The sequence below is a fragment of the Pinus tabuliformis genome, chromosome 2_1 (genome assembly GCF_031772625.1).
Source record: "Pinus tabuliformis cultivar Carrire ecotype Pingquan chromosome 2_1, CPIR1, whole genome shotgun sequence".
Taxonomy (NCBI): domain Eukaryota; kingdom Viridiplantae; phylum Streptophyta; class Pinopsida; order Pinales; family Pinaceae; genus Pinus; species Pinus tabuliformis.
This window is the reverse complement of record NC_142299.1, coordinates 524554415-524698593: the sequence shown is the minus strand read 5'-3', so window position 1 is coordinate 524698593 and position 144179 is coordinate 524554415. Positions and strand designations below refer to the sequence as shown.

At 39.9% G+C, this 144179-nt stretch overlaps 1 protein-coding gene across 1 annotated transcript; it reads right to left on the bottom strand.

The window, feature by feature from the left end:
• Positions 1-26617: 26617 nt before the first annotated feature.
• LOC149201258 (uncharacterized) lies at positions 26618-130377 on the bottom strand. The gene is made up of 2 exons (XM_089402906.1): positions 129288-130377; positions 26618-27942 (listed from the first exon to the last, which is right to left on the bottom strand). Exons 1-2 carry the CDS (start codon positions 130276-130278, stop codon positions 26954-26956), a joined length of 1980 nt encoding a protein of 659 aa, XP_089259032.1. The 5' UTR covers positions 130279-130377; the 3' UTR covers positions 26618-26953.
• Positions 130378-144179: the final 13802 nt, after the last annotated feature.

The following is a 144179-nucleotide window of genomic DNA, read 5'->3' as shown; positions in this document are numbered from 1 at the left end:
TAAGTGCCACAGATAGTAGATTTTGTGTAAAATTGCATATTGTCTCTGACTTCTCTTAGCATTCTTCATTAAACACTCATATTCAGCAATCAAATGGCATTCTGAGACTTTCATGTCACATAAGTATTGAGGGTTAAAAACCATGTCTTTCAGGTCCTTCATTTGAGAATACAACATATAATTAAGTGACACCTAAGTGACATAAACAATAAACATTAATGTCTTAAGCACAATTTCTACACAGCCAATAAATTAGTTTCTTAAGGGACAACATTAATTGGCATCGTTGCCGGGGAGAGAAGACAAGAACACTTTTCCCTGGGTTTTTAATATTTTTCTCTAGTTGTTCAGTGAGGAGGAAATATTTGGCTGTATTGAACAAAAATAATAACTCTGGCTCCAAAGAGGCCCCATACAAGTTCAGATACCTCACAACAGAAAGTTCAAGCCCTTTCAAACCCTAATGTTGTTGGGAAAAGTATCTACTCAAAATGCCCCTATCCCACTCTAAGGTGTGACAGTGCCTTAGCAACAAACAAGGAAAACTACTATTGTATTCTTCTTTATGAAATGTAAACGAAGAGGAAGGATGAACTAACATGTGTCTTGCGCTAGTTTGTCGATCCAATCGCTCTCCTCTTTGTTTGCTTCCCGCTACATGCTCCCTTACTTACCCAGCTTCACCAAGTTCCTGCAAGATCACAGAAGAGGAAAACTACACAAAGACATAGATTTACATTCATAAATAGCTTAGGATCAGATTTAAGCTAAACATGCAAATATAACAAAACATCATTGATACACAAGCATGTAGGAGAAACTCAAATAGTTTTATTAATAAAATAAGAAGATCCGGGAGGAGATACAACCAAGTGAGTCCCGATCCAGCATCTACCTCCCAGCAAAGGAATCCCTTCTTCACCTCCAACAAAGCATAAATCACCCAATGCACTAATCTCAATGTCAAAACCAACAACAATTCTCTGCAAAGTACAAAATTCCAGCCTCTGGATCTCTGGGATGAGGGATCCATATATAGATGTATGCAAAGAGGATGAGTCAGCTTATGTTTTGACTTGTGGCTTCTCTCTGTCAGTTCTTGCTTCCACTTGGAGACTGAGAGCCTCTTACTCATCCTTGGTCGAACTCAGTAAGGCAAGTGTCATTGGGGAAGATTCTGGAAGCTTCCATTGTCTGTCCACCTCGCGGAATGACACTGCCATTTGTCATTTCCCGCTCAGCGCACCCTGGTAGTGCATTCAAGTGCGTTGCAACGCACCTAGCCAGTGTATTTGGGTGCTTTGCAACGCAGGCAGCTAGTGGAGCACTTGAAATTATCCTGTTTTGACTGATTCTGAGTAGTTTCTGGTGGAGAAATTCTGGGAGAAGCTGTAATTGGTTGACCTTGTTCCTCTAGGGGTAGGAACAACACTTTTAGGGACTTTGGATCCCTTGGATTATGGACATTTCATGCTTAAAGCTGTAAGGCACAAAAATGTCTATAACAGTTGCCCCCTAAAGTATGAGGTCGTTTATCGGGTGAAATGCTTTATTAGGAGGATCCGAAGTTCTTTCAATGCTGGGAGGAGACCTATAATAAGTACAATACAATACATCATCTTCATACTATTTTCATGATCTAGTTGAGGCGGGCATTCCCATGCTCAGCTTTATAAATTCATTTTTATGTACATAGGACAGACAATCGTCTGATGGTAGACTGATGATTCGGATGAAGTCATCATCCTTTTGGTAGGATGATTATCTGTGCTGCAATGCTGTACATGTCAATGTTTTTATTTTTCCTGAATATATATTGCAGCCCGGATGGATGAAACTAGATCCGGGGTCTTCAATCTCGTCCGATCTTCACTCGAAGTACAAGTCGATCCATGTGAGAAATGTTTTGAAGTCGAACATGGAAAGACATCGCTTGATTACCAGTCGATGATGTAAACTGTTAACAAGCGCGAGAGGAATCACCGATAAGGATGATGACCCTCAAGGTACTGCAGTACAATTCACGTGGTGTGAATAAAGGACTTGGCGTCGAACACCACGCAAAATCTTTTGGTCGAAGGTCATTGATGTATACCTGTCGCCGGAAGTGAGAAACTTGCCATTGAGGCATGCAAGCTTCAAAGTACTGAAGGGGTGTTCCTAGATCAACTTCTTGGATAATGAGCTGATGTCGACAAGAAGCGATCCGTCAAAGGAGGGCCTTGATGTATCCCACATCAATGACACGGAACGGAGCAAATGATTTTGATGGAGGTGAAAACGATCTGATGATATATGGTTCAGGGTGGCGGTCATGAAAGAATGAAGTATAATGTATGGTAGTGGATGGGACACGGGTGACTTCTCTGGATGACTTCTCTTGAACATGTCGGCGACAATTATATGATGGATTGGTAGCATTTACCCCAAAAGTGGATGGTATGGCGAGACCATGGTGATGTGACCGGTGAATGAAACAACCCAACCCGACTCAGGCACGGAGTGGAAGTGTCATGTTCAAGAGCGACTTGCTACCAATAAAGATTCTTTGAGTTTCTTCCCAATTTTTCCCCAGTCATTGCTAACCAGTACCTCTTTATTTTTGTCAAGCTTGAGGAGGATAACATATGCTTGTTCTATAATTTGCCCTTCAAGCAAACCCATCGCTATGTTTTAACGAGCCTAGCGATAGTGAAACTCGTTCTCGTCTAAAGACAAGTTTGTCGCTATTAATGTTTTTAACGAGTTTAACGACAAAGATAACTCGGTCCTTTTCATTTTTAGAGACTCTGAAAAGGAACGTAAAGGTAACTCCGGAAGTCCTTTTTCGTCATCTAATCCCTTAAGTCCGAAAAAGTATAAAACAATTCAGAAGGGATGAATTTTCGATAGTTTTGACGAGCCGAACAATACAAGCGCTCGATCTTTTTGTGCAATAATCTCTCAGGTCCAAAAAGATTAAAATCTAGAGGAGGGATAGCACTTCCGGTCGCTTTAACGAGCTGGAAGGCCAAAACTCGGCAATCTTTTCATATTTTACGAGTCAGATGAAAAGATCTTAAAGAAGACTCGTCTTTTGAGGAACGAGTGATAAAATGGGTAGCAGCTGATTCCAGGTAAGGGTTGGAATTTTCCAAGCATGGCAGTGTCACAAGGATGGCTAGCGAAATCACTCTTCGCAGCTGTTCCTCAAAATGGGTAAACAATCAAATGGAGGTGAATGATCGGCCAATGGAAAAGTGGAGGTGACGGTGCAAACACGACCAAGGCTTTAATGGCTGATAATGTTACATTCACGGTGGTTATTTACTGGAGGATAGTTCATTTTTTAACGAGCTTAAACACGGATTGAAACACTTGCTCGGTCTTATGTTTATTTTTTAACGAGCATGAACTATGTGCTAAAACTGCTTGATAAATCCAGTCATATGATAAGAATGTCTCACTGAAGATGCCATTTTTTATGGAGCTTGCACCTTACAAAGCTTTGCCCCGCATCCTTTCTTTATGCAAGTTTGGTGACGACTAATCCTATGAGTTTAAAGGGTTAGAGGTCCTAAAAATTTAAAATAAAAATAGCCGCCCCTCACTTGCATGCCAAAAGGTTTGCATGCCCCCAGGTATAAAACAGAGTTTCAAAGTTACCCCTCAATTTGCAGACAAAACATTTGTTCTATCAGGAGAGGCCTACCTCTTACAGGCTACCCAAAGATTGTTCTATTTGTGCGGCAAACAAAACACTTCTTTGGCGATGTCTACCGAGATAAACAAAGGTGAGTGACAACGAGCGCCACACACATAACTTTGACAAGAGAATCTTATTCTAGAATAACCCCTCTTCCACCGACGGACGGGGTACAGACTAGTCATATTCTCCCGCGGAAACCTACCCTATACCCGAAGTTTTCCTGCCGAAGCAGACCAGGACGCATGCCCCCTGGGTTTCAGTCATATCCCTCCAAATTACTCACGCCCATCGGGAGGACGGACTGGGACTTGAGACATTTCTTGCGTGAAGAGACCATTTAGGGACGGTATATGACTATTTTCTATGCGTGATCTGGGAAATGAAAGCTGGTCCACGAGCTTGACCACTCTTCCTTCGTGCGGAAAACACATTACTCTAAAGAGTGAGGAGACGATGGCTCCCATGCAATAAATATAGTCTCGTCCAAGGAGTAGGTTATAATCCAAGGGTCCTTGAACGACCATGACGTTCATGCGAACTGTCTTCCCTCTCAATGTTATGGGCACATCGGGAAGGATCCCTAAAGGTCGACTGGTTCCTTTATCAAAGCCTGTCAGATTTCTCATTTCAGGCAACAGCGATGGCGAACCAAGCGCTTTCCAAGCAATAGAGGAAAGGATACTCACAGACGCCCCCTCATCTATGATGGTGCCAGCCATGACCATTCTGTATATTTGAACGATAATTCGGAATGGTATGCTTGCTGGAAAACGGGGTCTGCCTAGTTGGTTCCAGTCGAAGGATACAACTAGGTTGCTTGGAGGTGGGACCGAGTAGACGGCCGGGTACGGATCTAATGAACTTCCTTCCTGCAATAAAGGAATGGGTGGATTGCCCCCGTGTTCGTCGGAGTCTGTGTTGATGAAGAGAATTTGGACGGTGTCATCCTTATCCTCTTTAGTGACTGTATCATTCGAAGATAAAACCTCTGAAGGCAAGACCGGGTCAACTGCCGCCTCGACCTTTTGACTTTCGTCTGGTATGGATTCAGTTGGTTTATCTTCAATGATAGACGCTTCAGCTGACCACTTGAGCGGGCCAGCTGGATTCTCAACTAACGAAGGACTCGACAAGATTTTTTTATATCCAGGAGGAAGGCGTAACGGTGAAACCGGACGATCATCCAAAACTCTTTTAGCTTCGTCTAAGAAGGGACAACGGTGGATGGCGTGATCGCCTTCGCACAGTTTACATGGAGGTCTAACTCTCCCTTTTTGTCCTGGGACTTCACTTTCGCTAGTTGACGGTGTGCTTTCAACATGGCCATCAGAGGTTGACGGCACCAGATTGTGCAAACGAGGAGACCAGTCCCTTAGTATCCAAGGGATGCAAGGACAATCTCTGTGAAAGTGGTCTCCTCTACAAATGACACATGGGGATTTAGGCCTGGTCAGTGCTGTGTGTGGATTTTCATTAGACGACACTCGTTTTCCCTTATTCGCCTTTGGCTCCTTCTTCTTTTTCTCTTTCTTCTTCTTTTCCTTCTTCTCCTTAGGAACTTGGTTTTTAGCTTTGCCAGTCCCGTCAAGCGAAGAGGAAGGAAGAGAGGAAGAATTAGAGGAAGTAGAAGGTTGGTGGGTAACTCTGGACTCGTCTAACTGCTGATTCGACTGTTCAGGAATAGTGGTGTTCTGAACGACATTGGTTGAGAAGAGCCATACTGGCAAGCCAATTGTCAGTCCTGGAAGTGACAATGTGGCCATATGGGGCGCACCAACATCTCCCCAAGAGGAGAAGGGACTAGGATTTCCACCAAGGGGAATTCCTTGGTTGGTAGGCTCCATTTTCTCAACCTAAAGATCAACGCAGGAAAAAGGGTATGAATATTCCGTTTAAAATAAATTTTAACACACTTTGACACAACTTTGTTTTTTCAGTTTTAAAGAGTCGAGAAAAAACAAAAGATGACTCTAGTCTCCTTCGATTTTTAATGAGCCTGAAGTGACAAGTGCTCAGATGGACCTTTTCCGTTAAGGAGTCTGAAAAGGAACGAAAGGGACTGCTCTGGAGATCTAGGTAGAGGGTGTGCCAAACCAATCACAAAACCGCAGAATACTTTTTAGGGTACGGGCGGTCAATCTTCCCGAATGCTGTGTTCAGTGCATTGCGATCAGTAGGGCGGTCGACACGGTTTCCTATGGATAAAGGTTTTATGCCTATAGGGGTCTCCCAATATATACTCGACGGTACGTGGGAGCACAATCCGTACTGGCACTTATCGTCTCACAGTGGAGGAATCACCCAACCATCAGTGAGGACAACAGTTACCAGGCTTTACGACGCCGAAACACGTCTCTAGCCTAGACCTCTATGTTGTGTGTTAAGTTACAAAGCATTGTTAATTTCATTCAATTTATTTTAGGTTGATCTTTCTTAGAAGTTTGCCTTTTTGGATCACCACGAGATGTAGATGTAATTCCTAAAATGCAGTCTAAAGATGATAAGCAAGCTTTTATCTCTTTTCAACAATGAAAATCCTGGCTACAAGGGGAAAAGAAAGACACAATCTTTTCTCAAAGAGCAACGAGCACACTGTAAATGCACTTTTCCTAAATCAAGCTATACAAACTGTTAAAATGCAAATGCACTTGTGCATGTATTTGTTTTTCACTTTCTTAATATTGATGCCTAAAAAGAAAGTTTTTGTACAAATTTGAATTCGATTTCAAGTGAAAAACACAAACAAGCTTCTTTTTGAAATCAAAAAAGTAGAGACGATTACGACACTTTATGATTTTGAAGTAAACGCTTGTTTCGACACTAGAAATTCACAAATTCAAACCAAAGACAAAAGTAAAAGTGTAATCAACTGTCAACAGCAAACAAACTTTCCCCTAAGATCAAAACGACACTTACAACAGATCTAGATCTAAGGGCGACAGTATGACCAGTTTACTTTTGCAATGGGAAACTGTGAATGACGTAACAAATACACAAAAAAAAATACAGTTTCTTTTATACAACTAAGGCGGAATTAAGGCAAAGAAAAGGGGTTTTCAGATAGGTACACACACTGATAACAGACTGCAAAAATCAGAGATAAAACTGAACAAAATGAAGCAAAGAACCTCAGCTGCACAGGGCAAAGACTGATCAACGCACCTGTTGCATAGAGAAACTGAATTGCAGCGCAGGTAGCCCTCTCGGGACCTGCGTTGAAATGCAGAACCTCTTCACAGAGCCTGCGTTGGGGCAGAAACGAGACTTCTATCCGAGTTCTGGGTCACGGTTTGCAGTTTAATCTATGGTTTTTGGCCGAGTAAAAGCAATCAGTATGGTACAATCAGAGGGATGATTTAAAGGAGGACTAAGAGCTATCACAAAGGGCAATTAGAGCATTTGTGGATTAGCTGTTCAAATCATAAACAAATCCTAGTGAGTGGATTGAAGTAGCAGCTACTTTGCATTTGATAATGGCAAATTCAGTTCGATTGCTACTTCTGTGTTTATGAAACAAACAACAAGAAAAACACATATAAACTAACTAGACACGTTCCCCAGCGGAGTCGCCATTTTGTTGTTGGGAAAAGTATCTACTCAGAACGCCCCTATCCCACTCTAAGGTGTGACAGTGCCTTAGCAACAAACAAGGAAAACTACTATTGTATTCTTCTTTATGAAATGTAAACGAAGAGGAAGGATGAACTAACCTGTGTCTTGCGCTAGTTTGTCGATCCAATCGCTCTCTTCTTTGTTTGCTTCCCGCTACCTGCTCCCTTACTTACCCAGCTTCACCAAGTTCATGCAAGATCACAGAAGAGGAAAACTACACAAAGACATAGATTTACATTCATAAATAGCTTAGGATCAGATTTAAGCTAAACATGCAAATATAACAAAACATCATTGATACACAAGCATGTAGGAGAAACTCAAATAGTTTTATTGATAAAATAAGAAGATCCAGGAGGAGATACAACCAAGTGAGTCCCGATCCAGCATCTACCTCCCAACAAAGGAATCCCTTCTTCACCTCCAACAAAGCATAAATCACCCAATGCACTAATCTCAATCTCAAAACCAACAGCAATTCTCTGCAAAGTACAAAATTCCAGCCTCTGGATCTCTGGGATGAGGGATCCATATATAGATGTATGCAAAGAGGATGAGTCAGCTTATTTTTTGACTTGTGGCTTCTCTCTGTCAGTTCTTGCTTCCACTTGGAGACTGAGAGCCTCTTACTCATCCTTGGTCGAACTCAGTAAGGCAAGTGTCATTGGGGAAGATTCTGGAAGCTTCCATTGTTTGTCCACCTCGCGGAATGACACTGCCATTTGTCATTTCCCGCTCAGCGCACCCTGGTAGTGCATTCAAGTGCGTTGCAACGCACCTAGCCAGTGTATTTGGGTGCTTTGCAACGCAGGCAGCTAGTGGACCACTTGAAATGATCATGTTTTGACTGATTCTGAGTAGTTTCTGGTGGAGAACTTCTGGGAGAAGCTGTAATTGGTTGACCTTGTTCTTCTAGGGGTAGGAACAACACTTTTAGGGACTTTGGATCCCTTGGATTATGGACATTTCATGCTTAAAGCTGTAAGGCACAAAAATGTCTATAACACCTAAGAGGCTAGTTTCCAAGAGGGTTGGAAGGCCAAAAACTCCACTTACACCAAGTCCTACACTGTCTGCACCTAGCAGCAGTTCAACTCATTTTTCATCCAAACATTCATCATTTATTGACCAAGAGTCACCTTTTACATCCAATTCATTTCAAGAACCCAATTGTCAAGAATAGTCTCTAGAGTCTGTTTCTTTTTCAGTATCTGCTATAGTTATTCAACCTGAACCTATAACTACATTGCCACCTTCTCATACTCCATTTACCCCTCAGTCGGGTTCTACATCCATTGGTACTCAAAGTTTAGCAAGTTCAGGAGCAAACATGGAAGCACCTGCGTTCTTGATGAATAGGTATGCACCTATTCAATTGCCACAACAGTTGAATCCAATGCCTCAAGAATACTTGAATATTCTTCCTCGTTTCACAGAGGAGGATGAACAAACAGTAGAGAATCATATATCAGTATTCTGTAATTTTGCAGAAAATCTAAATGTTGAACACCTGGATGTTGTTCTAAGAATTTTTGTGCAATCCTTGGATGGAGAAGCAAGAAAATGGTTTAAAGGGCTTCCTAATAACTCTATTACAACATGGGAAGAGATGGAGCGCCTGTTCACTCAGAGATGGGGAGAGAAAAGATACCATGGGTATTCACTCATAGAGTTTAATGCAATTAAGAAGAAATCTGATGAAAGTGTTGTTGAATTCATCAGAAGGTTTAATAAATTGTACAATAGTCTTCCAATGGAAATTAAGCCCCCTCCTGGTGGTGCAAAAATAACTTTCACAGAGGCTTTTAAGTCAGATTTTGGATTCACATTAAGGGAGAGGAGATCTGCAAACCTTGATCAAATCCAAACTGATGCCTTAGAGATAGAAGCAAATCTCGTGGCTGCATGTAAAGAACCAGAGACACAGCCTATCCAAGATAAGGGAAAGGCTAAAGTGGAATCCTCTCAAAGCAAAACATTAGAGGATATGAGTAATGTAATTAAAACTTTGTCAAATAAATTGATTAAATTAGAGTTGGAGAGTAAGAATTCTCAAAGGAAAGCACAACAAAAAAGAAATTTTAATCCTCAATATAGAAGACAACCTCTGCAAATCTTGCAAAAGGAGAGAAAAGATCAAGATCGGATTCAAGCACCACTGTATTTAGAGGCAGATCCTGATGAAGTACCAGAGCATTCTAGGGACCATGATGATCAAATTTCCACATTGTATGCAGTAGATGAAGAGGAACTAGGTGTTGAGGGAGAAGAATATGAATATGTTGAAACAAATGCCATCTATGATGAGAATAAAATTGATGACTATTGGAAGCAGTTTTCTAATTTTATGTAGGCAGAATTACATAAGAAATATGACTTGAGATCAAGGGAAAGATCTAGAAGTCAAGAAGATGAAGGTGAGCAGCAAGTTCCAGCTCCCTTACAGAAGGCGACTCCACAAGAACCATAGCCTGCAAAGCAATTGAATAAAGGAAAGTAGCAGCAGAATACGAATAGCAAGACTCAAATGCTTCAAGGTGAGTCTTCTCAAGACAAAAGTGATAAAATTCCTTTAGAAAAGCTTATTTCCATTCCACAAGAGGTTTCAGTAATGAAGAGAAGTGAAGATGAAAATAAAAGAAGTACTAAACAGGTTCATGTGTTTAGTCTCACTAAGGAATTAGAGAAAATCAAAATTCAAGTGCCCCTCACAAAGTTGGTCAAAACACCAGTTTATCAAAGGGAGATTGTTGAGTTTATCAATCTAAGAGAGAATGTGAATGTAAATGACACTGTGAATCTGCAAGAAGATAAACCAGTAGTGGTTTTTGGTCCACATGTGGAGGAGGTAGATTCTTCAACACCTCCTTTCTACATTTCTTTATTGATTCATGATTTCCTCTTGCATAATTGTATGTTTGATTCAGGAGCTTCACATAACCTTATGCCATTATCAGTGATGAAACAACTAAACCTACAAGTTACTAAACCTTACAGAGACTTGTATTATTTTGATTCAAATAAAGTCAAGTGTTTGGGGGTCATTAAAGATATGGTGGTGTCACTAGCCCAGATCCTAGTTAGAAGCTTGGTAATGGATGTAGTGGTAGCAGATATCTCTGCTAGGTTTGGAATGTTGCTATCCAAGTCATGGGGGGGCTAAATTGGGTGGTGTTTTGAAACTAGATTTTACATATGTTGTTATTCCAATTTTTGGTGGAGAAGAAAGGAGGTTGCACAAAGAAACTAGATTTGTAAAAACAATCACAAAAAATGGAGCACGTAATTCACCTGTATATAGCCAAGACAAAGATGAATTTTCTTACTTCGTGTTGCATGACAATGGAGATTTGGTTGAAGATAACCAAAGGTAGCTCACTTTAGCCAATGTAAATACAGAGCTACAAACAGAAGGGGTGTGGAAGTGCTTCTTTGATGGAGCCTATTCTAAAGAAGGAACAGGTGTTGGTTTCCTTCTAATTGCACCTGGAGGTAATATGATCCTTTTTTCTTTTAAATTGGAGTTTGAGGCAAAAAATAATGTGGCATAATATGAATCCTTGATCATTGATTTGCGAACAGCAAAACAAATGGGAGTACAGTCAATTTCTATCTTTGGAGATTCAAAGCTGATTATAAAGCAAATAAAGAACCACTGTCAAACAAAACACCCTAGGCTTAGGGCATACAGAAATGAAGTGTGGGATTTGGTTGAGAACTTCTTTGAAGCTTTCAACATCCAGTTCATTCCAAGAGATGGAAACAGATTAGCAGACTCTTTAGCTGTGGCTGCTAGTACTTTTAGGCCTCCTATTAATCCAAAGCTAAGATATGAGGTTGAAATGAGGCATAGGCCTTCTGTTCCTGATAATATAAAGCACTGGCAGATTTTTGAAGATGATCAGCTAATTAAGGAATTCTTGACAATGATTGAAGATTTTCAGGGCACATAGATTGATCAAGATGAAGATGAAGCAATAAAAGGCGCAGAAGTAAGTGGTTTGAAAAATTCTATAGTTGATCAAAAGATTATTCAGTTGAAAGATAATACTCTGCTAAGGGGAATTGTCCCTCTTGAAAGGTTGTTTAATTCCAATGATGTAGCTATTAGTTCATAGAAAATTCCACAGGATGAGCAGATTTAAGATCACAATATTGGAACCCAGAAGGAGCCCAGGTTAGTCAAATTATTTAATGGAGTTCCACTTAATTATAAGGAGAGATATCTTAAGATTTTCAAGGACTATGTTGATGTTTTTGCTTGGTCCTATGAGGATCTTAAAACATATGATGTAAGTATTATTCAGCACAAGATTCCCTTGAAAGAGGGGATTAAACCATTCAAGCATAAACTAAGACAGATAAATCCTCTGTTTTTACCATTGATTGAGAAAGAAGTCAAAAAGCTGCTTGATGCCAAAATAATAGTTCCACTAGTTACTCTGATTGGGTGGCCAATTATGTGCCTATAAGGAAGAAGAATGGAGAGATAAGGCTACATGTGGACTTTAGAAATCTCAATAGGGCTTCCTTGAAAGATAATTATCCGTTACCTAAAATGGATCATGTACTGCAGAAGGTAACATGATCATTCAGGATGTCAATGCTGGATGCGTTTTCTGGGTATAACCAGGTAGTTGTGGATAAAGAATATCAAAATAAGACTACATTCACAACTCCTTGGCGAACCTTTATGAATGTAGGGGAACATTTATGCTAGAATTCCTTTTGGGTTGATGAATGTAGGTGCTACATTTCAAAGGGCTATGGACATTGCTTTTTTGGGTGATAAGTTTGTAGTGATATACTTGGATGACATCATTGTTTGTGTAAGTCTAATGAGGAGCATCTGGACCATCTTAGAAAGAATTTTGAGAAATGTAGAAGATTTGGGCTTTCCTTGAATCCTAAGAAGTCTATTTTTTCTCTAGAGGAGGGAAAGCTGCTGGGGCACATTGTTTCTGGAGATGGAGTGAAGATAGATCCAGCAAGAGTGCAAGTTGTGCAGAAAATACCCCTGCCCAGGAGTAAGAAGGACATTCAAAAATTTCTGGGAAAAATAAACTTCTTAAGGAGGTTTGTGTCAAATTATGCTGAAATTGTAAAAAAAATTACTAATATGTTGAAGAAGGAGAATGAAGCGCATTGGATCAAGGAAGCTAGAGATTCATTCTCCAGGATTAAAGAAGCATTACAAGTAGCTCCAGTCTTAATTATCCCTGATTACCAAAAGCCTTTTCAAGTTTTTCAATTTGCATCACCTAATTCGATAGTTGTTGTTTTGTTACAGAAGAATGATGAAAAAAAGGAGCAGTCAGTTTTTTTCTTTAGCAATATTCTCAAAGATGTTGAACTAAAGTATAATATTCTTGAAAAACAAGTATATGCTTTGGTTAAAGCCCTAAAGGCCTTTATGACTTATGTACTGTAGTCACATATCGTTGCTTATGTGCCAAATGCTGCAATAAAGGATGTCTTAGTCCAGAGTGATGTGAAAGGAAAAAGAGGGAAATGGATAGCCAAGATCCAAGAGTATGACCTGGACATAAAGCCCACAAATTTGGTGAAATGGCAAGGATTGGTGAAGATGTTGACGAAGTCAAATTTTCAGGCATTGGGAATCAACTTGCTAACACCTGAAAATGAGGAGATAATTGAAGAAGGTGAAGAAAAATCAAATCCAGGTATAAAGATCAAGTATAATTTTTTATGTTCATAATGGTATAAGCACATAGTCCATTATTTGTGTTTTCTCTCTTGCCCTCAATATTTGGATAGAACAAAGTATAGAGCATTAAAGATCAAAGCATGGCCATATGTGATTGTTGAGGGCAGATTGTATTGGAAGGATCCTGTAGGAATTTTGTTATTATGTTTAACAGAGGGTGAATTTACAAAGACCATTAAAGATTATCATGAGAAGTTATGTGGAGGACATTATAGTTGGAAGGCTACTGCACATAAAATCCTCTAGGTAGGGTTTTATTGGCCTACTCTATTTGGTGATACATATAAGTTTGTTAGAAGTTGTTAGAAGTGTCAGCTTTTTGCTGAGAAGAAGAGGTTAGCTCCCTTGCCTTTGATCCCAGACTTCATAGAAGAATCATTAAGACAATGGGGACTAGATTTTGTTGGAGAGATTAACCCACCTTCAAGTGGACAGCACAAGTGGGTTATTATAGCTACTGATTATTTCGCCAAGTGGGTAGACGCTATACCCACTAAAAGGGAAAATGACCAGGTGGTGATGAAAATCTTAGAGGAAAATATTTTCAGTAGATTTGGATGTCCTGTCAAAATCATAACAGATAATGCTCAAGTCTTCAGTTCAAGTAAGTTTTTTTCTTTTTGTCAAAAGTATAATGTTATTTTATCTCATTCAACAGCTTATCATCCACAACGAAATTGATTGGTTGAATCCATTAATAAAACATTGATGAAGATCCTTAAGAAACTTATTGTAGAGAATCAGAAAGATTGGGATTCTAAATTAAAGTTTGTTCTATGGGCTGTCGGAGTGACTACAAGAAGGTCTACAAGCAAATCACCTTTTGAGTTAGTGTATGGGACCCAGGCTCTGTTCCCAAGTCAGCGTGTGAAGCCTGTGATTGTAATGATTCAAGAGGCAAAAGAAGAACCCAATGCTCTGATAAGAAGGATGCATAAGGTAGTAGAGATGAGTGAGAGCAAGGATAAGGTAAGAGACAATTTGATTATGTATCAATCAAAGATGAAAGGTATTTTTGACAGAAAAGCTAGAGAAATTGATTTTAAAGTTGGAGACCTAGTATTAAGGTGGGATACTAGAAGAGAAGATAAGGGTAAACATGGGAAATTTGATCCTCTCTGGTATGGCCCATTCAGAATTATAGAAGCAAGGACAAATAATACATTCTTCCTAGAAAATATTGATGGTGAATCTTTACAGCTCCCTGTTAATGGGCAGTACCTCAAACATTACTTCCAGTTCTGAAGCACAAGCATCATGTCATTGTAGATACTTGAGTGAATTCATTGCACAAATTCCATAGAATTTAAATTAACTAAGTAATATGTGACTCCATCCCTGAGGTGAAGGTACTGATCTGTGGTTCTTAGTGCTTCTGTGGCAAAAGCACTATCCCCAGGTGGAGCCAGATGTTGTAGCATCCATTGTCATTTTATTTTAATTTCTATTTTTATTGCAAAAAATCAAATATTATGTTATATCAGAAATAAGAGGAAATGCAGAAATTTAAAGGAAATGAGTTGTTTTAAATTATTAGCGGCTTTTGAATGTGAGAAACCCGCGAGAAAATCTGAACCGTCCGATCAACAGGCCACAGATCTGACGGTAGTCGCGCGGTCAACTAGAACGAGGTTTATTTCAGAAATCGGACGCGACGGTGTATGAAATACAGTTTAATCCGTTGAAGTTTGGATCAATCGCAATCGTTCATCGAAAAGGGACGAAATCTAACGGATATCGCGTCAAAAAGTGAACGGATTTTATTTTTAAAATTGGACCCGATAAATCTTTTAACTCTCAGTTTTGTTTCTTATCGCATCCATGAGGAGGTCGAAGGCTTATCAAAAAAGCGAACGTGATAAGGTTTTGTTTAACAGGTTTAAAGTCTTATTCAATTCCGAAGGATGTGACCGTCCATTGATTGGGTGATCGAACAGTGATCGTGCTCAAATGTGCGCATGGGTTCACAGCTCAGGTGGACTCGATATTCAATGAATTGGGGCTTTATTCCTTTAGTTTCTGATAACGGTGATTAGTGAGGTTCCTTGCATTCTAGCCAATCAGAACATTTTTTATGCATATGTGGGCCCAAGTCCATGCATGGAGCTTTGTTAAAATACAATGTGTTGTGTTAAAATAGTTTAACCATTATCAGAACATCTACAGAGAAACTTCATCAGCAGTGAAGCCACAGATCCGAACAGCGAGCAGCCATCATAAGTTTTCTAATTTCTGTTACTTCCTGTTTTTTTGTTTTCTTGATAATGAGGTGTCTTTTACCCTCTAATATAATTTTCTGTAGTGATTTTTACTTTAGATAGTTAGGAGACAATTAAGCAGTTTGACAGTTTTGATGATTACCAACTGCCTCATAATGTATAAAAAGAAGAAAATTTACAAAGAAAGGGTTCGAATTTTGAAGAACCTGGAGACTAGGCCACTGTATTCTTGATAAAATTATTGATTAATTAAAGAATCAGAAGTTTTCCACACATTGTTGAGTATGATTTTATGACTTCATATGTCTTCTTCTTTTAAGTATAGTAATGAAGCAGCAGGTCTTTATTTGCTTATGTAAATGAAGTTAAAATTCCTTAAAAGAGCACTCCTATACTTGAAGTTCCTACCTCTGCAATTCTTCTAAGTTACAAATAGTAGTTTCTGTGTAAAATAGCATATTGTCTTTAACTTCTCTAAGTGTCACAGATAGTAGATTTTGTGTAAAACATCGTATTGCCTCTGACTTCTCTTAACATTTTTCATTCAACAATCAAATGACATTCTGAGACTTTCATGTCACCTAAGTATTGAGGGTTAAAAACCAAGTCTTTCAGGTCCTTCATTTGAGAATACAACATACAATTCAGTGACAACTAAGTGACATAAACAATAAACATTAATGTCTTAAGCACAATTTCTACACATCCAAGAAATTGGTTTCTTAAGGGACAACATGGTCCACACAATTGAAGATATATGTTTTCACAGACAGTGTGAAGAGGACAGGACAACATGAAACCCTTGCACGAAGCTCGTGGATAGCACCAAGATCATTGGAGAGTATGAACAAGTATTTTTCTTGGACACCCACGAGCTCAATTGCAGCAACATCAAATGCAGTGACATTTTCTAGTACGCCTATGTGGTCATGCATTTCAAATTTCAGCATATACCAATAGTCACATTTCGGGAAGTCCCCACCACATTTTGTGCAGTGCCGCATTCCATTTGAGTGGTTGACAACTTTTTTCATGCATTTCATGCCATTAGATGAGAGAGGACATGCAAGGAAGTAGAAATCTTGCATCTCAATTGAGGTGATGGTTCCACAAACAGAGAACCATGTTGGTTTTCCGACAGGATGTGAGTCTATGAGGTCGACAATTGTACGTTGTCGGTGGCCCCGCTTGGAAGGCCCCGAGAATTTTCTACTTAATGATGGTGAAGAGGTCAAGTGTCCTCTTTGATGAAACCATGATTAGAGTTGCTCAATCTCTGGAATGGAGGGATCTAGCACAAGGCTGGTGGTCGAGATAGTCCCAACATATCTTCCATTAAATTTGACTATGCAACCCCCTTTGATTGCAAGCACAGTCGAAGCACCAGAAGAGGCGAGTTCAATGAGTTGCTTGCCCAAGGTGTGGCAATGCTCCCCCCATAGGGTGATGTCGATACTATAGCCAGACATGTCTTCCAAGCTGAGAGTTTTCCTAGGTGTTTCAAAGCCATCTCTTCAACGAATGGTGGAAGTTGGAAAAGTGGACCTGACAATGCCAATGATGTCGACAATTGAGCTGAGGTTTGCAGATCTGATTTCATATATAGATTTAAAATGGAAATGGTGGAAAGGAATTGTCGAAACATCATCTAAGGAAGGTTCAACAGTGGAAGTTGCAAAGAGGGAGACTTCCCATTTGCTATCCAGATGGTTGTAATTTGTGTTTGTTGGTTTCACAGTGCCATTTGAAACCATGTAAAGCTTCCCAATTTGGACAAGGTCATGCAAGGAATTTTCCAGATCACCGAAGGCAGAGAGATGGATTGTATCATTAGCAGAATCAACAAGGTCAAATCCAAAGACCTTTCTGGAGCCTCGAGCATTGTTGTAGGAGCGAACGGATGTTTTTCCAAGTAATTTACCCTGGATCGACCATTGTTTACGATAGGGGCTTAACACCATGAATAGAATGGAAACAAGCAGAGCAGAGGACCACTGAGTTGATGATGACGTAGAATCTTGTGTCGAAGCAGTAGTAGACAACGCAGGGGCATGTGACGTTGAAGAGCCCAGTTGGTATGTGGACAGTTGTACAATTTGAAGAAGGTCTGAGTCCCCAATCAAAGTTGCATGACGTTCAAGAAATTCAAGTTCAATAATTTGCAAAGTCCTTAAAAGAAGGAAAGAAAGATAAAAGCAGTGTGGCATTAGTCGGAGTGACAATGGCGCAGAGAGGGAAGGAACAGAAAAACATGAAGAATATGGTAAAGAGTGGACATAAGCATAGTTTTGCAAAAAAATGCAAGTGACTTCTTTGAGAATGATAATCAAGCCCAACTGGAGGGCACCAGAGACGACATGGCCATTGTAAGCAGACGGAAGAAAAGTTATGTGTTGAGAGGTACCATCGGAGAGGGAAATGTGGTAGCATTGGGACAATGTCTTTGTGGAAGCAAGAAGGTCGAGTTCAACGATTTGGAGCGATGGTTGGATCGTTGTAGAGCCAGCGAGCAACAAAGTGATGGCATTTGTTATCAAGGAAACTTCCATGATGACAAGGAAAGGAGGTATCCTGAAAGGTGAAAGCCTGTAAATATTGTCAATGTTGGAAGAGAAGCGAAAATAAAGCAGCGAGCGGGGTCATTCACAGGATTGGCATATTTGGAGCCAAATGAAAGAAGAACAATTTACAATTTAGATTGTTGCCAATAGTCAAAGGTAAGGGGAAAGGAACGATATAATATTTAAGCATAGAAAGTTGATTGTCTATATATGGTGTTTCATAAACTCTACAGGCGAGTGTGTTGTACGTCGTGACAATGCACATAGTATTCTAAGTTATATACGCAGTATGAAAACATTGATACATGCCATTTGAGTGCGGAAGACGATATGGTTAGCAGGTTCTCGATTCTCACATGTTTGCTATTGAAATTTTGGAGCAGTTATCCAGTTGAAGGAAGCAGCAAGACGTGTAGTAGCAACAGCGACAAAAAATGCAACTCAAAAAATCAGCGGAATAGTGTGACGTGAATAGGCTAAATAGAGCAATAAATCATAGTTAGGACACGTGGCAAATATCGCGGTGCTACCAATGACAGAGATGCTTGTCTAAGCGAGAGTAAAGTGATAATAAATGCACATAGGTGGGTCATTAATTAGATTATTGAATAGAACAGTGCTCGACGGCAAGATGTGTGGATAAGTTTCAAACCTTAATCAAAGGAAAATGTGACATATTAATTAAGTATACCTGGGAATTTCCAGATTTTGAAACTTTGACATGAGAAGAATCCTTTTCGAAATATTGGAAGTCAAAACTCTGATCTAGCATATCAATGTGGCTCGTTTGAATAAACGCATATAATAAAGTGTCTAGGGAATAAAACATATCAATTTCGTGCGAGCGAGAATAAAGCGAAAATAAACGCACATGGTTGGTCCATTAATTAGATTAATGAATAGAGTCGCTGCCAAGTCCAAGATGCGTGTAGAGGTTTTAAGTTGCGATTGTTAAAAAATGTGGCATATTGATTAAATATATATCAAAGTTTTCGGGCATTGAAACCTTGACACCACAAGAAATATTTTGGAAATCTCCAAAAAAAAAGACCAATCCATCATATTAATTTTCCTTTGTACAGGGGCATAAAACATATGATCCTCATATGAGGGAGAATAAAACGACAATGAATGCACATAGTCGGCTAACCAACGGTAATTAATGAATAAAATAGACAACGAGAGCAATATACGTGCATAGATAGTGGATCTTATCGAAGTTTGTATTCCAAAAACTACGATAAGGGGTGGATGCGATTTCACATTTAAGTTTGGTATGATAAAACAATCGAGGTTACATATTAGTGATTGGAGGTCTATAACACATTTCGGAGGTTCAGAATTTAGATATTTGTTTATTATTATACAAGACCAATGCTACATGTATCGAAATTTCGAAAAGAATTTCCGCGATGTTATAACTCTGATATAACTCTATTATAAGGAGGTTTTTCCAACCAATAGACCAACAAGAATGTCTTGCAGGTCTGAGGTATCACTGCCTAATCTATTTCAGATATCTAACGATCCTTCTCGGCATCCAAATGTCCTGTTTTTTCAAGTTCCGACTTCCAAGATTGTTATTTGCTCTGATATCTGGACCTGCTAGAAGTATGAAAAATAATTCAATATAATATCGCATCTACTCTCAACCTGAACTTTCTGAGAATGGCGCACATCTTAAAAGAGTTGATATTGTGGGCACGATATAATTATAAGATGTGATTCAATCTAAGACCACCTTTGTTTACCGAAAATTTCGTAGTGACATATTTAAAATCGCTAATAATACAGATGTGTTCTTGAAAGAAAAATGGGTTTAATTGTGATTGTGTGTCCACCCCATATTGAAGCCTTCCAATATCGGCGAGTCGACGTTTTTTGCTTTGTACACGGTGTTAAAACCTCTGATTTCCATTTCTCTAATACCCCGCAGTGCTTGCCACTTGTCATTTCCAGGGTATATTTTGACCTCTGATGGATGCGATATTTTAAGTAAATTGTTTTTGATAATCCTATCAGGGAAAAATCCTAGATCCCGCAATTCGGAGGTGCTTGGTCATATCGGCAGTCAAAGGTCCTATGATATCGGCAATTGGCAGTCGAGGGTCCAGGCTATGTACTTTATCTTTGCAATTGAGGCAAAGTGACCACATTTCAAAAACGTCGATATGCGAGTTGCGATATGCGATGGAATCGTCGGGAATGAGTCACCAGTGTTAAAGTGTCGAGATGGACAATAACAAATTAACAAAGGATTTGTCTGTTAAACCAAAGAAGCTCGAGCCTTTTCTCTCTCCTCCCAAAGGGATGTGTGGCAGTGAAATATTGGATCCGATAATAGACACATGGCAAACAACGACTGGATGCGTTAAGGGACATGTGGCAGCGAGTAATTGGTTGTGACAAGTGACACGTGAAGGTTGTCATCATCATGACATGGCAACACAGTTGACACATGGTAGGCGGATTCGGCAGTTTCAAAGCTCACAATACACCAAAAAGGGGTGACATGTGGCATTACTCCTAAGGTGACATGTGGCAAATACGTGGTAGCGATGGCATCACATATGGGAGATCAACAATCGGAGGTTGAGGTGTATTGTACATCGAAGTAAAACCTTCGATTGATAACCTCCGATTGAAGGGCTCCAATACGGGGGCTAGGCTACGGTCACATGAAGAGCCACAGGAACAAGGGCCAAACGCAGAAGGTGATCGGCAATCGGCAAATTGACATGTCGTGCACCAAGATTACACCTCTGATTGGAGATTGTTGATAGAGAGGGCTCTTATTTGGGAGCTAGCACCACGGTCACAAAGAGTTTAAAGGAATCAAAGATTATTGGTGAATCGGAGGGGTGGCGGCAGTTTAAATATTTGTTCTGTCTATCTAAATCATGAAGATGGGCGGACATAGGTTAATAAATGTTTTTATGTAAAGTTGGGAAGGAAGGGTTAACATAGGTTTTATATGATAAAATTTCTCAGAGGGGGTTTCACTCATTTCCTCTCCATGTTGATCAGGCCACATCACTCATCGGAAATTGCAAGTTTTAGGACTACAACCAAATTCTACATTGTGAAATCGTCAATTGCGATACCCCGATATTATAAAGGCCCAGGCGTGTGTGATGTGGTCCCATGAGTTACACATTGGAACCATTTGTAGCACAGTGTTCTAAAGAATCAATCCCCTTTCCCAAGCTAAAGGGCTTAGCCTCAAAAGGTTAAGCTTATGGCACTGTTCACTAGCTTTATGGCGTAACGTCATTTCCACAGTCATGATGTCATACTCCGCCATATGGTTGGCGCGCGGTTATTAAGAGTCAAAGAACCTTGGGCGGAGCAAATCAAAGATTAGAGGCCCATTGTCAATCGCACCATTGAAAGGTATATACTTTGAAGGCCAACAAATCTACTACAGTGTCGTGAGGAGGAACCTCACCATAAAAAGCCTATCGGCTTAATTACATATATTTAAAATATAAATGGAGAATAATGACGAGGTATGAGTTACTGCGATTAAATAATGATTTATAATTATATATATTTAAAATATAAATAGAGAGAATTATGTGTGAGAGAAATTTGTAAATTTAATTTATTAATAAATTAAAAGTTTAAAAAAAGTATTATTTAAAATAAATTTTATTATATGATATTTTGGGATGGTGGTTGTGGGAGGAGTTTTTATTAACTCCCAAAAAATATTGCATTTTCCTATTTATGGAGTTTAGGCTTGGCCTTTAACAATTAGGCGAAGTTTATGTTCTATCACAAGGGGTAATTTAGCTCTCTCTCACAATATTATGAAGATCATCATCCATGAACCCTGACTCAAAAAACACAATCTTTCACTTTTAACTAGGAATAACTACCATGTTGTCAAGTTTGAGTTCTCCTATTCTTCATTAAATCCCACTAACTTTAAACTTCATTCTTAATGTAGAATTCTATCACGTTCTAAGGGCTAACAACACATAAATACACATGCAAACAAAATGATTAAGTCAAAAATGAGGTGTGTGTGTGTGTAAACCATGACGAATCAATGACTCGTTGGAGGGATATATTGATCAATGGCAAGTCCACATACCTATGCCATGATGCAAGCAATACATACCATGATTGGTGCTACCCATCTCATGTTTGAGATCCAAGAGGAATTGTTGCAAATATGTGGACCATTTTTTATGGTGATCATTCTATAACTTCCAATGTGTTTGCATAAAGTGCAGGGGTTTGCAATCAGTGTGGATGGATGGTCATATCCTTCTCCATAATATAATGTTTTCACTGTCGACATGTATGCACAATGGAATACATCTCTTTGTCATAGGTGGGATATCTCTCACAATATTAAGAATATCATCATCCATGGGCGCTGACTCTAAAAACACACTTTGTCATCTTCAACTAAGAATAATCCTCATGCTACCATGTTGAGTTCTAGTCTTCATCAAATCCAACTAGCTTTAATCTCAAAGCTAACAATGCACAAGTAGACATATGCACAAACAACATGATTAAATAAAAAATGAAGAGTTATATATATAAACCATGGTGAATCAGTAACTCATTGAAGGATATATTGAGCAATGGCAAGTCCACATCCTTATGGCATCATGCAAGTGATGAATACTATGATTGGTGCTACCCTTCTCGTATTTGAGGTTCAAGTCGAATTATTGCAAATATGTAGACCACTTATGATGGCGATCAATCTATAACATTTATTGTGCCTACATGAAGTAGGGTATGTGATCAGCGTGGATGGATGGTCATCTACTTCCCCACAATATGATGTTTTCACTATTGACATTCCTACACAATGGAGTACATCTCCTTGTTATTGGTGGGGTATCTTTGGATAGTATCAGAGAGTGCTTCACTATGATAGGCCATTGGATGTCCTTGGATAGTTCTCTCCAACAAATTATTGTGGCCCGAAATGGATATTGTATGCAAAATTTGTGTCATCGAGAAGTTGATCTACCAACTAGCCACCTCAAGGTCTACAAAATTGTTGTTGCTTCATCTTCTCGGGTTACCGTATTGGACGTCTAGAGTACTTTCTTTATGTTAAAAGGTCATTCTTTCATTTCTCTCTCTCTCTTCATAGCTAGTTATCACCATTCGAACAAGTTTATGTTCTACAACGTTAATGTTATTGCATTTATTAATACAAGTTGGGTTCTAACCATATTACTATGTTTCCTATTATATGACTTTGTGTGTCTTTATTTCCTTCCTTGTCTTTCATTTCATACTTCTACTATCCAATTATGCTCAAGGTTTCTGATGGTGGTTTCAAGTCTGGAAGTTAATACAAAACATAAATTTACAAAAGCCTCTTAGCAGCAAAATGGAATCATTTTATAAATCATAACATCATAGTTTTCTAGAACCAAGGTTAAGATTTTATCGAAAAAAATAAAGCTTCAAACATGCTCACTACCAAATCAAGATATGAAACTTCGATACAAATCATAGTGTTGTAGTTCTCAAGGACCAAGATGATGAGCTTCCACAGACCAAAAATGAAGCTTCAAGAATGCTCACTACAAGATCAGAATATGAGGCTTTGGTTAAAGAAACTTTGAATGGTCAAAAAATATGGTGGTGAATGAGGATCTAGCAGCGAGCTTGACCCCTCAAAGTTTGCATCATTTGGCTTGCTCTTTCCAATAAGATTCTTATGTGAGATCATGGAAAAAGAAAAGGAATTAGATTGTCACAAATAAGTGTATTTTGTCTTTTGCTCTTTCTCAAAGGCTATCTGGCAAAAATTGCTTTAGATTGTCAATAACACTTTCCACAAGGACAAGAACTCTTCGCTTGACTAATTAAAATCGTGGATTTCAAGGACCATTCAACTCTGCCTTGCCATGTCCTATGGGGTTTATGGCTTTCTCAAAACAAAATGATTAATTCAATCCTTCCTTAAAAGGCCTTGTGGGTGGTTTGTGGCTTTCTCAAAACAAAAATGATATTCCAAGGAAAAAATCTATCCATTGGTCCAGTAACTCGTAATCTTAGGTTCCTGTATGGAAAATTAGATGGCCCCTATGCTAAAGGCAGTAAGGATTTCAAAGTAGCTTGTGATAATGACTAAATCTTAGGGATCCTTGGATGGTGCTTGCCCAAGAATCCCAAGTTTGTGTGGTGCTAGGGTATATTATTCATATCACATCGCGATATTTTTTCCATTAAATATGGTGAAGGCCTTGGGACTAATAACACCATTGAATTATTTGCATTATGGATATTTTGAAGTTTGTTGTTGGGGACTCCAAGTCGTTGATGGACTACGCTAACAAGAATTATCAAATCACGAGCATATTGTGCACATATTTAAGTTTGATTTCATCTCCTTTCCATATTTTTTTTTGAAAATTTAATTCAAAGATAGATTCCCTCTCTAACACAAGTGCTTTCTTTACAGGAGAGAGACGCGACGCTTTCCTCTGAATCTACATTGTACCTTCTCAAATATGTACATCATTCTAGTTTAGTTTAGTTGGAGTATTATGAATGGGGCTAAAGCTCTTAGGATGTTAGATGGCATAGATAGGGAGGATGGTATATTTTGATTTTTATTCAAAATAGCATATTTTATTTTTGCTAAGTTTACTCATGATTGATGGCATTGCAAAAATAGTTATAAGAGAAATATTTAGATTGCTTGGACTACCTAACAAAGATACCAACTTTACATCCAAGTTTTGGAAGATATTTTTTTTCAAAAATTTGTTTCTACCTAATTTAATTTCAGTGCTACTTACCATCCACATATAGATGGACAAACTAAAAGAGTAAATCAAGTGATTGAACAATGAATTGAATATGGTAGAAGGTGCAAGAGCACCAGTGAGCTATGATAATCCAACATATAGAATTGTGCTTGGGCCAGAAATGTTGATTGGGGCAGTAAATTGGTATAATCAAATAGAATTTTAAGCTTGCCCAAGAAAAGTAAAACAACTATGCAAATAAAAATATAGTAACTAGAAAATTGTGTGTCAAGGATCATGCTTTCCTTCGAGTGAAGCCAAGGAAGAGTTTGTTGAAGCTTGGAAGTTTTGCCAAACTGACACCACAATATTGTGATCCATTTTAAGTGTTTGATAGGATGGGGCTAATTGCATGTAATATTGCATTGCTTGTTAACTTACATATTTGAATGAATCATCTTGTTTCGAGAAATCCATAAACCCCACAAGACATTGCAAGGCATAGTTGAATGGTCCAATGACTCAATATTAGGTTCCTATATGGAAAATTAGATGACCCCTAAGCTAAAGTCAGTGAGGGTTTCAAAGTAGCATGTGATAAACACTCAATCTTGTAGATCCTTGGGTGGTGCTTGCCCAAGAATCCCAAGCGTGGTGTTGGTGCATATTATTCCTGTCACATCATCATTTTTTATCCATTAAATGTGGTGAAGAACTTGACACTAATAACATAGTTGAAATTTTTGCATTATGGATTTTCTTGAAGTTTCTTGGTGGGGACTCCAAGTAAATGATGGACTGCGCTAACAAGAATTGTCAAATTACAACCATATTATGCACATATTTAAGTTGAATTTCATCTCTTTTCACATATTTTTTGAAAATTTAATTCAAAGGCAGATTTCCTCTCTAAAAGAAGTGTTTTCTTTGAATGAAAAGGTGCCTTGGTTATTCAAGCATTCAAGGGAGAGACACTTTCCTCTGAATCTACATTGCACCTTCTCTGATCTGTAGGTCATTCTAGTTTAATAATTGGAGTATTATAAGTGGGGCTATAGCTCTTAGGATGTTAGATAGTATAGACATGCAAGTTGGTATATTTTGATTTTTTTTGAAATAACAAATAAATATTTTATAGGAATATTATTTTATTCAAAATAATGTCCATGGGGTTTTGGATAGACGATGATCGGGTCCTCTGTTAAGGCACTCCTTGATGTGAATTCAAGGGTTCAATTCCATGCCCCTATAGGGGTGATATGTTGGACATGATGAAGATGCAATCCTACCAAGCTTACAACAACAAAAATTAGTATATTTTATTCATGTTAAGTTTACTCGTAATTGATAACATTGCAAAATTATTTATTACAAAAATATTTAGATTGCATGGATTACCTAAAGCAATTGTCTCTGACAAAGAAACCAAGTTCTCATTCAACCTTTGGAAGATATTTCTTTTGAAAACTTAGTCTTTACCTCATTTAATTTTAGTATTGTTTACAATGCACATATAGAATCAACAAACTAAGAGTAAATCAAGTGATTGAAAACTTAATCGAATATATTTGAAGTTTTATATGGTAGAAGATGCATGAACACAACCCCAGGGGTTAGCTCAATTGGTCGAAGCCCCGTTGCTAAAGCACCTCACCATTGGGAGGTCACAGGGTCAATTCTCCTCAATGCCCTCAGGGTTAGGGTCTGATTAGTTTGGCCAGCAGGATGTGATCCCTTCAGGTGGATCTGGCAGGATTTTACTCAGAATAGACAAAAAAATATGCACGAACACCAGTGAACTAGGATAATCTAACAAATAGAATTGTGCTTGGGCCGAAAATGTTGAATGGAGCAGGAAATTGGTATAATCAAATAGAATTTTAAGCTTGCCCAAGAAAAGCAAGAAAGCTATGTAGATAAAACTATGGTGCCTGCAAAATTCTGTGTTGAAGATCATGCTTTCCCTTCGAGTGAAGCCATGGAAGAGTTCCTTGAAGTTTAGAAGCTGTGCCAAGCTAACACCATGATATTATGGTCCATTTGAAGTGTTTCATAAGATAGGGCTAGTTGCATATAAAATTGCATTGCATGTTAACTTGAAAATAACATGTACATAATCCTAACCATGTGATTGATTGGAACATGATCTAGATAGGATCAGAAGAGTTCCAGACAAAGCCACTATATAAGCTCAACAATAAAGACTTAAAGAACAGAATTAAAGAGTGACTTTCAGACAGTTTAGCAAAACTATTTTGCTGATCCTTCCGCGAAAACAAAAAAATTACATTTTAATCATTGAAAAGATTATGCTTCCTAGACTTATAACTGCAAAGCTCATTTAGCAGGCAGTTCAGTGGGCATCAGCAGCTCAGGACATGGCTTCCAAAATACCAAACAAAACAGACCTAATGTAAATATGAATACTTGTAGGAAGTTGCTGGAGGCACACCACTGCCAATATTGTAAGTTGCATAACTGGTTGATCCATGAAAAGGGCCAGCCCCATACAACGATGACTGTAGACTGTCTGATGGATATAAATAAGATCTTGACAGAGATGATGGGTTGCTTCCTACAACATAGGCTGGCCGATAGATGCCTTCGCTTCCCCTATCATATACACCCTGACCAGGTAAATTGTAAGACGGGATACTGACCACTGGAGAAGGACGATATAATTCAGAAGAATTGGAAAGGAAAAAGACATTGGGAGGGGTAGGTTTAGGCAGCAGTGCAGAAGAATTGGAAATGGTAAAGGCACTGGTGGTGGTAGTTTTAGGGAGCGGTGCAGAAGAATTGGAAATGGCAAAGGCACTGGGAGGGGAAAGTTTAGGGAGCAGTGAACCGTCATCAGCACCAGCACCAGCACCTGCAACACCACCACCATCACTAGGATGAACCCGTTTAGTTTGAGACTTGATGTCTTCTGCAAATATTCTCTTCTTGTTCTCGGTTTGAGCCCCTTCAGTTTGAGACGTGACGTCTTCCGCAGATCTTTTCTTCTCCTCCTTGGTTTGAGCCCCTTCAGTTTGAGACTTGATGTCTTCTGCAGATCTTTGCTTCTTCTTCTTGGTTTTCTCCAACTCAACCACACGCTCTTCAAGATCTTCAGTAGACATTTCTGATTCAAGTTCGTGCTCTTTAATGCACTTAATTACAGTATTCAATGATTCAATTTCTCTTTTGGTTGCATCATTCTGCGATAGAACATGAAAGACCTGTGCCCCAACAGCATTGCTTTCCCTTTCTGCTAATTCCTCTAACAGTTGCTTTTGCTCCTTCAGATATGCCTTCAACAAAGGCACAGGTGGAATTTTTTCTACAAGGTCAAATTCATAGATAAACTGAATAGCCTCCATTTGCCTTCCACTTCTACTCAATTTTTCCACTACATCTGCAAGAAACAAGACCAAACATGTCATGCAGGATCTCAACATATCCATTGGAAGCTGAAATTGTTGCAAACAACTTGAGTAAAACCCACCTTGGAAAGGTAACCCAACTTCGTAAGAAATTTCAAAATAATGTAAGAGTCAGCAAGTTCAAGGAATTTTTCTGCTCAAGGCATACTAAGCATAATAATCATCTATGTTTGAAGAATCAAATCATCAGCTAACCAGTATACATACAGAAATATAAACATCAATTTGTAAACAATTGGACCACGATGGAAACCCTTGCAAACAAATTCAACCTCACACGTCACAATGAGTAGATCCTTTGAGCTTCCCTTTGGACAACCCTACATCTGAAGATACAAAAGACTCTGAAACCCTTTAAGACAACTTAGAAAATCACAGTTAGCAGGCACCTAATCTTCTGCAAAAAGAACAAGAATCTCTCCGAAGAACCAAAACATTAAATGATTAACAATCCAGTCCTTAAATTGGCATTCTTTTAAGTGGGGAAAACCGTATGGTATAGTTCACAAATGAGATTAACATTCATTTTATTTTGGGAAAGTAGATGCATATTTGAAAAAGGATTTTTATGCATTTGGACTACTAATCTAATAAAATCACAAGCAGTCACTTATAAATGCACCTATTATGGACACGATTGCATCAAAATAATTGCTCGACAAACTACCCAATACAAAAACTATTCAGAATTGCCTTTGGCCATTACCTGCACAGACAAGCAAAACTGCTCAAGTATCATTCAACCCTTCAGCCAATGGTCCATGTTCTAGAGAAGGCTATAGATAAGTAGTTCAATTGTTTACCAAAATCAATTGGGTTACGAAACTAAACTAACCTAGCACAACATTTCAGCCATCTGTAAAGTTCTGAGAGGATATTGATAGGTAAAAAGAACTTCGAAACAAGGATTGGACAGTTTATCCTATCTTATTTATATCATGATTAAAATAATATCAGTTTAGTGGAGGGCATTGAAATTTGAAATAAGGATTGGACAGCTTATCCTATCTTATTTATTATGATTGGAGGGCAATGGGTTTCGGTGGGAAAGAGCTGGGCAAGGAATTAGCCATCCAGGTATATGGAGGGTTCAAACCGATACCTGGATGGCTAATTCCTTGCCCCGGGGGACCCTGGAGCAGGTTGTGAACCTGTTCAACCTGTTCATTCAACTTGTTCAACCAGTTTGACTGGTACAAACTGTCCATTTAAAAAAAAAATTACTAAAATTTGAACATTTTGTGTATTTTTAGCTAATTTACCAGCATATGGATACAGATCCAGATCAAGATAGATCTGCCATATTTCTGAAAAGCCAGGATTCCAAATATGGCATGGAAATGACAAATAGAAAAAGATATAAAATAATTTTCATAATAAATTTAAAAAAAAAACAGAGACAAGATTGAACCATTTAGGAATCACAGGAGTAGAACTACAGGTCGTAACCAAAAACAGAAAAACAGAATGCTCATGCATGTTAATATTCAACATTAAGCGATAATTTTGATAAGTTGTCACCATATTTGATTATTGATGCTGTTGAGGACCATTTTGGTGTGAGCATGTAGCAAGTCATGGCTTATTACAGAGTTTTTGTGAACCAGATCCACATGTCCATATCAGCGGTGAATACAGTGGTTTTCTTGAAGGCTACGGCATGACTAAATAACAGTGTCAATGGAGTGACCAACACTATAGCAAATTAGATTAGAGCAGACCTTAACCATAATGATAAATCAAACATTTTGAACAAAACCTGATAGATCAGACCTCAACAGCAGGTCTTGACATTAGGATAGATCAGGCCTAGGAATGAGTCTAGGATTTTAAGCTTAGGATATTAGGTCTTGGAAGTTTTATTTTCATTAAAAAATATTTTTTTGGGGGAGGACCAAAGGGTTGAAAAGGCACTGGAAGTTTCAGGATTCATTTCATGGCCTCGGGATCTGTTTCCTTCTCCCGGGGAGCCACTTGCACGATAGATCCCACCTGGGCCTTGGCAGATCCATAGATCCTACACATAGAGGTGGCACAGATCCAGTAACACATATTTTTAGTGAACAGATTCATAAACCTAGTCATAAGCCAATTCCGATCCCAGTCTAAACTGACCCTGGATCAATTACTAGTCCAATTTCAACTTTTAATACATTGGTACTTTGAAATTCAACATGTACAGCATATCAAATAAAATATTAAAAAGACTTTTTAAAAAGACACCAATATATTCAAAGGTAATTTTGGACTTGAAATTTTACATCTTGAATGGGCTTATTGGTTAAGAACATGTGCTTCCTTGTAAGAGGTCACAGGTTCAAATACAGAGTGGGGTAGAGTATGTACCAGTGTTATTGGAACCAGTGAAACCGGCTGGTCCGACCGGTTTGGGGAACAAACCTGTCCAGTTCAAGGTCTGGAACCGGAAATGGCCAGTTCAGTACTGAACCGGGCAGTTTTGTCATCGAACCGGCCCATTCCGTACCAAACAGGTCTTTTTTCACTAAACCTGCCGGTTTCATTCCGAACCGGCCAGTTCTATAAAATTTGGCCAAATACGCTCAAAATGCAATTTGCTTTAGAAAAAACAAGAAAATTTGAGTGGGACAGCCCAATATTCAAACCTATGGCCCTAGTATTGCTACGCAATTCATGGTAATGTTAAATTCTTGAAGTAAAATGATGAAAATGAGAATGTCACTTTTACTTAAATTTTTAACATTACCATGAAATGACTCAAGATGTTTGAGAGTGGTTCCGACCTCATTGGATTTCATATGCAGAAAGTAGAATTTTAGATCACTTAAAATCCAGAAAACTTAACAGTTTTTCAAGATTTTGGGATTGGGCGGATTGCAAAATCTCCATTGGATTTTGTCATGTACGAGGATATGGAACTAGTATTTAATCAAAAGCACCAAGCCCTCATTGGTTATCGAACTCCTTTATCATGACCCTATTAAAAATGTACCCCTTGCTGAAACAAAATATTGACTTGACATGCTACATTTTTTTCTATGTTGCACGGGGACTCGTCCCCACCAAAATTTATGGTATTTCCTTCGTCACAACGATCTAATTACATTGGAACTCGTCAAAAATGTCCCCAATTGGCCAAGGACACCATTGGGGATGTGGGGATGTGGGGACTTCTAGGTCGTCCCTCAAAAAAATGGGGACTTTTAGGGGACATCCCAAAGGTCCCTCAATAAATCGGGGACGTTATGGCATCCCCCAATATCATGCCTGATTTAAACTTTAGAAAATTGAAATTTAAAAAATAAAAACTAAAGTTCAAAATTAAAAATAAAACTAAAACTATCCTAAACCCTAAACCTATCGCATACGACCACTCGCCATACACTCCACTCATGGCGACGAAGGTGAGAGAGGTGAGACAGCGGGCGAAGTCAAGACGGTGAGTGAAGATCACCGGTGAGATGATAAGTGAAGGTGGGAGCAAATAATCTAGTTAATTTGATTGAGATCAGACAGGCGTAGAAGGCATTTGATCATCTCGCCGTAACATTAGTGGTATAGTTCTTAGACGCAGAGTAAAAGCATGTGTAACAGGGAGGAAGGGAGGAAGCAGATTTCCTTCACTCAACCAGATTAACGATGACGGGTGGAAGCGCTTGTAGCCATGGCGTGAGGAAGGGAAAAGCTATTGCTTTAGTGAAAGGAAAATGGCCTGAAACAGGTAGCAAATTCAACCAATTGAGGATGTTCATTGTTTCGAAACAGATTTCAGTCTATTGTCTCAGATTTTTAATTTTTCTTAAAATTTTAAAGCAATATATTGCATTTTTAAATTTTTAAATGTCATTTTCTTTTAATTTTAGACATCACCTCCAAAAACAAATCAAATGGACAACAATACTTCAACAATTGCTCAACCCAAGGGTTAAACATTAGTAGGGGGCAACAGAAAATTCTGTTTTAATCAAAACACAAAGAAACCCTTGCTTCAATTTGTCAAAAAAAATCACCAAGAATAAGAAGAAAAACAATGGTGGTTGAGAGGATTAGGTATGTAACTTTTATGGTCATAATTTTAAGGGCAACTACACTAGGGTTTACGATCATCTTTTGGCTATTTCTCGAGATGGAGTAAAGGCATGCACCTGTTCATTGGAAAATAGAATTGAACTTACTAAACTTCACATGGTTGCCATAGGTGGCATTGTAGAGATGGAGGACAACCCTACTGTCTTCAAAAAACAAAAAGTTTTAAGCACATAAGAAGAATACTCTCAAAGAGAAATCAATGAAAAAATCAAACTGATTTATTTGGGAGTTATGGTTCCAATAAATCTAGTTCAAGTAAAAAAGCCAAAGTTGTTGCGACAGAATGGTTCAATGTGCAATGCAAGAATGAGGCAGAGGATGCAGTGGTTGAATTCTTCTTTGCCAATGGAATATCATTTAATGTCACCCATTCCCCTCAGTACAAAGAGATGATGAAGAAAGTCATTGTTGTTGGTCCATCATTTCAACCCCCTCGTTACAATAAATTGAAGACAACATTGTTAGAGAGGTCACAAAAAAGCAAGGGTGATGGACAGCCTTAAAAAATCATGGGTTGAATATGGGCATTCAATCGTCATGGATGGTTGGACAAATATTCAACAAAGGCATTTGTTGAACATCATTGTCACCTCTCCAACTGGACCATATTTCTTAAGGGAAATTGATTGTACCAAAAGATGAACAATGCAGCCTTTCAGTATGAGGTATTAAAGGATGCAATTGAGGAGATTGGTCCTACAAACATAGTTCAAGTTATCACAGATGTTGCACCGGTTTGTAGGTCTACAGAGTTGATGATTCAAAGCATATACAAGCATCTATTTTGGACTCCTTGTTGTGAGCATGGTTTAAATAATGCACTTAAAAGACATTGGTAAAATTTCTTGGATCACTCGCATTATTTTGGATGCAAGAGAGGCGCAAATGTTCATTTGTAACCACCATGCCTCTCTAGCTATTTATAGAAGCTATGCAAAAAAGGAGTTCTTGAAACCAACAGATACAAGGTATGTCACCTACTATATCCTTCTTGCCCGTATGCTAGAGGTGCAACATGCCCTAAAGGTCACTGTTATAAGTTTCGAGTGGTCTACATGGGGGGAATAGAAAATAGATCAAGGAAAGAAGGTAATGCAGTTGGTGTTAAATGATGATTGGTGGGTTGATGTGAAATACATTGTCTCTTTCACTGCTCCAATAGTGGAGCTAATCAGGTATGCAGATTCAGATTCCCCTTGCCTTGGGGAAATATATGAGTCAATTGATAGCATGATTGGAAAGATCAAGTCCATCATTCGTCAAAAGAGCCCTCTTTGGTGTTATTTAATGAACTCCAAAAATTGATAAGAAAAAAGATGGAACAAGTTAAGCACACCTCTTCATATGGTTGCTTATGCACTTAATCCAAAGTCGTATGTGTTGAATTTCCACTAAAATTCTACAACTAGTATGATGAAGAATCTGAATCTAATTTCTTTTCACCAAGACACGGAATTTCTCAACAATAGATACGCAGCAAAATAAAACATAGATAAACAACACAATCACACAAAAGACAAACTTTTCTTGGGAAAACCCACTTCTTGTTGTAGAATTTTATTGTTCTGAACAATTAGATTTCTTACAAGGCAAATAGTGACCCTGAGAACACACTTGTTCTCTGCTATACTAGTTGTACACACCCTGGAACCTATCAACCTCTACTCCTACTTGCTTACAGCATGTCTGGCCCTTTTCCTTTGTGTAGGAAATCTCCAATTTCCTAGTGTAGTCTTGGCCCCTATTATTTAGGAAAAATCTCCTAAATCCTAGCGCAAAACTGGTAGCAATAAGTCACTCTATCACAATGTATTAGCTCCTCCAAAGTACGCGCTCTCAACAAGATCTCTCACACGCACAACCTTGTGCATACAAAAATGAATAAATTTGTGCCTTCGTCCATCCTTTATAAGTTCAATCCATGCTAAAATTGGGAAGTACAAATTTACAATAGTTGTTGTGATTGACTTGTTAACTGAGTTTAACTTGTCTCTAACTTGTCTCCAAATTGACTTGTTTGACTTCTTAACTTGCCTCTAACTCGTCCTTGCCTCAATTAGAAATTGGAGCTCCCAACTCATTTTATCTAAATTTATAACTACAACTTGATCTGTGGTCAAACCGAAGGAAGAATCCTCATAACTGGTCCTCCAACTCTATGCATGAATTCTCCAGCTCCATGAAATCGTCCATGGTAAAAGAAATATTGATCGTGGTCTTTCTCTAGCTAAGGCACATGCATAGAGAAGACCTTCTCTCACTACTATTTTCAACTGTATGTGGAGAGGGAAGGCAGAATTTCACCAGTAGATGACCATGAAGTGAAGCAAGGCTTTATTAATCCCATGGAAAAGATGTATAAACTAGAGCAAGCAACCATATTTCAAGAATAGTTTCTTTATTTTGTTTTGCTCAGTAACCCACTTTCTCTAAAGCTACAAAGGAATATTTGTTGGTAATGGCACAAAGAAGTCTCAGTGGATGGTGGAGGATGTATGAGGACAATGCACCAGAAACACGCACTCTTGTTATGTGTTTACTATTTCACGCTACTAGTTCTTCAGCTGTAGAAAGGAATTGCTCTACACTTAGCTTTATCCACTTTACTAAGAGAAATAGGCTTACCTCTAAAAGAGCGGAGAAACTAGTTTATGTGCACCACAGTGTTTGCCTTCTTACAAGGAAGACACTAGAGTATTTACAGAGATCTGCAGCACAAGGGGATGTATATCTTGAGGATGCTTCCCAGAAGGATGATGACGATGATGATAATGATGATGATGATGGGCCATCTATCCATGCAAGATTGGTTAATGTACCATTAGATGACATTGTGCCGCAGTTGCAAAGCATTGATGATTATGGGAGAGAAGAAAGTGATGCTCAAGCATTTTCAGATAGGCTTGATGCAAAAGATATGAATTTTTGAGTAGCTTCAGCCTTCACTCTACTATGGATATTGACTCATACTTCCTTTTTTGTTGTCTTGAGACATTTTGATTTTTCCATTTGGCACCTACACTAGTGACTATGTATTATTTTTCCATTTTGGACTATAGTCTATAATTTATAAATTTATAATCCATGGTTTTCTAGACTCTTAATTTTGGATTTATAATTAAATTTTAATGACTTGTTCATGTTTACAGTTTTATTAAATTTTACTTTTAGGCTTTATCTGCGATTTAACTTCTAAAATGATTCATCATGCGTCATAGAATGATTATGTAGACAGTGGTAGATTGTAGGATGTAGCAAACTAATAGTACTTCTTACGTTCTTGACAATGGGCAATGATGACAAGATTTGTTTTTGTGATGCACAATGATGATTAGAGAGTATTAGTATTTTATTTTGTAATTTGAATTTCAAAATTAGTAATATTTCTTATTTTTATATTTTAATGTATCATTCATGTTTACGCTACATTACTAAATTTTATTTTCATTTTCATTTTTTAATAAAAATAAAAATTAGTTGTCGCACTTGTCATCCCCAACCTGTCATCCCCTGAAAATTTGGGGGTGTGCTCTAGCCATCCTGGAAACTCGTCCCCCTGTATACTCCGTCTCCCTATCCCCACAGCTAGTGCAACATAAATTTTTTACATACATCTTTTCTATCTTATTTTAATGCTTGGAGGGTGATATCGATGACAAAGATCCCAATATGGGCAATGATTTTGATGATATGTATGTATTTGTTGTAGCATGAATTTTTTTGGAAGCTAGAGGCCATCTAGAGCCTGTTTGTTGATGTATTTTCGATTCAGAAATGGATTGCACTCAATGCTATTTTGGTTATGTGCGGCTTTACATGCTATATAGATGAGAAATTTTGCTTATTTGTGTATAAATGGTTTGGGCCAGTGTTACTTGGAAGCAGGAGCGGGAGTGAAAACGGGTGTGGGAGCGATTTTTCAGAAGCTCCCAGTTTAGGAGCGAATCCCAGAGCATTTTTTATATAATATATATATTTTTTATATTTTTTATATTTTGATACATATATGTCAACAAAAACATGTAGAATGATGAATTAGATATAAAAACATAGAAAAACATAGATTGAACCATATAACAACAATCATCTAGAAGTTATAATCTTCATCAACCACGTCCACAAGTTAGTAACATAGTAACATACAACATATTGAGTCTCATGATTCATCAATCTTAAAGTTTCAAGCTTTCAAAATTCAATATATAACATTTATCATCATTAATCGCCAAAGTTGTACTTGTAAGCTAAGTGTAACCATTACAACAAATAATATCTAACATGAAATGAAATGTTATAAAATTAAATGAGATGAAACAACTTTCAACTTTCATGAAGCATCATATTAATAATTCATTACTAATGAGCTAAGTACCCTAACAAGAGGATTTGGGATTCGTAAGATACGGGGATTCGAGAGTCGGATTCGGACACGTTGATCCACCGAAACAGGACACGTAGGATTCGTTATATATCATTTTATTAATATATATATTAAAAACTAGATATTTCTTACACAAATTCTCATTAATGATAAAAATTCATTGATTTCAAACATAGATCATCTAGATGTTAGTTTTATTGTTTACAAAGTTAGTAATAGTAACATACTAACATTATAGCAATTAGCATGCATAGTACATACCAAATTCAAATACATCAACATGTCACATAAAATGATAAATCATGATTCATAAATGAAAGACAACTTACAATTACAAGATAGTAAGATAAAGACACTAACAACTGTAGTTTTCTCATTAAGTCATCAAATCAAAATGTGTTACATGGGTAGTGCAATGGTAATGCCGCAATGGAAAATAGAAATAGAAAATATAAAACAACTACAGGTGTACAAGCCTCAAGGCAATAGATAGTCGAAGCCCATGACTCATGAGTCAACAATCCTCATAGTCATCATCAGAATCAGCATCAGTGTCCTCATCATCATGGTCACCACTACTCTCCTCTGCATCGTCCTCCTCCCCTATATCCATAGTCGCCTCTGCATCTGTTGGTGTGGAGGATGACCCCTCGAAAATATCACCGTCATCAAATCTAATAGGCTCTAGCATTGGATCACTGAGATCCATGTTGGCCAATGCCAACTGAACACTGTTGTCCAGACCCATATCATCAGGAAAGACATCCCACATCTTTGTCTTTCCCCTCAACCACTCTTCCCTCTGCCTGTAAATAAGACGAAGGTTGGTGTGCACATACACCATTGTCACTGCTCTCGACTGCTCAAGCTTGCTCTTCTTTACATTATACAAATTCCCATATGTGCTCCAATTCCTCTCGCAACAAAAGGATGAAGTCACCTGAGAGAGGAGACTCATGGCTAACTGCTGAAAAAGAGGCCTTGTTGCCCCATGATTTGCCCACCAAGAATAGGGCTTCTTAGCCCCCTTGTCTCTAATCACATCATATCCTGCAAATCGACCAGTGCCAGTGGAAAACTCTGCAAAGGCATCCTCCACCTCATCAAGGGATGCACTATCCTGGAAAACCCACCTGAATGCATCTTTCCTCCCGTGTGAGATTTCACCATCCATGTGAGGAGGGAATTTGCGGGAAGGTCCACCATTCAGCCACTCATGGTTGTAGTATTTTGGGTTCAATGATGGTTGTAGTATTTTGGGTTCAATGAGTGAGCCAAACAATGTAAAGGTTTTGACCTCCCTCAACCTCTTCAACATCATGAATGAAGAGGCAAATCGTGTATCGGCAATCTTCAACAATGATAGATTGTTGTAGTCCTTGTATATAGTGAGGGCATTTGTATGATTTTGCACAAAGTTACGGATATGTCGTGCATCCTCAATAATGTTACTAATCCAAAGCACATCAGAAGCAATGGATTTCAGTGCTAAGTTCAATGAAAGGACAATGCAAGGTGTCCAAACACCTATGGATATTTAGCTTCCACAATCATGCCAGCAGCCTTGCAAACAGGTGCATTATCCGTAATGATTTTCACACAAGACTCAACACCTACATCTTCAATAACTTTAATAAATAACTCACCCATAAATTGTGCATCCTTGTATTCTTCAAGTGTATCCACTGCTTTCAAGAAAGCTGGACCATTCAAGGAAGACACCATGAAGTTGATGATTGGGTGTCGTGCTAGATCTGTCCATCCATCAGATACAATGCTAACCCCAGATGTTGGCCATGATGCTACAATAGGTTCAAGCATATTTTGCACCTCTTGTTTTGCCTACGTCAACAATGTGGTTCTAAGCTTCTCTGAATCAGGAGGCACATACCATGATGGAGACCCGTGAGTTAGAACTCGACACATCTCAATAAATAGAGGTGAGCATGCAACATTAAATGATATGAAGTTTTGATAGAAAAAGAAGGCAATGGTGAGATCAAGCTCTTCCCGTTTCTCTTTTTGAAAAATCTTGTCCATTGGACCAAATGTAATTGCTCTTCTTTTTGTTGCTTGTCCCCCAATAGAACTCTCAAATGGAAATTTGGTGGTGCCTTTCCTCAAAAATGGAAGGGGGTCTTCATTCTTGGTTTTTCTTGATTTTGCAACCACATTTTCCATACCAACAGTGAACTCCTTTTCCATTTCTTTCCTCTTTTGTAAAAGAACAGCTTTACAAGCTCCAATTCCACAACCTGGTAAAGCCAACAAATGGCCTTTCACACGGTAATATGTGCTTTTGAAAGAAATGTGGCAAAAGTTGCATCTCCATTGCACATTGCCTCCTCCCTTCCCCTTGGTGCTTGTCCCATCCTCTCTTGTGACATATTTCCACAAGGGATATTTCTCAATGTTGTCTTTAGGTCCTCCTCTTCCCTCAACATTACTTGCAGCAGACTCTGATGATATTGGGGGAGGAGGGGCATCTCCAATGGAGACATTCTTCCCCTTCCTTTGCCCCCTAACTGCTACCCTTGATTGAGCCATGAATACTGTAAAAAAAATAAACAAAACATGCACAAATTTGTAAAAAAAAATTCATATACAAATTGTTGTAATAGAAATGCAAAAAAATAGAGATGAAATGCACTTACCTGGTGCTTGAATCTCCTTGCCAAATGCTCCACACCCTTAGCTCCTTGCTCCAAACCCTTAGCTCCTTGCCCACAGCTCAATGTATGCAAAATTGAAAGAGAGATGGTAAAACATTGAAAGAACAACACCTTTTTTATGCCCGCGGGTTTCATTTTTTGGGGATTCGAATCTCAAAATCAGGACACATTGTGTCCTAACGGGACACGTATGGGATTCATACATGTCCCCTTCTGGGATTCGAATCCCCAACGAATCGTGTCCAATTAGCGGGATTCGGACACGTGGCCTCCTTTCAATGAATCCGGTTTCTTAGCTAATGAGTAATAATTGCCAACTTCAAACTTAAATTGTCATATATTGTTTAAAAAAATATCATAATAAATATGAAAGAGTCAATAGTTATAAAAACTACTAGAAACTAGAAAAGACAAGTAAATCTATGTTAAAATTGGCAACTAGGGCCAAACTCCATGTGGGTCATCTTATTAATGGCAGCGGATATTTTTATTGGATCCCTCTCATTGAGAGGTGTAGGATTGATCTAAAGATCATCCGATTCCGATAAGTATTTGTGAAGTTATGAACTTATTTATGTTATAAAACAAATTGTCAACTTGGCCAGCATCCCATGTAGGCTCAAAATCCCAATAGACGTGTCCATTCATCATCCACGTTTTAGTATAAATAGGAGAGGACTTGAAGTCATTTGAAACACACTCTTCATGTGATCTCCTCCTCTCCACGTCTTGGGTTTTTGGTGAAGGAGAGACACACAAGAAGATACGTTGGGACAAGTGAATGATGCCCTAGCTTATACGCAGATTATGCCCTAGCTTATACGCTGTAGTGGAAACTCCTAGCCGCAGTAAGGGAAGGAATTCATACGATCTAGTGGAGACACCTAGCCGCAGTAAGGGAAGACATCATACGCTGTAACAAAGACTTTAAACGCACAGCATGGAGCACTTATATTTTGTCCAACATAAAGGGTAGCCGCAGTAAAATAAAGGAAGCCGCAGTAAAATAAAGGTAGCCGCAATGATATAAAGGAAGGTGCAGTTAAGACCTCGCATGTATGGGAGCATATCCGCACTGCAGGAAGAATGACGTTGATCTCAGGTGAGTACAGGTTCTTAATATCAAGGTGCAGGTTCAATATTTCGTAAAAATACAGTCTTGGTTAAGTATGTATGATAAGGGTTTTGGTGAAGTAATGAGGATGAAAATCAAACCCTTGCAACCCGCACTATAGAAACATCACTTCAAACCTACCTTCTAAACAGCGTCAACACATGAAATATAAATGTATATGGGTACTCTCTCAAACACTGTCTCAGCTAAATGGAGACTACATTAAGTGATTATCTCAGTCATGCATATATATATATGACTGTCTTGGCATAATAGTCACAATGATGAAATATGTGATACTCGGCATACCTGTGACCTGAAGGAAATATCTTCGAATGAATAAATCAGAGAAGGCTAATGATGATCTCAGTATATCTATGAGCAGCATCTCGACATACCTATAGGTGTTGTCATCAACCAGATGGAGCTGAAGGGTCTTATGTCCTGTAACAAGGATCTCAGCATACACTTATATTTGTTTCTATTAACTCACTTACCTCAATCATGAACAGTCTCAGATCATGATGATGAAAGATGCAGCATGATGGGCATGTTAGTAAAGGGCAGCATGATGATGAAGATGCAACATAATAAGGAGCAGCATGATGATGAAAGCAGATGAGAGCAGCTCAGCACTGTGATGGTACAGCATGGTGCCACACGGTAAGGTGCAGCAAATGGACGAAATGCAACACTACGATAGGTGAAGTCGTCACCTTGGAGAATCAGTTGAAGCAGAATGTCTTCAACTGATCTCATGTATCATCGTTATAGGAAATGATCTATGCTCAGATGTAAATAAGTCAAAGTGTTGACTTCTGTTGTAAATGTACTATCTCTCTCTCTCTGCTGAACTTTGAAGAACATAAAAGAAGAATTGATCAAGGGTTTCCCCACATTGGGGTTTGTCCCAGGCTAGCGCCACATCTTGTGTCCTCTTGTCTTGGCTTGTCTTCTGCGATTTATATTTATGTCCTATATGCAGTTTACTTTATGCTGATGTGACTAATCTGGAAAAGAAATTGAAATAAATTGCTCTAGCATAGAACATACCTAAAATTAACATGGTATCAGAACTGAGGTGAAGGCAATGCCCAAGCAAGAGTGAAAGAGCAATCACCAAAGACAATTGGGATATGACAAAAGGATCAATGAGTTCCTCATCCCTCTTCAAATCCACCGAGGGAGAAGTTGAAGCAGAGAATATTATCAAAATGGTGCAGCGAAAGTTTCTGATGGCCTATCTTAAGATCACTTCATTGGAAGACCGGATATCAGGATAGGAGGAAAGGCGGATGCCTTGGTTGCAATAAGTTCGGCCATTGTGTGAAGGAGTGTCTAAATGGCAGAGACACATCTCTTGATGAAGATAACAATCATTCCAGGGACATCTTCAATGATTAGAGGAATGACAAGTAATGCAGGTCATCAAGGAAATGGCCGACTCTTCAAAGAAAGCAAGGAACCCCAGGTATGAAGAATCAAATATTGTTTCTGATAAGATAAAGAAGTGTTATCCTGTATTGGCCCTCTCCTTCAGATTCTTTGGGAATCTGGTTTATTGATTGTAGTGCTTCAAGGCACTTCATCGGAGAGATGGGTGCACTCTCTAATTTGGTAAAGATGGAAACAATCGTGTGATTATACTTGGAGCCAATGCCACCTATCCCGGAAAAGGTGTAGGGAATGTTATCCCTCAATTGAATGAGGGTAACTTGATTCATTTACAAAATCTCTTTTATGTACTTGATCACAAGAAGAACCTAGTGTCCATTTCAGCAATGAAAGTCAAAAGTTTCAGGGTGTCACTCATCGATGGAAAGGTATGTGTTTGAAAATAGAATTTTCAAAGATGTTTTTGAGTTCAGGGTTGTATCAAGTTGCAGGAAGTCCGCTGGGGACCATGCCCATTGACACATAGCACCGGAGGTCTATGAGTCAAATGGTGGCAAGGATGCCTGAATTCGAAAAGAGCATGAAAGCACATGTCTGAGATATACCAAAAGAAAATCTTACAAGGGGACCATTCCCCTCATGTAGCAGGTCCACAGGTTTGGAACAATCTGAGGAGTTTGAGATTCATGATCAGGAATCTCATACAAGTGAAAGAAAGCGCTCTATGGCTTGAAGCAAAACTCCCCGTGCATAGTATGAGAGGATTGATAGCTGTCAAATGAAGCTGAGATTTACTAAGAGTGAAACCGATCCAAACAATTACTCGAAGGTTGTGGATGATTGACCTCTCATACCAGCACCTTATAAGAACGACCTATTTCTGACAGGTGCAGACCCTCTCATTTGCAGAAGTAAGAGGGAGTTGGATTCCAGATGTGAAATGATAAACTGCAAGCCTGTGACTACCTCGAAGATCTTAAAGTTATAGGGTAGTGATGTCGGACCAGATTTGGGAAATGCCTCTGAGTTCCATAAACTCATTCGCATTGATGTTCTTGGTGAACTTCAGTTTGGACATATGTTTTGCAGTTAGTATGGTGAACTCATATTTGGTTGAGCCTCACTGGATTGGTGCCAAGAATATTCTGAGATATCTTCGGGGCACTATCTCTCATGGATTAAGATACATTGTCGGAAATATGAAACTGCATGATTATTCGAATGCTGACTGGACAAGCAGCGTGGAGGATCACTAGAGCACTTCTCAGTGTTGGTTCTCTTTGGATTCTGCTTCGATAGCATGGATGAGCAGGGAGCAGAAGTCGGTTGTTATAAGCACCGTCGAGACTGGATACATAACTACGAGTATGACCTCGTATGAAGCTGCCTGGCTGAGGAAGCTCTTCAGTGCGTTGTTTTTATACATGATGAATACCACTGTGATTCTCTGTGACAACTAGAGGCAGGATTCGATTATTGAGGAATCTCGTATTCAATGATTGCTCCAGCAGATAGACATCAGATACTACCTTATCTGGGATATGGTGTGTCAATGAGCAAGGAAGCTCCATCACTGTGAGATGATGTACAGGTTGCTACACTTTGTCAAAGCCCTGGGGGAAAGATCAAATCTGTGATTTTCCCGAACAACTTGGTGTCATCGAGAGACCCTTGTAAAAGGGCCCTACATGTTGCATACATTGAGCTCTGGGAGCTCTAAGGGCTTGGGGTTATTACTGAAGCAACATACGACCACAGGGTGACTCACCCTCCCCTGGTGGCGCGTGCTGAACAGGATGATTCATTCTCCGTGGCGACTATGGAACAGGATGATTAGTTCTCATATGGGCCTGGATGATGTGTTCTCCATGGCGATTGAGGACAGGATGATTCGCTCTCCTGTGGACATGATGATTTGCTCTCTTGTGAACAGGATAATTTGCTCTCTTGTGGGACAGGATGATTCGCTCTCCAATGGACAAGATGATTCGCTCTCTTGTGGACAAGATGATTCGCTCTCTTGTGGGACAGGATGATTCGCTCTCCTGTGGACAAGATGATTCGCTCTCTTGTGGGACAAGATGATTCGCTATCCTGTGGACAGGATGATTAGTTCTCCTGTCGAGGCATGCTACCCATGCAGTCCGAGACTCATGGAAAGTACCTCTCATCTGATCAATGAATAGGGAAATGAGGATAGGGACCATAGTAGTACCAATGGACGCATCATTGTATCTATCTTACTCCCTATGCTAGGATGACCTTCATTGATCTGGGATCAATGATACTGGTTTGGGACCAGTGGTAGGAGTTGTACCCACTATGACACTGACTTCGGGTCAGTAGAGGACTGGTCTGGGACCAGTGGTACATACTCTAAGACTAACTTCGAGTCAGTAGAATACTAGTCTAGGACCAGTGGTAGGAGTTGTACCTACTATGACACTGACTTCGGGTCAGTTGAGGACTGGTCTGGGACCAGTGGTACACACTCTAAGACTGACTTCGGGTCAGTGGGGAATGGTATGACACATTCTCGATCAATTCTTCTTCTTCATGGTTCAGCAGAGCTGAGCAAAGCAGAGCAGAGCAGTGCAAGGGCATTGATGGCAGAGATAGTACAGTCAGGACATATGGATCAGCGGATGGAGTTCTCCCTAGTTGAGAGGGAGTGTTAAAATTGTCAACTAGGGCCAAACTCCATGTGAGTCATCTTATTAATGGCAGCTGATATTTTTATTCGATCCCTCTCATTGAGAGGTGTAGGATTGATCTAAAGATCATCTGATTCTGATAAGTATTTATGAAGTTATGAATTTATTTATGTTATAAAACAAATTGTCAAGTCAACCAGCATCCTATGTAGGCTCAGAAGCCCAATAGACATGTCCATTCATCATCCACGTTTTAGTATAAATAGGAGAGGACTTGAAGTCATTTGAAACACACTCTTCATGTGATCTCCTCCTCTCCACGTCTTGGGTTTTTGGTGAAGGAGAGACACACAAGAAGATACGTTGTGACAAGTAAATGATGCCCTAGCTTATACGCTGTAGTGGAAACTCCTAGCCGCAGTAAGGGAAGGAATTCATACGATCTAATGGAGACACCTAGTCGTAGTAACGGAAGACATCATACGCTGTAACAAAGACTCTCTAACGCAGTCTATACGCAACAATATATACACACAGCATGGAGCACTTATACGATGTCCAACATAAAGGGTAGCTGCAGTAAAATAAAGGAAGCCGCGGTCATAAAAGGTATCCACAGTGATATAAAGGAAGGTGCAGTCAAGACCTTGCATGTGTGGGAGCAGATCCGCACTACAGGAAGAATGACGCTGATCTCAGGTGAGTACAGGTTCTTGGTATCAAGGTGCAGGTTCAGCGCTTCATAAAAATATAATCTCCGTTAAGTATGTACGATAAGGGTTTTGGTGAAGTAATGAGGATGAAAATCAAACCCTTGCAACCCACACTACAAAAACATCACTTCAGACCTACCTTCTAAACAGCCTCAGCACATGAAATATAAATGTATATGGGTACTCTCTCAAACACTGTCTCAGCTAAATGGAGATTACATTAAGTGATTATCTCAGTCATGTTATATATAAGACTATCTTGGCATAATAGTCACAATGATGAAATATGTGATACTCCGCACACCTGTGACCTGAAGGAAATATCTTCGAATGAATAAATCAGAGAAGGCTAATGATGATCTCAGTATATCTATGAGAAGCATCTCAACATACCTGTAGGTGTTGTCATCAACCGGATGGCGCTGAAGGGTCTTATGTCCTAACAAGGATCTCAGCATACACTTATATTTGTTTCTATTAACACGCTTACCTCAATCATGAACAGTCTCAGATCATGATGATAAAAGGTGCAGCATGATGGGGCATGTTAGTAAAGGGCAGCGTGATGATGAAGATGCAACATAATAAGGAGCAGCATGATGATGAAAGCAGATGAGAGCAGCTCAGCACTGTGATGGTACAGCATGGTGCCACATGGTAAGGTGCAACAAATGGACGAAATGCAACACTACGATAGGTGAAGCCGTCACCTTGGAGAATCAGTTGAAGCAGAATGTCTTCAACTGATCTCATGTATCATTGTTATAGGAAATGATCTATGCTCAGATCTAAATAAGTCAAAGTGTTAACTTCTGTTGTAAATGTACTATCTCTCTCTCTCTGTTGAACTTTGAAGAACATAAAAGAAGAATTGATCAAGGGTTTCCCCACATTGGGATTTGTCCCTGGCTAGCGCCACATCTTGTGTCCTCTTGTCTTGGCTTGTCTTCTACGATTTATATTTATGTTCTATCTGCAGTTTAGTTTATGCTGATGTGACTAATCTAGAATTGAAATTGAAATAAATTGCTCTATCATAGAACATACCTAAAATTAACAATCTATTATCTTTTGCTTATGCTTGGGCCTCTTGCCACCACGAGAAATGTCTAATTTTTTAGTCTTGTTGGAAAATCAAGATCTTTGTCATTAATATCACCATATAAGCATTAATATCCAGAGGTATCTTTGTCATTACCTCTGTGTCTATATAGGGATCTTTGTCATTAATATCACCCTCTAAGCATTAACAAGAGATAGAAAAAGCATAGCACGTAAAGTCAAGATTTTGTTTGAGTGATGTGTACATTTTTAGGAGGGTCATGATAGAGGAGTTCGACAACCAATGTCATTAACATCAAGGTACATAGAGGGATTGGTGCTCTTGATTAAATACGAGTTTCATACCCTAATACATGACAAAATTCAATGGAAACATTGCAATCCCCCAATCCTGAAATCCTGAAAAACTGTTAAGTTTGCTGGATTTTGAATGAAATCTAAAATTCTAGTTTCTCCGTATGAAATCCAATGAGGTCGGAACCACTCTCAAATCATTACTACGCAAAAAAAAAAAAAAAATTGCAAAAAAGGCTAAACGCTCTTGAAAACGCAGGGAGCGTTTTTTTTGGGAGCGTTTTCGGGAGCACGCTCCAGAGCCGCTCCCGCTCGGAGCACGAATTGGGAGCAGGAGCGGGGGGGGTGGGGGTTCCCCCACAACCCTGGTTTGGATTGCCCATGAATATATATGTTTTTCTTTAAAATATGAATATTTTATGTGTTTTTCGTCCACTGATTTTTTGGTCTAGGCTTTTACCATTTCCAGTACAATTCTCGGTTCAAAAGGTTTTTCGGTTCAATCACCGGTTAGTTTCTTAATTTTTACTTGTCTGGCTCCTTGTCTTTCTTGGCGAGATTGGTGTTGTAGCTTTCTTTCTTTTCTCTACGGTCTTCCAACTTCCTTTGTCTTGCATCTCCTTCATCTCGTCTGGTTCTTGGGACATTGGTGTCTTAGCTTCGCGATCTATTGTGTTCGTTCTTTTGAAAATAGTCGGAGATGAAGATTTATTTTCTGCGGTATTCAAATCCTCATAACTGTTGATTTGTTGGGGCGGGCTTTCTCCTTGCTTGTTTTGAGAGTTGCTTCCTTCTTCCTTGATTTCTTGTGACTCATTTTCTCTAGAATATTCTTCTTCTTTGATGACAGTGTAGTGTTCTTTTTGTGCTCCTTCCCACCATGTAGATCTGTGGTGGTTTTTTCTAGCAAAATTTTTCTCAGAGGCTTTTGGGCAATTTTTTGCTAGATGCCCCGTCTCAAAGCACGATCGACATCTAAAGAGGACACTTTCATAATCAAGCTTCTGGTTCCACACATAGTCTTTACTTGTTAGGTTTATTTCAGCTGGGAATCCGGCGCTGAAATCCATTTCCACGCAGATGCGTGCATAGGTGGTTCTGGCATATTCCTCTGTTTCTGGGCACCTGCAGTAAAATTTCCCAATTGCATTTCCGATGGCTTTTAGCGAGGATAGATTCCAGAGATGCAAGGGTAGGTTTGGCAATCTCACCCAAACTGGTGCTGAGGTTATCACTGCTGTAGAGGGATCGAATGATGGGTTCCATGGCTTCATGAATAGGCCTGATTTTTCCCAAAACCAAGGGCCGGAGTCTAGAATACATTGTCTGCTTTCAGGATTTTCAAAATCTACTATAAAGAAACCTCTAGCACAGGGGTAGATATTAATTTCATCAGAAATGATAGGCTTCCATACCTCCGAGATCCAATTGTGGAGTGCTATCAGCCGCGGCCAAAAACCATTGAACCGGCAAATTAGGGCACTTTCGGAGAACTTCAAAGCTTCATCGAGTGAGTCTTGGACCACTTGGATAGTGGGAGCTGGGGCTTCACTCACGATATGGGCAGGAGATTGCCCTTCAGAGGCGGGTGAGCCACCAGTTATTTTTGCGAAGCTCAGAGCCATATTTTACTTGCTCAGGAGAACCGAGACTTCTCAAGAGAGGAGAGGAGGAGCGCTGCTGGAGAGGAGTCAGGAATATATACCTGTCTCAAAATGCCGAGATCTGAGCCACCGAGACTTCTGAGATCCGTAGAAGAGGAGAGACTTCTGAGATCTGCAGAAGATAGATCCACCACCGAAGAAGAGGAGAACCGAGACTTCTGAGATCTGAGCCACCGAAGACTTCTGAGATCTGATCCGCAGAAGAGGAGAACCGAGACTTCTGAGACTTCTGAGATCTGATCCGCGGATCTGAGATCTGAGATCTGACTTCAAGATGACTGCGTAAATCTTTTTTATCTCCGCGGAACCGAGACTTCTGAGATCCGCAGAAGTCAGATCTCAGAGCGGGAGGAAATTATATGCATATGAGAGCCGCAGTCGTCAAAGAGAGCCGTAGTGTTATGAGAGAGCCACAGTCGTCGAAGAATGTGGTTGTAATAAGAGAGTCGCAGTGTTATAAGAGGGCCGCAGTCGTCAAAGAGAGCCGCAGTTTATAAGAGAGTCGCAGTCGTCGAACTTTAGGGCTAATATCAAAATCCGCAGTCGTCGAAGAGAGCCGCAGAAGAGGAGAACCGAATGCAGGGAATATGAAAAGATCTGCCGCAGACGAGAAGACCGGAGATGCCGGAGATGCTGGAGCCGGAGCCGCAGAAGGTTGGAGCCGCAGAAGACCGAATGGAGAAATCAAAATTACATCTCAATGAGACTCATTAGGAAACATGGGGTACATGAAAAGACACTAAAAAGTCACAATTCTATCCATACACCGCACTAAATTAAGCTCTAAACTAGGCACGCAAATACACAAACAGCGCAAATCCTAATATTCTATATATTTTAAAATCCAACTAAAAATTGTTCAAAAAACAAAGTTGTTGCAACAATCTACCTATACCAAGTTTATGTGGGTTTTGGTCAAGTGGTTAAACCACTAAACTTTAACAACTCATACCCAAGTCCAAACATGCAGAAGACATAGTTGTGTTAATTTGGTCAGCAAACATGTAATGTCCCCATCCGCTTAGGAGGCATAAGGGGAAGATTTCACTAGCCTAATTAAGTTCACATAGGCTAGGACGAGAAAATTAATTAAGGGAACACAATTCGCCCAAGAGAATGTTAGAAGATCGAAAACGCAGAAAGATTTTCTTATATAAACAATTACTTGTGTTCTTATTAACTTTGTTTATGTTCTTTTATCTTCTTTTCATCAAGCAATCATCGAATCAAAACATGAAGATCAAGGACACTAGATATAGGTACTTAGCCAAGGCTAAAACCCCTCTATAGAGGAAAACCTAGTCAAACTCTTCCACTAACAAATTCAAATTGAGATAGACCAAATCCTAGACTAAAAGACCTTCCTCCTCCACCAAGTCAACCCTTAAAATGTCCTTCCAAAATTCAAAGATCAACTCCAATAATATTGCATCACTGACAAAATTGCGGCGCTACTGCTTCAGAATTTTGGCCCAGCTTCAAAACTGCAACTTTAGCCCTCCTACAACTTCAGCGTCTTCTCACGTATGAGATAAGTGAGAGAAAATTCAATTTCTTTTGCTTGACAGAGACTTCCTTCTCCATCGCTCGGTTTTCCTCCTCCTTCCTTGAATTTCACACCCTTTTCCTGCTTCCAGATACTGCATATCAAACTTCTTGAGATGTGCTCCAAGTGAGGTCGAGTTGTTGCCTATTTATAGTGGTTGTAGCTCCCTTTTGAGGCCAACTTGTCCTTCTTTGAGACTGACTTGGTGGAGGAGGCTTAATTGACCTATTTTAGACAAGTAAATTTCTTTGTTGATTGATAATGCCTAAGAACGGTCTATTACATTATGACATGGACAAGGACACTTGACATAAACCCTAGAACCCTACAATGGAAGCTTTGACTTATAAACCATTGGTCCAAGCATGAAACTTTAATAAGTCAATTTATTTCATGATAAAATTTATTTTTCTTTTTTTTGACAAATACATTACATCATGACTCAAGTACAATTACGAAGACCGACACTAGTTACATTAATAGAGAAGACTATATAAAAGCTAAAATGGAGAAAAGGAGAACATGGGTTCTAGGCTAATGAAATTCAATTTTAAATTATAAAGTGAGAAAACCCACTAAAGTGACTTTATTAAGATAAAAGGTAAAAGGGTGACAAAAGGGTCAAGTGAGATATAAAAAGGGGATATGGGAAGTCTCTCCTCATTCTTGCATATGTTCACTTGAGAAATAGATTTTGGGAGTGCTCTTAAGGAGACTAGGGCTTTTGGAAACCCTCATTCTGGCAGAGTTGGTTTCGGTGTTGAAACTATACACCCTAGCTAGTGTTGGAATGGGATCACTCAGATTTCAACATTGCACTTCATTGTTGAGGAAGATGAAGGCAGTGACAGAAATGGGGAAAATCTAAAAGTGTTATTAGTTGATTTTATAAGTTGTCTTTCAGTGTTCCTTACTTATCTATACAAGCCAAGTTCTAGGTTACATTTGGGCGAAGTTATTTCTAGGTAGTGGGTCGAGTTTATCTCCTGTTGTTGGTTGTCGAGTTGGGTTATTTAAGGAAGCAGAGTCTTATTTTCATAAGCCAAGAGCAACCAAGTTGGGGCAGAGATCCATCCCTTTTCCACAAGTCAAGTCACACTTATCATAGGGGCAAAGAGTCGCCCTCTTTGTCTGGCCATGAGCACAAAAAATCTAAAGGTATTATTAGTTGATTTCATAAGTTGCCTTTCAGTGTTCCTTGCTCATCTATACAAGCCAAGTTCTAGGTTACATTTGGGCAAAGTTATTTCTAAGTAGTGGGTCGAGTTTATCTCTTGTTGTTGGTTGCCGAATTAGGTTATTTAAGGAGACAGAGTCTCATTTTCATAAGTCAAGAGCAACTAAGTTGGGGCAAAGATCCATCCCTTTTCCACAAGTCAAGTCACACTTATTGAAGGGGCAAAGAATCACCCTCTTTGTTTGGCCATGAGCAAACTAATTTAAGTGGGGCCAAAACTTCCTTTTTTGTAGGTCGAGAATATCCCTGTTAAGTGGCCAAGGACCTCACTCACTAAGGAACAAGTGCATATTTGTTTAGTGGATGAGTATCCCATTTTTGGAGGCAGAGGTTTTACTGATAATATTCCTGAAGGGGTCAAGTTCCTTGTTTCCTTAGAGTTGAGCAGACTATTGTGTATGGAGGGTAGTTTCCAGACTATTCATATCAGACTTGGGAACTAAATTTTTGATTTATTTACAAAGGAGCTCAAAGGGCTCATATAGTAGTAGGCGTTTATCAATGGCATTTACACCCTTTGAAGTTAATATAAATTAATTACTATTGATTTAAGTATTTTTCATTTTGGTACTCTGTACACTTGTTAAAATAAAAAATAAAAAAAACACACCTACATCCATACACAAGCAAATTGTTTGACAAATCACCATAGGGACAAACTTAAACAACTATGAAAATTTTAGTGGTAATTTCAAGATATTCCTAAGAGGGTATCTTACAAGACAAAATTACCACATCTGAGATTGGGTGGGAGTCTTGGGCATCCTTGACAAGCAATAGATACCAAGTCTCTAAACAGATGAGACCATGTGCAAATATTGCAAAAATTTGAAATAATAGCCCCTCTAGTTGGACCATTTGAGCCAAAGGTAGAGTTTGTAATGTCCCCATTGAATTAATTGCAAAAGGGAGGACGCAATAGCCTATTTAATCCCATTGGCTATAGTCATCATTATTTGATGTTAAGGTAACCTTAGATAATAATAGTTAAATTTGGGGCAAATGGAGGGAAACTTGCTATTCGCTCAAAATTGAAATTCGAAGGGAAAAGCCACAAAGAGAATTTGTAAAAATGAGAGAGGAGATTCCTTATGATCATCATGGATTGTCATTCTTCTTGATTTTAGTGTGAGGCACTTGGAGGGTATTAAGATCCCTTGTCTCTTATTGGTTTCAGTGATGAAAGAATCCACCCTAGCCAATCCTCCTACCTTTCTTTGTTACATGACAAAAATCTAGCTAGAGGATCATCATTTTGTGGTAGCGAACCATCTTTCTGTGGAAAACAAGTGCTCAAATCTTAGCTTTTGTGGTAGCGAGGGCTAGAACCAAATCCTTCTGAGGCAGTGAACCATTTTCCTGAGGTAGTAAAAGGCTGGGATCATCACTCAAGGGAAATGAGGGCTGAAAAGAGGGCAACAATTGAGTTCACTGTGGTAGCAAGGAATAGAGGTTTATCTAAGGCCACAAAAGAGTTGGTTTGCTACTCCAGTACAACATAAGGTCGACTTCAAGGCAGCTGATGGCCTACGAGGGTCATGTTCAGGGTTTAAAAGGTGCGACTGATTGAAGTTGAAGCAGCGAGGGTCATTACAAAAGTACAGAAGCAACGAGTTAGGCACATAATGTAGTCCAATAGCAAATCTAAGTAGTATTAGTCGAATTAAGGTTAGGGTAGTTCCTGTGACCAATTGTTGAGTAACAGAACCGTGGATAGTTTCATTTGTAAATAGAAATTAATTGGTGTTGTTAGCCTATTGGTGGGGTCTGTGGAACTTGAGCTACATGATAGATTGATGAGTCTTGCAACACTATTATGAATTACAATTTTGTCATATATTTATTGAAGCCTTAACTCATAATTGCATCCCAAGGGAAATTCTAAGAAAGGGGCACTATAGTGATATCAAAGTTGTGCATCCTGCCAGCTTGTGAGCATATAATTTATGGATGCTCCCAAAGGATAGGGAAAATGTTACAATCAGGAAAAAAAGGGTACCAACAATTCAATCATGGTGAACAAGGAAGAGAAGCCACTAGAAATTAACCCCTTTAACATCTTGGGGGAGCTAGCAAGAGAGAAACAATAGATGGCTCAACAGATGGCACAAGGGCAGCAACATATGACTCAACTTATGGCACAGGGTCAGCAACAAATGGCCCATCCTTTTACCCATGTTTTGGCAAATTTGAATAATGCAAGTAACAATGCTACTAATGTTCAAATGGAGGCAACAAGAATTTGGTAGAAGGAAGCAACAGCGATAATCTTGGTCCTTTTAACATCTTTGCACAAAATCACACAAGTGCAACAAGTAGGAGGACCCCTAGACCTCTACTACCCTAGTTTCTAGATGGTCGGGTTAGCAGTAAACCGAGGACCTACAGAATAGAACAAAGATTTTTCAAAATATTCTAGGGAATATGCATCAGTAGGAAAGGATGTTCGAGCAGCCATAACCCTTATGAAGTTTAGAAACATTAAGTACAAAAGCAGGCCCAGGGATCATAACAAGGGTACGCAGCGAAACTACAACCCACTATGCAAGTTTGGGAAATTGTTCAACCCCTCTTTTGATGGATCATCAAATTACTCAACAAGAACCTGGTACAAAAGTTAGAAACCTATTTCCAACTTACCCAATGATGGAAGCAAAGGCTATCAAATATTATTAGGTAAACTTGACTCAGGGAAAGACTCAAAGTTGACTAGGTCAACACTAATGGTTTTGGATCCATGGTTTTTTGGTTGCCCAATGGTTTTCTTTCCATGGATTGCATGTAATGGAACCTTTAAAAAGTTAGGATGAACTCTATTATAATGGGCCAAGGGAGGTGAGCGGTGAAGGCTCACTTGACCGACTTGGCTAGGGTTTTGGCCATGGACTAATTGAATTCTGTTAGCCGAGACATTCCCTCAAGTTGCGGTTTTCCCAAGGTAAAGATTATGTTCATTGTATTTATGCTTTGTGTTTGGTTGTTGGTTTGATTTTCCTCTCCATAAATATTGTTTCTCTCCAGTTAAATTCTACATTTGGTATCATAGCCAAATATTGGCTTCAAAGAGACGCCTAAGTTGCCAAGAGTTTATATCGCCTGATGAATAAAGCTACGTGAGGGTTGTTTAAATTGAACGAGGTCCAATCTACTGCATTGATGCAAATCAGGATGTGGAAACCAATGGTTAGAGGAGCTAGCAATGGATCCCTATGGCTGAGAAAGGGCGGCATGGAGTCGACAAAAAATATGGTGTGAACTGTGTGTGCTCCGCAATAAAGCCACTGGTGATCCCCGTGGCCATGATGGCGAACACCCACTGGTACAAAAAATATTCACCATTGGCGCTAGATGTGGAGCATGGAGCTAGAAGGCAGGACTCAATTAGCTTTGTGAGGTCATTTGCAGCCAAGGTAATGGTAATGGTAATGGAATGGTTCTGGTAGAGGAAAAAGCTTGGGGTTGGGCGAGGGTTCGTTCTTGAAGAACGAGACAACATAGAACTACAAGTTTGATAGCCAAGTTGGAAATGAGAATGAATTACATGTAAGTTTTGTGTGTTATGTGAGTTCATTTTGGGAGTGGATGTTGTGGATAAGTGGTTGTGGGCACGACAGTGTTGTGAATGGAGCTATTTGTGGCCCATAAGCATCAGAGAAGTAAAGCATTATTCGATAGTACTATAACATGAATGATTGTTGTGAGGGGGCTTAACGTTTTAGGCAGTGCATTTGCAAACGAATTGGAAGTGGATCGGTCTGGAGATTATGCTGAAATGACCAAGGAAATGTAGATTAGATGTGGCATTTCCCAGATCAGCCTGAGTAATGGCCCTAGCAGTACTGGTGGAAATCATAACAAGAGTAACAACAATGTTGCCAAGAGGCGTGTGGGAATCAAATTAAGGGTCTTGGGTTTATATGTTACACTAGCTAATGATAAGTGCTTCGAAGGTTGGTCAAGCCGTAGCAGAAATCCTTCTAGCCTGGTGATGATGAGGATGATTCTAGCCGACACCTTTATTAAGCCAAGGAGTTCAGGAGAGTATTCAGGATCAAGGTTTCTTGGAAGCAGAAGCGGGAAGCAGCAATTTTTCAAAAGCTTTTGGGTCAGGAGCGATTTTGGGAGCGTGTTTATATAATATATATTTTTATATAATTTGATCCATATATGTCAACAAAAACATGTAGAATGATGAATTAGTTATAAAAAGAATAAAAACATGGATTAAAACTATATAATATCAATCATCTAGTATTTATAATCTTCAACCACAAGTCCACAAGTTACAACATCTCGATTCTCATCATGTTGGGTGTGGAGCCTAATTATCTTCCTAACTTAGAAATATTGTTTCAACCATGTTTGGATCTCAGTACCCAATGGGGGAGTGTGGGGGGGCTTGTCCCCCCACTACCATTGCTAGTGGGTCCAAGGTGGGTAACAAAATTGCCTTGTAAAATATTGTAATTGTGCAGTCAATCTCTACAGTTCATTAGGCAAAAGATTTGATAGTAGAACTCATATTAATTTAGGGTTTTTTGCTCTAGAAGGCAACCCTCAATTTGTATGAGAGAATTGTAATGCGACTGGGTATTATTTTGTATCTATTCATATCTTTTGCTAGCACTTGATCACAAGTTTTGACTCATACAAACTTTTATTTTCATCACATTGCATAATCTTGTAGAGATGCTTTCTTACACAAACATATGAACTAGTGTAGGTTGTTTTACAATGGGAGCATGTAAATTTGTTGTTCCAACCCTTTTCCTTCTCACTAGCTTTGTCGCATGATTTTACAAGGGTGTTAAATAGTAGATCGGAAATTTTTTTGCGTAGTGATTTTCTTTCTTTTTTGCAGGAGTGCTCTCCTAAAAATCACTCCCAAACAAAGCGATTTGGAAGTGTGCTCCTTGTTTTGCTCCCTAAGCACTTACATTCGAAGCACGCTTTAGAAGCGGATGTGGGGGGGCTGGAACTCCCCCGCGACCCTGTTTAGGATTAACCCAAATGTATCACCATTCCACGTCAATGAACATGCCCCTATGGTTGAAAAGTAACCAGAGTTCTATGAAATCCCAACATATGGCAAACCCTAGTTTGGAAATAGAGGTTAATGCGGATAGTTTATTTAAAGATCGAACAACCATAGAAATTTACTGCTAGTTGTAGCACATGGGATTTGTAAAAGCAAACTTTGTAAGGATGGAATCTTAGAGAAAGTAGAGTGGGTTGTGGAGAAACGATGGTAGAAAATGTCATGATAGTAATTGTGATAGTTGGAGTTAGTTACAATTAAGGGTTTTGATAGGGTCAAGGACAGCATCGAGACGAATGGGTTATACACATTAACAAATTATGTGAGTTGGAGACTTGCCTGTGTAGGTTAGTGGTTGTAGGTATGTTAAATGTTTAAATGAGAAACAACCATGGAAATTAGCTTTGGAGAGGAGACCATGAGGCTTGGAGCATGTCAAGGCAATAGGATGGATCAACATAGCATCAACAATAAACAAAAATTATTATATGGAGTCAAAAATTCAATTGCATGTAAAAGAGCATATTGGTGTAAGACCTGGTAAGGCATGCGTACCCCTGGGAAATAGTCGGTAAAGTCTGGAGTTAGACCTATGTGATAGGGGGGCCCGCGGATACCTTGGGTATAAACTTTGAGGGGGGGATGGGCTAGAGTAAGCGAGTTTGACTCACTGTAGAAATTTGATCGAAATTGCAACTACTCAAGATTTCAAACTGAAAAACAATAGACACAATTCTACTCTATTGATCTACGGAATGAAATTCACAATTTAGAACAACATGCTTAGACCTGTAATAAGAAAAACCACAAATACATTGATTTCTAGGGGAACCCAACTGGGAAAAACCCCTCAAGCCTCTTTGCATTAATCAGTTGAATAGAGAAACTATTACAATTGCTAGCTCCAACTCTGAGCTCAACCTGCAAAAGAATGATTGTTCCCCTACTCAATGAGAAACTTTGGCATAACACTTAATCAATTATTTGTTCAGCAAGCCTCCTATTCCCTTGAGCAATTCATGAGGAAATTTTCCCCTACTATTTAGGAATTTCCTCCTAATTGATTGTACAATTCCCAAGGATTGATCTTCTGACTCATGCAACACTTGTACACTCAAAACTAGTCTACAACTAATGTTACACTGCCTTGTCATCTCAACTTCAACAGAGGAACTCAAATTCCTTGCATGCACTAGCTATTTCGAGTTGATTGTTCAGTTAACTGACTAGACTATTATCCCCTTACACAACTAACCTTTAACTGACTCTATCAATAGTTAGAGGTCAGTTAACTAAATACAATTGAAAATAACTGAAACGGATTACTAAAATTTAGCAATCACACTTGCATAACTGAACTCCAAGCCCTCTAACTCGAATTTACTGAGCTAACTGAGTGACAATATCCATGTCACACTAGTTAACTACCTCCAAGTTGTCTTGTTGATGTGGAAATTCGATTTTACTCAATTTGACTAAGGCTAAAGTCAAATTGAGTCTTTCTTGCTACATTTTTTCAACACTCCCTCTTAGCAAGAAAGGGATTTTTCACCACCCCTATCCTGCACCTGTGGAATTCAAATTTACCTCTTGACAATGCCTTTGTCAAGATGTCAACATCTTGCTCCTCAATTGGAATGTACTATAGCAACATAATTCTCCTCTTCACACAGTCTCGCAAATGATGATATCGGATATCAATGTGCTTGGACTTGTGATGAATACTGGATTCTCAAAGAGCTTAATGCAACTCTAATTATCACAATATATCATTGTCAGATCCATCCACTGACTGAAAAGACCCACAAGTATTTTCCTCATCCATATGGCCTCACATGCTACTTGACTTGCAACCATGTATTCAACCTCTACTGAGCTAAGTGCCACAGACCTATGCTTCCTATTGTACCAGGAAATAGTTGCGGACCCAACACTGAAGATAGCACCTGAAGTACTTTTCATGTCTGATGGACTCCCTGCCCAATCTACATCGATGAAGCCTTGGAGCTTCACTCCCTTTGTCCTCATGTACCATAATCCATACTCAATAGTGCCTTTGAGATACCATAACACATGCTTTGTTGCCTTCCAATACAGCTTGGTAGGCCTCACCATAGCTTAACTAAGTTGGTTTACTGCATAGCACATGTCGGGTCTTGTGTTCACAAAATACATCAAAGACCCCACAAGCTACCTGTAAATGGTAGCATCAACCTCTTCACCTGAAGTAGCATTCTCCTTCCTCCAATTTATAGCTAGAGGTGTGTCCATGGGCTTACAATTCTCCATGTGAACTCTCTGAAGTATTTCAAAAGCATACTTCCCCTGAGATATAAACAATTCACAATCACCTTGCCATACTTCCAGCCCAAGGAAGTAATGCATGAGGCCCATGTCTTTCATCTCAAATTCCCTTGGAAGATCCTCTTTGCAAGAGCGGATTAGCTGCTCATCACCTGTCAATATTAAATCATCAACATACAAAACAAGAATAAGCAACTTACCATCTACCACAATGTGATAGTGGTTCGCATTTGCTTCACTTTTTGGTGAAGCCCAATCCACTGAGATGATTTTCGATCCGAGTGTACCATTCTCAAGGCTCATATTTAAGACCATACAATGCTCTTTTGACTCTGCGCACATGTGACTCTCAATCATATCTCAAATTTTGGCTACTCTATGTAAGTTTGTTAAAATTGGCAACGAGGGCCAAACTCCATGTGGGTCACCTTATTTATGGCAGCTGATGTTTTTCTTGGATTCCTCTCATTGAGAGGTGTAGGCTTGATCTAACGATCATCTGATTCCGACATGTATTCATGGAGATATGAATTTATTTGTATTCTTGACAATTTGTCAAGGTCGGCCAGCAAGCAAAACGGTGTTTTACACCCCCAGCTTATCCTCAACGTGGCATATAAAAGGAGGAGACCTTGTGGCATAAACACATTCATCTCATCATCTCATTCTTCTCTCTCCTAGCTTGATTGAGTATGCATAGGAGATGATCTCTCACACATGTGGCTAGACAGGGGGACACAAATTAGGTTAGGGCAACGTTGTCTTGGGTTGACCGAGGTGCAGGTGGATTGATTTCTGGCAGCGTTGATCAACGTAGGGACTCCTTTCATTGTGGTTTGGGTTGGGCAGCCTCTCCTAGGCTAGCGGCATTTCTGGGCAACAAACATTGACCTGCTTTGACCACCCTTTGACCAACATTAATTGTCAATGGTTGACCGCGGACCTGTACCTGCAATGACTATAGTTTGACCATCATTTTGGATTGTTTTGGGCTATACATTCTTGTTGTTGGAGGCCGAGTTGACTAGGGTTGACTTGAGGTCAATTCTGACTTGTTTGACCAACCTTGACTTTGTTGGTTAGGGTTTTGTTGCATCTGTGATAAAATTACAGATTTGTGTAATTGTACTATCTCTATCTCTACTGAATTATTGAAGAATATAAGAAGAATTGATCAAGGGTTTCGAAGTCGGTTTCCCCGCAATGGGGTTTATCCCTGGCTAGTGCCACATCTTGTGTCCTCTTGTCTTGGCTTGTCTTCTACTGTTTATATTTATGTTCTATATGCATTTTACTATCATGCTGATGTGATTGCTATTCTAGAAATTGATATTGGGTTAATAAGAAAATTTGAAGTAAATTGCTCTTAAGCATAGAACATACCATAATTTAACATGGTATCAGAGTTGAGGTGAAGACAAAGCCTAAGCAAGAGTGAAAGAGCAATCACCGAAGACAAAAGGAAAGGACAAAAGGCTCAATGGGTTCCTCATCCCACTTCCCGGCTGAAGACAAGCTCCATGAGAAGTCTGACTATCACGGATGGAAGATGTCTCTTGATCTGACATTAAAAGAGCAAGAAGTGTCGAACTATGTGAGGGGTAAAATTCTTGAACCTCCATCAAATGCATCGGCTACTACAAAGAACAAGTACACTAATGGTGAAGTCAAAGCAAAGAAGATTATCCAAGATTCAATTAACAAGCGTCCGGTGGCCTTCATTTCCAAGTTGAACGTCTCCAAGGAGATCTACAACAGATTGGTAAGCTTATTTAAAGTTAGTGATGCAAATCAAATTTTGTTCCTCAAAATTAAGTTGAAGGATATTAAGAAGGGCAAGGACGAGGATATTCAATCCTACTTCTTAAGGATCATTGAGATCAAGAATGGTCTTCTATCAATTGGAGAAGTCATTCATGACAGGGAACTAACTATCACTACCCTTGGAGGGCTCCCATCTGAATGGTATATATTTAGAACCACTCTTCTCAACAATGATCGAATTCCGGGGTTTGAAGAATTGATGTCGAGATGCATTCGAGAAGAAACAAGGATGGTGGAGCAAAAAATGCATTCTAACAAAGGCAACCCCACTGCTTTCTCCTCTCATGCCAAAAGGAGAAATAATTATGGGTTTAAAGGTCATTTCAAAGGAAAGCCCAGATCGAAGGGTGGAAGGAAAGGAAGATGCTTTGTTTGTAATAAATTTGGCCACTATGTGAGGGAGTGTCCAAATAGAAAGGACACATCACGTGATGATGATCAAAATCACTCCAGGGGAAACTTCAACAACAATCAAAGGAATGGCAGGTTCAATGGCAAAGGAAAAAGGAATGTCGGAAATCAAGGAAGTAGTCAACCCTCCAAGAAAGCAAGAAACTCCATGTGTGAATCAAAAGTTGTTAACAATAAGCAAGATGAGTATTATCTTATATCGGCCCTCTCCACTACCTCTCCTCCGGACTCATTGGGAAATTGGCTTATTGATAGTGGTGCCTCAAGGCACTTCACTGGTTACAAGGAAGCTCTCTCTAATCTGATAGAGAAGGAGACAAACTTGGAGATTATTCTTGGAGACAATTCCACCTATCCCGTAAAGGGTGTAGGGAATGTTACCCTTCAATTGAATCAGGGTAACACAATCCACTTGCAAGAAGTCTTATATGTACCTGATCTCAAGAAGAACCTGGTGTCCATTTCGGCAATGGAAGACAAAGGCTACAAGGTGGCATTCATCGATGGAAAGGTACGTGTTTGGAAAAAGAATTTTAAAGATGCTTTTACTCTTGGGTTCCAGGTTGACTCTTTATATCAAGTTGGAGGAAGTCCATTGGGGGTCATGTCTTGCGACACATCTCTACAATCTAAACTATGGCACCGGAGGTTTGCCCACCTTCATTATAAGGCTCTACCCGATGTGAGACAGATGGTGACAAGGATGCCCAAGTTCAAAGTAGAGCATGAAGGTGTATGTTCGGGATGTGCCGAAGGAAAGCTTAAAAGGGGACCATTCCCCTCAAGTAATAGCAAGACTACAGATATATTGCAGTTGGTCCACTCTGACATATCTGGTATGATGCCCGTAAACTCTTTGGGAGGATATCTATATTATCTCACTTTTACAAATGATTATTCTCGCAAGACTTGGATCTACTTCTTGAAAAAGAAGGATGAAGTGTTCACCTAGTTCTGTCACTTCAAAGCCTTGATCGAAAATCAAACCGAGAAGAGAATCAAGATATTAAGGACTGATAATGGGACCGAGTATGAATCCAATGAGTTCCATGACTTTTGCAAAGAAGCTGGCATTAAGAGGGAGACCACAACACCATACACTCCTGAGCAAAATGGTGTGGCTGAAAGGAAGAATCGTACGATTGTGGAAGATGTTCGTGCCATGCTCCATGATCAAAAGCTTCTGAAGTTTCTATGGGCCAAAGCTGCGAATACTACCGTATATGTTCAAAACCGACGCCCTCATCAAACGTTGGACTCAAAGTCTCCCGAAGAAATGTTCACTGGTAAGAAACCCGATGTCTCTCATTTTAGAATTTTTGGGAGTCCCGTATACTTTCATGTGCCAAAAGAGAAGAGAAGCAAATTGGGTGCATCTGGAAAGAAAGGAATCTTTGTGGGCTATAGCGAAAATTCTAAGGGCTACAGAATTTATGTGGCTGGTCAAAGGGAAGTCGAGATAAGTCATGATGTCACCTTTGACAAAGATATGGCTCTTAGCAAGGTTGACAATCTTCCTATTCTAAGGAAGGATAAAGAAGTTGACACCAGGAAGCCAGATGAAAAAGAAGATGAAACGATGTCGGATGTTGAAGAACCTATGGATCCTATTGATCCTCCTCCTCAAGAACCCTCCTCCTCTAGGAAGAGGCCCTCATGGCTTAGGGAGACTCTTGACGATGCCAAAAGACATATTGCACATGAAAGCAAGAAGTTGACCAGGTATTAGGGATACTTGACCATTATGAGCACTATCATTCAAAATGAGCCCACATCTTTTGAAGAAGCCATGCAACATCAAGTATGGAAGGATGCTATGAATGAAGAATACGAGTCCATCACGAAGTATGATGTTTGGGATGTGGTCCCCAAACCCCAAGTCAAATCAGTCGTCACCTCGAAATGGCTTTACAAAATTAAGCATGGAGTTGATGGTAGTGCTGAAAAGTACAAGGCTCGCTTTGTTGTTCAAGGCTTCTCTCAAAAGGAAGGTGTGGATTACGATGAGATATTTGCACCAGTTGCTCGATACACCACCATTCGCTCGATCATAGCCCTTGCTGCATCGCAAGGATGGAACCTACATCAGATGGATGTCAAGACCGCGTTCTTGCATGGTTCGATTAAAGAGGAAGTCTATGTGGAACAACCCAAGGGGTTTGAGATTCATAATCGAGAATCTCATGTATGCAGGTTGAAGAAAGCTCTCTGTGGGTTGAAGCAAGCACCCCGAGCTTGGTATGAGAGGATCAATAGGTATTGGATGAAATTGGGATTCACTAGGAGTGAAGCCGATCCAAACCTTTACTTTAAGGTTGAAGATGATAAGCCTCTCATACTGGTGTTTTATGTTGATGACCTCTTTCTGACTGGTGCAGACCCTCTCATTCACAAATGCAAGAGGGTGTTGGCTTCTGAATTTGAGATGAAGGACCTAGGACTGATGCACCACTTCCTAGGGTTGGAGGTCTGGCCAAAGACAAGAGAAATTTTCCTATCTCAAGGAAAATACGTGGTGAAGATATTGGAAAGTTTTGGGATGGTGGACTGCAAGCCCGTAACTACCCTGGTGGAGCTTAACTTCAAGAAGTTATGCGGTAGTGTTGTCGGACCTGTATTGGGAAATGCTTCTAAGTATTGTCAACTCATAGGAGCATTGATGTTCTTGGTGAACTCCCGTACGGATATATGTTATGCAGTCAACACGTTGAGCCAATATATGGTTCAGCCCCATCACTCACATTGGATTTGTGCCAAGAATCTTCTGAGATATTTTCGGGGCACAATCACTCATGGACTGAGATACACTACCGAAAATGTGAGGCTGCATGGTTATTCTACAGTTGATTGGGCAGGCTGTGTGGTGGATCGAAAGAGCACTTCCAGATGTTGTTTCTCTTTGGGTTCTGCTTCAATATACTGGATGAGCAGGAAACAAAAGTCGGTGGCTTTGAGCACCGCTAAGGCCGAATACATTGCTGCGAGTATGGCCTCCTGTGAAGATGTTTGGTTGCGAAAGCTCTTTAGTGAGTTGTTTGGACATATGTTGGATACTACCGTGATCCTCTGCGACAACTAGAGTGGGATTCGTTTATCAGAGAATCATGTATTTCATGATGCACATCAATATCAGGTACCACTTTATCCGGGATATGGTACAACGAGGAGCAGTAAGGCTCCATCATATTGGGATTGATGAGTAAATCGCCGACATTCTAACGAAGCCCTTGGGAAAGGTCAAATTCTTAACTTTCCGCGAACGACTAGGAGTTGTGGAGAGACCCTCTTATGACGGTCTTGTATGATATATACATTAAGCTCTGGGAGCTCCAGGGGGCGTGGGGTACTTCTTGGAGGTATGAGCAACCATAGGGTGAGTGATTTAGCCTTCCCCTAATGGTTTGCTATGTACAGGGTGAGTGGTCAGCCTTCCCCTGTGATACCCCGTGGCAACATGTAGGCAGGATGAGTGGTTCATCCTTCTCCAGCTGAGACATCCTACCCATGCAGTCTGGGACTCATGGGAAGTACCTCTCATCTGGCCAATGAGTAGGGAAATGAAGATAGGGACCATAGTAGTACCGATGGACGCATCATGTAACTATTGTACTCCCTATGCTAAGATGATATTGATCTGGGATCAATTGAAACTGACTTCGGGTCAATAAAAGTGGCATCAGACACTCTTTATTTAAAACTAATTTCGGATCAGTAAGAGTGATATGACACACTCTCTTCATTGGGACTGACTTCGGGTCAGTAAGAGTGCTATTAGACACTCTTTTATCTGGGACTGACTTCAGGTCAATAGAGGATGGTATGATACATTCTCAATCACTTCTTCTTCTTCATAGTTCAGTAAAGCAGAGCAGTGCATTGATGGCAGAGATAGTACTAACAGACAGATGGATTAGCAAATGGAGTTCTCCCTAGTTGAGAGGAAGTGTTAAAATTGGCAACTAGGGCCAAACTCCATGTGGGTCACCTTATTTATGGCAGCTGATATTTTTCTTGGATTCCTCTCATCGAGAGGTGTAGGATTAGTCTAACGATCATCTAATTCCGACATGTATTCATGGAGATATGAATTTATTTGTATTCTTGACAATTTGTCAAGTCGGCCAACAAGAAAAACAGTGTTTTACACCCCCAGCTTATCCTCAATGTGGCATATAAAAGGAGACCTTGTGGCATAAATACACTCATCTCATTCTTCTTTCTCCTTTGGAGTCTTGGGTTGACCGAGGAGCATGTGGACTGATTTTTGGCAGCATTGACCAGCGTAGGGACTACTTTGACTGTGGTTTGGGTTGGGCAACCTCTCCTAGGCTAGCCGCATTTCTGGGCAGCAAATGTTGACCTATTTTGACCACCCTTTGACCAGCGTTGACTGTCAAGGGTTGATTGCATACCGATATCAGCGTTGACTGCAGTTTGACCATCATTTCAGACTATTTTGGGATGTATATTCTTATTGTTGGAGGAGGAGTTGACTGGGGTTGACTTGAGGTCAATTCTGACCTGTTTGACCAACCTTGACTTTGTTGGTTAGGGTTCTGCTGTAGCTGTCATAAAATTACAGATTTGTGTAATTGTACTATCTCCATCTCTCTACTAAATTATTGAAGAATATAAGAAGAATTGATCAAGGGTTTCCCTGCATTGGGGTTTGTCCCTAGTTGGTGCCACACCTTGTGTCCTCTTGTCTTGGCTTGTCTTCTACTGTTAATATTTATGTTTTATCTACTTTTTACTATAATGTTGATGTGATTGCTATTCTGGAAATTGATAATGGGCTAATAAGAAAATTCGAAGTAAATTGCTCTCAAGCATATAACATACCATAATTTAACAAAGTTTCCTCCAGAACAACATCATTGAGAAAGGTGGTCTTCACATCCATCTAGTGGATTTAATAGCCCATCTGCGTAGTGAATGCTAGAATGGATTTGATTAAGGAATATCTTGCAAATGGTGCAAAAGTTTCATCATAGTCCACTCCCTCTATTTGAGAAAATGCTTTGGCTACAAATCTGGCCTTCTACTTCTCGATGCTCCCATCAATTGCATGCTTCACTTTGTAGATCCATCTGGAACCAGCCATTGATTTCCCTTCTGGTCTCGGCACCACCTCCCATACATTGTTCTTCATGATGGATTTGTATTCTTTCACAATGGCATCAACCCAAACTGGTTGATAAACTGCTTCCTCAAATGAAGAATTTTTTGTCTCAATGAGCTCTATCATGAGAGCCATGTAACCAGTGTACCTGCCAGGTGACCTCCTCTGCCTACGCTGTGATGTGGGAGCTCCCACATTCTATCTTGCAACAATCTATCAACTTCTTTGGTTCTCTTTCTCCCCTCTCTGGAAGATTCTCGTTGAGAAGGTACCTCCACTCTGCCTCTTAACTTTGTTGCATGTGGCTGCTCCACAACCTCTTGAAGCTCATCCTAAGGCTCCTCCTTTGGAGCTAGAAGCTCCTGCTCCAATGGGATACTCAACACTTGTTCCAGAGAGCATCTCATGGCCTTCTCCTCATCGAACTTGATATCTCTCCTCACCACTATCATCCTCACTGAAGGTAAATACACCCGTAATTGTATGGAGTTTCGGTGTATCCTACAAAAACTCCCAGCTTTGTTGTAGTCTGAAGTTTCTTCCTTGAATCCTTGGAGACATGACAATAAACTGAAGCTCCAAAAATTCTAAAATGGGACACATCAATCTTTCTCCCAGAGAAAGCTTCCTTCGATGTGATCACAATGAGGACTCCGGTCCTACAAGTAGATTGCAGTGTTGCATGCTTCTACCCATAGATGCAATGGCAGCCCTTGATCATGCAACATGGCCCTTGTTGCTCCCACTATGCTCCTGTTCTTCCTCTCAGCTACCCCATTTTGTTGTGGGTTATGGGGTGCTATCAGCTCTCTTTGAATACCTTCTTTGGCACAAAAATCCTTGAAGGCATGCGAAACAAATTCACCTCCATTGTCGCTCCTGAGAGCCTTCACCTTCTTCCCAATCTCCTTCTCAACTAATGCCTTGAATTCAACAAATTTGGAGAAAACTTCATCCTTCTTCTGCATGAAGAAGATCCAACATTTTCTAGAGAAATCATCAATAAAAATAACATAGTACTTATGTTTTGTTGTGGAGGTTGTAGAAAAGGGTCCACAAACATCATAGTGGACTCGCTCCAAGATTGCATATGTTCTGCTCTCTCAGTCATGTTAAGTGGATTTGACATATTTCCCCAATGTGCAACCCTTACAGACATCTTGCTGGTCAAGGGAGCATTTAGGGAGACCGATGGTGATTTGTTGCATGATCTTTAAGGCACCATGGTGTAGATGACCAAATCTCCTGTGCCAAAGTTCTCCAACATCTCTACTCTACACTTTATCAGCCTTATTGCTCAATGCAACACAATCTCCCATCTCAAGTTTGTATATGTTCTTTACTTGAACCCCGATCTGCTTCACCTGCCCGGTAGCTATGTGTCTCAAAAAGGCTTTCCTTCTACTGAAAATAACATCATAGCAACAATCCTCCAATACTGCTACGGAGATCAGGTTCTTTTTCAACCTGGGTACAAGCATAACATCTTTGAGGCGAAGAGGAGAGGCTCTCTCCCTCTCAAAGGTGATAGTACCAATTCCTGTAGCGTTGTACCTCCCATCATCCCCCATTTCGATATGCATCTAGAGATCCTTCTTCTCCAAGTTACTCAAAATTTCCTTACACCCTGTAATATGGAACGGGGCACCAAAATCAAGGTACCACACACTCCCCATAACACTGTTGGCCAGGCATGCTATTAGGGTGAAGTCTAATTCGAATTGTGAAGCCAGTGCTTCACCTCCTGCTCCTCCTGAGGGCTTCTTGGTAAACTTCTTGTGCAGACATTTTGTTGCACAGTGCCTGAATTCGTGGCAGTGGAAGCACTTGATCTTGCTCAAGCCTTCTTCTTGCCATTATTTTGGTTGGATTCAAAATTGCTCTGGTTCTTCTTCCCTTTGCCCTTCTTTCCTTTTCCAACCAAGGCAAAATTCTCTTCATCCTATGCTCTAGATGAAGTTCCATCTCTAGTATTTCTCCTAAACTCTTCGTGAACCAAATCGAACCGCAACCTTTTCTAATTTGTTAATTTTTCCCTTCCATTCACAAAGTCTTGGTAACTGTGCCAAGATTCTGGAAGGCCTAGAAGAGCTAAGCTCACCAGGTAATCTTCTGCAACAGCCACCCCAACCCCTCCAAGCTCAGCACGAACTTGTGTAAATCTGGAGAGATATCGTGGAATTGTGTCATTCTTCTGCATCCTTATGTTTCGAAGTTCGTCTTTCAGGGCCAATTCTCTATGGTCACTCCTATTTTCGAATAGCTTCGTCAGTGTCTTCCACACAGCAAATGGTGTCTCTTTGCCATGGTGATTTGAGACCACATGGTCTCTTACACCTTCTAGAAGAATTCTCCTTACCTTTGCAACATCCTTCTTCCATTGGACTAATTATTGTGCATCCAACTGTTGGGGTTTTGCAATATCAATTTTACTATATTCTAACACACCATTGTCATCGAGCATTGCTTCAATTCGATCCTTCCAAGCTATGAAATTCGAGCTACCCTCCAAGGCATACTCCAATCTCAATCCGTTGAAAGCCATTCTATCGATCCTAAAGAAAAAATTGTTGCATTGAAGCTGCAAAATCAAAATTCTTGAGAGACAAGTTCAAAATACTGGTTCTAATGTGATTTTAGGGCTCTGATACCATGTAAAAATTTGATAGAAATTGCAACTGCTCAAGATTTCAAACTGAAAAACAAGAGACACAATTCTACTCTATTGATCTACAGAATGAAATTCACAATTTAGAAAAACATGCATAGACATGCAATAAGCAAAACCACAAATACATAGTGATTTCTAGGGGAACCCAACTGGGAAAAACCCCTCAAGCCTCTTTGCATTAATCAGTTGAATAGAGAAACTATTACAATTGCTAGCTCCAACTTTAAGCTCAACCTGCAAAAGAATAATCGTTCTCCTGCTCAATGAGAAACTCTGGCAAAACAAATAGCCAATTATTTGTTCACCAAGCCTCCTTTCTCCTTGTGTAATTCATGAGGAAGTTAGCCCCTATTATTTAGGAGTTTCCTCCTAATTGATTGCATAATTCCCAAGGATTGATCGTCTGACTCATGCAACCCATGTACACTCAAAACTAGTCTACAACTGATGTTACATTGCCTTGTCATCCACACTTTAGTTGAGGAACTTGAATTCCTTGCATGCACTAACTATTTTGGGTTGATTGATTAGTTAACTAACAGATCTCTAAGTCATATTGTTGTCCCACTACATAATTGACCTTCAACTGACTTTATCAATAGTTAGAGGTCAGTTAACTGAATACAACTACAAATAATTGAACTCGATTACTAAAATTTAGCAATCACACATGCATAATTGAACTCCAAGCCTTATAACTCGAATTTACTGAGCTAAATGAGTGACAAGATCCATGTCACACAAGTTCCCTGCCTCCAAATTGTCCTACTGATGTGGAAATTCGATTTTACTCAATTTGACTAAGGCTAAAGCCAAATTGAGTCCTTCTTGCTGCATTTTTTTAACACTCACTTCGCCAGTTTGGCCGAATTTGGTCAAGGAAGCCCCAAGTCAGGTTTAAGGGGGATTGTTAGGCAAGTTGTTGTGGTGATAAACATATATGAGTAGAGGTTGATCATGCTCTTCATAGAAGGATTGGTCGAACCCCTATGTGGCTGGGTCGAGGCCTTCAAACACACCACTTTACAAGATGCCATCACCAAGACACGAGACATGGAAGATGCAGTAACTAAAGCTAAATTTCCATCCAAACCACTCATCCTTCATAAGAACAGAAACAAGAAGCCATTTCAGAAAGAGTGGGTTAGCAAGGATAGGTTTGATGTTGGGACTCAGAAATAGTTGAGAAGGAAGAAACTCTACTTCACTTGCAAGGAACCATGGGAACCAGGTCACAAACAATCAAGCAAGAGAAAGACACACTATATTTAAGTAACGTCAAGCAGCGACGATGAAGAAGATACAATGCCAACAACAAGCAATGAGCCTAGCAATTCAAAGGGGGAGCAGTCCCAAGAGGACGCTAAATGAGTTGAGAAACCTTGTACAAGAGTTAAAGGTGGTACCATCGCCACTCTTTCTGGAGTCCCCAAATACTACACTTTCAAGATCAGGGGGGCCATACAAGGACAAAGAGTCACAACTTCGTTCAATGGTCAACCAACTCATAACTTCATCGATGCAGTGTTGGTGACAAAAAGAGGTAGCCCCACAGAGGAGTTTGATGTCTTTAACATAGTGGTGGTTGATGGATGTGAAATTATGGTCACTCGCAGGTGCTATTAACCAGTTAATTATTTCTTGTCACTTATTTATGACAAATGAATTGATTTACTAGAAGCAATGAATAACAATATAAACAGCACCAATCACAAACTGAAAATGCAGGAAAATTTGTGAGAAACCAATCACACAATTTACACTAGTAATTTTGGACAAAACGTCCCTGGAAAAACCCCAATGTGGGGAAACCCAGTTTTCAGATCTAAGGGCTTTTATTATTATTCAGCGAATAAGTTTCTATTGAAAAGTACAACTACTTGCCTCTCACTACCAAAGCTCCGAAAAAAAATTTCTATACGTTTGTTAATCTGGAAAACCCCACGGCTTCCTTTTTCCATAATTCGCACTGCCTACAACAAGACGGGCTAGGCTCTGGCAATTCACACTGGCTATTTCTGGCAATTCACATTAGCTTCAAGCAAACTCAATCCGTCGCTAGAATACTCGAATGACCTCCAGCAAATTCGCATTCGCTTCAAGTGAACTCACACTAGCACTGGAAAACTCGATCTGACCTCTAAAAGACACATTGGCTTTCGATAAATAATCCCAATCTCCTCCTGCTCCTCCATACAATTAGCTGTCCATATAATTCAGGACCTGACACTGCCTGCGCTCTCTAGTTCTCTAGACTGTCCATAAACATTTTCTGCCATACTGTTCAAAGGAATCAAAGCGCATTAAGTCCATAAACATTTTCTGCCATAACGTTTTCTGCCATACTTATTCCACTGAAAGCTATCGCCTCCGCCATTATCGTGAGCCCATACAGTCCATTTGAGGAACGCTGGTGCATGAGTCGAGCTGCCGCCATCACTGAAAGCCATCGCCTCAGCCAAGGTTCTAACTATTTAGGAAAGGGTTCTTTTCTTGGGTAATCTTTACACTTTCGAATCAATGCTCAATATAAACGTTGTTTCAAGTTTTCCACATAACGCTGCTCTGGTATTTTTTAACGCTGGACTGACAGAACGCTGCTGACCAACAACAACTGCAACGCTGAAGACCAACCAAGGCGAGTTGAAGGAATTCAAGGTCGAAACTCCTCTGGTTGTGGAGGAGTGCAGTGCCTTAAGGGATAAATTGCAGCCCGACAGCAGTCTTGTTGTCGATCTGGATGCCTGCATTTTGGAATTGGTGGTGAGCTTCCTCCAGTTCAGGAAAATGATAAGAGACCAATTTCCGGGCAATGATTTAGTGAACAGACTGGCCTGGAAACGATATTGAACTTGTATCTCAATCTGCTGCCTTGATTAATCAGAAATGTCACGTGAAGAAGAAGGATATTCGAAAGTTTTTGGATGGTATATATGTGAGTGAGAGAGCCACTATTGAAGATTGAAGGTTGTGCTCTCCCATCAGACAACAAATTTTCTCCATCATTTTTAAAGATGCGGAGTAGTGCATTTGCTTAGGGTAGCGAACTGAGCTTTATTTCAGGGTTTTGCTAATCTAAACACATAAAATTCATATGTTTTTTGTGTTTGAGATGATATCATTATCGTTGGCATATACTTTGAAGTTTTTTGGTATATACGTTGAAGACTTTTTTGACATGTAAAATGTGTACTCTTAACTCTGTTTAACACATGGAATTGTATTGAGCCCCTTATTTTTGGTATGCTGACTACATGGTATTGGCGTCCATATTGGTATATAAGGAAGAGATTTGAAATCTTTTGAGAATGCCCTTTTGAGTACAATTTTACTGTATATTGGCAGAAGTATTTTTCTATCAGCAGAAATATTTTTTTTACAAAATGCATTCAATCATATCCATGGTGGGAATAGTTCTCGCTAGTAAGGAGAACTATCCTGAATGGTCCCGGATGATAAAACACACCCTCATTTTCAATGAGTTGTGGAAAGGAGTGTGTGTTGGAGACGGAGACAATGAATCAGTACAGCGTACCTCAGACAAAGAGCTCGTCATTTGGGAAAACAAGAACAGCAAAGCTTATGCATTAATCGCAGCATCTGTAAATGAAGAGGTGAGTCGCCATATTTCGTCATATTCAACTGCCTTTGAAGCCTTACAAAAGCTTAAAGAACTCTATGACTCACATTCTGCACTTGAAGTTGTTCAACTCATGATTAAACTCTTCACTCTTGAACTGCAAAATAATGATCCTCTTGCTCTTGCATCTGAAGTAAAGTTTATAATGCATGATATCAAATCCACTAAGGTTGAATTGGATATTCCTCTTATTGCTTTTCTCAAGGCACTTTATCCTACTTACTCCAATTATCTTGAGTCATTGCAAGCAAATGGAAATCTCAAAGATATAACCTTTGACTCTCTTGTGAAAAAGTTTGTTGAAAGAGAGAAAGCTTTTGGAAAGAAGACAACCCTTGAATCTTCTGAAGACTCAGTGTGCCTTGCTCATAAAGAAAAGCATCCTGCTCAAGATTCTACAAGAGGAAGAGGTGATCGAAGAGGAAGAGGAAGATATTTCAGAGGCAAGGGGGGCAGACATTCTCAAGGAGAAAAGGCAGATTTGCACTGCATACGCTGCAAAAGAAATGGATCACATGATGCCTCTACATGCAAGCTACCATGGGACAAAATTGGGCAGAAAAGAAACCAACAGAAAGGTAAAAATGATGATACAGACAAAGGTAAAGCACCTGAATCCACTCACTATGTTGTGACACAATGTAACATTGGAGTAAATGAAGATTTATTTAATGCTTCACTTGCTTCTTGGAAAATTGATTGGTTGCTTGATTCGGGAGCAACCTGCCACATGACTCATAGAAAATATTTTTTTGAAGATTTCACTGACAATGTTGATGGAGCAGTATACTTTGCAGACCAATCAAAAATCAAGCCATCAGGGCTTGGCACAATCAGGCTTAAACTGCCTAGTCTTCCAGACTTTCTTCTGCATCATGTTCTATATCTCCCACAACTCAAGAGAAACTTGTTGTCCTTGGTCCACATCCACCAGCAAGGTCACTACATTCATACGTTTGATGGCAAGCTTGAGGTAAGGAAAGCATCTGACCACTCACTTGTCATGAGGGGAATAGAAGAAGAAAGGCTTCTCAAGCTGCAAGGAACCTCTGCTCGTGCACAACATTTCTCATACAATTCTCATCATGAAGAAGGTACACTTCCATCAAGTTTATTATGGCATGCTAGATTTGGACATTTGAACTATGACAGTCTCCGCTTGTTGAAGAAAAATGGTGTTGCTGGTTTGCCTACAATTCCTAGGAAACTTAAGCAATGTGATGCTTGCATTCTAGGAAAGCATAACAAACAGTCTTTTCATGATTCACATTCAAGAGCACATAGAAAACTTGAACTCATTCATTCAGATTTATGTGGTCCAATGCTTGTTCCTTCTGCAAATGGAAATAAATATATCATGACATTTATTGATGACTACACCAGAATGTGTTGGGTTTATTTCTAAGTTGCACGAAACAGGGAAACGGAGACGAGTTTCCGAAACGGGAAGCAATACGAAACGTGACCTCCCCAAATTTTGGAAACGGGGAAACCCGAATATATATATATATATATATATATATATATATATATATATTAAAAATATTTAAAAATTATTAATTATATGTGCAATCATAAAGCATTAACGATACATTCTAATTTATTACATTTAAACATTAAGATTAAATTTACATCACATTTACTCATGAGTCATGAATGATCACATAATGAAAATAAAAATATAGGAAAATCCAAAAGCAACCTTTATTATATATCCAAGGGCAAAATCTCAAAATTAGCCCTTATTTATATTAGTATATGAGGCAGCAAGTACAATAAAGACTAGAAGGCTGCAAGAACTATAGAGACAAAAGACTAATCCTCATCATAACAATCCTCATCAAAAATAGAAGCAGCACAATGCTCAACAGTGGATGGTGGTGCTGAAGAAGATGATGCACCAATTCCACTTCCAGATGGCTTACCCAAATTAATTTTCTGTGGCTGAAACTACCCCAAAATGCCAAAAAAGAAAAGAGAAATATGGCTGTAGCTGAGCCAAATCTGCTGTTGCTGAAATCTCTTAGACTCTTTCTCTTGCTGCTGAAATCTCTTTCTCCTGCTGCTAAAATCTACTTTGCTCACTGCTCAAAACACCCTATCTGAAACAACTGGCAGTCTCCAAGAGAAACGACTTGCTGAATAGTGTGATATGAGAATGAGACAAATTTCTCTTTTATAAGTTTAGAATAGGCTTCTAGAAATTACTAGATAACCTAAAAAAAAATAAAAAACAAATTAAAATAAATAAATAAATAAATAAAATAAAATAAAAACACAAATCAATTGGCAAACGCGGGTTGTACGGCCTGGAAACGTGTTTCCAGGCTGTACCAAACGCGTTTCCGCGTTTCGTCCCAGTTTCCCGCCGGAAACGAGCCTCCCCCCCACGTTTCCTGCAACATAGGTGTATTTATTGAAGAACAAATCTGATGTTTTTCAAACATTCAAGAATTTTCATAAATGGATTGAAAATGATGCACAATCTCATATTGGGTCTATTCGCACTGATAATGGAAAAGAATACACATCAAATGAATTTGAAAACTATCTTCGCCAACATGGAATCAAACATCAAACAACTGTGCCTTATAATCCCCAACAGAATGGTGTAGCTGAAAGAATGAATAGGACAATCTTAAATATAGTACGATCCATGCTCTTCTTCAAAAATGTAAAGATAATGTTTTGGGTTGATGTTGTTCTATGTGCTGCATATATAAAGAATAGATGTCCATCTAATGCTATAAGAAACAAGACCCCATATTAAATGTCGTATGGATATGTTCCTTTGGTAAAGCATCTTAAGGTCTTTGGTTCCACCTATTATGCCTTGATACCAAAGGTACATAGAAACAAATTTGGTGCTAGAAGTCGTAAGTGTATCTTTCTGGGGTATTCAAACACCTCCAAAGCATACCGCCTCTATGATGAAGTAAATAAGAAGTTTGTTGTATCTAGAGATGTAATTTTTCTTGAATCATCCAAAGCTGACAAAGTTGTTGAGCGGCAACTTGATCGCTTGGATAGATTCACAAAAGCAAAATCATTTCAAGAATTTGATAATCAGATTCCACATCTTGAAGGGGGTATTCCTATACTAGATCAACATGTGGAATCTTCTTCTGAAGAACACTCTCCCCCGCATGAAACTCCAACAACGGATGATGCCTTAAGTGATGTGATTGATAGAATTGGGAGACTCAATCTTGATTCAGTCCCAACTCAATCAACGGAGCAGCCTGGACCATCTGAAAAAAAGGCCCTCCAAAGTGGCTGACAAAGACACTTGTAAGTGTTCACCTGATGAGGTTGGAAAGACAGGAACTATAAATTCAAACCAGCAAAATGGAGGTGATGTGGATGACTCTAATTCACCTATTGATATGGATGTTTCTTATGATTGTGAATTGAACTTGTCTACAGATTTTGAACCAACTTCCTTCAAAGAAGTTGCTTCTCATGATGAATGGAAAGAAGCAATGCAAAAGGAGTATGATGCCCTCATAAAGAACGGCACTTGGAAGCTGGTTGATCCTCCATTAGGAACCAAACCAATTAGATGCAAGTGGGTCTACAAGAACAAGTATAAAGTTGATGGCTCACTTGACAAGCACAAAGTTGGGCTTGTGGCAAAAGGTTTTGCACAAAAGGAAGGGGTCGATTATGAGGAGACTTTTGCCCCCACAGCAAAATGGGCTACCATCCAGACACTCTTTGCACTAGCAGCTCAAAACGGTTGGAAAGTCCACCAAATAGATGTAAAAACTGTTTTCTGAAATGGAGATCTAAAAGAGAACGTTTTTATGTCCCAGCATAAAGGATTTGTTGTGAAAAGACATGAACATAAAATATGCAAACTGGTGAAGTCCTTGTATGGCCTCAAACAAGCACCACAGTCTGGTATGAAAAACTAACTGAGCATCTTCTGAAACTAAATTTCAAACATTATGATCTTGATGATGCAACTTTATTTGTCAAGAAAGTTGGCAAAACAATTGTATATCTTGTGGTATATGTAAATGATTTTTTGATGACAAGGAACAATGAAAGCTACATTGCATCCATAAAGAAGGAATTGGGGAAAAGTTTTGAAATGACTGATTTGGGCTATGTTCATTACTATCTTGGCATTGAAGTAACCCAACATCCGAAGTCCATATTTCTTTCTCAAAAGAAATACATTGGACATTTGTTGAACAGGTTTGGCATGACAAAGTACAATCCTCTTACTACTCCAATGGAACAAAAACTTTAAGCTCACATCTATTGAAGGAAAAGAATTTGAGGATGCAACAAAGTATAGACAGCTTGTAGGAAGTCTCAACTACCTAACTACTACCAGACCAGACATTTCATTTGCTGTTGGAATCCTCTCAGGGTTTATGCAAAAGCCTTGTGAGGGACAATGGTCTGCTGCAAAAAGAGTTCTAAGGTACTTGAAGGGAACTCAAGACTTTGGAATCAAGTATACACAGGTGGATGACTTCAGCTTGATTAGATGCTCTTATTCAGACTTCGATGGAGACAAAGAAACAGGGGTATCTACTTCAGGATATGCTATGAGTCTTGGATCAGGAGTTGTCTCCTGAAGATCACGCAAACAATCAGTTCCAGCAGATTCCACAACAGAAGCAAAATACATGGCAGCAGCTAAATCGACAAAAGAAATTGTGTGGTTCAGAAAAATTCTTGAAGATTTGCAGGTAAAACAAGTACAATCAACTCCACTCATGATTGACAATACCTTTGCAATAAAGTTGGCCAAGAACCCAAAGTTCCATGATTGAACGAAGCACATCAATACTAAATATCATCTGATTCGACATCATGTTGAGGCCAAAACAATCCATCTCCGTTATTGTTCCACAAATGAGCAAATTGCAGACATCTTCACCAAAGCGCTTGGAACAGAAAAGCTTGAACGATTCAAAATGATGCTTGGACTCACCAACATCCCTTCAGATTAAGGGGGCGAATGTTGACACCTAATCCTTGTGATTGGGTGAATATATGTAAATAGATAAATAAGAAATATGAACAGTCATCGGAAGATGAACTGAACAGTCCCTCCCTCATGTATATAATGAAGACCTACCTGATGGAATAAAAAACACGAATCATTTTTTGTCTTATGGAGTTACTGCCTGGCCTGACAAAATCTTCGAAAGATCTTTCCTCAATCATCGATGTTAAAACCCTCTGGTGTCTTCTGAAAATCACCCACTCAAATACCTGTATATATTTTTGTGTCTCCAATGCTACCCATCAATCTCCTTTATAATCTCTCATTCATCAATGAATGGCTACAATTAGAAGTTCATTTGATCTAATTAATTGCTAAGATCGTCATAGAAACTTTCTATAAGCGGTTAGAGGAAAATCGACCTTGTCCCAATTAATATCAATTAATTATTCACCTTTCCTAAGTTAGACTTAGGAAATATCACTAATTGGCTTAATTAAAATATCTTTCCTAGATAAAACTTAGGAAAAAATTACATAGGCTTGGAGATAATTAACTCATCTATGTCTCTAGCCTCATTGACACCTCTCAAGGATAGAACACTTGTGAGAGCTACAAAAACTAACACTCCCTCTTAGCGAGGAAGGTGTTCTCCACTATACCCAACTTATCCCTAAAGAAAACAAACTTTGCTCTACCCAAGGCCTTCGTCAAAATATCTACAAACTGTTGATTGTGGTAATTAATTGTAGTTGAATTGAACCACGTTGCACCTATCATGGAACACTAGATTCTCAGATAATTTGATGCAACTCTGATTATCACAATAGATATTAGTCATCTCCATGCTTTGAACAAACAATGCCACTAGCAGCTTCCAAAGCCATATAGCCTCACATGTAGCCATGCTCAATTCCATATATTCTGTTTTTGCAGAAGTTAGCGCAACTGATTTTGGCTTCCTATTGTACGAAGAATCAACCCCTAATCCAATACTAAAGTAACACCCTAAAATGCCTTTTCGGTCAACTGCACCACCTTCCCAGTCTGCAAATGGATATCCCATCAACATGACACCATCACCTCGAGTATATCCCAACCCACACTAGACTATACCTCGTAGATACCATAGCACATGCTTCATTGTTGTCCAATGCACCCTCTTTGGTTCCACCACGAACTGACTAAGAGTGTTGACAGCAAAGCAAATGCCCAGTCTCTTATGTTGACCAGATACATGAGAGAGCCAATAAACTGTCTATACAAGGTGAGGTCCACCGCTTCCTTGCTTAGACGCATCAATCTTCTTCTAATTAACAATCATAAGTGTAGACATGGGCCTACAATCCAACATCCTCAATTTCTTCAAGGTCTCCCTAGCATATCTCCCTTTACCAAGGAATATCTCCCCACCGATCTGCCATACTTCTAGACCTAGAAAATAGTGCATCATGCCCAAATCCTTCATCTTGAACTCTACTGCCAAGTCCCTCTTGCAATCTTCTATGAACCCTGGTGACCCAGTCAAAAACTATTCATCCACATATAACACAAGAATGAGAGGCTCACCTCCTACCATCAAATAGTAGAGGTTCGAGTTTACCTCACTCTTCACAAAGCCCATTTGTTGCAACTGTTAATATGACCATACCATGCTCTAGGAGCTTGTTTGAGTCTATACAGTGCTCTCTTTAATCTGCATACATGGTTATCCCTCCCATGTGTCTCAAATCCTTCTAGTTATTCAATGTACACCTCTTCTTCTATCACTTCATTCAAAAAAGTTGTCTGGACATCCATCTAATGGATCTATCATCCCATCTATGTTGCAAGTGAGATTACAGCTAGGATGGAAGTATATATGGCCACTCGAGCTAAAGTCTCCTCATAGTTTATTCCCTCCTTTCGAGCAAATCCCTTGGCCAGGAACTTTGCTTGACTTACAAATCCAACGAGAACGAACAACTGCCCTACCCATTAGTCTAGTCACCACCTCCCAAGCATCGTTCTACATGATGGAGTTGTAATCTTCCACTATAGCATCATGTCACACCTAGTGTTGTGCAACCTCTTGATAACAGGAAGGATCATTGTCAATGAGCTCACTCATCAATGCCTTGTACCCTAAATATCTCTTTAGCAATCTCTTGTCCCTGGTGCTCGATTTAGGAGCTCCCACAAACTCCTACGCATCTCTTAACATCTAAAGCACCTTGTGATTCGTTCTCCACAAATGGTGGATGGAGCTTCATGCTCCTCATCCTGTTGTTGTTGCTCCACTTGTTGTGAACTCTCCTATGCACCTATACCTGCATATGTAGTAGTCACTATACTCGTAGTAGTGCCCTAAGCCTGAGATCCATGTTCATCCCTTGGAGCTTTTGTTGGTTGACTCTGATTAACTGTCGCAACTCATGAGATCTCCTGAAGGCTTTCACCTCCTAGAACTTTACATACTATCTCACGATAATCTTCCTGCTACTTGGAATGTATATCATGTATGCCCTCGATGTTTCGTTGTAACCAATTAAATATCCCTTCTCTGCAATTGAATCTAACTTGGTGTGTTTTTCGTCTGGAACGTGACAATATGTGATACTACCAAAAAACCTGAAGCGTCTGACTTTTGGTTTCTTCCCTGTAAATGCCTCTATGAGTGTTATCTTTCCCAACAACTTGTGCGGGACCCTATTCTAAATGTACACTGTGTTGAATTTTTGTAGCTATGGTCAGTTTTCATAACTTATATTTTAGCCCTGGTAATGTATAAAGAATTTGTAAGACATGTTTTTCATGTTATTTTGATTATTTAGCCTTTGAAAGAATTTATATAACACATATTCTTCATGTCAGATTCAAAAGAGAAAATTTCCAATTTTGAATTTTGAATTTTGAATTTTTGGCTTCAAGATAGTCAAGTCAACCCTCCCTCAAGTCAAGTCGGCGCAATGAAGAGACACAACCATTCTAGACAGGAAAAATACTATATAAAGGCATTCGACCTCCCCCACAAAGGCACCATTCAACCTCACACGAATGACAATTTCGAGCGTCTAAACGAAGGACAAAAAGGAGGAAAAAGATCTCTCTCTCTCTCTCTCTCTCTCTTGCATTTCTCTCTCTAGACCTCGCACGTGTGACTTTCTGGGTTGCAATTAGTGGGCAAGCCAAAGTTCTGGGTAGGCTAAAATTCTGGGAGGCCAAGTTTTATAGGCATATTCTAGAGGCTAAATTTCGGCCTAGGGCAGATTGGAAGGCTTGACTTGAGGGTTGTTGACTAGGTTTGACCATAAGCATTGTTGGTCTGTTTGACCTCATAGTTGACTAGCTACATTAGATGTATCTCTTGTCGAACTAAAGAATTTCTCTAAGAAGGTTGTTGGGTTTTCGCAAGGCAAATCTTGTGTTTTCTTTATGCATTGTGATCTCTACTATCCTTATGATTTTATGGTTGAATTTATGAAGTGTAATTACTTAATGATAAGTTGGAATTGTTAAAAGAAGAACAATATCATTTGAGGTAATTTTCAGTATTTCAAAAATATTGTGCTTGTATCTATTGCACTTGAAAACTCAACATGATGTCAGAGCTTTGTTGACAAAAAGGACATTGAGATCACTCTTGAAGAAGCTTTGGTAAGAGATCACTCTTAAGGAAGACCTATGTCTACAATCTATTGCTTGTCTATGACTATGGGTTCCCATATGAAGGCAGAAAACAAATTAGAAGGAGCTACAAACTTTAGGGCTTGGAAAACAAGGATTGATCTTCTTCTTGCAAAGGAAGATCTCTTGGGTATTGTGAAAGGAAAGGCAAGGTCATTGAACCAGAAAAAGATGAAGAGAAATTAAAATTTGAGAAAGATGGTATTATAGCTAGAAGTATCATTATAGATTCTATTAGAGATCATTTGATCCCATTTATCGCAAAGCTTGCCTCTTCAAAGAAAATGTATGATGCCTTAATTGGATTGTACACTATCAACAATATTGGTCAAGCAATGAGTTTGAAGAATGAGCTTCGTGATGTTAGAATGACAAGGAATGATATTATAGCCTCATATTTTATGAGAATTTTTCAATTGAGAGATCAACTTCAAGGGATTGATGAAATCATTCCTAGAAAGGAACTAGTAAATACAACACTTAATGGTTTACCAAAAGCATGGGACTCATTCGCAGCAAGAATATGTGCTAGAAAAGAAGCTCCAAAGTTTGATGAGCTATGGACAGCATGTACTAAAGAAGAATCTAGACTAATGTCAAGAGGAAGGATTCAAAGATCTGAAGAAAGTGACCTTAAAGCATAGGCGGCATGTTTCAAGAAGGGTGGAAGAAAGAAGTTTGGCTTTCAAAGAAGAAATGGAGGAAGAATACCTTAAGAAAGAAGACTCGGACCTCAAAGAAAGAGAGATATGTCAAAAGTTCAATGATATCAATGTCACAAATTTGGTCACTTTAGACACGATTGTCCTGAAAGATCAAATGATAGAAAAAGAAAAGAAAAGCAGCATGCCTCTGTAGCAGATTTTGAAGAACTTTCAAAAAGACATAAGAATGAAAAATCCAGCTAATAAAGAATTGTTCTATTTCTCTGCTCTTACTGCTTCTGTTGCAGATAGTGAATACTTGTGGCTATTAGATAGTGGTGCCTCAAGGCACATGACGGGAGATTGAGACAACCTCACAAGTACAAAAGGTGGAACTTTGAGACAACAACAATTATGCAATCAAAATAATTGGGAACACGTCCATTGAGCTAGAATAAGGAGATAATGTTCATCTTAGCAACATATTATATGTACCAGGTTTGAAGAATAATTTGGTTTCTATTTCATGCTTGGAAGATAAAGGAGATAGAGTAGCATTTGTTGATGGCAAAGTTCTTGTTTGGCCCAAAGGCTCTAGTATAGATTTTGCTAGAGTAATTGGAGTTTGTGAAGGAAGGTTGTATAGACTTTTGAAACAACCTACTCAAGCACTTGTACATAATGATATTAATCCATGTGAGCTTTGGCATAGAAGATATGCTCACCTTCACTATAAAGCTTTTCCAACCTTAAAGCAGATGGTTGCAGGTGTTCCAGATTTGCAAGAAGAACATGAAGGAGTATGTAAAGGATGTGCGCTTGGGAAGAATGTCAAGAAACCTTTTCCAAGCAGTGAAAGTAGATCTAAGGAAGTCTTAGATCTAGTTCATTATGATGTATGTGGTCTAATGCCAGTGAAATCTCTTGGAGTCTCTTTATATTATGTAATTGTTATTGATGGTTTCTCTCGCAAGACATGGATTTACTTCATGAAGAAAAAAGATGAAGTCTTTGACAAATTCCAAGAATTCAAGGCTAAAGTGGAAAACTTTAAGGGAAAGAAGAACGAGATCTTGAGATCTGATAATCAAGGAGAATATACCTCCAAGGAGTTCAATGACTTCTGTAAAGAAGATGGCATTAAGAGGGAGTTGATAGTCCCTTACAACCCACAACAAACTAGAGTTGCAAAAAGAATGAACAGATCCATTGAAGAATTTGTTAAGGCAATGATGCACGATCAAGCCATGCCTATATTTCTGTGGAGTGAAGCATCAATGATAGTTGTCTGCATTCAAAATAGAAGTCCTCGTCGAATTTTGGAAGATAATAATCCTAAAGAAGCATTCATCGGATAGAAACCCTAGGTTGGTCATTTGAGAATATTTGGTTGTCCTATTAATATCCATGTACCTAAAGATAAGAGAAGGAAGCTAAAGCCTTCAGCAAAGGAATATTCGTTAGGTACAATGAGTCATCAAAGGCCTATAGAATCTATGTTCCAAATCAAATAAACGTTGAAGTTAGTAGGGACATGACGTTTGATGAAAATGTTGCTTATTGGAAATCTAAAGAAGTTCCTATGGATTCTGATGGTGGCAAAAAACATGAAGCTTCCCAAGGAAGAAGTTATCAGTCCATCCAATATTGTAGAACATCCCGACAATCATCTAGAAGAGCCAAAAAGGCCAAGATGAGGCCAGCATGGCTTAGATCTACCTTGCAAGAAGCAGAAGGACACAGCACCACATGGTGCATTCAGGGAAAGCAAGAGACCAAAGAGGTATTCTGGTTATGCAGCATTGATGACTAACCTCATTGATGTTGAACCTTCCACCTTTGAAGAAGCAGCTAGCCAACGAGTATGGAATGATGTTATGTTAGAAGAATACCAATCGATTATGAAGAATGATGTATGAGAGATTGTACCTAGACCTAAAGGAAAATCAGTGTACTCCAAATTGGTATACAAGATCAAGCATGCAATAAATGGCAGTATTGACAAATACAAGGCAAGATTTGTGGTTAGAGGGTTCTCCTAGAAAGAGGGAGAAGACTCTGACGAGACTTTTGTTTCGGCTACCATGTTCACTACCATTAGATCTATAATTTCAATTGTTTATTCTATGGGTTGGAATGTACATCAAATGGATGTAAAGACTGCCTTTCTTAATGGCGTAATTGAGGAAGAAGTGTACATACAGCAACCTCAAGGTTTTGAGGTCCATGGTAGAGAGTATCGCGTTTGTAGGTTGAAGAAAGCCTTGTATGGACTTAAGCAAGCATTGAGAGCCCAGTATACATGATTTGATAATTATTTGACAAGACTTGGTTTCTTGAAAAGTGATGTTGATTCAAACCTGTACTTCAAGTCGAGAAGAATCAACATGTGATTCTATTATTGCACGTTGATGACTTATTTTTGACAGGTGTGGAGCATCTCATTATTCAAAGTAATGAGGGAGTTGGCCTCTGAATTTGATAAGGATCTTGGGTTGATGCACTACTATTTGGGACTAGAAGCATGGCAAACGCCCAACGAAATCTTTCTTGTTCAAGGAAAATATATCAACAAGATCCTGCAGAAATTTGGAATGATGGACTGCAAATCGATGCCAACTCCCATGGTTACAAATCTGAGAAAGTTGAGAGACACCAAGTTTGATTTGGTAGATCCATCCATGTACCGAAAACTTATTGGCTCACTGATGTATTTGCTTAATACTAGGTTGGACATTTGCTTTGCAATGAACACGTTGAGAACTTGAGCCAATTCTTGGTGGAACCAAGACATGATCATTGGATAGCAACAAAGCACATATTGAGATATTTGCGTGGTATGATTGACTTTCGTTTGAGATAGGTCTCAAACAGTGACATATAGCTACAAGGCTATACAGATGCAGTTGGGTAGCAAGTGCTCAAGATAGAAAGAGTACCTCCAGAGGTTGCTTCAGTTTGGGCTCCAGTATGATTCCGTGGATGAGCAGAAAGCAAACATTTGTTGCACTCAGCACTACTGAGGCAGAATATATTGCGGCCAGCTTGGCGAGTTGTGAAGCAATATGGCTTCGGAAGTTACTTGCGGGGTTGTCTGATCATGTGTTTGAGCCGACCGTGATATATTGTGATAATCAAAGTTGTGTGAAACTGACAAAAAACCCAGTTTTCCATGACAAGTTGATGCAATTGACTTACCATGTGTCTAAAGCACTAACCCAAATTACGGTGAAAATATACCATTGGTCTAAAGTGTTGACCCAAATTGTGGTAAATGGTTGATGTTATTGGATTAACATGTGTCACAATTGTGACCCAATTATGGTGATGATTTGTTATAACCTTTTCTTAGAGAAATTTGTTCACAAGTAGAACATTTGTTTAGTCATTATGAATCTCCCTAGCTAAGAGGGAGTGTTGAATTTTTGTAGCTGTGGTCGATCTTCATAATTTATAGTTTAGCCCTTGTAATGTATAATTTGTAAGACATGTTCTTCATGTCATTTTGATTATTTAGCCCTTGAAAGAATTTATATAAGACATGTTCTTCATTTAAGATTTAAAAGAGAGAATTTCGAAATTTGAATTTTGAATTTTGAATTTTTGGCTCTGAGATAGTCAAGTTGGCCCTCACTCAAGTCAAGTAGGCCCAGTGAAGAGACACACCCACTCTAGACAGGAAAAACACTATATAAAGGCATTCAATCTCCTCCACAAAGGCACCATTCAACCTCACACGATAAAGGCAATTTCTGGGCATCCAAGCAAAGACCAAGAAGAACAAGAAGGACGAAGATCTCTCTCATGCTCTCTCTAACTCGCATTTCTCTCTTTAGACCTCACATGTGTGACTTTCTGGGCAGTGGTTTTTAGGCAAGCCAAAATTCTGGGTAGTTTCTAGGCAGGTCGAAATTTTGGGAGGTCGGGTTTTTAGGCATATTCTAAAGGTTGAATTTTAACCTAGGGTAGACCAAATCACGCTGAGTTGCAAGGCAGATTGGGAGGCTTGACTTGAGCGTTGTTGACAGGTTTGACCATAAGCATTGTTGGTTTGTATGACCTCATAGTTGACTAGTTACATTGGATGTATCTCTTGTTGAACTAAAGAATTTCTCTAAGAATAAGGTTGTGGGGTTTTCCCCACAAGTGGGTCTTCCCAGGGTAAATCGTGTGTTCTCTTTGTGCATTGTGATCTCTACTGTCCATATGATTTTATGGTTGAATTTTTGTAATGTAATTGCTTCATGATAAATTGGAATTGTTAAAAGAAGATCTATATCATTTGAAGTATTATTCAGTATTTCATAAATATTGTGCTTGTATCTATTGCTCTTGAAAACTCAGCGCACTATTGTACTACATGCCTTTGCCTGGAGATATCTAGGCATGCCCTAGTCATATAGAATTGCCCTTGTTGCTCCAACTATTGTCTTGTTTGTTGAAATTTGGTACCGGAGGACAGGTGGTTCCCTTAGGCTTTGATCTTTGGCCTAGGGAAAAGTGTCCAAAAGAATTTAATTTTTCTCCTAAAGTAACTTTATAATTTTTATAAAGTTAAATCTAATTTAAAAGTGACTTTAAGTGATAAAGTTACTAAATCTAATTTTAAAGTGACTTTTATAAAGTCAATGAAAAATTAGAAAGGAAAAGTGACTTTGGAAATAAATGACTAAGTGGGTCTTTATTAAAGTGGGGTGAATTAAAAAATAAAAAGTGAGATTTAAATGAGCATTTAATCTCAGCCTTAGATCTCAATCTATTTCAGCCATTGGATTTAGGGATCACCCAAAAGTCACTTGGGGTTAGATTAAAGGAGGAAAAGGTCATTCATTCTTTCATGAGCAGATTGGGAGAAGGAGAGCAAGAGAGCAAGAGAGATTTCTGAGCAGGGAGGAGAAGGAGACAGCAGCTTGGCACACATTCCAAGGCAGCAGTTGAGCAGATTTGTACAGCTGATTCAGCACACAGTGAAAGGCAGATTTTGGCACGATTTTCGAGGAGTGGTTTGCACAAAAATCGAGGAGTAGTTTGCTGGTTTTTCTGCACGCAAAACGAGGGCTGTATAGCAGCATTTAATGCTGAAAGTGGGCACAAAAATCGAGGAGGTTGTACAGCATTTATTGTTGTCCTGTTTGCTGTAATTTCCAGTTTGCTGTGAGGCATGGGAAAAGAGATAAGTTGTAAATTTGCTTGCTGATTTTTTGCTGAATATTTCTCACTGTAAAAAGGCAATTTTCAGAAATAAAGAAGAGCTCTCGAACTGGTTTTCCCCAAGAGTTGTAGGGGGTTTTTCCAGGGTCACATTGACCAAAAATCTCAGTGTTTAAATGTGTTTTAATGGCTGTTTATTACTGCTGATTTTTATTTCTGCAATTTCCAGCATTCTGTAAAATTTCCAGAATTTGTGTTTTCAGCAAATTTATTTTTTCTAGCTTGTTAAATGTATGGTTATGGGAAAGGACATTTAACTATATGGGAGAAATAAGGAGAAACTGAAAACCGGGGTGGGAAAACAGAAATTTCTACATAGTATCAGAGCTTGAGTGCTGAAGGGCAGTTTGGGACAACAAAAGGAAAAATTACAGCTGCTGATTTTTCACTCAGAAAATTCCAGCACGCTGATTTTTTCATAAACAGCAGTTTTATTTTTACTACAGCAGTGTTATTTTTCAATTTTAGGACAGCAGGAAGTCATTGGGATTGAGGGTGGAGGATAGGTTGGATGGGCATACAAATTACAGCGTTTGGAAGGAGAGAATGCAGAGTATTTTTGAGGAGGCAGAAATCTGGAATATCATGGTGCATACCACACAGAACCCTGTTGTTGTGCCTACTGATGCTACTCAGTTGACAGCTTATAATAAAAAGAACAACAAGGGTAAGAGGTTGATTCTGACGGAATCAAAGACCATTGCATTCCTCATGTGAGAAGAAAGAGCAATGCCCATGAGATGTGGACAGCATTGTCCAATCTCTACCAGAGTACCAATGAAAACCGAAAGATGGTCATGAAGGAGAAACTGAAGAACATTAAGATGGGTAATGATAGTGCAGCTGGATATCTCACAAAGATTACTAATGTGAGAGATGAGTTGGCAGCGATTGGAGAGGCCATTCCACCCACTGAGTTGGTGTGGATTGCAGTGAATGGCCTCCCCCGTTCATGGTTGAACTTTGCTGATGGGGTTTGTGCACGTGAGACCCTTCCCACATGGGAGAGGTTTTGGGATGATTGCATTCAGACAGAGATCAGGAAAGGTCAGCTTGGGGCAGCCAAGCCAGTTGAGCAGGATGAGGATGTAGCACTGATGGCAGGAGGCAAGAAAGGCAAAGGGAAGAAGCAGGCTTCCACAAGCAGTGGTGGGGGCAAAGGCAAAGGTAAAGGTAAACAGGGGAACACACAGAAGGACTATTCCAAGGTGAAGTGTTGGAATTGTCAAAAGATGGGACACTATGCAGTTGTGTGTCCGGAGAAGAAGAAGAAGAAGGGGAAGAACCAGGACGTGGCAGCTTCAGCAGAGATTGAGGACTTTGTAGGTCGTTTTGACCGGGAGTTTGCGTTCACTATGTGTGAGTCCTCTAGTGCAGGATCACCTGCCACATAGGTTCAGAGGGAGCATGATTTTCCCTCGATTAGCAGAGCATCTTCAGGTATCTGGTATGTGGACAGTGGGGCTTCACGTCACATGACAGGAGTCCGTGAGTACTTCTCAGAGCTTTCAGAGAGTGGCACTGATATAGAGGTAGTACTCGGTGATGACAGAGTTGTTAGAGTAGTCGAGGTGGGGACACTGACCTTTCAGAGGGAGTCCAAACCTCCCTTGAAAGTGTCAGATGTTCTTTATGTGCCAAGGATGAGGAAGAACCTCATATTCGTCTCGGCTTTGGAGGACAAAGGATATGAGGTACTGTTCAGGGGAGGATAGGTGTTGATGTATCCCAGGGGCACTCCAGCTGATTCAGCTAGAGTGATAGGTGTACGCCATGCAAAGGTGTACAAGTTTGCATTCCAACCCCTTTTGGCATTGAGCAGTAGTACCGACAGCAAAGCTAGCAGTTCTGAGCTGTGTGAGATTTGGCACCGCAGGATGGGACATATGTATCATGGAGCCTTGAGGACATTGCGGGAGATCACTACAGGTGTGCCAGATTTCAGTACTGATCACTTTGATACTTGCAGAGGTTGTGCGATGGGCAAGTTTTCCAAATCCCCTTTTCCCAGGAGTGACAGCAGAGCGACTGGGATACTTGATTTGATTCATTCCGATGTGAGCGGTCGAATGTCTCATGTTTCCTTGAGTGGATATGAGTACTATGTTTTATTCATTGATGATCACTCCAGGAGGACCTGGATTTATTTTTTGAAGACCAAGAGTGAGGTCTTAAAGCGGTTTCAAGAGTTCAGAGCTCTTGTGGAGACACAGACAGGTCGAAAGATCAAGTCCCTGAGGTCGGACAATGGAGGAGAGTACACCCTTGGAGAGTTTGTTGACTATTGTGCGGAGGCAGGCATTAGGAGGGAGTTCATTGTTCCTTACAACCCCCAGCAGAACGGGAGAGAGGAAGAACAAATCCATCATAGGGGCTGCCAAAGCCATGTTACATGATCAGGGGTTGCCATTGTTCTTGTGGGCAGAGGCCTGCAACACAGTTGTTTACTTGCAGAACAGGAGTCCGCATCATGCCTTGGGGCACATGACTCCGGAGGAGGCTTTCTCTAGGAAGAAGCCTGATATTGGTCATCTTCATATCTTTGGATGCATTACATACTCCTATATACCCAAGGAGAAGAGGACCAAACTAGAGCCCACCGTAGAGAAGGGTATCTTTGTGGGCTACAGTGAGACCTCAAAGGCCTTTCGGATTTACATTCCTGCACAGAGGAGAGTTGTTGTCAGACGGGATGTGAAGTTCGAGGAGGACAGGGCCTTTAGGAGGTCACGGGAGTTAGAGTATCTGGATCAGCCAGACCCTCAGCAGCAGTTGAGTCAGTCGCAGGGATCCAGTGGGCAGAGATCAGGAGGATCCGGAGGTACATCTATGAGGATGTCAGGTCCGTCAGTGAGCAGTGGCTCGCCAAGCCAGAGGGGTGGTGCTTCGGGCAGCATGCAGAGAAGTTCACTAGGGAGTCCACTGATGGACAGTTCACACGGTACCTCAGCTTCTACAGGTTCAGGTGCAGGCAGGAGGACAGCAGACAGATAGTCAGGAGTTCAGGCTCCTGATGATGATGAGGAGGAGTTTCATTCTCCGGTGGGAGAAGTGCGCTCAGGGAAGAGGAAGCCCAAGTGGCTTCAGGACACCTTGAGAGATGCCTCATCTGTTGCTGAGCCGAAGAGGCCGGTCATAGAGAGTAGACCACTTGAGAGGTTTTGTAGCTATATGGCGATGGTTACCAACATCCTTGACTCTGAGCCTTCTAGCTATGAGGAGGCAGCTAGCCAGCAGATCTAGAGAGAGGCCATGCAAGAGGAGTATTCTTCTATCATGAAGAATGATGTTTGGGAGGTGGTGCCGAGGCCTGAGGGCAAATCCGTGGTTACTTCCAGATGGCTTTACAAGGTAAAGCATGTTGCAGATGGCAGCATTGAGAAATTCAAAGCAAGGTTTGTGGCTAGAGGGTTTTCCCAGGTAGAGGGAGTTGATTATGAGGAGACCTTCGCTCCCGTGGCTCGATATACTTCGATCCGCTCCATTATAGCGATAGCAGCAGAGATGGGTTGGAAGATCCACCAGATGGATGTGAAGACCGTATTTCTCAATGGCTTCATACAGGAGGAGGTGTACATTGAGCAGCCACAGGGCTTTGAGGTGCATGGGAAGGAGTCCCATGTGTGCAGACTGAAGAAGGCCCTTTATGGCCTGAAGCAAGCTCCCAGAGCTTGGTACTCCAGGATAGATACATATTTGCAGGGGATGAGTTTCACAAAGAGTGAGGCAGATCCTAACCTTTACTTTATTGTGATTGGTGAGGAGCCTCTCATTCTGGTGCTGTATGTGGATGACTTGGTCATTACAGATGCAGAGAGACTCATAAAGCACTGCAAGAGAGATCTTGCGACGGAGTTTGAGATGAACGACATTGGCTTGATGCATTACTTTTTGGGCTTGGAGGTGTGGCAGGAGGAGGGGCATTTCTTCCTGGGGCAGGGGAAGTATATTGTGGACATCCTTAGTAGATTCCACATGGAGGATTGTAGACCCATGTCGACACCGATGATCACCCACTGGAAGAAGCTTCATGCTTCGGATTCCGAGTTGGTGGATCCCACATTGTACAGGCAGCTGATTGGTTCCTTGATGTATTTGGTCAACACTAGACCAGATATCTGTTTTGCAGTCAACACGATGAGTCAGTTTATGTGTGAGCCTAGGAAGGTTCATTGGGTGGCTACAAAACACATTTTGCGGTACTTGCAGGGGACAGTGGATTATGGTCTAGACTACAGGCAGGGATGGAGTGAGATTGGCAGGATACACTGATTCTGATTGGGCAGGTTGTGCTTCTGATAGGAAGAGCACTTCAGGGTGTTGTTTTGGGTTGGGTTCAGCAGTAGTGTCATGGTTCAGCCAGAAGCAGCAGTCAGTAGCACTGAGTTCAGCGGAAGCAGAGTATATGGCAGCCAGTCTAGCTAGTTGTGAGGCTATTTGGCTTCGCAAGATGTTGTTTGGCTTATTTGGTCAGCCGTTGAGACCTTCAGTGATTTACTGTGATAATCAGAGTTGCATTAAACTCACGGAGAATCCAGTTTTTCATGACAGGTCAAAGCATATCGGGATCAGATATCATTTCATCAGAGACTATGTTCAGAAGGGAGCTGTGAAGCTTGAGTATATTTCCACTGATGAGCAGGTTGCAGATCTTCTTACCAAAGCCTTACCACGGGGCAAGCATGTCTACTTCAGAGATAAGATGGGTGTGGTGAGGAACACCTTCCTCGGTAAGAGGGAGTGTTGAAATTTGTTACCGGAGGACAGGTGGTTCCCTTAGGCTTTGATCTTTGGCCTAGGGAAAAGTGTCCAAAAGAATTTAATTTTTCTCCTAAAGTAACTTTATAATTTTTATAAAGTTAAATCTAATTTAAAAGTGACTTTAAGTGATAAAGTTACTAAGTCTAATTTTAAAGTGATTTTTATAAAATCAATGAAAAATTAGAAAGGAAAAGTGACTTTGGAAATAAATGACTAAGTGGGTCTTTATTAAAGTGGGGTGAATTAAAAAATAAAAAGTGAGATTTAAATGAGCATTTAATCTCAGCCTTAGATCTCAATCTATTTCAGCCATTGGATTTAGGGATCACCCAAAAGTCACTTGGGGTTAGATTAAAGGAGGAAAAGGTCATTCATTCTTTCATGAGCAGATTGGGAGAAGGAGAGCAAGAGAGATTTTTGAGCAGGGAGGAGAAGGAGACAGCAGATTGGCACATTCCAAGGCAGCAGTTGAGCAGATTTGTACAGCTGATTCAGCACACAGTGAAAGGCAGATTTTGGCACGATTTTCGAGGAGTGGTTTGCACAAAAATCGAGGAGCAGTTTGCTGGTTTTTCTGCACGCAAAACGAGGGCCGTACAACAGCATTTAATGCTGAAAGTGGACACGAAAATCGAGGTGGTCGTACAGCATTTATTGCTGTCCTGTTTGCTGTAATTTCCAGTTTGTTGTGAGGCATGGGAAAAGAGATAAGTTGTAAATTTGCTTGCTGATTTTTTTTTGAATATTTCTCACTGTAAAAAGGCAATTTTCAGAAATAAAGAAGAGCTCTTGAATTGGTTTTCCCCAAGAGTTGTAGTGGGTTTTTCCAGGGTCACATTGACCAAAAATCTCAGTGTTTAAATGTGTTTTAATGGCTGTTTATTACCGCTGATTTTTATTTCTGCAATTTCCAGCATTCTGTAAAATTTCCAGAATTTGTGTTTTCAGCAAATTTATTTTTTCCAGCTTGTTAAATGTATGGTTATGGGAAAGGGCATTTAACTATATGGGAGAAATAAGGAGAAACTGAAAATCGGGGTGGGAAAACAGAAATTTCTACACTGTTCTTTCTCTCTACAACCCCATTCTGTTGTGGGTTATATGGAGTTGTCCATTCTCTCTTGATGCCACCTTCGCACAAAACTCTTTGAAGCCTTTCTCGATGTACTTGCCTCCATTATCTATCTGTAAAACATTTATCTTTTTGCCTGTAGAGTTCTCCACAAGAGCCTTGAACTCTTGGAAGCAATTGAAGACTTAATCCCATGTCTTAAAGAAGTAAATCCAGGTCTTCCTAGAGAAATCATCAAAGAAGGTTGCAAAGTACTTGTAACCCCTTGTTGAATCTCAGACCTGCACCTTCCTATACACCCTCTCAGCCTTCTTTTTCCACTTACTTCATCCACCAAGTTGTTAAATCATTGCATTATAGTCTAAAAAGAGCTTTTTACATGGTTTTCTGACTATGCTTATGACTATTGTTTGGTTTAGATTTTTGTTCAGGCAGCTGCGGAAACTTGTCAGTTTCCGCAGCCAGCACAGATTTCCGCAGCCAGCACAGGATTCCGCAACTATTTTGTTAAAAGCTATGCTACAGGGGTCCTATGAAGAAATGAGCCACATGGGCAAGCTACAGGTGACGGGTACATGGAACGTGTCCCTTCAAATTAGCCAAATCATCCATAGAAGGTCACGGTCAACAAGGGTCAAAGGCAAAGTCAACCAAGGATTTTAGCGTTGGCGCGTCTCTGTTTTGAGCACGTGAAAGTTTACGTGGCACAGTCCTCAGCCCACAAAGACACCGGCACACCTGGAGATCATCCCCGTAACCTGCTACCACTCCGAAGCTTTAATAGACATGATGACACTTACGCTTGTTCTCGGCTGAGGAGATCTACGTGTCCTTGGCAACACAGTTAATAGCATAGGATTCAGTTAGTTAGTTTCAGTACTTTTTCATTATAAATAACGCGTTGATGAACGCTGTGTAGGAGCTTTTGCGATGTAATTTTTGGAACTGTTTCTATTAGCACCCCACTGTACTTTGTTTTATATATGTTGTTGCTGCTTTAATACATGAGAAGACTACTTTGCTGAGCTCGTTATTGTGACTATTCGTTGACTGGCTGAGGTGGCAGGGGCCCCTGCGCACTAAAGCCCTGTATAGTTGTTTTCATTATGTTTTTGTCTTCATTTTCATTAGCTTGTATATAACATGTTGTTTAGATGTTTTTAAATTCACTACTGTTTACATGCTCACTTCCGTTTTTATAGCTGTCAGCTGATCAATGCTTTTCTGCAGGTTTTCTTAGGCAGCCCGGGCAAATTTTCATCTTTTTGATAACTATTGACATATGAGATCATCTTGTCCTTCCTGCTAACTTTCATTTTCTGAAGTTTAATTCCAGCAATGTTCTTTTTCAAGTTGTGATTTGCTTATTTATTTTTCTGTTACTTGGACATCATACTACTCATCAGTTTATGGTTTATTTCTATAGTCAAGTCACTCTATTAGTAAGAAATCAGAATATTACTTATTGTAGTGTGATCTAGATATCATATTGCTTGACTTGTTTATGATTGCTTCCCACAAGGTAAATTGAGCTGAAGGGTAAAGGATCAGAAGAGTTGAAGTAGTGTGATTAGTTTCCTTTCTGCAATTTAATTTCTTGCCATCTAGATATCATATTGCTTGACTTATTCATGATTGCTTCCCACAAGGTAGATTGAGCTGAAAGGTAAAGGATCAGAAGAGTTGAAGTAGTGTGATTAGTTTCCTTTTTGCAATTTAATTTCTTGCCATCTAGATATCATATTGCTTGACTTCTTCATGATTGCTTCCCACAAGGTAGATTGAGATGAAGGGTAAAGGATCTGAAGAGTTGAAGTAGTGTGAATTAGTTGCTTTGCTTTTAATTTGAGTTGCTTTAAGTTCAGTTTTTACTTTCTTTTTCATTCAGCAGCAAGGATACTAGGCCATTGTCATTAGTTCATTGTTTAATACATTGACTTCCTCTTAAGAATTGATTTCATTACAGTTGTTTTAAAGCTTTCTTTTTTAGCACTTTTAAGTTTTGGAAAATCACTGTTGAAATCACCATCACCATCCATACTTAACTTTCATTTTCGCCATCACACATTAGGAAAAGATAAATCCAAAAACAAACTAAAAAACTCAAAAACGACAAAAGACTAAGGAAATGGTTATCTAGTACATATAGTACACTTCACTTCGTCAGTTTACAAACCCCGGATTGACATTTTAAATAGCAATTTAGAACACACTAAATTGACCAAACATTTTGGCGCCGTTGCTAGGGAAGTGAAATTAGGTAGCCAATTTCTTAAAAAAAAAACACACAAGAAAATTTCAAGGAAGGAAAATTGATAACCTCTCAAAGTATGCTCTCCTCTTGCACTTAGTGTGATCTGGAGGATCAGAAAAGATAAAGTTATTGGTTTAATAGTTTCTTGAATATGCTCTCTTCTTGCACCTAGAGTGACCTGGAAGATCAGAAAGAGAATTATTAGCCTGACTTGAAGAAAAATAAAAAATGACATGCATAGAGCAAGAGACTCTAGGGGAAGGTTTTTAGCTAGAGCCAAGAGTTCAATTTTTACAACTCCTTCTACTTCAAGGAATAGACAAGAGACACCTCCATCATCTCCAACCTACACTCCTAGCCCTAGGATTCCTGGAATTCAAGAGGCAGTAGTTGACTCTCCCACGCCATCCATTGAATCTGAATTAGGAATAGATCCTTTCTTTTCTTCTACAAGGAGACACATTGTAATTGAAGAAGTAGAATCACCTGAGGAAGAAGAGGGAGAAATTCCTCCTCATTCGCCATTAGTAGAAGAACCAGAGGACTCTGAAATCTCTGAGAAAACTACCATGACAGAAGAGGGAGTAAACGGATTTGGTAGAGGTAGAGGAGGAGGAAGAGGAGGAGGAAATAATGGAGGAGGTAGAGGTAACAATGGGGGAAATAGGGATGGAGATAACTCATTCGGATTTCCTATAGTCGATGAGGATTATCGAGCAACAATGAAAAATATTTCACCATCTGTCCTCCCAAACTTTCATGGGTTAAGAAATGAAGATCCTGAAACATTTCTATTTGAGTTTGAGGTCGTGTGTCGAACCTATGATTATCTGGAAGACTCTCAAAAACTCAAACTGTTTCCTTCAACATTGAAAGGAGCAGCTTTGAAATGGTTCATTGGATTACTCACTCAATCCATTAGGACTTGGAATGATATGAAACAAACATTTTTGGATAGATACCTGGACTATTGTATGCCCACCAATCACAAGGATGAGGTATTCAAAATGGTACAAAAAGAAGATGAAAACTTGGAGGATTTACTTGAAAATTTTCAATACAACCTGAAAAGAGCAAAAATGAGTAACTTAGATGAGGAGACCTTGAAAGCCCTTCTATTAAAAGCCATTAGAGATGAATGGATAGATATTTTGAACATGATGGGAAAAGGAGACATATCTCAACTTCCACTTCATGATATAGCAGAACTGTGTGTCCATCTCTCAAGAGGAAAATCTAAAACTGGAAAAGGACCTAGAGATCCTTCTCTCATCAGAGCAAACAAATCTGCAACTGGATCAGTAAGTAGGGTTGAGATTGGCAACATGCTTGATGAATTCAAAACTGATATCTTAGGGAGTCTTAGTGAACAACTAGACACTCTTAAGATCCACAATAAGCAGAAAGCAAAAGCTGAAGCTTTAGCCATCTTTTGCCCAAAATGTAGAAAAAAACATGCTCTCAGGGAATGTCCCTTGGATGCAAAAGTTGTAGAAACATGTGTGATCTGTTCAGAGAATCATGAGACCAAGGATTGTCCTTCAATTCCTGGGCTCAAAGCTGTCTTTCAAGAAGATCCAAATACAATTGAGTCTCTCTGTTTTGTTGCAAGAAGACCTTGGCAGGGGCAACAAAATCAAGGGTTTAACAACTCTATGAACTTTCAACCCCCACCAAATTGGAATCCTTGGCAACAACCTTGGTCCCAACCTCAAAATCCTTTTCAATCATGGGTACAAGGTATGCAAAATCCTTATGGGAGATTTGCTCAATTTTATCAATATCCTCCATCTTTTCAAAACCAACAAGCTCCACAACTTCCAAATCAAAACCCACAACTAGCATTGCCATTTCAAGAACAACAACCTTCTCAACAAAACCCAAATTCTCAACTCTTGCTTCCATTCCAACAGAAGTCAAATCAACTTCCTTCTCAGCCATTGCCAAACCCCAATAATAAAAACCCTCAAAATGCTTACATGATAGAAGGTCAACAATTTCCTGCCTATATGATTGTTTCTCTCAATGATGTACAACTCAGATCTGGTAGAGTTCTAGATAAACCTTCTATAGATGCCCAAAATCAAAGCATTTCTGAGGAAGAGTCTCTTGAAGCCAATAAGGGTTCTGAAGCATCTCTTCAAAACCCAAACACTCAGAAAGAAAAAGAAAAAGAGCTAACCCCCACAACTCCTATAGTTGAGCAACCTGCATCTTCATCCACACCTCCTTTTCCTGAAAGATTATAAATTGACAAAGGGGTGGAAAAACAAATCTTGTTGCCTGACTATGATTTTCTAGATGAATTGAAGAATGTCTGTATCAAGATTCTCTTGTTACAAGCCATTAAAGAGATTCATATTCTAGCAAAAACGATAAAGGAGTTGAGTCTTAAAAGACCAGGAAGGAAACCTAGAGACACAAGAAGAATCCACCTGGTAGTGAAAATTGCAGACATCATGATGGGAAAAATTACTATGCAGAAGTATGTAGATCCCAGTAGTCCAATTGTCAAAACGCATATCAATGGGGTTGAAATTCCAAATACTTTGATTGATTTAGGAGCCGCTATCAACATTATGAGTAGACAGACTATGGAACAGCTGAAACTTCCTAATCTTCTCTTTACACCTACTTTACTGCAACTTGCAGATCGATCAATTATTAAACCAGATGGTGTATTAGAAGACATTTCAGTCTCCTTAGACTCTTGGGAATATCTAGTGGATTTCATGATTTTAACTCCCAAGAGTAATTTAGGAGGACATCCTCTCATCTTAGGAAGACCTTGGCTAGCCACAGTCGATGCTTTCATCAGTTGTAGGTCTGGGGATATGTATATTTATGATGGTAATTCGACAAAAAAATTCAATCTGTATCCTCCAGCAAAAGCAATTACAGAAATAGGAGATAATGAGTGGATTGATGATGAAGATATTATACAACCTGTCTTTACCATTTCTGAAGTTAGTGAAGATAGTCAAATTCTGAACACATTAGAAAATTTTGAAACATCTTCAGAATATGACCACACACAATTTCAGTTAGATTCCGACATTGAGTATCTATCATCTAGACAAATGTCTCTTTTCTCTATGGAAGAATTTGGTAGTTCCGCCATTGAGATCTTTCCAGGAAAAACATTGAATATCAACAAAAATTTGGAAAGATCGCAACAGGAAGAACTAACCAAAATCTTGCAAAAACATTCTACTGCATTTGCATGGGAGTATACCGATATGAAAGGTATTGAATAAGACTTGCATTCATCACATCTACATTGAGGAAAACAGTAGACCATTCAGACAACCTCAGAGAAGGATGAAACCAAACCTTAGGGAGATCGTGAAAGAAGAGCTCCAAAAGTTACTTAATGTGAACTTCATTTATCCAATTTCAGATAGTCGATGGGTTTCTCCTTTGGTTATAGTACCTAAAAAGAATGGTAAATGGAGAGTATGCATTGATTACAGGGAATTGAACAAAGCAACTTTGAAGGATCACTTTCCTTTACCCTTTATCGATCAGGTATTAGATACTTTAGCAGGAAAAAAGTATTTTTAATTTTTGGATGGTTTTAATGGTTACAATCAGATTCAGGTAGCACCTGAAGATCAGGACAAGACCACATTTACCTGTCCATAGGGAACTTTTGCTTACCGAGTACTTCCTTTTGGATTATGTAATGCACCCGCAACATTTCAAAGGGCAGTACTAGGAATCTTTTCTGATCTAATCCATGATTGTGTAGAGGTTTATATGGATGATTTTACAGTTTATGGTAATTCGTTTGAAGAGGCATTAGACAATTTGGAAAAAGTCCTTATAAGATGTAAAGAAACAAACCTATCATTAAGTCATGAAAAATGCTTTATGATGTTTACTGAAGGGATTGTTTTAGGACATCATATTTCAGAAGATGGGATTAAAGTTGATAGATCAAAAGTTGAGGTCATCTCCAAGTTGCCTATTCCAAATTGTCAAAAAGATGTTAGAAGTTTTATTGGATTTACTGGATACTATAGAAGATTTATTGAAAACTTCACCAAAATAGCATCTCCACTCTTCGAATTACTTACAAAAGACTGTGAATTCAAATGGGATCCTAATTGTCAATCTGCATTTGAAACTTTAAAAACAAGAATATCTGAAGCACCCATTTTGAGAGGTCCAAATTGGAAACTTCCTTTCCATATTTCTACAGATGCTTCAGATACAGCTCCAGGAGCTGTGTTGGGACAAAAGGATTTAGTTCCCTATGCCATTTACTACACCAGTAAAAATTTGACTCCCACTGAGTTAAACTATACTGTGACTGAGAAAGAGTTCTTAGCTATTGTTCATGCAATCAACAAGTTTAGACATTATATAACAGGCTATGAAACTTTTGTCCATACTGATCATTCTGCAATTAGATATCTCATGAACAAACCTGTTACTAATGGCAGAGTTACAAGATGGCTTTTACTTTTACAAGAATTCAATATTACTGTGTTGGATAGGCCAGGAAAACAAAATACAATAGCTGATTTCTTGTCTAGAATCCAAAATACTAACGAAGATTCTCCTGTAGAGGATAAGTTTCCAGATGAATATTTGTTTGCAGTAACTACTAAGACTCCTTGGTATGCAGATATTGCTAACTACTTGGTTACAGGGAAGCTACCTCCACATCTATTTCCTAGTGAAAAAAGAAAAATTATTCAGGAGAGCTCAAGTTATTCATGGATTTCTAATGAATTGTTTAAAACAGGGCTAGATTGTGTGATCAGAAGATGTGTTCGGGAAGACGAAATGCCTGACATCCTCAAGGCATGTCATGATGAACCATGCGGTGGACACTTTGCTGACAAAAGGACGGCCTATAAAATCCTTTCTTTAGGATATTATTGGCCTTCCCTTTTCAAAGATGCAAAACAATATGTCAGAAGGTGTGACAGCTGCCAAAGAGTTGGGAGACCGACTCTTTCGAATGAAATGCCATTACAACCACAGGTACTCATCGAACCCTTTGAAAAATGGGCTTTAGATTTCATTGGACCCATTAATCCACCATCTAAACAAAAGAAGTATATATTGGTATGCACTGATTATGTCACTAAATGGGTAGAAGCTAAAGCATTGCCTTCTGCCACTGAAAATTCAGTTGTTCAATTTCTTTTTGAGGATATTTTTACTCGTTTTGGTGTCCCAAGAGAAATTGTGACAGATTAGGGAAGTCAATTTACATCTAACTTGCTGGAGAAGCTGATGGAAGAATACAAAATCAAGCACAGAAAATCTACTCTTTACCATCCGCAAGCAAATGGCCAAGTGGAATCTACAAACAAAGTTCTTGAGAATATCATCACCAAAATTGTTCACCTACACATAAGAGATTGGGCAGAAAGGCTCCCTGAAGCCTTATGGGCCTACAGAACTACATGGAGGAACACAACAGGACATTCTCCCTATGAACTTGTTTACGGGAAAGAAGTCTTGCTCCCCATTGAGTTTCAAGTCAAGACTTTCAAGATGGCAGTTCAGTTGGGGATGAATCTATCAGAAGCCCAAAAGCACAGAATGGAGCAGCTAAATGAGCTAGATGAGATAAGACAAGATGCAATTTTAAGGACTGATGTAGTTCAACATCAAAGAGCTAAGTGGCATGACAGATATATCAAAGAGAGAAAGTTTCAAGAAGGAGATTGGGTGTTACTGTTTGATTCCAAGTTTAAAGACTTCAAAGGAAAATTTCAGACTCATTGGCTTGGGCCATATGAGATTGACAAAGTCTTTAACAATGGAGCAGTAAGAATCAAGACCATTGATGAGTTTCAAACTCCTCTCATTGTGAATGGCCACCAATTGAAAATTTATCATAAGCCACTCTCAAAAGAAGAATTTGTCAAAATGTTCCAAGAGAATTCTGCAATAAGGCTGGTGGAGAAGAATCCTTCTCCCCCATCAGCCTAGCCTTTGTTTATTTTGCTAAAAAAAAAAAATCGTATAGGCCTGAAAACCAATCATAAATTGGCAGTCTTATACAAAAAATAGAGTGAAAATCAAGGATACCTGACACTCTATATTTTCCAAAAAAAAATCTCCTCTCCTCTTGCCATCTTCACTCCATCTCATTTGCCATTTCACTTCACCTCCATCTCATTCTCATTTCCATTTTACTTCATTCCACTTCATTTTCATTTCATTCCACTCATTCCATTTCACTCCATCAATAAAAGTCCCTTCCAGGACTATTTTCATTCAGTTAGTTCTTCTCTAACTATCTTTGTGCAGTTAAGGGGGTGTTGTCTCAGTTTCCGCAGCTGGAAACCGTTTCTGCAGCCAGAAGCAGTTTTCGCAGCCAGCATCACTCTGTTTTCAAAATTCACAGTCAACTGTTAGTGCCATAATCATGAAATGCAGGTGTAATTGAGCTAAAGACATGGGGCATCTCCAAGACATCAAAGAAGAGCAATTGGTTAGAAGCCTTGAGCTAGAAATGACAAAGTTTCCAAAGGTATGATCAAAAATCTTTATCAAATAACAATACAAGTCGTAATTATGCATAGTTATTAAACCATAACAAGTTCTACTATGTGCAATGATTTGATACGATAGCTCCACTACCACTCCTATTCCACGATATCACTCCACACACCTTGCATTCATTTCTCCAACGGTCTCATGATTATTCCGAGTTTAAACTCAAGACTGACTGCACTTCTATTTATTACCCGTACTCTTGAGACGTGACCTATTGTGTTACGGCTCTTCTTAGCCGTAATTTCCGCAGCCGTCTGTTGAGACGTGTAAAAATTTCATACACAGTCACCTGATTCGAAAGAATCTCGCTGTTATTCCACTCGTTTACCACTCCACTAATACCATACTCCTCGCATGCATCCACATTTTAAACTTGTTCACTGCTGCTCACCCTCTGTTCTTCCGGTAATTTGAGTACTTCCATTCCCTGTTCTCCATTTCCGACTGCAGTCACTACAGTCATCCTAAAACCCCGACTGCAGTCACTACAGTCTATCCTAAACCCTGTAACAGAGCCGTTTTTTCTGAACCCTCACACGCAGAAGAACTCTCAGTTGGAATTTAAAACAGCAGATGGGAAAATTACTGAGAGCCGAGCTAGAAGGACCGAAATACTTGGAGGGTTATCCTCAAACTAAGGAATTGCTGAAGAAAGCCAGATGGCTACGATTTATCCAAAAGTTTAAAGGGCATAACAAGGAGGTGACCAAAGCTTTTGCGCGGTCTTTTGATGGACAAACAGTGGAGATTGGAGACTTAAAGTTTACAGTGACTGAGGACACAGTAGCAGCTGCCACAGGCCTACCTCAAGAAGGTGAAAGGTGGTTTAAAAATAGAAGTGTGGACGATCAAATATGGAGAATCATGCTACAAAACCAAGGTATGGATACCACCGTATTTACAAGAGGTATCCCTGTTCATGCACTAAAAGAGGAATGGTCTAGTTTACTGTTAGTCATCCAGAAATTTATCACATGTGAAGGTCGTTTTGGTTCTATGTATATGTATCATGCCAGACTGATGATGAATTTCATAGAGGGTCACACTCTTAAATTGCCTCATTTTCCGCTATTAAGTTTGAAAAAGATGAGTTTTACAGTTCAAAAACACGTAGGCAACATTGAACCTCATCTTTACCATCATGGATTCATAAAAATTCTTATTGATGACCAGTTAAAGAAAACTAAGGATACTTGGGAGCAATTCTTGACAAGGAACTACTTCCAAGAGCCGTCTGAGGCCTCTGGAAGCAGTCCACCAAAGATTCCAAGGAAAAGTAGGAGGAAAGAAAAGAACATTACAGTCCAAGACTCCCCTACAATAGAAATTCAAGAAACTGTCCAAAAAGAAGAAGAAGATAGAGCTAAAAATAAGAAACAGAAGAAAGAAAAAGGCAAAAGAACCATTCAAGAAGTCTATCCATCCCCTGAGCAATCCATAGAAGAGGATTATCAACCTCTGTCAGAAAGATTAGTACACCTTCAGGCTGCTGCTATAGCCAAGAAAAAGCAAAAAGGAAAACAGAGTGCACAAGAGAAGAGTATTAGTCCATACTTAAGGAGGAGCACTAGGCTAAAAGGGAGAGGGAATAAAACCCAAGAAAAACAGTCTCACTTTATTGATTTAGGTGAAGAGACACTTGAGAAATCTCCAGCTCAGCCAAGCATTGAATCAAGTCCTCCACGTGAGGAAAGCCCTTTTCGGCCGGAAAGAGAGAGCAGTCTTCCTCCACCAAATTTTGAGCCTAGTCCGAGAAAGACACATGAGGTAGATCCTAATCAGCAAGAGGTATATAACTACCTGGAATCCTTAGAACAATCAGCTGCAGGACCGAGTACCACTTTGCCACTTGATGCACAAGTTTAGTCTTTGAAACAGGAAGTATTTGAATTAGAAGTCCTAACTAGGCATATCAAACATGAAAATGAAGCACTCAAAGAGCAGAGTAAGGTAGACAAGATTGTCCATGATAACACTATGCTCCATTTAGGACTGTGGCAAAAGAAAAACAGGAGGCTGAAGAAAAAGTGCAAAAAGTTAAGCAGAGCATTGATTAATCTCAAGTTCAAATGTCTAGTCAGGAAACCAAGGATGATGTTAACATCAAAGAAGAAGAAAAGAGGGCTAGATGTCCTTGCAGAAACCTCAGAATATATGGATTAGAGGGAAATAACTAAATTTTGGTTGCATGAGGACATGCAACACCTTCACAGTGGGGGTATGTTGAGCCTCAAACCTGCACCTTCCTATACACCCTCTCAGCCTTCTTTTTCCACTTACTTCATCCACCAAGCTGTTAAATCATTGCATTATAGTCTAAAAAGAGCTTTTTACATGGTTTTCTGACTATGCTTATGACTGTTGTTTGGTTTAGATTTTTGTTCAGGCAGCTGCGGAAACTTGTCAGTTTCCGCAGCCAGCACAGGTTTCCGCAGCCAGCACAGGATTCCGCAGCTATTTTGTTAAAAGCTATGCTACAGGTGTCCTATGAAGAAATGAGCCACATGGGCAAGCTACAGGTGACGGGTACATGGAACATGTCCCTTCAAATCAGCCAAATCATCCATATAAGGTCACGGTCAACAAGGGTCAAAGGCAAAGTCAACCAAGGATTTTAGTGGTGGCACGTCTCTGTTTTGAGCACGTGAACATTTTCGTGGCACAGTCCTCAGCCCACGAAGACACCGGCACACCTGGAGATCATCCCCGTAACCTGCTACCACTCCGAAGCTTTAATAGACATGATGACAGTTACGCTAGATCTCAGCTGAGGAGATCTACGTGTCCTTGGCAACACAGTTAATAGCATAGGATTCAGTTAGTTAGTTTCAGTACTTTTTCATTATAAATAACGCGTTGATGAACGTTGTGTAGGAGCTTTTACGATGTAATTTTTGGAACTGTTTTTATTAGCACCCCACTGTGGATCATCACAAAGGGTCTCATCAAAGATGTCTCTTCTAGAGCAAGTGTAACAAGGTCTATCAACATTTGAAAGAAGAACGAAGTGCCGAAAGGAAGACGAAGTGCCGAGGAACAAAGTGCAGGGAGGAGGAAGGACTTGACTTGTGCTTGGAGGATATTCTAGTCAGGGGTCTAGGGCTTGGCATTGATCAATAAGAAGCTTCAATAAGAGAAATTTACCAAAGGGTTTTCCTCTCAAGAGAAGAGAGGTTTTGGCCTTGGCAGAGAGCCAACATCTTGTGTTCTTGTTCTTATGTTTTTGGTAACAGTTGGATGAAGTACACACACATGCATTAATAAGAAGAAGAAGAAGATTAAGCTAACAAGAAAAAGTAAAAAGACTGCACAAATTGTTATGAAGTCAAGAAGAATCACACTACAGTGCTACACCTAATTGCCCTTGATTCTTCAACACAGCAGATGTCTAATTACAAGTCATAAGTCATTAGATAGCAGCCAATAGTATCAAGCAGATATTCAGTTATTTTTTAATAAGCAAGACCAACTTTTTGGAGAGATTCCCCCAGGGAGACCTACTGACAGGGGTTTTGAGCACACCACAAAATTAGAGGAGGTGGCCAAACCAATGATCACCGCACCTTATAAGCATCCAAAGAAATTCAAGGATGAGATATAGAAGGCCATCAAGGAATTGCTAGCCATGGGCCACATTAGACCCCGTTCGAGCCCATTCGCTTCATCGGTGATTTTGGTGAAGAAAAGGGATGGTACCTAGAGGATGTGCATTAACTATAGAGACTTGAACAAGAAGACCAACAAAAACAGGTACCCATCCCCAAGATCGATGAGTTGTTGGATGATTTGCATGGAGTGGTGTATTTCTCAAAGATTGATCTTTGATCAGGTTATCATTAGATCCGAGTTCGAGAGCGAGTTGTGCATAAGATAGCCTTCATATGCCATTATGGGCATTTTGAATTCTTGGTAATGCCATTTGGGTTGACCAACGCACCAACCACCTTTTAGTCCTACATGAATTACATATTCAAAAAATAGTTGAGGAAGTTCTTATTGGTGTTCTTTGATTACCTCCTTATATAGAACGAAACATGGGAGGAGCATTTGGGGCATTTGGATGAGATTTTGAGTATTATGAAGGAGCAGTCACTTTATGCCAAGGCATCAAAGTGTCAGTTCAGGATGACCGAAATTCTTTACTTGGGCCACATGGTCAATGCACCCCTTGTATGAGTACATCAGGAGAAGATACATGCCATACTATATTAGACCACACCCAAGGACCTTACCGAGTTGCGAGGATTCTTTGGGATTTGCAACTATTACAAGCGATTCGTTAAAGGATTCTCTCACTTAGGCACACCATTGACAGACTTAAAGAAGAAAGGGGCGTTCAGAAGGACAAAGGAGTCTAAAAGAGCATTTAACAAGCTTGTTCATTTCTTTAACCCCAACTACAAATTTATTGTCTCAACAAATATTCACAGATCTAAAATAAACAATGCTTTCTAAGCTGATTTGTAACAATAAATATTTTGGGTTTTTAACCAAATAAACAACAAAAGCAAAAATATTCAAAACCAATACATGCAACAAAGAATGACATAGATATACCTTGGAAACCCGAATGTGGGGAAAACCAACAAACATTGGGCTTGTTATTCAGCTTTGTTGGGCATGGAATCCCCCCACAGCATGTTTGGGGCTCAAAGCCCAAGCTTTGTGTACCATTGTTGTAAAAACTCCGCGAATTGTGGGCGCAGAGTGCGAATTGTATGTTAAGAGTCATAAGGTTTTCCGCCCTAAGTTTTGAATGTAGTGTCGGTCGGCCTACCCACGGTCCGCAGACCATGGAATTGTATAAATAGACCAAGGCTCTAAGTTGTAAAGTAGTTAGTTAAGAAGAACCAAATGGAGTCTAGAAGATAACGAGCATAGAGTAAAAGTCTAAAGTGCTTTGGGTCGTAGTAGTAGGAAGAGACTCTACAGCTAAGCGCACAAAGGCCTAATAGAGTCCGCAGTTGAGTGCGTGAACCCCTCCAGCTGAGTGCACAGGGTAGAGTCGGGTCTATAACCAGGGAAAGAGATAATAAAGAGAAGTTTGATTCCAAATCTTGTGTATCTGTTTTGAGTTATTATATGGTTGATATCTTTTGCAATTGTACTGTTTTATTTATCACGCGCACTTGTATGAATGATGAACACTGTTAAGTATAACTAAACCCATACAGATAAGCTAAGTGATCAACTAATACCGGGTTAATAGCAAGGGATTGGGTAATAATGTGGATCGAGGCCCGAGTAGGGTTGCGCGACCCCAAGCTTTCCCCCAAGTTGTAGTTGGCAGATGTGTTTATTTCCATACTCATTCTTTTCACATGCTTAACAATGGGCTTTGAAGCGAGCAGTCTAGCGTTCCTCTGGAATCTGCATTCCCCGTGACATTCCAACGTTCATCAGGTTGACTCCCTTGGGCATTCGATAGCACTGCAACAACGTTATATACAATGCATAGTGGTAGCAACTATATATATTCAATTCATTCCATGACGTTGATAATGGCAGCAGGCAACATTCAATTTATACCACGGTGTTGATAATGGCAACTGACAACATTAATGTTAAAGTTATGTTGTATTATGTTGGCAGTGTGTATCATATTGCTATGTGATATTGATGTGGTGTTGATATTGATTGTCAAGCAATACCTGGATTTTTTTTATTCATGCTTCACATGAGTGGGTATCATTTATTGGTTTTGATGGGCCTTTTCTCATGAGTCGAGAGCAGTCTTAGTCATGTTTGTTCCATCTAGTCATGTTTGTTCCATTGTTTCGTTATGCTTAAGAAATTATGCCAGTGTTAATATGTAATAGCTCTTCACAATGAGTAACCTCGGCCACACTTAGGTTGGTTGACCAACCAGGGAGACGAGACTTGTTTAGAGTTTGTTGCCCAAATTGATGAGTCGACATGGCTTTTTGATCTTGCTTCAGAGACGAAGTGTGGTTGGGTAGCACGTTATATACGTAAATATAAAATTATTCACACGCAGTGCCCATTCAAACCAGCACAAATTGAAGTCGCACCAACATCAATACCATATGAATTAGTAGCTTCAACCCCAAGCTTTCCCCCAAGTTGTAGTTTGCAGATGTGTTTATTTCCATACTCATTCTTTTCACATGCTTAACAATGAGCTTTGAAGCAAGCAGTCTGGCGTTCCTCCAGACTCTGCATTCTCCACGACATTCCAAAATCCACCAAGTCAACTCCCATGAGGTTTTCTTTCCCAAACTGTTGATAGAGAGAACTCCTTTCTGCAAGTAATGTGGATCTTCATTACAATGGATTGGACATGTTTTCAACATGGGACAACACCATTGCAATTACAAATGGTGAACAGTCACCCTTGCATGAATTTTCTTCTGTGTACGTGTCAGCCATCTACAAAGTGTTCTGGTGCATATCCTCCAAAATCTTGATTGGAGGTCTTTCATATCAGATAAATGATCAGACTCTCATAGAGTCCTTCACAACCATTCGTAATGTCATGGAGGCCAAGGTTGTTAATGACAGCGAGACTGGTTCGACAACATTATAGTTGTTCACGAGATCTTTGGGCTGATTGGTACAATCAGGGAGAGGGGGCTTTGGATGTTGATCCATCCCGAAACGCAAAAGACCCAAGGATATTGCTTCATAGAGTACAAAACCCCTCAGGAAGCACAAACAGCGTAAGGTCAAACAAATGCATATAAGTTAGGCGAATCCCACGTATTTGTTGTGAATGTGTTTGATGATTTTGATAAATATATGAAAGTATCAAATGAATGCATTCCTGCAAAACGAAGGCTTGTTCACCTGGGGCAAATTTACAACAGCGGCTAACAGATGAGAAAGGATGTAATCAATTTGTTATCTGTGCAAACACTAACACAGAATTTTATTGGAATGATCCTAAACAACTCAAACCAGATCTGGTCTACTGTCGTGGACATTAGACTGAAAGCTTTGTTCGGTGGTCATCTCTTGGAACATACTTAGCAACAATGCACAGACATGGAGCAGCTATTTGGGGAGGCAGTACAACCTTTAACCACCAGATGTGCTTTGCATATCTACAGGTCAAGTTGATAGATTTTTCTCCTGGTGAAAATTTCCTGGTTACTTACAACAACCAGAAGCCAAGTAATCTCCAGATACACAGAGGGTTACCCTTAACAGTTTTGAAGGATCAGTAAAGTATTGCGAGAGTATAAAGGAACAATGCATTTGTCTCTGGTTTGACCCCAAGACAGATTGTGACAGCAAACAATCGGCACCTTAGCAAACAAGAATATGCTAAGCAAGTTTTCAAAATCTCAAGTAGGCTCAATATCTTATGCAACATATAAAACATTGTTTTATCATGCTCATTGCTCTAATTTTGCCATATTCGAATCTTAAATGACTGTACCATTTTGCAGACAACTGTATCATTTTGCAGATGATATTAGTAGCTTTAAACTTTCCTACAGCCACATACTTATGGAGATACTAATAGAGTAAATTTGCTCTTTTCTTAGATGTGGAATGTTTCTTCTTTTTTCAAAATGGGTAGCCAATTTGCTTCAAGTCAACATCAAATCTGCAAAATGCTTTAGGGACTTTACAGTGTTTTAAATCTGCAGAATTGCTACTACCATAGACTTTACACATTGGTGTTTAGTGGCTTTACACAATCAAGGAGTTTTGTTAAATTCCAAAACCCCTTATCATTGATGTCAAAGGGGGAGGTAAACAGAGCAAGGATCACAATGATTGCCATCAATGCCAAAGGGGGAGACTGATGGCAAAGGAGCAAGAGCAAGGTATGCAAGAGCAGCAGCAAAGACAGAGGAACAGCAAAAGAACAAGGCAAGAGCAACTTGGACAAAGGAACAACAAAGGAGCCTCATGATATGGCATGTTGATGATGCAGGTATGTTTATGCCTTGGAGAACAGTTTGTTAAAGTTTGCTTTCATATGTTTGTGTCAATTGAGATGTTGTGATGCAAGAAGATTGTTGTGATGCAAGGCAAAGAGATGAAGAATATTGTGGTGTAAGGCTATATTAATGCATGTCATTTGAATATGTTGAAATTTATTTTAGTGAAATTTGGATATCATGAAATTCCTTTTTATGTATTTTAATATTCAAGAGTTTTGAAGAAATTGAAGGGACACTTGTGGAATATTAACAGCCATCAAAACATGCTTATAAAAATGTGTGAGGTTGCAAGGCTGAATGGTTAGAGAGTGATAGAATGTGTGAGAGTTGATTGAGGTGTTCTTCATTAATTACCTGGCACATAGAAGAGCTGATGTGAAGCAGATTTGAAGAGGAGGAGAAACAAAGACAAAGATGGAGGTATGCAGATTTATAGACCAGGTAACCAGCACATTGTTTTTATTATTACATGAATGAAAGGTGGCTTTAACTGGGAACCCTAGCTGGCGATGGAGGAAACCCTAGCTGAACATTGTGGGAGGCTTCCATGGTGGTTCAGGGGCACTGCCGCCTGACATCTGACGGTCTGGGCTAAGCCCTCAAGGCTCACCAGGCCTGCTCCGATTCTACCTACCTACCTTACGGTTTACCTAGTGCCCTCAGTCACTGAGACCCTCGTTTTTCTTGACAGTCATTACTCTATTTACTATTAGTTACCGAGGATATGGACGGGGCGGACATCTCGGCGGACCCTCATCCCCACGAGGTCAACAAGCCACACCACCGCGCCATGTTGGGTCCGGGACTGTTCGCGGCTTCTCGGCGACCTCTGTCAGCGTCTACCTCCGCACCGGGTCGACCTGGTACATCTGTGCCCCATCCCTCCTCCTCCGTGCATATCGACGATGTCCCCGGGTTGGATTGCCCCCCTCTTTCCCCGACGACCCTAAACCTATTAGGCTCTTGTCTGCAATCTTCGCCCTCCTTTGATGCGCTACTCCCCCAACTCTCCCACGTCTTTGCCCCACCAAGCTTCCCGTGCATCTCAGGCATTCCTCTTACTGGGACCATCCCCTTCTCAAACCCTCCACTCTCTGGTGCCCTTCAAACCCTAGTGGCTCCAACCCTAATCCCAGCACCCCCATTCGCTCGGGATGTTTCAGCTCCCCAATTCCTACTCCTAAATCCACTCCATCCACCCCTCAGACTGTGAACCAAGGTATTCGTGGCTTGCTCAAGGATTATCCAACGGCCCGCCGAACAGACAAGCTCAAGAAAGGTAGGTGCCTTAGGGCTAGGGACAAAGATATTAATCTCGCACTGGGTGAAGATCTCTCGATGGGAGAAGTGGACGACATAGCCAAGAAGGTCCTGGTTGGCCGTGTCCATGGGCGGAACTATACCGTCAAGAGGCTCCAACTTTGGACTGAGGAAATCTGGGGAACCTTACTAAAAGATCTGCCCATTATTCATGTACTGGCGCAGGGTTGGTTTGCCCTCCGATTCCACTAAGAGGAATACACAGATTGGATCCTATCTCAGTTCTGGCACATTGAACTTGCACCTGTGTTGCTGAAGAGATGGGATCCACTGTTCGATCCTAAGAGGGAACAATTAGGAGCAGGGCCGATCTGGGATCGATTGCCAAGTCTTCCATTGCAATATTGGACCCCTACTATTTTCAAGCGCATTGGAAACGCGTTGGGCACCTACCTGGATCACGATCAATCTTTTTAAATGTCAGGGATCATGACTATGGCTCGAATTCTGGTTCACCTGGACACTAGAGCAGGGTTGGAGGTAGAGATCACCTTGCATTGGCGTCATTTCACGTGTAGGCAAAATCTCGACTATGAAGGAGTGCCATTCCGGTGTAAGCGCTGCCATAAGGTCAGACATCTATACAAAGACTACCCTCTGCTCTCGACTGCTAATCCTGTTGCTACTAAGGGTTCGGAGCACAGACAATCAGAGGAACCGATGGTGGACGTGCTGCCCACAGATCCGGATTGTCCAAAGGATGATGTCGGGAACACTGTACAGACATCCAGTGCCTCCCAAATGCCACCTCCATCTCCTCCTATGACTAGATCCCGGTCTGCGGCGGAAACAGCTCCTTCATCAGGTACTGTCTCTCCCCCTGCTCCTCTGCTCTACATTTTAATCATTTATTTGTCACTTTGGCAGCATCTGCATCCTCCTCATGTTTAATTACTTCTCCCATTACTTGTTTGATTGAGCCTCCATCACCTATCTTCTCTACTACTCCATCAATTATCCCTGGACCGGATGGGCCGCATTTGTCATCCGCCCCCTCAACCTCGGGCTCTCACTCCTACAACCTCCACCCCTAAACCTCGAGCTCTCACTCCTACAACCTCCGCCCCCGACAGCAATCTATCCCTAGTGTGTTAGGCCTGCGTATTACACCCTATTATTCTGAACATAAGCCCTCCAGAGGTCGTCCATCCAAAATAGCCAAAGCCATAAAAATAATAGGGGACGATGTCGCCCAAGGTCGACAAAACACCATTGGTTGGGTGCTTAGAGCAGCGGACACCCTCGCTAAGGTTCCCCGATGAAATGGCTCTCCTTCAACTGCAGAGGCTTGGCCAGCCCCTCAAAAAAATTAGCTCTCAAGAGACTCTTGAGTAGCGAGCCCTGTGACATTATTTTCCTACAGGAGACCTTGGGGTCTTCCGAACTGATTGTTAAGACCCTTCTTGGTATCATGCCTAGGTGGCACTTTCAAGCCTGCAGGGCAGTCTGGGGAGCTTGTCCTTAGGATCAACCCTTGATCCATCAGGGTGATTTCATCATGGGGTGGTCAAGGCTTCCTTGGTATGGATTTATTTTCGACTGAACTGGGCAAACAGATTCGTATCATAAACATATATGCCCCCTATCAACATAGACTGGCCTTCTGGCAGCAGATTCTAGATAACCCGATGATCAATCCCTGAACCATATTGGGGGGTGATCTTAACTTTTCCATAGGACACGAAGAATCCAGGGGTCATCACTTGCAGCTTGATCCACTCTCGGACCAGCTGAGCTCTCTCTTGGATCAGTATTGTCACGCCCCTACACCTGCAGTAGTCTTCCAACCGCTTGTAGCAAGGTGCGGCACCACCGAACGCTTTCTTTTCACCAATACTAACATTCGTGGACTACGCCTACTTCCACATTCACATTACTTAGCTTGTGTTTCGCAACCAAGTAAACTTGCAATTATCCTTTATACTTAATGAAGCCCATACTCATTCATTATCATCATGCAATTATACCAAGAACAACAACAATTGCAACAAGTATAAAGGGGAGGGGCAACTCCTCGTAATGTGAGTCTGTCCGACAATATATTAAGAATATCAATTTTACAATGTACAAGTGTGCCTTGCCAAACCAAGTCTGCACTTAGCCAAATATTACAAAGAGAGGCAACCCTGCCTTTTACAATACATGTGCACCCTTGCACAAAGAGTAGTGCTCACCCGAGCCACTTAATCCTCTTCACCAAGTCCTGCACAAATCCGCACATCCACCGAACCCCGGGCACACCTTGCCCACACCTCAACCGGCACAAGACAGCTCAAAACTGCACCTTAGATAGTGCGCATGAGCTATGCGCAGCTCTACCCAAGCCTTGCGCAATTCTGTTTTACCCCTCACTTCTTATGCGTAGATATGAGATGAGAATTCATTGGTGAAATGAGCTCCAAGGCTCACACATATATACCATGTCTTGCGTGGGTTTTACATGGGGTGTGCAGCCCCTTGGCCGACCCCCAAAGCCACCAACATGCGCCCACAATGCCACTTTGTAATTCGACTTGCAAGCTCCTCAAGTCATCGTATAAGCGGCGTTCCACACTTAGTCGAATTTCTAAGTGTCTCCCTTTCGTCGCACTTATTGTCGCATTATGTCGCATTGTCGTTTGTCCGCGCCCATGCATCCGCCTGCGCACCCGCCCGTGTGCCCGCCCGCGCACCCTCGTGCACGTCCTCACCGGCGCCCGTCGCACCCGCAACTCGAAGGCCTTACATCCTCCTCCACCTGAAATCGTTGTCGTCCTCGACAACATACCATCCCGGTAGCCCTCCACCAAGATCATCACTCATCTGTGATGTTAACTCCTCTTCGCAAGGCAAACATCCTTGCAACATATGTAGAGACTCATCTCCGCTATGTCCCGGCTTAGTAACCAACTGCCACCAAGCTCCCCATACCAAGGTATGCACCTCAACGGTATGCACTCCATCAGATATCATCTCGATCCATGATCATCGACCCCTCTGCCACAATCTCCACTGCAACATCTCGTGTCGACCTCATCATGTGTCCCTATGTGAATCTCTGTCATGATACTCCAGCACGATGCCAACATATCTCTGCACACTTCCAGACCCCATGTCTGAACTAGTTAGGTAGCTAATCCAACCATCACGCTCAATCCATGAGAGTGAACATCCTCATGCAATCATCAATTGTTCCTCAAACACCTGCCACATCCTTGACTCATCAAGAATCTACCTCCATAATCCATGCTCAGGTCCATGGAAACTCCATCCATCTCATCTGCAACATGTCATGATGCTTGATGCCAAGCCATCCCTGCACCATCAGTCATACCTGCTCAAACATGTTTAAGGACTCACTGCCATGAGCAGCTAACAATGAGCCCCATCTTCTTCATCCATCTAAGAAGATGTAGAGGGAGTAGAGCCTAAAGGCTCTCCCTCACTAATCAATTCGATCCATCTATCAGGATCCTCAATCTCCATCCTTTGTAGATAAGCAACCCGGTCTTCCCTCTGGACATCCGGCCTCACATATACCTCATCATCATCATCATCATCCTCCACCAACTCTAGCCTTCTTGTCAAATCCAAGATGCTATCTGAAAGTGATCTAATGACCAATGACTGCTCCACAAGCTTTGTCTCAACACTAGACAACCGCTTGTTCACCTTCTCCTTATCCTCCATTTGCATCACTCCCAATTTACAATCAGGCCTTGTCACACCAATGGTTGGAACACCAATGGGTACATCTTCCCTTCCATCATAAATGTAGAGCTTCTTCAAATGTGGAACGATCATAGCATCAAATTGTTTCATGAACTCCATCCCCAATACAGCCTCATAGTCATCAATCCGCACTATAGTGAAGTCCACCTTCCCAGTCCATTCACCAAGTGTAGTGTCCACCCTCTCAGCTATACCAAGAATCTCAATAGGAGGAGAATTCACTGTCTTCATTTGTGCCTTCGCCGGTACAAACTTCAGCCCAATTCTTCTCGCAGTATCTTCGCCCATGAAGTTGTGAGAAGCCCCACTATCCACCATAGTTGGCACATCAGCACCTCCAACCTTCATTCGAACATACTCCAACTTGTTCCTTTCAGGATCCCTCCTAGAGGCCACTTCCGTAGTAGCAGAAGCACCAAGTATCTGCATCATCCCCACAGAAGCATCTTCATTCTTTCCATCAGACTCAACCTTCTTCTTCAAGGCTTTGAGATGCCTTACCTCAAGAGCTAGGCAATCCCACTTCTTCTGATTCAATTTCTGTCTTATCTCTAGTTCCTTGAGTTCTGCTTCAAGCAAGTCCATTTCCTTTGCAAGTTGATAGGCTTCCTCCTTATTCCTGTCAGAAACCCCTTTCTTGACCAAGGCACGAAGAGCATCCTTTGTTTCAAACAACCTTTTGCCATACTCTGCAAATCCTTGTCTTACTTCCTTTGACTCTTCAAGTAGACTTCCTTCAAATTCTTCGAAGGTTGCAAAACCCAATTTCTGCAAGATAGACATCTTTACCAAGTCACCTGCAACCTGAACCAACCCTTGTTCCACTTCGTGTGAACGGCTTCCTTCACCTGCAAGTACCTGTCACAAGCAACCCTTCTCACCGGCTTCAAACCGAAGCTCTGATACCACCTGTCACGAAGTGCAGGTGTGTATCAGCTTCAACACTTCAACACCAGCTTCCTGCAAGACTTCTCCAAGTCTTCAGACCTGCTCTGATACCACCTGTCATGCCCCTACACCTGCGGTAGTCTTCCAACCGCTTGTAGCAAGGTGCGGCACCAACGAACGCTTTCTTTTCACCAATACTAACATTCGTGGACTACGCCTACTTCCACATTAACATTACTTAGCTTGTGTTTCGCAACCAAGTAAACTTGCAATTATCCTTTATACTTAATGAAGCCCATACTCATTCATTATCATCATGCAATTATACCAAGAACAACAACAATTGCAACAAGTATAAAGGGGAGGGGCAACTCCCCGTAATGTGAGTCTGCCCGACAATATATTAAGAATATCAGTTTTACAATGTACAAGTGTGCCTTGCCAAACCAAGTCTACACTTAGCCAAATATTAAAAAGAGAGGCAACCCTGCCTTTTACAATACATGTGCACCCTTGCACAAAGAGTAGTGCTCACCCGAGCCACTTAATCCTCTTCACCAAGTCCTGCACAAATCTGCACATCCACCGAACCCCGGGCACACCTTGCCCACACCTCAACCGGCACAAGACAGCTCAAAACTGCACCTTAGATAGTGCGCATGAGCTATGCGCAGCTCTACCCAAGCCTTGCGCAGTTCTGTTTTACCCCTCACTTCTTATGCGTAGATATGAGATGAGAATTCGTTGGTGAAATGAGCTCCAAGGCTCACACATATATACCATGTCTTGCGTGGGTTTTACATGGGGTGTGCAGCCCCTTGGCCGACCCCCAAAGCCACCAACATGCGCCCACAATGCCACTTTGTAAGTCGGCTTGCAAGCTCCTCAAGTCATCGTATAAGCGGCGTTCCACACTTAGTCGAATTTCTAAGTGTCTCCCTTTCGTCGCACTTATTGTCGCATTATGTCGCATTGTCGTTTGTCCGCGCCCGTGCGTCCGCCTGCGCACCCACCCGCGCGCCCGCCCGCGCGCCCTCGTGCACGTCCTCACCGGCGCCCGTCGCACCCGCAACTCGAAGGCCTTACAAGTATGGCCTTATTGATGTTCCTATGAATAAGAAGATGCCTACTTGGCATAATAGAAGAACTGGAGAAGCAGCCTTGGGGAGAAGACTTGATCGATATCTCATCCATGAAGACCTGCTAGTTACCCTTACAAACTACAGACAATGGGTGGGCTCCGGTGGCATATCTGATCACTCACCTATATATCTGGAATTGGTTGGTTCCTTTAACAAACCGAGAGCCCCCTACAAGTTCAATTCGACTTGGTTAAAGGAACCTGACTACCTCAAGATGGTCTCGAACTATTGGAAATCTCATCCCCCTTCAAATGAGTAGAGGAAGGTTGTAGGTTTCTGCAATAACCTGAACAACCTCAAGCGGTTATCCATTGATTGGGCCAAAAAGAAAAAAGCTAGGGAGGAACACACCCTAACTGACATTGAAAACCAGTTGGCCACATTAACGGATGAACAAGGTAGAGGCTTCAACTCCATCGAAGCAAAATTACACCTAGTGGAGTTGGAAGCCCAAAGATCTAAGATCCTACTGGCCCAGGAAGAAACTTGGAGACTCAGAAGCAGGGCTATCTAGTTACAAGTTGGGGATGGTAACACTAAATTCTTCCACAAATTTGCCAATGGAAGAAAAGCCAGCAACACTATTTGGCAAATGCCCTCGAATCAGGGACTGATAGCTAATACACATCCACAGCTGACATAGATGGGCATTGCACATTTCAATCAACTATTCAAAGTTCCTCCAGGAGCTACACTTGCAGATATCATCCGCATCACAGGGCACTTCCCCAAATTTGTAGAACCTGACTTGTTGGAGGATCTCAATAAACCTATCACTTTGGGGGAACTGGAGGAACAATCTGAAATGGTTCAAAAAGGATAAAAGTCTGAGGTCGGATGGATGGTCGGTGGAGTTCTACCTTACCTTCTTTGACATTATTGGCCCTAACCTTCTTGAAGTGGTTGAAGAAAGTCGTATCCTGGGTAGAATGTATGAGTCTATAAACTCCACTTTTATCGCCCTCATTCCCAAACTGGATTCCCCGCTATCCTTTAATGATTTCAGACCTATATCCCTTTGCAACTGCCTTTATAAAATTATAGCTAAGATTATAGCTAATCGTATTAAACCAATCTTGTCGGATCACATCTCCCCGAAATAGTTTGCCTTTTTGCAAAATCGACAAATCCGCACAACACAAGAGGCCCTCCACTCTATCAAACTGAAGAAACTCAAAGGAGTGATGCTAAAAATTGATCTCTCAAAGGCATTTGACCGGGTCAACTGGCTATACCTTCAGATGTTACTCACTCATCTAGGATTTCCACCAGATTTCATCAAATGGATTATGTGTTGTATTACTTCGGTATCCTTTGCAATTTTAATCAATGGATCAGACTCCCACTCCTTCCGAGCGGAGAGGGGACTCAACCAAGGATGTCCCCTATCCCCACTAATCTTCCTATTGGTCATGGAAGGACTCAGCAGAAAGATTGCATCAGAGAAGCGTGAGGGGAGGCTCAAGGGACTCAAGATAACAGATCAATGCATATTAACACATCTGCTCTTTGTTGATGACATCCTCATTTTTCTTGATGGGGGCATACAAGACATCATCACTCTCACGGGGATACTAAGGTTATTCAGCTCTGCCACAAGGATGGAAATTAATCAGGTTAAATCCACTATATCCTTATCATAATGTACTCAACAAGAAACCAACCTTGCCCTTCAAAACTTCCCTTTTCAGAATCAGGCCCTAGAGGACAGACTGAAGTACTTGGGATTTAGGATCAAATCAGATGGATACAAAATAGCAGACTGGACATGGTTGATTGCAAAGATAGAAAGAAGATTAAACATTTGGAGCCATCGACTACTATCCAGGGCTGGCAGACTGGTGCTTATCAAATCAGTACTTGAAGCCACACCAGTTTACTGGATGTCTCTGGCCTGGATTCCACAAGGAATTATTCAAAGGATACAGAGAATATGCTGCAAATTCTTATGGAAGGGGCATAAGGAGGGGAAACTCTATGCTTGGGTCAAATGGAGCAGCATTGCTATCCCCAAAAAATGGGGAGGTTGGGGCTTGAAAAACCTATCTACTTTCGCACAGGCTCTTGCGGCCAAACTTGGATGGCTACTCCTAAAACACAGGAGCCTATGGTCGGAGGTGATCACATACAAATACATCTGGCCGAACTCAGTGCTGGATTGGCTAAGACTACCAACTTGGAACAGGAAGGGTATATCAGTAATCTGGAGGGTTGTGTTAAATACCCTCCCCACCATTAGAAGGGGACTCATTTGGAGGATTGGCAATGGAGGGTCAACCCGTATTGGAATTGACCCATGGATTGGATGCGAAAACTCCCACCTACTTCCTCCGGACCTGATTTCCATCCTTAATCAAATGGATATTGTCAACATAGCTCAAATTGGGGACCCTCACAACTCAACAATATACCAGCAAGCTTGGTTACGGGGACGGTATTGGATATTCCAGCTCAATGGCACATGGAGTGGGGGACCTACTTGATGGCTTTAACAAAATCACATGTGAGATTAAGGGATGAGCCGGATGTGCTGCTATGGGGACTGGCACAGCATGGGACCTATACCCCCAAAGGACAGATATACAACAATACATGCAAGACACAAACCAGAAATATTGAAAAGTTGGCGGCGTAATATCTGGAAGCTACATGGTCCTCCATGCACCCGATTACTCATGTGGAACATCATTTCGGAAAAAGCCCCGACTGGAACAAATCTAAGGACACAGGCATTCTTGGGTCCTACATGGTGTGTTCTTTGTAAAGCCGAGGAGGAAACAACCAATCACCTATTCCTCACTTGCCCCACTACTCAGCAAGTCTGGGCACAGGTACTACAGATTCTTAATATACCTAACACATGGACCGAGGATGACATGAATACGGCCTGGAACAGCTGGTGGGATACTGCAACACTCCCGAAAGCTAGGAACTTGCCTCTCATAGTGTCCTGGCACATTTGGATTTGCAGAAACAGTATTATCTTTCAGGGGAAACAAATTGTTTGGACTCAGATTATCCCAAAGATCTGTAAGAGCTACTTAGAAATCTCGGAAGAGGCACAACTTACCCGGACAAGGAACATTATACCAGAAGTCATAGATAAAGAGAAACCTTGGGCCTATTTTGATGGAGCAGCACAAGATCAAGGCTGCGGTGGAGGCATCATTCTACACATATCTGAAACAAATTTTTACCATATCTGCCTGGGGCTGGGAGATGGCACTAACAATTATGTAGATCTCATTACCCTACGCCATCTCTTATATTTTGCTATTTCCAAAAATTGTAGACAACTACAAATATATGGAGATTCAAAGATTGTCATAAACTGGTTCAATTGCACTACAACATGCCATGCATATACACTCAGAACAATATTGGATGATGTATTATCTCTAAAATCACAGTTTGATCTTGTTTCTTGTACTCATATCTACAGGGAACGCAATGCATTTGCGGACAGGCTATCGAAAGCAGCAACGCATCATCCTCGAGGAGGATGGCTGATCAGAGAGCATACTCATGCACAGATCTATCAATACTACCATAGACCTTATATGGACCAGGATATACAAAGGGCAGACAGGCCCTAGATCCATCACTTTTTTATGTTAATATTTATGAATCAGTTTTGGATATGTAAATAATATTGTATATGAACTTTATCAGTATACCCGACCAAGGTTTTATGTAGGTTTTTATATCAGTTTTGCAACAATTCATAGCTGACCATGGTCACTTTACAGCATATGCCAATGGCATTTACAACATGTAATTTTCTATGTTAATGGAAATTACGATTTTTCTTTCCAGGAAAAAAAACAGCACATTGTTTTCCTTATGTATCAGGAGATTGTAGTCTCCTTTCAAGTTGCAGCTTGATAAATGATAGGTTGGAGCCTGTTGAGGTAAGAACCTCCTATGGGTTGTAGCTTGCATAAAACTAATTGGAGTTGGAGCTTCCTTGCATGTTGTAGCTTGCAAAAATATTGAGGTAGTGGCCTCCTCTAGGTTGAAGCCTACAGAAAAGCAGGTGCAATAAGGGAGTAGGAGCTTGTATTTGCATCACAACAATAACAATATCGTGGTTTTCTCCCTTTATGGGTTTCCACTTATATCTGGTGTCCATATGTGTTGCTTTTATGTGTTGATGTGATGTTTCCGATTTACTTGTTACCTCTTGTTTGCATATTAAATTTGTTGGTCATTATGTATCAGTCTGCTCATTTAATGGTTCAGTTAATGAGTTTAAAGAAAATCAAATTAATGTCCATGAATGTACTTAACTGATTCAACCCCCCCCCTCTCCCAATTTAGTCAAGTTTTCATCAAAAGAGAATTTGTAGGCCACCTAGAACCAGCAAAAGATGTATGCGGAGAGGCAAAAAGTAGAGTGCACCTTTGAGGGAGGAGTTTTAGTTTTCCTAAGATTGCAGCCATATAAACAGTCTTCACTCAAGAAAAGTGGTGTCAAGAAACTAAAACCAAGATTTTATGGGCCTTACAAAATAATTAAACAAATTGGTGAAGTAGCATATGAACTGGAGCTGCCAGAGGGAAGCAAAATCCACAATGTCTTCCATTTATCATTCCTTAAGAAGGCAGTTGGTCAACAGGTTACTACTTTAGCTGAGCTACCCCCTTTAGACGAGGAGAAACAATTAGTATTGATTCTGGAAGCTATCATGGTTGTTTGAGAGAGGAGATTGAGGGGTTGGATGATCTCTGAATATCTTATCAAGCGGAAGGATCTACCTGAAGAGGATGCCATATAGAAAGGAAAACAGAGCTTGCAACACTTGAATTTGCAATTGTTTGAGGACAAACAATGTTGGGAAGGGGGGACTGCAATGTTCTCTTCAAATTAATTGCCCAAGGGAGGATGTAGTAGCCTATTTAACTCCATAGGCTATAGTCATTTAAAAAGGGAGAGATCACTATTTAATGTTACTTAGATAACTTCGGATAATAATAGTTAAATTTTGGGTAAATGGATGAAAACTTGCTAATCACTTAAAAATGAAATTATGAGGGGAAAGCCCCAAAGAGAATCTGGATAATCCGTTCCTGGGTGGAGAAAATAACAAAGAAGAATGGAGTCAGATTTATGAAATTCTAAATGCATTTGGTAAGCCTACAGGTTTATTTATGAACAAAGGTAAATCAGTCCTTATCACAGATTCACAGGTTGCAGCATTTAGTATGGAGATTTGTCATATGTTGGAAATTGCAAAGATTTAGATAGATGAGGGATTCCATTACCTCAGATATACACAGAACTTAATAAATACGGAAATAAAGATTGGGAGTGGTTGTTAAGAAAATTTGAGAAGAAAAATTTCTTTTAGCAAAATAAATGGCTTTCCCTGGGGGGCAGACTCACCCTTATCAAATCTTTCCTTCATAACTTGTCAGTCTACTAGATGCATTTGTATTTACTGCCAAAGGAAATAATTCATAAGATCAAAAAAATTTCGACTAGATTTTTATGGGCAGGTAAAAGCACAGGAAGGAAATACCATCTGGTCCGTTTGTCTTCCATTGCTCGACCCATTCAGAGTGGAGGATGGGGTATTCTAGACGTGAAACGCTTTAATATTTCATTGGTCACAAAATCTTGTTGGCGAGCATTATATGGTACAGGTATTTGCAAAATATCATGAAAAGGAAATACATACATCATTGTGATTCCACGCAATGGATTAGAGATGGGGCTAAGGTACAAAAGGGTGTGTCATTCATTTGGCGCAATATGATGAAAACTAAACAGTGGCTCTTTACTGGAATGAGATGGGAGATTGGCGATGGTTGTCAGATTCAGGTCGGTTTGGATGCTATCAAGGGTATGGATGGTTACCATTCACTTTCTGCCCCACTGATTTATCATTTATCTCAAATGGGTATTACCCATATCTGGCAAGTGGCAGCTGAACTAAACAACACCTTGGGTACACGCACGTGGCAGAGTGCGGTTTCTATGGGATTGTCAGGGAGTTGGGTTATAGAATGGAAGGATTACATCCAATGTTTAAATCAAACTAGAGCCTTTCTATCCGAAGTAGAGGATAAATTGTGTTGGGTGGGCACACTTAAAAAGGGTCAAATTGTTGTCAAGGATATATATTCCAAATTTCCTGTAGATACATTTGATGAAAGGTTCCAGTGGTTCCAACAAATATGGTATTGGGACATACCCATGAAGCTGAAATGTTTCAATTGGCTTGTCCTCCACAACAGAGTGCTCACTTGGGACATATTAATACATAGAGGACAACATGGACCAGGCATTTGTTCCCTATGTTGGGCAGCCATGGAGGACTCTCTTCATCTATTTATAAAATTTCCATTTGCAAGTGCTATTTGGGATGGAGTAATGTCACTACTCAACATCAAAGGTAGGTGGCAACAGGGATCAAACAAGGGAGTTCTATCTTCTTGGTTCATCGCACATAAACAACGCTCCACGTTACCATTCTATATATTCATCTTGTCAAATCTGTCCTTTAGAACTTGTCAATCTACTGGATGCATGTGTATATACTGCCAAAGGAAATAATTCATAAGATCTACAAAATTTCAGCTAGATTTTTATGGGCAAGTAAAAGCACAGGAAGGAAATACCATCTGGTCCATTTGTCTTCCATTGCTCGACCCATTCAGAGTGGAAGAAGGGGTATTCTAAACACAGAACACTTTAATATTTCATTGGTCACAAAATCTTGTTGGCGGGCATTATATGGTACAGGTATTTGGCAAAATATCATGAAAAGGAAATACATACATCATTGTGATTCCATGCAATAGATTAGAGAAGGGGCTAAGGTACAAAAGGGTGTGTCATTCATTTGGCACAATATGATGAAAACTAAAAAGTGGCTCTTCGCTTAAATGAGATGGAAGCTTGGCGATGGTTGTCAGCTTTAGGTCAGTTTGGATGCTATCAAGGGTATGGATGGTTACCATTCACTTTCTGCCCCATTGATTTATCATTTACCTCAAATGGTTATTACCCATATCTAGTAGGTGGCAACTGATCTAAACAACACCTTAGGTACACGCACGTGGCAGAGTGCAGTTTCTATGGGATTGTCGAGGAGTTGGGGTAAAGAATGGAAGGATTACATCCAATGTTTAAATCAAACTAGAGCCTTTCTATCCAAAGTAGAGGATAAATTGTGTTGGGTAGGCACCCTTAAAAAGGGTCAGATCGTTGTCGAGAATATATATTTCAAATTTCATGTAGATACACTTGATGAAAGGTTCCAATGGTTCCAACAAATATGGTATTGGGACATACCCATGAAGCTGAAATGTTTCAATTGGCTCATCCTCCACAATAGAGTGCTCACTTAGGACATATTAATACATAGAGGACAGCATGGACTAGGCATTTGTTCCCGATGTTGGGCGGCCATGGAGGACTCTATTCATCTCTTTATAAAATGTCCATTTTCAAGTGCTATTTAGGATGGAGTAATGTCACTTCTCAACATCAAAGGTAGGTGACGACAAGGATCGATCGCGGGAGTTCTATCTTCTTGGTTCATCACACATAAACAACACTCCACGTTACCATTCTATATATTCTGGGGGATCTGGAGATGCAGAAACAAAAAGCTCTTTGAGCAGCAAGAACCAGACATCAAGACAACTATTATTAAGACTGTTGCATACTACGGGGAGATTGGACCAAGTATTAGAAAAGTCCACAGAGGTAATCCCAAGTATATTGATATTTGGAGTGAAATGCCAGTGGGTTTCTTTGATGGGGCATGCTTACAAACAAAATGTGGATGTGAGGCATATATTGTATTAGAACCTGGTAAGTTTTATCACTTTTGGTGGGAAGGAGGAAGTGGTACAAACAATCAGGCAGAAATCATAGCATTATGGGGGACACTACTATGTGCAAAATGGTTGGGTATTGAGACCATAAAGATATTCGGGGACTCAAAAAGTGTCATTGAATGGGTACAGGGATACACTCAATTCAATCCTATCAATCTTTTTGCATGGATGAGGCGTATCCGAAATCTGGAGCAGAACCTTCAACAGATTACATATAGGCATGTGTAGCGAGAGCAACATGGGGTTGCAAACATGTTATCAAAAAGGGGCATTGCAGCATAAACATGTTTGATTTACTTTCATGCTTTCCAGCAAGGTGCAGTAATAAATGAAGGAACTATTGTGATCCTGTAACAAAGCAATTCTGTATAAATGGGGGACAGAGACACTTCAAAAATAGGGGTTTGCTAATAGATTTTCAAAGTAGAATCATAGGGGATAATGGGGATATGATAGGTAAGTAGGATTTTGCACTAAGTTTTTATTAAGTAAAATGACAAACAATTGACAGGTTTTTTTTGTGAAGAATGTATATTAGAAACAAGCTACTGTAATCACCTTTTTTTTTAATGAAAAATGATGTTTTTTTTTACTCGACAAAAAAAAGGATAGAGTAAATTCATGATGATCATCATGGATTGTCATTCTTCTTGATTTTGGGCTAAGGCTCTTGGAAGGTTTTAAGACCCTTTTTCTCTGATAGGTTTTAGTGGTGAAAGATTCCACGCTAGTCAATCTTCCTACCTTTTTTCGCTACAAGAGCAAAATTTGGCTAGATAATCATCTTTCTATGTCGGCAAACCATCTTTCTATGGAAAACAAAGGCTAGAATCAAATCCTCCTGAGGCAGTGGACCATTTTCCTGAGGCAATAAAAGGCTGGGCTCATCACTCAGGGGTTGTGAGGGCTGAAAAGGGGGCAACGACTGACAGTGGTTGGCCTAAGGCCACAAAAGAGATGGTTTATGACTCTGTGCAGTGGGTAGCCTATGAGGGACATGTTCAGGGTTTAAAAGGTGCAACTAATTGAAGTTGAAGCAGCAAGGGTCATTACATAGGTACAGAAGCAGTGAGTTAGGCACATAACATTGTCAAACAACAAAGCTGAGCCTAAGTTGCATGATACGAGAAAACGGGTACAGGTACGAAACGTGACCCCCCCAAATTTTGGAAACAGGGCAACACAATATATATATTGGGACATTTAAGAAATGTTATGTGCAATCATAAAGCATACATGATACATTATAATTTATTACATTTAAAGTTTTAACATTATGATTGAATTGTCCAACGTCAATGCATAAACTATAAGTCTCTAAATTTACATCACATTTACTCATGAATCGTGAATGATCACATAATGAAAATAACAATGTCGGAATATCCAAAATCAACCTTTATTATATATGCAAATCTTAAAATCAACCTTTATTTTATATATGAGGTTGCAAGTACAATAAAGACTATGAGGTTGCAAGTACTATAAAGACTGAAGACAAATCCTCATCAAAAATAGAAGCAGAAGCATGCTCGACAGTGGATGGTGGAGTTGAAGAAGATGATTGGCCAATTCCACTTCTAGGCTCCCTGTCCTCAATATTCAAGGCAGCAAGAGAGCTCCAAATCAGGACTTTCTAGGTCCACATCACATTCGTTAGAAGGATCATTGTTATATTATGGACCCCTACGAGATGCAAGGTGAAGGTTGGAGTGCACATAAACAAGATCCTTTGCCTTTTGTGAGCCCAACCTGCTGCGCTTCACAGAATGACTAAACCATAGTTGCTCCAATTCCTTTATGTTGATGAAGAGCTTGCCACTTGTGAAAGAACACGAATGGCAAGGTTTTGCAAATGTAAAGCATTTGCTTCATGACAAATCCACCACTTAACTAGATTTGTGGTGATTCTCTCCTCCAAAGTTGACATATTTGAATAATCATCTAATCCTGCACCAAAACTAGCAACTTCTTCCTTCACCTCCCTGTGTAGATGAGCTGGAAACATTCTCAGAGGGCTTTTTTCACCCCATTAGCCACTTCTCTATCCTTATGGGGTGCCTTCATCTTCCCATTGCTTTGAGAAATAAGCTCCTCGTCATAAAATTTGGGGTTCAAGGCATGTGCTAAAGTGTGCAATGGAGTGTTGAAATTGTTCCACCTATCAACAATGATTTTCTTGACTAAATCAACAAAATGATCATCAATAAACAAAAGTTGTTGAGACTCTTGTGACATGATTTCCATAATTTTCTCAACCATAGTATCCATGCCATCATATACCTCTCCTAAGAAAGGTTGGTCAGTGTCAACATTCTGAAGAAGCTCAAATGCAGGCGTTGTGAACTTTAACAAGAAATCTATCTTGCTCTGCCACTCCTCATCAAGGCACAATTGATGCACCATATATACCCGCTCTGAATCTACATGTCTCCACTCAGCCCAAAGTTGACTCACAACCATAGAAATTAATGCTTGCTTAACCTCAACAAGACAGCGCAACATTAGGAAGTTTGAGGCATATATTGTCTCAACAACTTTTAACAACTCCAATTTGGAGTACTCTCAAAATATTGCTTGAGATTGGTGGTGGTTGGTGATGAATTTAACAATCTCCCTTGTTTCCCCTATGATTTCCTTTATCCATGGAACTTTATTGTCGATCTCATCTAAAATCAAATTCAGATTATGGACAATGCAAGGATACCTCCCCTCAATAATTAAACCTACAACTTTGCAAAATGGTGAATTATCCGTGATAACTTGCACCACCATTTTAGGTCTTATTTGTTCAATAGATTTTATAATAACATCAGCAATGGACTGTGAATCTTTTACCTCTCTTGAGCAGTCTTTCGCCTTTAAAAACATTGCTCCTTTTGGTAAAGTGGCAATGATGTTTATCAATAGTCTGCGCCTTGTATTTGTCCATCCATCTAAGACTATGGTAACCCCAGCGCTACTCCAGGAAAAACAAATTGGTGATAAGATATCCTCCACTTTCTCATAGTTGGGCCCCTTATACCCTTGAGGAGCTTTGTTAACTGCCCTTATCATATCTTATCAGTAAAGAGAGAGAACAACATTGAATGGGATACCACACGCATAAATGCACCTAACCACTCTGGAATCATCTTCTTCTCTCGCTTGCACATTCACCAATTTAGCAATTCTGCTATCTTGAGCTAAAGAGGATGCCCCTTTGGTATTATTGGATGGTGGTTGTTCTTGCTGTTAAGTGGCTCTCCTCTTCCTTGCTTCAACTACAATCCTTGACTCAATGTTTGGTGGAGGTTGAGAAGCAGCTTGACTAAGGTCTTCATGCCTTCTTTTAATTCCATCTGTCTCATCTTCCTCTCTTTGGCATGCCCTCCTCACCAATGGGTTTGTTGTTTTTGTGCAACCTGCAATCCCCTGTCCTCCTCCATGCAAAAGATGTGCCTTCACTCTTGGGTAGGAGCCCTTGTACGAATTACTGCAAAGATTACATTGCCATTCCCATGAGCCACCACCTCCACATCTTTGAGTCTTTTGAACATGCCTCCAAAGAGAATAATATTCAGCCCTCAAGTTAGACTCCGGGCCTGAACTTGCACCTTAGTTGGAAGCCATTGTTGCAAAAAAAAATCTGTAAAGAAAAAATGTTTTTGGAACATAAACCTTCAAAAAAGAGAAGAAATAGTGGGACAAAACTAAGAAAATGAATGTTTCTAACCCAAATTAATTTTTTGTAGTTGAAGCTACCCCAAAATGCCACAAAAGACGAGAAATATGGCTATAGTTGAGCCAAAAACCAAGAATGTCGTAGTCGGAAACTCCCCACTCCAAATTTGCTTATGAAATCTCTTTCTCTTGTTGCCGAAATCTCCTTTGCTCACTGTTGAAAACACCTTATCGCTGAAACCACTACTCTCTTCATATTTTCTCCTTGCTAAAATCATTCGTCTCCAAGTGAAATGACTTGCTCAATTCGTGTGATGAGGGAATGAGGCAAGACTTTTTATAACTTGTGAGAGCCATCTAGAAGCATCCAAAAGATATTTTATTCGCCAAATAAAATAAAATAAACAATTAAATTACCTAAAAAACACACACACAACTTAAAAGCGGAAACGTGGTCATACAACCTGGAAACACATTTCAGACCGTATTGGGCCATGTTTCCCCCACGTGAAACGTGGTAGTACAGCTTGAATCGCATTTCTAGGCCATACCAAACGCGTTTCTGTGTTCTGATACCATTTTTGCCCAAGCTCAGGACCAGCATTTCCTGCAACATAGATCTGAGCAGTATTGGTTGACCTAAAGTTAGGGTAGTTCATGTGACCACTGACCAGCTGTTGAGTAACAGAACCGTGGAAAGTTTCATTTGAAATCATAGAAACTAATTGGTGTTGTTATGCCTATTGGGGGATATGTGGAACCTGTGCTGCGTAATAGATTGATGTGTATTGCAGCACACTGTTATGAATCACAATTCCGTCATATGTTTATTGAAGCCCTAACTCAGAATTGCATTCGAAGGGCAATTCCAAGAAAGGGGCACCACAGAGTCCATTTTCTTAAGAAAGAACCATTTACCAACAAAACAAAGAAAGGAAAACCTGGCCGGTAGGGAGGCCACAGGAGCCACAGCACGTGCACATTACATTGTAAAAGGGGAGCTGAATAGGGCTGAATTTCAAAGAATTGTCTGCTCAAATCTAGGGATTTTTATCTCTTCTCAATGTACCAAGGGAACGGCCATGAAGTGCGTATACACAAATGTACAGATTTTGCTGTAGCCGTGTTCTGAAGAGACCGTCAAATTAAGGATGTTAGTCGTTTTATAGGCCATTCTCCTAGTTGTTAACATATAAGACAGTCTTAACTACGAGCAGTTGCCGATGAGTGGACTAAATATGTAATGAAGATAAATAAAATAAGATAATGGTATTGATGGCTGGTTTAATTATATAATGAAAATCCATAAAATAGGTTTATTAATGTCTAACAAATAATAGCAAAAGCACGTCAATGGGACTTAACAGAGTTAAAGAGTGGTCGGTTAGACTTGTCGACAATGTAACTTCTTTTGTTGTAATGAAAGTGGTCGATTTTTTCTCCTGACAAAAAAAAGAGTTAACACTTAAATAGTGTATGTAAAAAAAAGTGGGATGTAAAAGCAACTACCAAATCAATGGATCAATACTGAGAGCAGTAAAGTTCACAGACCAGTGTATCAAAGCTAATATCTAGCATCTGAAAGAAATTATTAATAAAAGAAAGTGCGAGACAGAGAAAGAAAAGATATAAAAGAAGGTACAAAGAGCTCTAAATATGCTAGAAACTGAGAAGTATCGGCGCCGAACAGAAGAGAATACTTCAAAACAAAAACAAAAAAGACCGAAACAGAACACTACAGAAAAAGGGGCAAAACACATTAAAGCGCACAAAATACTGAATTTTGTAATTTTTATTCTACTTATAAAGCATTCAGTATAAACTAATAATGTAACCTTAAGCAAACTTTGCCTAAATACAAAAACTAAACTGAACCTAGAGGCCGGCTAATACCAAAAATTGAAGAAGTCCACCAACCTGGTATCTTGTGACTGATTTGAAGGGCATGACAGAGCTCGAAAACCTCCGGGTGACGGAAAATGCGCAAGACTAGCTCACAAAGGTCATCATCCTTAAATTCCTTCGAAATTCCGTAAGAAACCAAGAGTTTCAGGAACGCGCGTGCCTCGACAATAGTGATCGGGCGTGCCTCGACAATAGTGATCTGGGATCCAGAATCAAGATTGAGTTTAGATTTCCATGCAGCAGCAATTTTCTGAGCGTCATTTTTTGCCTCTGACGACACCTTGTCCGCGGTCAAAACAGAACGAAGGGAGTCCAAGAGCAAATTACAGGCATTTCTCTGCCCCAGAAGGTACGTATACGATTTCTGGGCATCACCGTCCACATAAACACACGCCAGGGCTTGTAGAACCAGCTTGGCCGGGTCGGCCGCATATCTTAGCGCCGCGGGGACTTCGTGTCTCCTGATGCCAGGGCGGGAATTGGCCAATAAATTGATGAGGCCCTCACCGTCCATTTCCTCGCATAGAGATATCAGCTTCGGTGGCGGCTTCACGTCGTCATTTAAGGCAAGCGACGTCATTGTAGGATTTCCGGTGCTCTTTTCTGCAGTGGACTTTTTCTCTGAGGCCTCATTAGGGTAGCCAGTGCTACTTTCTGCAGCGAATTTCTCCTCCGAAGTCTCATTAGAGTTTCCAGTGCTCTTTTCTGCGGCGGAATTTTTCTCCGGGGTATCGTTAGGGTTGCCAGTGTTCTTTTCTGCGGCAGATTTTTTCTCCTTTTCATTTTCCTTCTCTTTTCTTTCGAGCTCTTCGAAGCGCTTCTGCATGAGCTTCTCCAATTCGTTGAAGTGGCAATCGAGCTCCTTCCATTGGACAATGAAGTTTGTCAGATCTGAAGAAATGGATTGCAGCTCCAGGAATTCCTTGTTGAGCCGCTCCTTCTTGGAGGCCTCCGCGTCCATGACTACTGAGGTCGAACTCTCTACTAATTTCTGTGGTATCATGCACGAGTTTTAAGCTGCACGGTTAGGCAAAAGACTGCTATCAAACCTATTCTGCCACCTGTACGTGCGCGTTCCTTCGGCCTCCTTTAATATTCCTGCTTCTTTTGAATTTGAATGAATATTTTAACTAAAATATAGTGATCTTTTTTTTCCATGCTTTTCGTGTTTTGTAATTGAATTCTACTTTTCATCTTTTGTAATCCTTGTGTTGATTTTTCCAATGGTTGAATTCGTACATTATAGTTGTCGAGTTACCGGAAATAAATTTCTTGCTCATAAAATTGGAAATGAAATACCGAAGGGATTCTTTGATTTTATTAGCAAATTAGTTTTGATTTTATTCGTAAATTAGCTTTATTTGAACGGTAAGATTAGAAAGTTTGGATTAGGAATAATGTTAAATAAAAATATATCTGGTTTTATGGTTTTATGGATATAGAGAGAAGTATTAGAAAGAAAGAAAGAAATTATTTTAACCTTTATTAAGCTAAAAATAGCCTATGGGACTATTGCTTATTTATTTGCTTGATGTATTAGGCCATTTTTCTGTCAAGCTTCACAATAAATGCTCTTAACTTCTCGACAAGCCCCTCCCTAAATAGATTATTCCAAGAGCTAGCTGCTAGCATATCTGCATAAATTTTCTTGTTGTCTTTGAAGGCCTTGCATTCTAAAATGAAATGTTTTTCTGTTTCCACTTTTCCTGAGGAACAAAAAATGCATATTATTTCCTCCCACACTTCTTTTGGCTTTTTCCAATGCCCTATTTCACAACGGAGTTAATGAGAATTAGTCATTAAGTGAGCAATAAGAATTTTGGCTCTCCAAGCGATATTGGCCTCTATGTATGCTTTTGGTTGATGACTATGAGTGGGATTAAACACTTCAATATAGTACTTTTTCTTTCTTCCTAGCTCATTATCCCAAGTACGCTTGTGGAACTTTTCCATAACAAAAGTTTTTATCTCTTTGTTGTTTATGGGACACGCGTTCAAGCAAATACCCCATTTACTAAACCATTTGTTATTTTGCTGCATCCAAGTTTGTTTTTTTTTTTTTTTTGGTTGTTTTTTTTTTTTTGCACAATTTGTCATTAAAGACAACCTTAGGCCATCTACCCTCTTATATTTGCTCATTTTTTTAAAATACCTTATGACTCGCACCATAGCAATTGCTTCAATAGGATAAACCATGTTTCACTTAACAAGATAGCATATATGTTGCACAATCTATCATTAAAGACAACCTTAGGCCATCTACCCTCTTCCATTTGCTCAATTTTTTTAAATACATTATGACTCGCACCATAGCAATTGCTTCAATAGGAGCAGCCCGTGTTTCACTTAACAAGATAGCATAAGGAACCGCACTTTTAATTTTGAATTTGTTTGTAATCAAACGCTTCTGAATTATAAAAAATATTTAAATAATATAAAATATTTAAATAATATAAAATATTTATCTTTTCCTCTCCAAATCAAATATAGTCGTTTTCTTCTAATCGTTATGATGGCCTCTCTTCCTATTTAACCTGCTACCTTGATCTATTTCTTCATCTTTTCCTGGAGATGAACCACATTGGTTGGTTCAAAACGCATCGACCAAAATCTTCTAATGTGATTTATTCCAAAAATGTTTTAAATATTCAAGTATTTTTTTATTAAGTTTAGTAAAATATACTAGATTTGTAGGAAGAAAAAATATGAAGAAAGTTTAGACTTTGTAGAAAAACGGGGAGATTGGATTCCTTTTTGGGAAATTCCAATTAATCTAAATTTTAGTAATAATAGAGCTTCAAGCTTCTCCTGAACCCGTAGTAACAGTGGTTGAAGGTCAACGGGTACATCTTGAAGCTAGGGTCCATGAAAAAACCATGGAGTTGAATTTTTCATTTTGGACAGAGCAAGTAAAACAAATTTTGCAAAAAATGGAATTTCTGGAAACGAAAAACAACAAGCTTCTTTCAAAAATACACACCCTTTCTACCAAAGCTTCAGAGGTGGAAGGGGATAATTTATCCCTTAAGAAGATATTACATGAAAGAAAAGAGCAGGAAAATCTCTATCCTCCAAATGATACGTTGCATGCAAAAATTCTCGACCTTAAAAGCAAGCAGGAAGAAATTTGATCCCAACAGGCCACCTTCAAACAAGAAATTGAGACACACATCAATTCTTGGGCACAAGTGGTTCGGGCAAAGGATAAAACTCCTACCCCTCTTGCAGCAGTTGAGGAGGTTGTGCAAGCAAAACTTATGGAAGAACGCACCAGACGAGTGAGGGAATTGAATCTCGAGGTGAGAGGTCTCCCCTTATCTCACTCCTCTCCGAATCCTATGGAAGTGGGGGCTAAGTTCCTTCAGGATACCCTTAGCCTCCCTGATATAGCTCTGGACAGAGCCTGGTTGGGCTACGACTCCACTCTCTTCCTCAGGTTTCGGACTACATCTGATCGAATCCGCACCCTCAAGGCTAAGCAAAAGTTGTTTTCTCTCCCTAGTAGGATTTTCTTGGATGAGGACCTCACTCGAGCACAGGTTGTGGAACTTAAACAATCTAGAGAACAGGTTATGGCAGCACGACAGGCAGGGAAATGGACAATTATCAGGAGTCTCTGAGCAGTCATTCGAGACTCCTTCCCACCTGGGTGGAAACCCCGAACTAGAGGTTCCAAATGACGGGCCTGCTTGGGTAGATGACAAGGTACAAACATCTTTATCCATTATTGGAATGGCAATGGATCTTTTTGGTCGTTGCCGGGACTTTTGTATGACGCATTCAAATCAATGGACATCCTCTTTGTGACCGCGACTCATGCAAGCCCTGTTCGACCTCTCCAAGATATCACAAGTTACCACTGGTTCTCAGTTTATAGGCAAGAGACGAGGAGTTCGGGAGGGGTTAGAGGGTCAGGTGGAATTGTCTGTTTGGCTAGTGACTCACTCCGGAACAAGGTATCTTTGGTAGTTGAAGACGAGTTTGCCAGGTTTATGTGGATTCAGTTAGCATCAGAGTCTCTCCTCTGAGGGACATCTACATTGCATTTTGTTACTTCCCCCCCAGCCTCTTCACCATTTGCCATCCTTAATGGCTCAAATGGTGACCCCTTTATAGACTTGTACACCGACATCACCCAATACTTTTTTGTTGGAGAAGTCATCCTCCTAAGTGACTTCAATGCTCGCACTATAGATCTCCATGATCGATCAGAGGATGTGTTTTGTACTTAGGGGATAGATCCATATTTAGTTGGGCTTCACCAGATGTCAGATGATGCTTTGGGTCCCACAACAGTTTATGGTAAGCATCTATTGTAGTTGGGGGAATCACAGGAGTTGTTAATTCTAAATGGTCTCCCTCGTTTCCCAAACTCTCACTTTTTCATGTGTCCTTACTAGCCAAAACTTGCTCCCTTTTATTTGCCATCTCTCGGTCTCCCCTATCCCCCTTTATGATTATGCACTTCTTTCCTTCTATCTCTGGTTTGATCCTCCCCTTCCACCCCATCCTTCTCCTCAGGGCCCACCCCAAACCACCTTTCGATTTGATGAAGGTGACCCTAACATCCTCTCCTCTACCCTACACAAGATGCTCCCATCAAAGACCCAATTCTCCTTGCTTGATTCTACTTCCACTAAATACACTTGTCTTTCATCTGCCATTTGAGAAGCATCACTCAAATCCTTCCCTCACTCCACTTGTTCCTCTTCCACCTCCCGAAAAGTTAGATCTTGCCCCACGAACAAATGGTACGATGACGAATGTAAAATTCTACATCGAGAACTCTGGTATGATTTCACCCACTCTCAACCCTTCTACCCTAACCTCAAATCTTCTTACCATTGTCTCCTTCATCACAAGAAACGACTCTTTGTCTCTCATAGAAGACGGGAACTTTCTTCTCTCCTTGCCCACTCCCCTAAACAATTATGGCATACCATCCTTCTCGGACGCTCCCCTCTTCCATCTGACCTCGACCCTACATCCATGTTCTCTCACACTTCCAACTTTTATGATATTTCGGGACAGGGCCAAATTCATGTTGCTTCCCCACCCATTCATGTTACCTATTCTTAAACAAAGATATTAGAAAGGCCATTTGGGTGATGAACATCAGCAAAGCAACCGATGAGGAAGGCTACCACGTAGAGTTCTTTAAACACGGTTTTCGTGCTTTGGTTAGTTACTTAGTTGATCTCTTCAACCATGTAGTCCATGAAGGTTTTCCATCGGCATGGTCACACCACATCATCCATTCGATCCACAAATCAGGCTGCAGCTCAAATCCCAACAACTACAGAATGATCATGGTGGGCCACACATTCTCGAAGTTGTATACTACTGTTTTACATAGGAATCTCTCCAATGACCTTGAGCAGAGACAACTCAGAGCTAGGGGATAGGCAGGTTTTCGACCAGCTCATCAGACCATTCACCATATCTTCACCCTCCGCGTCGTGATTGAGGAGGCACGATATTTCTCTTTGAAAGTTTATTGTTGTTTCGTATATTTTTGGAAAGATTTTGACTCTATTTCGAGGGAAGCCTTACTCCAGAGACTTAGATATATTGGCATCTCGGCGAGCCTATTAACAATTATTACGCGCCTATATGAGTCTGTCCTTGGGCATCTTCGCATGGCTTATGGGGTGTTTGATTTCATCCAAAGCACTATTGGGGTTAAACAGGGTTGTCCATTGTCCCCTACCATGTTTGGGATCTATATTGATGAGTTGGATGCTTTCCTACACGAGCATATCTAGGACACTGATGTTTGTCTTCTTCACTACGTCCTGATATCTATTCTACTCTTTGCTGATGACGTGGTCCTCCTCTCCTCGTCTCTAGAAGGATTACAGAGGCGGTTGGATGCCTTAGCTCTGTTTTGTGATCTTTGATAATTGATGGTTAACCTGGGTAAAACCAAGGTTATGATATTCAATGGGGTGAAGAAAACTTCAAACCTTCACTTCCTATTCAAAGGGGAGGAACTTGAGATCATCAACATGTATACGTACTTGGGGGTGCAATTCTTAGGTCCCCGTTTTAGTTTGTGATTAGCGCTTCAGCCTCGAATCAACAAAGGATATGTATCCTTAGCCCTTCTCGAGAGAGAGTGCTTTCTGCATCACTTCTAGGACATCTCGTCCAAGATGAACCTCATGGACACCTTGAGTTGTCCCACTATTCTATATGGCTTAGAGATTTGGGGACTGTCTTTACTTGAGTCGGATTGGGCTTCAGTAGTCCAGATTCTTCTTCTCTGCCGCATCATTAGATGCAAACAGACAATACCTGAACACATCATCCTTGCAGAGTTTAGAGCCCAACCCTTTCAGCTTGAGACATTCTTCAGTTTGGTCTCATTCTTGCATCGTGTGTGGGATTTGAAAACTCGATAAAGAGTAGGGATCGTTACCCTTACTTAGTGTATTGCTCTTCTGAGACTAGTGCCCGTTCTTCTCCCTCGGGTTGGGCTAGATGTTGGTTTACATGACTTTCACATCTCTTAGAGTCAATGGGCATTCAGTAGGATTGTCTCCCTCCTTTTTGATATTCCTTGGATGCTCCTGGTCGCCTTCTACCTAATAGATAGGAGTTGAACAAGATCATCAGGGAGGACATCTACAAGAAGTTCATCTAGATCACCTAGGTTAATCCTCCGGGAGGGTTGTGCCCAAAGATGGCCTTCTATATTGAGCGCTTCTTAGAGTTGAGAGACGGGCTTATTATTCAACCCCAGTATACGTTTCACCACTAGATGCATGCTCTTCGCAGTCCTCTAGGCCAATTTAGAGTAGGTTCTCATAGACTTCGGGTAGAGACGAACCACCAGATTGATAGATCAGATAGAATCTACCAGGTATGTCATTTACAAGAAGTAGAGACTAAGGTGCACTTCATTTTTTTATGCCCTATCTACTACAAGATCATAGGAAGGTTTCATTGCTTATTCAGAGACGCTTAGACCCTCGTAGACTTTTTCAAGTATCCAGATCAGAGATGTTTGGCCCTATATATGCAAGAGGCTCTCAGGTTCTGAACGTATATTCTTCAGCCTCCCATCAGACAAGACCCCACACAAAGCATCACGACATTTTTCAAGGTACTACCTTCAACAGGGGCTCAAAGAATTGTTTCATATCTAGACTCTAAACAAGTGAGGATCCACGAGACCTCACCCTGCCACACGAGATCTCAATAACAAAACCATCTTAGATATGTCCCTGGGAGACGGACTAGGTCCTCCAGACCTTAGTAGTGCGCAAACTCCCCCAAACAACGATTTAGTGGACAGTCTGCACCTCCCACTGGCCTTTCATTGGGGCATCAAACTTTGTGGAGTTTTTTTTAGTGTTCTTCAGTCAGCCTTGGATGTTAGGAGAGATGGGTTTGATCCTCAGACTAGCCCCTGGATCTTCTCCGTCAGGGAATTCCATACATTGTATCTTTTATGTTCCTGCATTGTATTTTTTATAGGAGACCGTTTGGTTCTCCCGCATTGTATGGACCTCATTGTACTCAACAATGACTTTAACCTACTTTTGGTTATTAGTTGGACATAAATATAATTATGTTATCTTATTTATGGATGTATGTACTAGAAGAAAATAAAAAATATATTTTCAACTTTAAGATTAGAAAGTGTGGAAAGAAATAATGTTAAAAAAATAATAAATCTTATCCGCTTTTGTGGATATAGATGGAAGTAGTTTTTTATTAAGTTTAGTAAAATCAACTAGATTTATAGGAGGGAAAATATGAAGAAATCTTAGACTTTGTGGAAAAAACAGGGAGATTGGATTCCTTTTTGGAAAATTCCAATTCATCTAAATTTTAGTAATAACAGAGGAGGAATTAGATATATATTTATCTATGGATGTGTGTACCAGAAGAAAATCATAAAATATATCTTAGTAACTTGTTGGAGATTATGTCAATTTGTAATGTAATAAGAAAGTGTAAATGAGTTAATGTTGTATGCACACTCCAGCCATTAATTCTATAACAGGTTAGGCAGGATCTGGCATCAATTATTGGTATTAGAGCTATGGTACATAGAAAAAAAATGTGAAATGGCATTCCACGTTCGATGGGGAAGACGAGGTCGAAGGAGAAGACTAGCAATTGATGTTGGAGATAGGGAGGACATGAGACATGTCCAAGAAAGGCTAAAAGCCTTAGAAATGAATAGACAAAGAGATCTAGAGACTAGAGACATCAGTGAATCTGAGGAAGAGTCTCCAACAAAATATGAAGAACATGTCAAAGAGCCTGCAGAAATAAAATTGATGAGGTCAATGATTGGGGCTATTTCAAGGCCTATAACAAAGATACCTACCTACAATGGTAGCTTGGAACCAAAAGAATTAATAAATTAGATCAATGCTTTATATAATAATTTTGAGTATGACGAGGTACAAACAGGTGAAGTTTGTTGTTACTAGATTGAAAGGACATGTTAGGGTCCTATAATTTTTATAGGGTCACTTGATTATAGCTCATGATTATTATATTTGATATGTTCTAAATAATATTTCATCCTCCAAATTATTTCCAAGAAGGGGTCAAAAAGATAAAATGTGGTTAATTTTACATGAAATCCTAATATTTGAGTTCATTATGTCTCTATCCAAAGTTTGGAGGCATTATGTATTATAACCAAAGTTTTCTGCTCATGTCATAAGGGTCGAAAACGACAAAAGGAGTTTGCCGCTTGGGATTAAGTCTCGTGCAACATCAAGCCGCTTGATTGTCACTCTATTAGATCAATGGTCAACAGGGTTTTTTGTCCCCCCCTTATTATCCTACCTTTATTGGTATTGCGGGGGGGTCCGAAAAGTTGTTCTCCTCCCCACCGGACCCACTCTACGTGTCATCACCTTGCCATTTCAGACCCATCGTCCCCTTCACAATCCACATACCGCTTTTACCCCCCTCCGAAAACCGCCAACGACCACCCGCCATGTCCCTCCTCATCCTACACTCATATTCTTCCACCTAATCATCTTTCCTCCAACCATGTGTATCCACATTATCCCCCACCTCCATTTCACCTCCCGCCTTCACGTCATATATCTGTTTCATGGCCAAGTAAAATTATGTTTTTTCCCTATACAACATAGTACTTTCAAACATGGTTTACAAACAACTGAGAACTTATTTTCAAATACTGAAAGAGTTTTTGGTTGCTAATATCCTCTTGTACAAAAACCTCTCTCAGTTTTCTAACATCTGTTATGATTTGGGAAATGCTAATGATTCTTTGAAGGCATATTTTCCATAAATTTTTTGTTTCAGCCACCTTTTTGCAGAGAATATTGTAGATAATCAAAGATGAATCTTGGGATACTGGATGAGGTTTTGGTTCCTAATATGCCAAGATACAAAATCCTATCTCACTTTTCACACATCTATTAGGGATTGGGAGATTCACTCTCATCATTTTAGCCTATTTTTTCCGACTACGCAATGTCCTGTTTTAGTCACCTTTTTGCAGAGCATATGGTGGATAAACAGAAATGAATTTTGGTAAATTGGAGGAGGTATTTATTCCTCAGATGCTAAGCTACAAAGACCTCTCTCATTTTTTGAACAGATAGCTCAGATTGATATCTTCAAAGGTATGAGTGGACCCTTATTTTCAGAGTTCCGGGAGGAAAAAGATCAAAGACAGCTAGTGACTTGGAGGCCACCTCATCAAATAAGAGCTGCTATGAAATTCAAATTGCTCTTATTTATCACCAGAAATCCACAAATATAGTGCCAAGTAGATTCATTAGTTTTGAATGTCCTATATTTTAGCTCTATTTGTATAAGATAGTTTGAGATATTTGTAAACAAATCTTGATATTTCTTCAAGATATTTTAGTTTAGAATTTGTATAAATACCGCATAGTTTGAAGTAATAGATGTTGATTGTTGAATATAGTTTTCCTCTGCGAATTATAATTTCCAAGTTGTTGGAAGCATCAATATCCAAGGACATTCTTCACAGGATTCATGCAGTGTACGAAACGGTGATGTTTTTCTTCAGTTTATGTGTTTAATAATTGTTTCCTTTCTCTGTTATTTCTGAAAAAACTTAATTACACAACAGAAATTGTGACGAATATGATATGTTATACAGAACGCCCTATTCTAGCTGTTAGTGATTTATATGTTTTCTGTTGAAGTCAAATTAAGGAATCCTTCATTGCAGCTTAGTTTCTACTAAGTCTCACATTTCTTCTTTTTCATAATCCATTTAAAATTATGAAATATCCAACTAGTGCAACCTAGCTTGCCTTGTGAAACTCCTTCAAAGTTTGATGTAGACCTAGTTAATCTCTATACTCCATAGCCCAATGGAATTATAACAATTTAATCAACCAAACAATCTAATCAAAAAATAATCAGTACAATAATAACTAACCTAAAATTCACATAAAACAAAGCTAAATTTTACAGAGAGATCCTTCTTTGAAGCTAGTTTTGATGTTTTCTTATGTGTTTACTCCCTCAACCTCAAAAACACAGAACGACAACATAGTGGCGACCATACTGGGGAACAAACCTTTCAGATTTCCCGGAAAAGTGTGTCAAGTTCCAGATCTGATTACTGGCGGTGGATAGTGATCAGACACATGAAGGTTGTATCATTCACCAGTGGACTCCACATTCAAAGTATCCAAAGCTTCAAAGTTTTGAGCGTGACTCTAGTGTTAAAGAATCTAGATTTGTAGAAAACTCATGGCGACTCTACTGCAAGTTGATCAGATTTGTTGCTAAATAAGATGACAAGTTATGTGAAAAATCCTCTGCCTTGTTTTAAAAGAAGTCAGGGATGAACTAGCCGATTTTAAAATTGATGAAGATTTTTAACGAGCATGTGTTCATTGTTTGAAATTAATCAAATTTTATCCTGAAAGTAAAGTTTGTTTTCTTGAGTTAGTTGTTGAAAGATTCGAGAAGGATATTGAACTTTTGGATTATCAGATTCAATCCTATAATTTCTGAGATCCTAAACAATTCTTGGAAAATCTTCCTTCTCCAAAACAAGAGGAGATTGTATTGCCTTTTGATTTGTAGATTGCTAAGAATTATGTTTTTGAGTACAAGACTGAAACTGAACAGTGGGAATCAGGGTTTAACCTTGAGAATACAACTGATGAAATCTTCCATGCTCAATCGATCAATGAAGGCCTGCAAAGTAAACTAATTAATCATGCCTTTACTGATCCTATAGCAAACTACATGGAGGTTCTTTTCAGCTCAAGTGTTCAATCATGTTTTCATGACTAGATCCAACAGCAGTTGCCATTGCACTATACAGCTTTGATTTTATGGACAAAAAGTCAAGTTGTCCTTTTGATTGTGCTAACAAACAGTCAAGCGGCCCACTTGTTTCAACAGCTACTTGACTGGCTTCATTGGCATTTTTGTATTATTTGATTCAGCATAATTTTTAACAGTGTAGAGTAGGTAGCGGTGTGCAAATAAGCTCAGTCCCCTGAGAATTTTTTCAAGCATTCTTTCCAGTTTCAAATTTCAGTTCAAGTGTGTATTTTAGTTTTCAGTGTGCAGAATGGTTTTGATTCTAGTTTGAAGATTTTCAGTCACAGAGATTTTTATGACAGAGCAGGTTGTAGATTTGGGATCGGCCCAATGGATCAGGCTACTAGTCTACGGTGTTCTTAACACTTCACCAGGAAGTATTATCCCTAGCTGGAGCCATTGTTAAGGTCCTATAATTTTTATAGGGTCACTTGATTATAGTTGATGATTATTATATTTGAAATGTTGTAAATAATATTTCATCCTCCAAATTATTTCCAAGAAGGGGTCAAAAAGATAAAATGTGGTTAATTTTACATGAAATCCTAATATTTGAGTTCATTATGTCTCTATCCAAAGTTCGGAGGCATTATGTATTATAACCAAAGTTTTTTGCTCATGTCATAAGGGTCGAAAATGAAAAAAGGAGTTTGTTGCTTGTGGTTAAGTCTCGTGCACCATCTAGCTGCCTGATCGTCACTCCGTCAGATCAATGGTCAACAGGGTTTTTCGGCCCCCCTTGGCCATCCTACCTTTATTGGCATGGGGGGGTCCGAAAATTTGTTCTCCTCCCCACCGGACCCACTCTACATGTCATCACCTCGCCATTTTGGACCCCCACTCCCCCCCCCCCCCCCCCTTCACAACCCGCTTACCGCTTTTAGCCCCCTCCGAAAACCACCAATGTCCACCCACCATGTCCTTCCTCATCCTACACTCATATTCTTCCACCTAATCATCTTTCCTCCAACCATGTGTCTCCACATTATCCCCCACCTCCATTTAACCTCCCACCTCCACGTCATATGTCTGTTTCAAGGCCAAGTAAAATTATGTTTTTTCCCTATACAACATAGTACTTTCAAACATGGTTTACAAACAATTGATAACTTATTTTCAAATACTGAAAGAAGTTTTTGTTGCTAACATCTTCTTGCACATAAACCTCTCTCTGTTTTCTAACAACTTTTATGATTTGGGAAATGCTAATGATTATTTGAAGGCATATTTTCCCCAAAAAAATTGTTTCAGTCACCTTTTGTAGAGAATATTGTGGATAATCAGAGATGAATTTTGGAAAGCTGGACGAGGTTTTGGTTCCTAATATGCCAAGAGACAAAATTTTATCTCACTTCTCATACATCTATCAGGTATTGGGATATTCACTCTCATCATTTTAGCCTATTTTTTTCCGACTACGCAATGTCCTGTTTTAGTCACTTTTCGCAAAGCATATTGTGGATAAAATAAAAATGAATTTTGGTAAACTAAAGGAGGTTTTTGTTCCTAAGATGCTAAGCTACAAAAACCTCTCTCAGTTTTCGAACAACTAGCTCGGATTGATATCTTCAAAGGTATGACTGGACCCTATTTTTCAGAATTTCGGGAGGAAAAAGCTCAAAGACAGTTAGTGACTTGGAGGCCACCTCATCAAATAAGAGTTGCTATCAAATTCGAATTTCTCTTCTTTGTCACCAGCAATCCACAAAGATAGTGCCAAGTAGATTCATTAATTTTGAATGTCCTATATTTTAGTTCTATTTGTGTAAGATAGTTTGAGATATTTGTAAACAAATCTTGATATTTTTTCAAGATATTTTAGTTTAGAATTTGTATAAATACTTCATAGTTTGAAGTAATAGATGTTGATTGTTGAATATAATTTTCCTCTGCGAATTGTAATTTCCAAGTTGCTGGAAGCATCAATAATACAAGGACATTCTTCACAGGATTCATGTGGTGTACAAAATGGTGATGTTTTTCTTCAATTTATGTGTTTAATCATTGTTTCCTTTCTCAGTTATTTCTGAAAACCTTAATTACATAACAAAGATTGTGACGAATATGATATGTTTCACAAAACACCCTATTCTAGTTGTTAGTGATTTATATGTTTTCTGTTGAAGTCAAATTAAGGAATCCTTCATTGCTCCTTAGTTTCTACTGAGTCTTCATTTCTTCTATTTCATAATCCATTTAAAATTCTGAAAGATCCAACTAGTGCAACCTAGCTTGCCTTGTGAAACTCCATCAAAGTTTGATGCAGACCCAGTTAAACTTGAGACTCCATAGCCCAATGGAATTATAACAATTTAATCAACCAAACAATCCAATCAAAAAACAACTAGTACAATAATAACTAGCCTAAAATTCACATAAAACAAAGCTAAATTTTACAAAGATCCCTCTCTGAAGCTAACAGGGCTAGATTCCAGCTTCCATAGTGGTTTTGATGATGTCCTATGTGTTTACTCCCTCAACCTCAAAAATACAGAATGACAACAGGACACACAACTCTTTCATGGGATAGAGTCCAAGAAGAAAGGAGAAAAAAGAACAAACCCAATTTCAAAAGTTGGAGCAGAATGGTGGCAAAGCTTAAAGGTAAATTTTTGCCCAAAGATTACCAGTTGTATTTATTCAGGAAAATGCAAAACTTGAAACAAAAGCCATTCAATGTTAAAGAGTATACTGAAGTTTTTTACAAGGTGAATATTAGAGCTGGATACATCCAAGAAACGCTTGAAAATGTTGCTAGATATATCGATGGGTTGTGACTTGAGATTCAAGATGAGTTTAGCCTATTTTCACCCATAATTGTAGAAGATGCTTGCCAATTTTGTAACATCCCTGGTGAAAACTCCATGTAATAAAAGTTAATAAAGTTAAATTAATAACTACAATTGATGGGACACTTATTCCAAGATGAATGTTGGGCAAAACATCCTAGTGTGAGTGTTCATTTGGTTATTAATGGCTAAGGAAATTGGAAAAGGTAATGGCTAAGGCTTTGGAAAGGTGAAATGGCATTTTGGCACAATTATTTATGAAAATAATGGAAATTAAGAGAAAACGAAGGTGAAAGGTCACATGTTGCATGTGAGGAGGAAAATGAAGGAAAATAATGGAAAATGAAGAAAATGGAGGCCTCATTCATAAAAAGGGTTCTAAGATCAGTTGGTAACCTTTGGTTAGTTAAGCTTTGGAGCTCTCTCATTATTCTCTCTCTCACTCTCACTCTTAGACACTTAGAGTTTTCTTGGAGCATTTTGGCATTGGATCAAGAAAGGCAAAGAAGGAAAGAGGAAGCAAGGATCAAGCAGGGAAAGGCAGGATCAAGCAGTTACAACGAGATTCTTTGCATGTATCAATTTTCATGTGTATTTTCCTTGTTATATTTGGCATGCATGGTATTGCATGTTGTTCTTTTGTTGTTATGGCATGGGTTTTTCCAAGTGTGACAGTGTTTTCAGCCTAGCCTTGCCATTTTCGGATATCCATGGTGTGATGGGGTTCTCATGTTTTGGTTGAGATGGATTCAAAGCTAAGTGAGGTGGATCTTCGAAATGATAGAACACATGGCCT

Bases quoted from the DNA above. Each gene is read 5' to 3' on its own strand.
- LOC149201258 (XM_089402906.1), bottom strand. From the start codon at position 130,278: ATGATACCACAGAAATTAGTAGAGAGTTCGACCTCAGTAGTCATGGAC. The intron at 27,943-129,287 runs GTTGGTGGACTT...TGTTTCTTGCAG, and splicing joins AATCAGTCACAAGATACCAG to ATGTAGTGGAAAAATTGAGT.